Source organism: Oncorhynchus kisutch, linkage group LG24 (genome assembly GCF_002021735.2).
Source record: "Oncorhynchus kisutch isolate 150728-3 linkage group LG24, Okis_V2, whole genome shotgun sequence".
NCBI lineage: Eukaryota > Metazoa > Chordata > Actinopteri > Salmoniformes > Salmonidae > Oncorhynchus > Oncorhynchus kisutch.
In genome coordinates, this window is record NC_034197.2 from 23,288,293 (window position 1) to 23,432,471 (window position 144,179).

At 44.8% G+C, this 144,179-nt stretch overlaps 6 protein-coding genes across 10 annotated transcripts in view; all 6 read left to right on the plus strand.

Annotated features, from left to right (window-relative positions):
• The window catches only part of LOC109869337 (monoglyceride lipase-like), a 26,546-nt gene extending 26,350 nt beyond the window's left edge, over positions 1 to 196 (plus strand). For both annotated transcript variants that reach the window (XM_020459417.2, XM_020459416.2), the window contains one exon: positions 1 to 196. This exon is cut by the window's left edge and continues 4,486 nt beyond it. The gene's annotated coding sequence lies outside the window, so the exon portion shown is untranslated.
• A 12,630-nt stretch (positions 197 to 12,826) lies between these two features.
• Positions 12,827 to 31,764, plus strand: LOC109869223 (cAMP-dependent protein kinase type II-alpha regulatory subunit). Of its 2 annotated transcripts, XM_020459207.2 has the most exons (11): positions 12,847 to 14,210; positions 23,263 to 23,298; positions 25,700 to 25,836; positions 26,152 to 26,258; positions 27,096 to 27,249; positions 28,152 to 28,253; positions 28,378 to 28,452; positions 28,547 to 28,612; positions 28,760 to 28,762; positions 29,853 to 29,991; positions 30,665 to 31,764. In XM_020459207.2, the coding sequence occupies exons 1-11, from the start codon at positions 13,961 to 13,963 to the stop codon at positions 30,784 to 30,786; spliced, it is 1,191 nt and encodes a 396-aa protein (XP_020314796.1). In that variant the 5' UTR covers positions 12,847 to 13,960; the 3' UTR covers positions 30,787 to 31,764. The 2 variants fall into 2 exon arrangements, with proteins under 2 accessions (XP_020314797.1, XP_020314796.1); XM_020459208.2 differs by lacking the exon at positions 28,760 to 28,762 and having other exon boundaries at positions 12,827 to 14,210.
• An 875-nt stretch (positions 31,765 to 32,639) lies between these two features.
• hyal3 (hyaluronidase 3) lies at positions 32,640 to 44,010 on the plus strand. Of its 2 annotated transcripts, none has more exons than XM_031803875.1 (4): positions 32,640 to 32,756; positions 38,495 to 39,490; positions 41,358 to 41,447; positions 43,233 to 44,010. In XM_031803875.1, exons 2-4 carry the CDS (start codon positions 38,525 to 38,527, stop codon positions 43,524 to 43,526), a joined length of 1,350 nt encoding a protein of 449 aa, XP_031659735.1. In that variant the 5' UTR covers positions 32,640 to 32,756; positions 38,495 to 38,524; the 3' UTR covers positions 43,527 to 44,010. The 2 variants fall into 2 exon arrangements, with proteins under 2 accessions (XP_031659735.1, XP_020314795.1); XM_020459206.2 differs by lacking the exon at positions 32,640 to 32,756 and adding an exon at positions 34,393 to 34,519.
• Positions 36,029 to 37,699, plus strand: naa80 (N-alpha-acetyltransferase 80, NatH catalytic subunit). Its single transcript, XM_031804356.1, has 3 exons — positions 36,029 to 36,034; positions 36,899 to 37,375; positions 37,607 to 37,699. The coding sequence occupies exons 1-3, from the start codon at positions 36,029 to 36,031 to the stop codon at positions 37,697 to 37,699; spliced, it is 576 nt and encodes a 191-aa protein (XP_031660216.1).
• Positions 44,011 to 46,970: 2,960 nt separating the features above from the next.
• Positions 46,971 to 56,188, plus strand: amt (aminomethyltransferase). Its single transcript, XM_020459350.2, has 9 exons — positions 46,971 to 47,213; positions 51,091 to 51,258; positions 51,348 to 51,428; positions 51,516 to 51,647; positions 51,757 to 51,835; positions 53,896 to 54,041; positions 54,222 to 54,402; positions 54,496 to 54,651; positions 54,880 to 56,188. The coding sequence occupies exons 1-9, from the start codon at positions 47,046 to 47,048 to the stop codon at positions 55,056 to 55,058; spliced, it is 1,290 nt and encodes a 429-aa protein (XP_020314939.1). The 5' UTR covers positions 46,971 to 47,045; the 3' UTR covers positions 55,059 to 56,188.
• Positions 56,189 to 58,629: 2,441 nt separating this feature from the next.
• On the plus strand, positions 58,630 to 73,342 carry LOC109869343 (interferon-related developmental regulator 2-like). Of its 2 annotated transcripts, XM_020459424.2 has the most exons (12): positions 58,641 to 59,114; positions 69,188 to 69,304; positions 69,517 to 69,604; positions 69,832 to 69,956; positions 70,316 to 70,473; positions 70,578 to 70,631; positions 70,767 to 70,945; positions 71,173 to 71,281; positions 71,516 to 71,644; positions 71,802 to 71,930; positions 72,150 to 72,242; positions 72,547 to 73,342. In XM_020459424.2, the coding sequence occupies exons 1-12, from the start codon at positions 59,075 to 59,077 to the stop codon at positions 72,625 to 72,627; spliced, it is 1,302 nt and encodes a 433-aa protein (XP_020315013.1). In that variant the 5' UTR covers positions 58,641 to 59,074; the 3' UTR covers positions 72,628 to 73,342. The 2 variants fall into 2 exon arrangements, 1 of the variants encoding a protein (XP_020315013.1); XR_002252017.2 differs by having other exon boundaries at positions 58,630 to 59,114; positions 71,802 to 72,242.
• The last annotated feature ends 70,837 nt before the right edge of the window (positions 73,343 to 144,179 follow it).

Genomic DNA, 144,179 nt, shown 5'->3' on the forward strand with positions numbered 1-144,179 from the left:
AGCCTGATGGAAGATGTTGGAACAATGTTTAATGATCTGTCGTTTGTATTCCTCAAACGGAACATTTTTGTAACACAAACTGCTGTAACATATGATGTTTTGAAATGACTTGTGACCACTGAGAAACAAGAAACTTACTAAATAAGCTATAACGTATTCAAACAATGTTACCAATAAACCTTGACTGTTGAACTAATCTGACTTTAGCTATTTCCTTGCCTCGTTTCCTTTCCTAAACAATCTGTTGACTGTGATCAATATCAGGTCTGTCTGTCTGTCACTATATGGATGGTGGAAAGTCAGGAGATGCTTGTCTGTTTGATAGTTGGGGAAATGATTATGAGTTTGTCATCAATAATAATCCAGGCGTCATACTAGATTGACAAAGTTGTCTATTATTTATTACTAAATTGCTCAATTTAACATAAAGGTGCAGTGTGACATTACACATTGGCCCGTAGATGGCAATATAATGCAACATTTCTCCCAGCCATATAAAGGGCTCTGGCATTTAAAACATTGAGAAAATACTTCTCATACATAAAATCAATCATATTGTAACATGTCATATCAATGTACAGAATTGTAGTGTTCCATAAACCGATTTTGTGGATTGTCCAGTCATTTTGGGGCGGCAGGTAGCCTAGTGGTTAGAGCGTTGAGCCAGTAACCGAAAGGTTGCTAGATCGAATCCCTGAGCTGACAAGTTAAAAAATCTGTTGTTCTGCCCCTGAAAAAGGCAGTTTTGAAATGTTTTTATTTCACCTTGATTTAACCAGGTAGGCCAGTTGAGAACTGCGACCTAGCCAAGATAAAGCAAAGCAGTAGTTAACCCACTGTTTCCCAGTAGGCTGTCATTGTAAATAAGAATTTGTTCTTAACTGACTTGCCAAGTCAAATAAAAGGTTAAATAAAAATGATAATTGTATAATATGAGGTTGACGCCATATTGGGCACAATCAAATCAAATATACTTGTCACATGCGCCAAATACAACGGGTGAATTAAACCTTACCGTGAAATGCTTACAAGCCACTAACTGACAATGTAGTTCAAGAAAATGAGTTAAGAAAATATTTACAAAATAAAAAAATAAAACTTAGCACAATATAATTACAGTGGGGCAAAAAATTATTTAGTCAGCCACCAATTGTGCAAGTTCTCCCACTTAAAAAGATGAGAGAGGCCTGTAATTTTCATCATAGGTACACTTCAACTATGACATACAAAATGAGAAAAAATTATCCAGAAAATCACATTGTAGGATTTTTAATGAATTTATTTGCAAATTATGGTGGAAAATAAGTATTTAGTCACCTACAAACAAGCAAGATTTCTGGCTCTCACAGATCTGTAACTTCTTCTTTAAGAGGCTCCTCTGTCCTCCACTCATTACCTGTATATAGATCCGGGATGGCAGGAAGCTTGGCCCCAGTGATGTACTGGGTCGTACACACTCCCCTCTGTATCCCCTTTACGGTCGAATGCCGAGCAGTTGCCATACCAGGCGGTGATGCAGCTGTATAACTTTTTGAGGATCTGGGGACCCATGCCAAATCTTTTCAGTCTCCTGAGGTAAAAAAAGCTGTTGTCGTGCCCTCTTCATGACTGTCTTGGTGTGTTTGGACCATGATAGTTTGTTGGTGATAGGGACACCAAGGAACGATAAGCTCTCGACCTGCTCCACTACAGCCCGGTCAATGTTAATCGGGGCCTGTTCAGCCCTCCTTTTCCTATAGTCCACAATCATCTCCTTAGTCTTGATCACGTTGAGGGAGAGGTTGTTGTCCTGGCACCACACTGCCAGGTCTCTGACTTCCTCCCTGTAGGCTGTCTCATCGTTGTCGGTGATCAGGCCTACCACTGTTGTGTCGTCGGCAAACTTAATGATTGTGTTGGAGTCGTAGAATGGTAAATGCAGAATGGATGTCTGTGATGATGAACACAACGTGAAATTCTTATCCAAACCCATCAGCAAGTCTGGCTGTGTCCCCATTATTCCACTGTTTGTTTGATATATTCTGATTGAAAGAGAACCAAACACAGTTCTGTAAAAGGCATTGTGAATAGGCCATACAGTCACTAGAGATCACTGCCAAAATAAAGGAAAGACCAACATCTTAGTAGGGCGATGGGCCACCGCGTGCCAGAACAGCTTCAATGCACCTTGGCATAGATTCTATAAGTGTTTGGAACTCTATTGGAGGGATGATACACCATTCTTCCACATGGAATTCCACCAATTGTTGTTTTGTTGATGGAAAACGCTGTCTCAGGCACCGCTTTAGAATCTCCCATAACTTTTCAATTGGGTTGAGATCTGGTGACTGAGACGACCATGGCATATGGTTTACATACAGTGGTGCAAAAAAGTATTTAGCCACCAATTGTGCAAGTTCTCCCACTTAAAAAGATGAGAGAGGACTGTAATTTTCATCATAGGTACACTTCAACTATGACAGACAAAATGAGAAAAAAAATCCAGAAAATCACATTGTAGGATTTTTAATGAATTTATTTGCAAATAATGGTGGAAAGTAAGTATTTGGTCAATAACAAAAGTTTATCTCAATACTTTGTTATATACCCTTTGTTGGCAATGACAGAGGTCAAACGTTTTCTGTATGTCTTCACAAGGTTTTCACACACTGTTGCTGGTATTTTGGTCCATTCCTCCATGCAGATCTCCTCTAGAGCAGTGATGTTTTGGGGCTGTTGCTGGGAAACACAGACTTTCAACTCCCTCCAAAGATTTTCTATGGGGTTGAGATCTGGAGACTGGCTAGGCCACTCCAGGACCTTGAAATGCTTCTTACGAAGCTACTCCTCCATTGCCCGGTCGGTGTGTTTGGGATCATCGTCATGCTGAAAGACCCAGCCACGTTTCATCTTCAATGCCCTTGCTGATGGAAGGAGGTTTTCACTCAAAATCCCACGATACATGGCCCCATTCATTCTTTCCTTTACACGGATCAGTCGTCCTGGTCTCTTTGCAGAAAAACAGCCCCAAAGCATGATGTTTCCACCCGATGCTTCACAGTAGGTATGGTGTTCTTTGGATGCAACCCAGCATTCTTTGTCCTCCAAACACGACGAGTTGAGTTTTTACCAAAAAAGTTATATTTTGGTTTCCTCTGACCATATGACATTCTCCCAATCTTCTTCTGGATCATCCAAATGCTCTCTAGCAAACTTCAGACGGGCCTGGACATGTACTGGCTTAAGCAGGGGGACACGTCTGGCACTGCAGGATTTGAGTCCCTGGCGGCGTAGTGTGTTACTGATGGTAGGCTTTGTTACTTGGGACTCAGCTCTCTGCAGGTCATTCACTAGGTCCCCCCGTGTGGTTCTGGAATTTTTGCTCACCGTTCTTGTGATCATTTTGACCCCACGGGGTGAGATCTTGCGTGGAGCCCCAGATCGAGGGAGATTATCAGTGTTCTTGTATGTCTTCCATTTCCTAATAATTGTTCCACAGTTGATTTCTTCAAACCAAGCTGCTTACCTATTGCAGATTCAGTCTTCCCAGCCTGGTGCAGGTCTACAATTTTGTTTCTGGTGTCCTTTGACAGCTCTTTGGTCTTGGCCATAGTGGAGTTTGGAGTGTGACTGTTTGACGTTGTGGACAGGTGTCTTTTATACTGAGAACAACTTCAAACAGGTGCCATTAATACAGGTAACGAGTGGAGGACAGAGGAGCCTCTTAAAGAAGAAGTTACAGGTCTGTGAGAGCCAGAAATCTTGCTTGTTTGTAGGTGACCAAATACTTATTTTCCACCATAATTTGCAAATAAATTCATAAAAAATCCTACAATGTGATTTTCTGTCATTTCTTTTCTCATTTTGTCTGTCATAGTTGAAGTGTACCTATGTTGAAAATTACAGGCCTCTCTCATCTTTTTAAGTGGGGGAACTTGCACAATTGGCAGCTGACTAAATACTTTTTTGCCCCACTGTAATTGTCATGCTCATCAAACCATTGCAGCCAAAAGAAATAGCCTTCCCAGTGTCGTGTCTTTGGCTATGCCGGATTAAGTGATATGACATGCTATTCTATAAAATAATTTATCCGTAATTAATATCACCTGATTGAGCTAATCATGTAAATGTAATGTATGTAAATGTAACTAGAGAGTCGGGCACCACGAAATAATATTTATAGAGCTGTTGTCTCCCGAATAAACTCTTAAAGACCTAGTAATATTTTACATCGATAGCAGTCAATATCAATCGTCATCTTAATTCAGTCTCATCTGAAAGTTGTAAATTCTTGGTTATCTGCACGAACCCTGGCTAACAATTTGAATCAGCAATACAAAATTGGTTTAATTATTTATTTACTAAATACCTAACTAATCACACAGAATTACACATACACATAATTAAATCATAAATTACGTCATAAAGGAAAATGTCCCTAGCGGGCGGAACAGATATGACAGCTTGTTACACAAAGGAAAAGGGCTGGGTTTGAGTGAAAGAGCGGGAAGACTGAGGGACACAGGGAGAAGCTGTGCTATTGTAAATACAGTATCTGATGCATTCTAAATTACCACCCATTTGGAAAAGGAAAATGCAATAAATATTTACTCTGAGCTGCGCTTCGGTAGGTTGGTGGTAGATGGAAGGCCGTGTTGCCAAACCGAGTCCTTTGAAGAATGTCTCTGGTTGTCAATTGGATACGTTGTAGTAACGTCGTTGGGTGATAGACGGGATACTCTGTCTGTTCCTTCCTAACCCTAATTTGCATCTGCTGTTGCTAACTCAACGGCTAGGAGGTATCACTTCTGTCGTGAATAAGAGTTCAAAGTTCATACCATTCGCAACCAAAGCTCACGCTGATGTTGGCTTTGTTCTGTAGTTATTATCTGAACCATTCTGACATAGGACCGTTGTCCTCAAGTTCTCGGAACAGGAAGTTATATTGTCGTCAAGGGCTTATATAGGAAGGGAGAGGAGGGCATGTTTGAAACGTTTTATAGCCCATGTCCCTTCACAGGGGCGGAGCAATGATTGAGCAGAGCCCTACCTTATGAAAACCCAAATCTCACATTATAGAAGCTAAAATCACATTTCATCCCATCACGAATAATTTCATATTCAAACATTTAAATTGAACAACAATTCCATGTGAATCCGATAACTCTGTTGTGTAGACTTTCCACTGTAGAGTTTGTCATCTTATCATTGATGAGAATGTCTCAGACGACAACCGAACCGACATCATATTCATTAAGTACCACCGCATATGTTCAATTGGTCGGATTACCAGAATATAGTTAATTTCCCCCCACCTTCTGACGTTCCCAGAATCTCTATGTTAACCAAAGGTTTTTCAAATGTAACCTTAGTAGGGGGGAGAGAGGAAAAGGGGGGGAAGAGGTATTTATGACTGTCATAAACCTATCCCCCAGGCCAACGTCATGACACCAGCATTTTCATACATGACCCTAAGGATGATGGGATGTTAATTGTTTAATTAACTCAGGAATCACACCTGTGTGGAAGCACCTTTCAATATACTTTGTATTCTTAATTTACGCAAGTGTTTCCATTATTTTGTCAGTGACCCATATACACAGACTGATGGAAGGCCTTGTTAATTTATGGGAGGCAATGGGAGGGGTTCAAAACATCTCCCATCTGTCACTGTAAATCTTTCTCAGGCCTGCATCATTTACCCAGTGAAACAAACAGTGTCTACCAAGAGATTAACCTCCCCAAGGAGTCAATCATTGTTTTACCATAGAGATGAACCACTAGTATTATGTAGCTCGTTTTACAGGCCCTAGGGAATATAGTTCAGAACTGGCACTGTTGTAACATAATCGTATACTCCTTGCTGTGGGACTGTCCACCAGAGGGAGACCCAAGACAAGACTCTCTAGAGATGTTCTTAACACCGTTCTTGTGAGAATGGCCACAAATGGAGTCAGTTTGATTTGGCCCATATATATATGGTGTAAATACCTGTTGGAGCCTTATAAATCAGATAAAGGTAATACAAATATACTGCATTCTTATTGAAATGCATTGACCAAATGTATATTGATTATAATAAAAGTGTGATTCCAATCTGCAATTTGCTTGGTGCTCCACTCATTCAGACAGAGGTCACTGATTAAACTGAAACGATCAAATTTGCACACGACTTAAGGGGTAGGCCTGATCATCAACAACGATGAGACAGCCTACAGAAAATATGTTAGTGCCCTAGGAGCCTGAAGAAATTCATCAGGGCCCATAAGATCCTCACAAACATCTACAGATACACCATCGAGAGCATTCTGTCAGGCTGCATCACAGCCTGGTATGGCAACTGCACTGCCCGCAACCACATGGCTTTCCAGAGGGTGGTGCGGTCAGCCCAACGCATTACCAGGGGCACACTGCCTGCCCCCCAGGACATCTACAGTACCCGGTGTCATAGGAAGGCCAAGAAGATCACCAAGAACTTCATCCACCTGAGCCACAGCCTGTTCACCCTGCTACCAACTAGCAGACCAAGAGCCTGAAAAACAGCTTCTGGGACGTTCTGCGAAATGAGTTCCTTTTGCATGACATATATAGGGAAGGTAATCAGGGAGGTGATGGAGTCCAGGTGAGTCTGATGACGTGCAGGTGCGCATAACGATGGTGACAGGTGTGCGCCATAACAAGCAGCCTGGTGACCTAGAGGCCGGAGAGGGAGCACACGTGACAGTACCCCCTCACTGAAGCGAGTGGAAGACAGAGGAAAGAGCCTCTTAAAGAAGAAGTTACAGGTCTGTGAGAGCCAGAAATCTTGCTTGTTTGTAGGTGACCAAATACTTATTTTCCACCATAATTTGCTAATAAATTCATAAAAAATCCTACAATGTGATTTTTTTGATTTTCTTTTTCATTTTGTCTGGCATAGTTGAAGTGTACCTATGATGAAAATTACAGGCCTCTCTCATCTTTTTAAGTGGGAGAACTTGCACAATTGGTGGCTGACTAAATACTTTTTTGCCCCACTGTATATACAGTACCAGTCAAAAGTTTGGACACACCAACTCATTCAAGGGTTTTTCTTTATTTTTTACTGTTTTCAACATTATAGTATAATAGTGAAAACATCACAGATATGAAATAACACATAAGGAATCATGTACTAACCAAAAAAAGTGTTAAACAAATCAAAATATATTTTAGATTTTAGATTCTTCAAAGTAGCCACCCTTTACATTGATGACAGCTTTGCACACTCTTGGCATTCTCTCAACCAGCTTCGCCTGGAATGATTTTGCAACAGTCTTGAAGGAGTTTCCACATATGCTGAGCACTTGTTGGCTGCTTCTCCTTCACTCTGCGGTCCAACTCTTCCCAAACCATCTCAATTGGGTTGAGGTCGGTTGATTGTGGAGGCCATGTCATCTGATGCATCACTCTCCTTCTTGGTCAAATAGCCCCTACACAGCATTGTCCTGTTGTAAAACAGGAAGACCCAGATAGTCCCACGAAGCGCAAAGCAGGTGGGATGGCGTATCGCTGCAGAATACTGTGCTAGCCATTCTGGTTTTTGTGCATTGAATTCTAAATAAATCACCAACAGTGTCACCAGCAAAGCACCATTACACCCCCTCCTCCATACTTCACAGTGGGAACCACACATGCAGAGATCATCCGTTCACCTACTCTCAAGTTCAATGAATGATGATTTGATCTCAAATTTGGACTCATCAGACCAAAGGATAGATTTCCACCAGTCTAATGTCCATTGCATGTGTTTCATGGCACAAGCAAGTCTCTTATTCTTATTGGTGTCCTTTAGTAGTGGTTTCTTTGCAGCAAATTGACCATGAAGGCCTGATTCACGTCTCCTCTGAACAGTTGATATTGAGATGTGTCCGTTACTTGAACTCTGAAGTATTTATTTGGGCTGCAATTTCTGAGGCTGGTAACTCTAATGAACTCTGGGTCTTCCTTTCCTGTGGCGGTCCTCATGAGAGCACGTTTCATCGTAGTTGTCACGCCCTGACCTTAGAGAGCCTTTTTATGTCTCTATTTTGGTTTGGTCAGGGTGTGATTTGGGTGGGCATTCTATGTTCTGATTTCTATGTTTTGTGTTTCTATGTTTTGGCCGGGTATGGTTCTCAATCAGGGACAGCTGTCTATCGTTGTCTCTGATTGGGAATCATATTTAGGCAGCCTTTTCCCCTTTTGTTATTGTGGGAAGTTATCTTTGTTAGTGGCACTATAGCCCTCGTAAGCTTTGCGGTGGTTTCTTGTTTTTGTTGGCGACATTATAAATAAAGAATTGTACGCTCACCACGCAGAGCTTTGGTCCACTTCTTCAGACGATTGTGACAGTAGTGATGGTTTTTGCGACTGTGCTTGAAGAAACTTTGAAAGTTCTTCAAATTTTCCGGATTGACTGATCGTCATGTCTTAAAGTAATGATGGACTGTTGTTTCTCTTTGCTTATTTCAGCTGTTCTTGTCATAATATGGTATTTTACCAAATAGAGCTATCTTCTGTATATAATCCCTACCTTGTCACAACACAACTGATTGGCTAAAAGCATTAAGAAAGAAAGAAATTCCACAAATTAACAAGGCACACCTGTTAATTGAAATGTATTCCAGGTGACTACCTCATGAAACTGGTTGAGACAATGCAGAGTGTGCAAAGCTGTCATCAAGGCAAAGGATGACTACTTTGAAGAATCTTGTGAAGAACACTTTTTTTGGTTACTATATGATTCATATGTGTTATTTCATAATTTTGGTGTCTTCACTACTAGTACAATGTAGAAAATAGTACAAATAAAGAAAAATCCTTGAATGATTAGGTGTGTTAAAGCTTTTGACTGGTATATATTCCGGACTCTTGACATTGCTTAGATATTTCTGATATTTTTTTACTTTTTGGATTATGTGTGTAGTGATATTGTATTGCTAGGTCTTGCTGAACTGTTTGAGCAACAATGTGATTGAGGGGTTTCAATTAAGCAAATTATTGATTTTATTAACCTTGTTTCTTAAGCTACATATGTTAATTTGCTAGTAACAGATGACATTCATATTCTGACAATCTCTGAAAATCACTTAGATAATACTTTCGATGATACAGTGGTGGTAGCAATACATGGTTATAACATCTACAGAAAAGACAGAAATGCCAATGGTGGAGGTGTTGCTGTTTATTTTCAGAACCACATTCCTGTAAAGCTTAGAGACGATCTAATGTTAAATACTGTTGAAGTAATATGGCTAAAGGTTAATCTGCCTCACCTAAAGACCATTATTTTGATTGATTTGATTTGATTATTGTGAGAAGCTGCTATAGACCACCAAGTGCTAACTGCCAGTGTCTGGATAATATGTGTGAAATGCTTGATAATGTATGTGATATCATCAAGGAGCTATATTTTCTGGGTGATTTAAATATTGACTGGCTTTCATCAAGCTGCCTACTCAAGAAAAGGCTTAAAAATGTTACTAGTTAACAGTCAACCTACCAGGGTAGTTAAAAACAGCACAGGAATGAAATCATCAACATGTATTGATCACATCTTTACTAATGCTGCAAAAATTTGCTTTAAAGCAGTATCCAAATCCATCGGATGAAGAGGGCACGACAAAACATATTCCCCCTCAGGAGACTGAAAAGATTTGGCATGGATCCTCAGCTCCTCAATAGGTTCTACAGCTGCACCATCGAGAGCATTGGTTGCATCACTGCCTGGTATGGCAACTGCTCGGCCTCCGACCGCAAGGCACTACAGAGGCGAGTGCGTACGGCCCAGTACGTCCCCGAGTACCAAGCTTCCTGCCGTCCAGGACCTCTATACCAGGCGGTGTCAGAGGAAGGCCCTAAAAATTGTCAAAGACTCCAGCCACCCTACTCATAGACTCCAGCCACCCTAGTCATAGACTGTTCTCTCTGCTACCGCATGTCAAGCGGTACCAGAGCGCCAAGTCTTGGTCCAAGAGGCTACTAAACAGCTTCTACCCGCAAGCCATAAGACTCCTGAACATCAAATCAAATGGCCACCCAGACTATTTGCATTGTCCCCCCCCCTCCCATTTTACACTGCTGCTACTCTCTGTTATTATCTATGCATAGTCACTTTAATAACTTTACCTACATGTACATATTCCCTCAACTAACCGGTGCCCCCACACATTGACTCTGTACCGGTACCCCCTGTGAGTAGCCTTGCTATTGTTATTTTACTGCTGCTCTTTAATTATTTGTTACTTTTATTTTATATATATATTTTTGGGGGTATTTAAAAAAAACTGCATTGTTGGTTAGGGCTTATAAGTAAGCATTTCACTGTAAGGTCTACACCTGTTGTTTTCGGCGCATGTGACAAATAAGATTTGATTTGATCACAATTTAGTAGCCATATCTAGGAAAATCATAGTTCCAAAGGCTTGGCCTAATATAGTGTACATCCCTCCTCCCTACTTTACACTCCCTACTATATTGTGGATAAAGTTATCTGTCTAACAGAACACAAAGGGTGTTATTTAATGGAAGCCTCTCCAACATAATCCAGGTATAATCAGGAATTCCCCAGGGCAGCTGTCTAGGCCCCTTACTTTTTTCAATCTTAACTAATGACATGCCACTGGCCTTGAGTAAAGCCATTGTGTCTACGTATGCGGATGCCTCAATACCATACATGTCAGCTACTACAGCGAGTGAAATCACTGCAACACTTAATTAACAAAGACCTGCAGTTCATGTCAGAATGGGTGGCAAGGAATAATTTAGACCTAAATATTTCAAAAAACTAAAAGCATTGCATTTGGGACAAATCATTCACTAAACCCTAAATCGTGTAATAAACAATGTGGAAATTGAGCAAGTTGAGGTGACTAAAATGCTAGGGGTAACCCTGAATTGTAAACTGTCATGGTCAAAACATGCTGATAAAACAGTAGCTGAGATGGGGAGAAGTCTGTCCATAATAAAGAGCACTCTGCCTTTTTAACAACACTATGAACTAGGCAGGACCCACAGGCACTAGTTTTGTCGCACCTGGACTACTGTTCAGTCATGTGCCTCAAAGAGGGACCTCGGAAAATGACAATTGGCTCAAAACAGGGCAGCATGACTGGCCCTTAAATGTACACTGAGAGCTAACATTAATAATATGCAGGTAAATCTCTCACGGCTCAAAGTGGAGGAGAGATTGACTTCATCACAACTTGTTTTTGTAAGCAGTGTTGACATGCTGAAAGCACCAATGTGTCTGTTTAAACTACTAGCACACACCTCGGACACCCATGCAGACCCCACAAGACATGCCACCAGAGGTCTCTTCACAATCCCCAAGTCCAGAACAGACTATGGGAGGCACACAGTACTACATAGAGCCATGACTACATGGAACTCTATTCCACATCAGGTAACTGATGCAAGCAGTAGAATTAGATTTTTTTTTTATGGAACAGGGAGGACTGTGTAGAGACACACACACAGGCACAGACATATACACATGATAAGACACACACACATACACATGGATTTTCTATTGTAGATATGTGATAGTAGAGTAGTGGTCTGAGGGAACACACTTAATGTGTTGTGAAAAGTGCTATAAAATGTAATGTTCATGTAATATTTTAAATTGTATATCACTGCCTTAATGTTTCTGGACCCCAGGAAGAGTAGCTGCTGCTGTGGCGCCAATTAATGGGGATCCTTAATAAATACAAATAAAGCTGCAACAGTTTGAAGCTGCCACGGTTTGCTAAAAATGAACAGTAATCTGCAGCACTCGGTCATATTGTTATCCAGTGCCGGTGCTGGCCTTTTGGAGACCCTAAGCGAAAGAGAACATTTCCTGCAATTCTACCCATTTTGCAATGGGGTAGAGAGACATTATTTCAGTTTTAAACCTAATTTCTGGCAATTCTACACATTTTGCCTAGACGTATGTCATGTTAATGATATCTGAGTGAGCGTGACTAACAAAAAAATCAATGTGGGCCCCCTGGAGGCCAGGGCCCCTGGGCATGTGCCCTGCATGCCTATCTGGTATTCGGCCATGACTACTACAAGTTTAGATAGCTGGCTAGACTAATTTACCAATCAAAACATTGTTCCTGACATGGCTAATTGAGTGACTGTCAGTGACTGACATAACAAGAGAAAAAAATGCTGATGCACAACCATAAGCGACCACTTATGTCTGGAGCAGGCCCTGTTGTCAACAATATAGCATAGTGCATCGTTCAGAAACATACATCTATTTTCATTGGGAAGGCAGATAAAGATGTTTTATTTAAAGCAATCACTTTATCGAAATAATCAAACTCATTACTCCAAGTACTTAATGGTGCAATATGCAGAAATCGCTCAGCCATTTCCTGGTTGCAAAAATTTTAATATTTCGACTAATTTCATTTTGTGACAAAAAAAAATAAAAACTATGCATAATGTAGAGAATCATGGTACCATCTAAACCGCTGTGAAATATATTTTCAATACCCAACAATGCTGTCTTTTCAGCTAGTTGAAGATGGTGTGCAAATCCGAAAGTAAAAGATGCAAAAACTAAATTTAAGATCGGGAAATTGCGCACATAGAACAGATCTTCTTAGACTTGCTTTCAATGAGAACGACAGATCTATAACTCACATTTCTATGTAAATATTACATATTGCAGCTTTAACCTGTCACTTTTCTTTGGAGCCGACTTCCCCGTCTGCCAGAACGGGACACCCGGCTCACGCCCGGAGGAAGCCCGGTTCAAAATCGAATGTATTCCATGTTAACTCGGTTCACCCGGGGAATTCATCGAATCCCCTAATTGATCCTTGCGTGTCATGAGTCTTAGATTGGATTGGTACATTGGCATGTCAATCAACCCTGTCTACCACTCACCCCGAAGTAACGAAAAGAAGAGCCTCATCTGGAGGTAGAAACAGATTTACGGAAAATCACGAGGAACGTCGTTACCAATATTTATGCCACACATTTTCATTTTAACGTTGGAGAAACACTGGGTAATTCGGATTCAAGATAACGTTTGGGTTGTTCCTGCCGCTCCTTGTCTATAGGGGCTTGGAATTAAGCCGGGTTCGGATTGTCTGCTGCAACTGAACTGTCTGCCTGGACTCAGCAATAAGAAGTCAGCTGTTAGTTATAGCTACCGGCATTTAGCTTAAGGGACGTTATTGGTAGATTTTAGCCGCCATTACTTTATTCGTATAATACGAAGGCGAAATACTTCGGATATTTAATTAGATGTTTCTTCTTTCCTCGAAACCAACTGGCTAGTACTGTAGTTAGCTAATCTAGCTAGCTAACGTAACAAGTCCCAGTGCCCACCCATTAATTATATGCTAACGTTTGCTGGCTGGTGGTGTACTATACATCGCCTGTTCGCTGATCAGCTAAGTTTTTGATCGGGCATTGATTGGATATACCACTAGCTGGCGGGGTTTGGTCGCTACCCTGGCAAAGAAACGAGCGAAAAAGAGGAGGCGAAATAAAGAACAGTGAGGACAGCGAGGGAACAAACTATAGTAACCTTACTGTAGCTAACTAACAACGTTCGTTATCATTTGTGGCATCCATTTATTAGCCATCGAGCTCATTTGTCAGCTTGGTATAGCAGCAGCTAGCTATCTAGTTACCCAACTTGACAGCTCAGATATCATAAACTAACGTTAACGTCACTGGGGTTATATTGCTTTCTTTACACAACAAGACCGGCCTTCCATCGACAGTGTCACTACGTTACTTGCTTGGACATTTTTGTTAGCTAGCTAAGCAAATTTGCAACCGCTAACTGTTTATCAGTGTCAGCAAGCTAACCCAGTTTTGTGAAGCTGTTGTAAGTGTCAGCTATCTCCCCCCAGTAGGAGCTGTAGCGTGCAACACATGGACGGATATTGAATTCATTTTTTTTTTTTTGTACGAAAAACAGTATACCTGAACATCCTTTCTAGTTAGATAGCACCATCGAAAAACAGTCATGAGTATCGAGATACCGGTGGGATTGACGGAATTGCTGCAAGGCTACACTGTGGAGGTGCTTCGACAAAGGCCAACAGACCTGGTGGAATTCGCCGTGCAATATTTCACGCGCTTGCGGGACACCAGAAGCCAAGATGGGGGCGGTGCTGCTGTCAAGCTCGGGAAGGGAGTGGTGTTCGATGGGGAGCCGATGCAAACAGAGTCAAATGGCGACGATGAAGACGGGTCCGACGAGTCTGATTTCGAGCGTAAGTTGCAGCCTGATGATGTGGCCGATTCACTTAGTATTCAGTTTGGGGAATGATTATCTTGCTTAGTTGGTTATTTGAAACTGATTTGTTAGAGATGAGTACAGATGGATTGGACTAAGTCTGCACAACCAGTAGCACTCTGGGACTGGAGTTGGAGAACCCTAACTAAACTAGTAAGACTTATGGCTGCAATCCTGTTTGTGACCTTATATAGGTTAGACATGTTATATCAGATGTCTGCTGATCTTACTGTTTAATGTCCTCAATGATGACATAAGTGCATTTACCACACACCCAGGCCATGAAAACCCTATTTACAGAAATAAGATGTGGCCAGCATAACATCTGCCAGCCCAGGCTGTTCCCGGACATAAGATGCCAGGAAGTCCGCTGCTCTCTGCAGGCTGAGAGAGCAACGTGACCCAGATCGCATTGCTTTTCAGGGGCTGTTTTGCTGTGAATGGACGTTCTGTTTTTGTCAATGAGCTCAGGTCTGTGATCACAGCAATTCCAAAATGTGTTTTCATTGGCTGAGGAATGACTTGGACTTCAGTTTAATCTCTGGCTGTATTTGGCGGTTGTGAGATTGATTGCAATTACCTCATTGGTTGTATGTGTGGGGTGTGTGTAAACAGATCTGTGATGACAATCGCATCTATTTGAATTCCTCTCTTAGTGGGGAAACCATCTCATGCATAACTCAACTCTTCTCATACCCCCGAGAGGCAGACACTGACCCACTAGGACATTTCTTAATGTTTTTGGCGTATTATAGCAGACTTTTTGTCCTCATGATAGGGTTCCCATCGTCGAACTTGATGTACTGAGGATAATCAAGTTTTGTAGCATGTTTGTGTAAGTGACCGTAGCTGAAGTAATATTCAGCTCCATAGTTAAAAGGGTCTATTCTGCAATTTCTACATCAATTTTCTGACTTAAATTCATACATTCTTGAAGACTGAAACATATGTAACCCCATCAGAACCCAAAATATAAGCTTATTTTACTCCTTTGTTTGTAAACAAAGTAATTTGAATCAAACATTGTATACTGTAGCCTCAGCACATGGTTAAAACTGTCATTTTGATCTCATGGAGTCAGTCCTTGTGTTCATAGCTATGTCTGTGCTTACATTTCTCCAGCCCTGTCCCTTAGCTGTTTACCAAATCAGTGGAGGTGTGACCGCTTTGTTGTTCTTTGAACTGCAGATTTTCAATTAATTATGGTATAGTTTTGAAAACAAACTGTTGCATCAATCCTATTTTCCTTGAGGTAGAAGTGCCATTTGGGCTCATTTGAACCAATAGCCTATCTTTTGCACATTTAATTTTTTCCTCAGTGACCTTGGACTGGGAGATGAAGAGGAATAGATGAGCTCTAAAGAGGGAGAGAATAGAACTGGGGGGGTGTATTGAGAGTAGAGGCCGACTGATTATGATTTTTCAACGGCAATACCAATTATTGGCGGACCAAAAAAGCCCAAACTGCTGCATATAACCTGACTCTGCCTGCACGGAACACAAGAGAAGAGACACAATTTCCCTAGTTAAAAGAAATTAATGTTAGCAGGCAATATTAAGTAAATATGCAGGTTTAAAAATGCATACTTGTGTATTGATTTTAAGACCGGCATTGATGTTTATGGTTAGTTACACATTGGTGCAACGACATTGCTTTTTTTCGCGAATGCCCATGTTAAATCACCTGTTTGGCGAACTAGGCTGTGATTCAATGATAAATTAACAGGCACCGCATCGATTATATGCAACGCAGGACAAGCTAGATAAACTAGTAATATCATCAACCATGTGTAGTTAACTAGTGATTATGTTAAGATTGATTGTTTTTTATAAGATAAGTTTAATGCTAGCTAGCACCTTACCTTGGCTCCTTGCTGCACTCGCATAACAGGTAGTCAGCCTGCCACGCAGTCTCCTCGTGGAGTGAAATGTAATTGGCCATAATCGGTGTCCAAAAATGCCTATTAACGATTTTGTTATGAAAACTAGACGTCGGCCGATTTTCAAGTTAAGAGAGGGAGTTTGTATAAGCAGATGGTTTACACCGCCACTTCATAGCTTGTCTGATAGGGCATTATAAGGCCCTATGAATAGATGAGTCACCTGAACGAAGACATGACCGACAGCAGACCATTGTGAGGTCACTTTGCTTCAGGTTTGCTGTAACCAGATTCTGGATCCCATGAACTGGCCATACAACTCCCAGCTGTATGATTGCCAGGAACATGCCAAAACATTACATTTTCTGTCACAGCAGTTTGAAAATACACTCTTGGAAATATCCTAGTATTTCTGCATTACATACAAACTTTGAAAAACACATTTGGGTGCCATTAAGAAGAGAAATAACAAATGCCAGTTAGTCTTATGTGGCATGGACAGAGATTGGGCCCATATTGCGATACTCTACTATAGAAATCCTCCCGCCCATCACTAGGGAAAATGTGGTCCCTGTCAGTTGTGCAACAGGTGACCTAATTACCAGTCCAGACTGTGCATTTAGGTTAATCTAATGGATAGCATCCCTTGAGAGCCACACACCACACTGGCTTTAAAGTCTCTCCCTGTCTCTCCCTGTGAGCGTGAATGGGAACTAGGCATGCATGCAGTTTACTGCTTCATTTATTAGTCACGTTTTGAAAAGCATCTGAACTTTGGCACTTCCTCATTCCCTGCCCATTTCCTGTGGCAGAAAAATAAGGAAAATCGCATCCTCTCTTTTATATGCATTTCACACAGGCCGCTCTCCCATATGCCATTTTTACTGTATGAAGTCACCACACTGAAAGACGGGCTGTCACCGTGTTTAGTCACTTGGTCGTGGACCTTATGCGGCTTCCCTACACTGCAGGATGTGGACACCATCCGTTTGGATCATTCTAATAACATATTGTCATGCAATGCATAATAACCTCTGATAAATTCTGATATGGCTAACAGGAAGGCTGCAAACATGCTTTTATGAACTATCTCAGATAGTTAATCATCTGTCTTTGTGCATCAATTAGCCTTTCAGTTGATGATGCTACCGGTCCACTGTAATATCAACGTTGAAATTGAAATCAAGTTGAAAACAGACTGTCATGGCTGTCCTTCCCTGACTGATCCTGACTCTATTCCATTTTCTCTCCCTCTCGAACAGGATAGCTTCTCAATCTGATTAGACAAGGTGGTTTAGGGAGAAGATGTCATTTGTACGGTTTAACGGGACAAAGGGGCTTTTGAGGGTGGGAGCACCAGGCAGTCGCTCTAAAGATGCTGGGGGGGCCTTCATGGCCTGGCTTGCTAACAAATAGATTTGTTGGTATTTATTATAGCATTTTATATATGACATATTTAAAAACTATTACATTTTTTATATGACCTTTTACTAGCAGACACCTTTATCCCAAGCAACTACATTTTTGATGTATAGGCTGCAATACATGAAAATGGTAATGGAAGATGTCTGACACCCCCCACAGAACCAACATGGAACAAAAATTTGTGTTTGCTTGCGGTGACCTTGTCCTGTCAGTGCAGAGGGAATACAGACTGGGCCGGCAACCTTGGCGCTGTCCTCACAAACACATTGGAGTGGGAATAAAGTGGACAGGCAGCGACCTTGCCTAATCACACAGTAGATAAAGTGCAGGGGTTCAGTAATAGTTCAGTCCTCAGCCATCCACAAGTGGCTTTGATACAGGCATCTTTGCATAGCTTCAATAATTTATTATCTGAAAGGGCACCAGGGTGGGAAATTAACACACACCAAATGCTGGTATATTTTGGCATTGGCTGGTAGAATGTCTATCGCTACCAGCTACATTGGCAGGTGGTCACACAGAGCATTTGCAAGCATTTTTTTCTCTCAATGCAAAAATCAACATTTGTGTGTGTCAGCTCCGGAAGAGAGAATCTCAACAGTACAGTGGTGAAGCGGAGTGGCTGGTCAAATTAGGACATCCACCAGCCTGGCACCACACCACACTCTGATTTCCAGGAGCAAGTCTAGTCTACACAGCTCTGTAAAGGCCAATATGTTCATATTTGGTTGCTAGGCATTCTTCCCAATCCCATTACCCATCTAGTATTTCTTTGATAGTTTACACGCTTTCAATTGTTACATTTTAAACATCAGCCTGATAATGTGGGTTCAGGAAACCTTTGTTACTTTAAATGGGCCCAGATAGTGAGTCAGTGCTCTTTGTTACCATCACTACTGTCTCTCTGACCACACAACCTTCCACTGCTCTTCCTCCTAAAGTCTTTCTCTTGACTTAGGCTATAGCCTTCCAATGGGGGGGGGGAGTTACGTCTTTGGCCAAGGTCCTAGCTAGCGTGTCTGCCATTAAATTGGCACCCAGACCGCTCTGACATATAAGGGCTAACCCATCACTGACAGTCCAGAAGGGGTTAACAACACAAGCTCTAAACAGGACAAGGCCACTTCTCCTTTTAAGGACTAGCCTGGAGAATGAGGGGGGGGGGGGGGGGGGGGGGGTTGGGTGTAGTAAAGGAGGCAGATTGACAGGGGAGGGGGGGGTTGGGTGTAGTAAAGGAGGCAGATTGACAGGGGAGAGGGAAAGCTGGAACAGACATGGGGAGAAAATATACTGTAGTTAATTTCCATGAGTACGACAGTTGAAAGTCAAGCTGAAAATTCAGAGTAATCTCTTGTACCTCAGCTTGTAGTGGAAATCCTCTTGCAAAGAGCATAAACACAATGTGTGTGTAATGTTGATGTTCTCCATCACACAGTGGTAAACTTGTGGGTGTGGGAAAATTAGACCCGTAAGTACATGGTTTTCCCAGTGTTTGGCCTGCCCTAGCAATTTCACTGACATACCATACGATAAATAATTTTCAGCGGTCCTTGCTAAGCATGTCTTGTTGTAGTGTGTGGCTGGGGCCTCTACAATCTGCTACCAAAACATGACAACGTTATTAGGTCTCTAAAGCAGAACACTGCAGGAACACTTGTATATGCTACCTTGCCACACCATCATCCTCATGTTCAGGGAAAATGGTGGACTGTGTGTGTGGATTTACTCATTACACAAGCCTTGTGACTAGTCTATACAGTGCTGTCGAAGAGTGCTGAGCACTGCACTTTGGGATGTGCCTCATTGACTGGTGACGTCTAGGAATATAAATGCACATTGTTGGTTGCATGACGGACTATGGGTGAATGAAGACCATGGCAACGCTCCTTGACTCATCAGGGCTTTTTGGAACGTGTTTGCATTAACATACATGTGTGTGAGCAAGACCAGGTCTCCCTGGAAAACATTTTCAATTGTTAGACGATCCTGGCTAAATCATTTAAAAAATGAAAGGCCTAGCCTATAAACATACAGGGGAAAAACACACACACAGATGGGCCCTCTTGAGACGAGCAGTGAGTAGGCTACATCCATGTGTTGAAATAAAAATGTAAAAATGGAACCTAGACAAGATTAGCCTTAGTTCATACTTCATTGTCTGTGGTTTGGGCACAGTTACTTGAAAAAGGTAGTGTGTTACTGATGACAGTTGCTTGAAAAATAAAGTAATCAGTAACGTAATTGTTTTCAATTACTCAGAATGAGTCATGTAATCTTATTACTTTTGGAATACTTTTGAATTACTTTCACTTTTAAAACCCAGACATACTTAACACATGAATCTAACAGCATTTTTTTAAATTTAGGAACATGAGCATTTCCAAATGAGGACTAGCATGAGAGTATATCCTATAATTCAGACGTTCTATTCGATGTGTAAGAGCATAGTCACAGGGCTCCAAACTAACATTTTCAATTGGTGGCACCAGCTCATGACTTGGTTGCGCCACAATTGCAGTGGGGTCACGCAATTGAACACATTTGTAGCCTCAGTCTTATAAGGTCTTTCAAAGGGTTTCATTCAGATGTGTACTAGACTACAAATGGTATGATTCAAGAAATAAAGTTGACTCTAACAACATGTTCAGGCACGAATACATGACACCAGATATCTTGATGTGCAACCTGAACCAGCGTTTGTCATGAATTTGGTGTATGATAACTAGGCAATAAGGGTTCCAGAATTTTTTGATATATTTTTGGGTTCAATAGACATTCATTATTCTACATCTTTTTGGGCACTAATATCACGCAGGCTAATTCATTTGTGGCTAATTCACCAGATGAGGAAGTAGTTAGCTAGATCGCCAACTCGAAATATAGCCTATTACCATAAGAGGCCATCCACACTTGATGGACGATCAACCGAACAATAGAATCTTTGAGAGCATGTGATAAGTCTTGATGGTGTGCAAAATGACAGCAATGACAATTTCATAAAATTTCCTCTTGACATGAGATGAAGTAATCCCGAAAGTAATAAGCTGTTTTTAATAATGTAACTAATCCGATTTTAGATATAGTATATTTTTGTAATCTGATGACATAATCCCAGTTACATGTAATCCGTTACTACCCAACCCTGCTTGGGCCTCACTGATTATTGGTTAGGAGGCTGTGTCAAAACAATTAGATTAGCAGAAGAGATGTTCTGGATCAGCACAGAGGAGCATCAACAACAAGCTAGCAGACACTATGGCTGCGTCTGAGTTGGCACCCTGTCCACTATGGCTGCGTCAAGGAATTAGTAGCCAATGGCTCGCCAATAATTAAAATGAATAGAACAGGTGTCCCCATTCAAGTCAATGATGGCATAATGGGTGGACCTTGTTCTATTCATTCCATTTCTATGGGCTCGCCTTCCAGCTCATCTCTTGCCGCTGTGCTATCTCATATCTCAGACTATATATTTATTAATGTGCTTCCTGAGTTATGATGATCCACTTTTCCAGGCATTGTGAGATCTGATCATCTGAGCAGTGTGACAGCCTTGACTGCAATAAAGATTGTTTTCATGGTGAGTCAGGTGTATACAGCTGTGGCAGTATCTAAAAGGGAGAGCTCCCTGCCATGCTAGCCGCCTCTGTTGTCCTTGCTGCTTCCATGGCTGGCTCTGCCGCGGAGGCAAGGTCAGCCGTGTTGGTTTGGAGACACAGACGCCCCTGTCCTGTCCCTGCGGTGCTCTAACCATAACAGTATGCCAACACTGAGCATGTGCTGATTTAACCCCTAGTCCCCCACCCTCCAGCCACACAACTACACTTCCCTTCTCAATGTCCTTGTGTGTTCCTGCTCTGCCCAATAGGCCATTGACACTGGTTGCTGCTTCACAGCCTTGTCTTTATAAACAGTCACTCTGTCTGTGCATATGAGATGATGCTCTGTCATGTTCATGTGGGGCCAGGAGAAACACTTCTCCAGGCGTTGAGGTCTGATCATCTGCACGGGAGGGGCTGTCGAAGACTACAAGAACGTAACCAGCGAGCACAAACACTTCATTCCTTTTTCCTTTTCCACTTTATCATGGTTTATTTTTATTTTTTACAGGGGTGGGCATGAACAACGAGGGAAAGGGGGAGGACCTAAGAGATAGTGAGAGACTGACAGACAATGAGTGGGTGTGGGGATTGAGAGGAGAGAAAGCCGGAGAGAGCAACAGGCGGGAGGGTGAGGGATGTCTGTTCAACGAACAAGTACCACTTTGATTGTCTTTTGTTCTAGCTGCAATTAGTAAGGCCAGCAGACAGTGATAATGTCTCGTCCTTATGGGAGTTTGTGAGTGGGTGTTTGGGTAGAGGGGGGACCTTTTACTTAGGAAGAAGTGGTTTCAGGAGGGGGAGGTTGTTATGGCAATGAGGTCTTCCTTGTGTTTTGTTGTCATGGCAACTTCAGGCACTTGCTATCCCCCACACGTGATGACGGGCAAGAGCACTTCATACACTCTCCTTACACAGCACATGCAAACACGCATGTCCTTGCAATATGACACACTTAGTCTACACTCATCCTCTGCTTCCCACAAATGCACTTTAGTATAATGACACTGAAACAATCATTATGTTAATATAGTGTTTCCCCTAGGATCTGTTTGAGCAGCGGTGGCAAAGGTGGGGGGGTTCTCTTTGCTGCGGGGGTCTGTGCACATGCCCCCTGGGAAATGTTTATTTGTAGAACTGTGGTGACTTAAAAAAATATATATTCTACTCCAAAAATCCATAAAAATGTAATTATGTTAACACCATCTGAAACGTAACACATGCTTGCCACTGCACTGTAGGGAGATGAGGAGCAAGCGGTGGCTGTGTGCTCATGGCTCTCATTTGTACCAATGCTCGCTCTGTTGGCTACAAATATGTTGTAACTTGTCACTCTGATCTTAAAGCGATAGTGAAAGATTTTGACAATGATGCACTTTTTCTATACTGAACAAAAATATAAATGCAACATGCAACAATTTCAACGTTTTGACTGAGTTTCAATTCATATAAGGAAATCCGTCAATTAAAATAATTTTGTTAGGCCTTAATCTATGAATTTCACAACTGGGCAGGGGCGTAGCCACTTGGGAGCCAAGACCAGCCAATGGTAAGGAGTTTTTCCCCACAAAAGGGCTTTATTACAGACAGAAATACTCCAGTTTCATCAGCTGTCCATGTGGCTGGTCTCAGACGACCCTGTAGGTGATGACGCCTCATGTGGAGGTCCTAGGCTGGCGTGGTTACACGTGGTCTGCGGTTGTGAGGCCGGTTGGACGTACTGCCAAATTCTCTAAAACAATATTGGAGGTGGCTTATAGTAAATAAATTAACATTTCATTCTCTGGCAACAGCTCTGGTGGACATTCCTGCAGTCAGCATGCCAATTCTATTGTCCCCTGCACAAGGTGCACCTGTAATGATCATGTCATTTAATCAGCTTAAAAATCCATAAAAGAGCTGATAAATTCTACTTTTGTGTTATTTTGTCTGGCTTTATTGCAGTGTAGAAGATTGTTTGTGTGTCGGCACGGTCTCATTTCATGTGTTTGAGTTGTTTTTCTCTGCCGTTTCAAGAGTGCTAGCAATGTCAGAGGTCGTAACCACAGGCTCTACTGTTGCAGCAATCTGTGAACAGGAGAGAGTGTTCACCAACCCTCTCCCTCCCTTTCTCCCTCCCTCTCTCCAGCCCCTCCTCCCAGCAGATATAACCGGAGAGTGTCAGGTAAGTCCTGTTTGATGTCACTACTCACTAATGCAGTGTTATTCAAACTTTTTCAGCAGGGACCCAGTTTTTTTTTTTTTTTTTTTTCATCCAATTTTTTGGGGACCCCATTTTTCTCACCAATTCTAATGGCACAACCTTAGAATCTGTACATTGTTATTTTCACATCAACAAATAACTTTCAGTTCATTAGGCTACATTTTAATCTCTCTAGAACAAGAACATTTACTCAATATTTTTATTTTTCAAATTATCTTTCTCAGTAAAAATGTATTCACACCCCTTTACGTTTTCCACATTTTGTCACTGATCTACACGCAATACCCCATAATGTCAAAGTGGAATTTTGTTTGTAGAAATGTTTTTTTAAATGAATTTTTTTTAAAAACACATTTAAAAAAAAAATATGGCAACAACAAATCACAAGTCACATGGACTCATTCCGTGTTCAATAATAGTTAACATGATTCATCACTTCCCCATCTTTGTACCCCACACATACAATTATCTGTAAGGTCCCTCAATCTAGTAGTGAGTTTCAAGCACATTTTCAACCACAAAGAAAGGCATGTTTTTCCAATGCTACGCAAAGGCAGAAGCTGAATATCCCTTTGAGCATGGTGAAGTTATTGCAATTATAAATACACCCAGTCACTTCTCAGTTGCCAGAGAGGAAGGAAACTGCTCAGGAATTTCACCATGAGGCCAATGGTGACTTTTAAACAGTTCAAGTTTAATGGCTGTGATAGAACTGAGGATGGATCAACAACATTGTATTTACTCCACAATACTAACCTAAATGACTGAGTGAAAAGAAGTCTATACAGAAAAAAATAATCCAACATGCATCCTATTTGCAAAAAAAGTACTTAAGTAATAGAGCAAAACATATTTTCAAGCATGGTGATGGCTGCTTCATGTTATGGTATGTGCTTGTCATCGACAAGGACTAGGGAGGTTTTAACATAAAAATAAATGGAATACAGCTATAAGCACAGGCAAAATCCTAGAGGAAACCTGGTTGTCTGCTTCCTACCAAACACTGAGACTAATACACCTTTTCAGCAGGACAATACCCTAAAACACAAGAACAAATATACACTGGAGTTGCTTACTAAAACGACATTAATGTTCCTGATTGACCTAGTTAAAGTTTTGACTTAAATCGGTTTGAAAATCTATGGGAAGACTTAAAAATGGCTGATAAGCAACAATCAACCTGACAGTTTGAATTTTTTAAAATAATAATGGGCAAATATTGTACAATTCACGTGTGCAAAGCTCTTAGACTTACCCAAGAACACTCACAGCTCTAATCGCCGCCAAAGGTGGCTCTTCAAAGTATTGACTCGGGTGTGAATACTTATGTAAATGAGATGTTTCTGCATGTTCATGTTCAAGACATTTGACATTTCTACAAACGTGTTTTCACTTTGTCATTATAGGGTGTAGATGGGTCAGAACAAACATCTATTTAATCCATTTTGAATTCCGGCTGTAATAGTGGATTAAGTCAAGGGGTATGAATACTTTCTGAAGGCACTGTGTATATCTTTTTTTGCCTACCCCACTGCAATTCCGGGGGTCACCCACCTGACTTTGAATAGTACTGCCCTAATGTAATCTGCAGCAGCGACGTTTGTTTGCATGTTAAGTGTTTGTGCTTTGATCTGGTGTAATCTTACCTGGCCTCTTTATGCCTGCTTGGTGTTAACACTAAGTTACTGGTTGTCTTAATGTATCACTGAACACTGATAACTAGTAGGTGTGTGTCACACTGATATTAGTCCCCTGGAGCGTGGTTTTCAATGTTTTCCCTCGCTGTGTCCAGCACACAGAGTAATCCCTTACAATGAGTCTTTAGGTGTATTGATTGTGGTGCTAATATTGTGCCCCCAAGCCCGTATGTGTTACAGTATAAGTTGGAACTCTTTGCCCCACCATGTTACGGTAATATTGTTCCCTCAGTATGTGTTAAAGATGACCCCCCCCCCCCCCCCCCCCGCTCCCTCAGCCATGGCTCATTGGCTAAAGCCTATTGGGAAATGAATGGCGTTTTTATATAAACAGCGAAAATAAGGTCTGCTGTAACACAGGCTTAGGAGATCTTACTTTTTGTACAGTTTGACTCCTTTATGTAATCAAAACTTTAAGCACTAACAGCACAAAAAGGTCATGTTAACTGACTGATATTATCTCATAAAACAAAACATATAACATCTAAGCCTGTTAACCTCCGACTTTATTTTCAGCATTTATCCCAAAATCCCATTGTCACCATTCATTTCCACCATAGGACTGGCCGACCAAACCAGAGGGAACTCCGTTTTTTAGGACTACAGGTTGGCAATCTCTGTTTACCCCCCAAGTGTTTGTTACAATCTAAGTGTTCTCACGCCAGTGTGCGCGGAGGCCTTTAACCCAGACGACGATGACGAGGTGGAGGAGCCGAGGGTGGTGCATCCTAAAACAGACGAGCAGCGCTGTCGACTGCAGGACGCCTGCAAAGATATTCTACTGTTCAAGACCCTGGAACAGGTAGAAAAGATGAGACCGAGGTTTTAACCACACAGTGACAGGAAACCCCAACACTCTATTAGAGTATAACGGGCCACACCGTCATATGCACTTCTGTTCTAATAGGTTGTAGATCACATTGACTCATAAAAGGTTAAGGTTTCCTGGTCTTTACTTACTGGTACACTCAGTAACACACAGTAATACACAAGCTGCCAGACAGGCACAACTCACTCCGTCCATTTTTAAGTTGAGTCGTTTTTTCAGACAGTGATTGTGTGGTCTTTGTTCTCAATCATCCTCTTTCCCTCCTGCTGCGGCCCTCCTCCCTCACAGGAACAGTTCTCAGAGGTCCTGGACGCCATGTTTGAACTGCGCGTCCAGCCCCAGGAGCATGTCATCGACCAGGGAGACGATGGAGACAACTTCTATGTGATTGAGAGGTGTGTGTGTGTGTGTGTGTGCGTGCACGGTTTCTTCAGAATCGTTATAATCAAGGCATTCGCTAGAAAGCAGCGTTCATACCAAACACAATACAAAAGTCCCCCTTGAGCCTTATTTTACTAGTTGTTGTTTCCGCCATGTTTCCTGGGCCTAGGCTTCATGGGTGTTTCCCAAATGGCACCCTATTCCCTATATAGTGAACAACTTTTGAACAGAGCCCTTGTGGGCCCTGATCAAAAGAAGTGCACTACATTGGGAATAGGGTGCCATTTTAACGCAGCGTATGAGTGGGCTTATTCTCTGCACCTTAAGCTCCCTCAGTCATGCTAGTGCCTCACCCTGAGAGGCTTAGGGCTAGATGCACGTCATAAGCATGTTAAAACCTATTCCCTCCCTGTGTGTTGCCTTGCAAAGCCTCATGGGATACCCCCTGGTCACCTACATAGCCAAGTGATCATCATACTAATCCCCCCAAACAAAGTGAATGTTCACTGGCTACCACAGCACAATGCAACCCTGGCAGCCAATCAGGTGGTGTATCATCCAAATAAATTCCCAGAACTGAGCTCCTCGTGCTGTTAGTCCCCCTACCCCTGGTTGGTTAATCCCAAGAGTAGAGCCCAATACTCCAATTAATTTTTTTTACAAAAAAATCACTAACTGCAGCAGATTTAGATCAGTGATCAACTTTATTATAGATGAAGATTAGTCTGCAAATATCTCCTATGTTATTACTATACACAATGCATTTTGTAGAGAGCTCAAATATTATTAGAACATTCTTCATTTCTCTCCCTTCCCTTCCCCCTGTCTCCCTCCCCCTATTCTTCTTCCAGAGGAATCTATGACATAGTGGTACTGATTGATGGCGTAGGAAAGTGTGTGGGCCAGTATGACAACAAGGGCAGCTTCGGGGAGTTGGCACTGATGTACAACACCCCCCGTGCTGCCACCATCATTGCCACCCAGGAGGGGGCGCTCTGGGGCCTGGTGAGAATCATGCACACACACATTGGCCTAACCCTCTGACCTCTAGTTCACTGCTGTGCTCTGCCACAGCACCTCCCAGTGGACACTAGGGAGAATGGTAAACATAACGGCATTACAGATACAAGATTTACCACAGAGTTTCTAAACCCAGACGTCGCAAGATTTCTGGGAACGCTTGCCAAACAAACCGGGCCAGTGTTTGGGGTTTGAGAAGTCAATGAGAGAAGTGAAAAATAGTTCCTTATTTGTATATTTTCTCAATCTAAAGGCACAACTTATATTTGAGCCAATGTCTTAAGTAGCTGAACATGTTAGTACTCCAACCTCATGAGAGTGACAAACTGACACCTTTTCATTTTTGTCAAACTACTTCATATCGATATAAAAATAGTTTTACTACTTGCACATGCTCAGTTCGGCACGAGACGACCGTTAGACCCAACGTCGCCATGACATCACCGACAAGTCTGATTGCGATTTCTGTTGGAGAAGCAGAAGCCCGTCTTAATTCTTTTCAGTCTTTGGATTTCCTGTTTTGTTCAGTGTTTTTAAAGACCCGCTACAGCTATTTCTTTACTTTTCCCATTTGGGTGATAAATTGGGTGCCAGGGAGGCTGTTGTGGGTCTTTAATTTGTAGGAGATAGATCTTAGATGTGCTTTAAGATTCTTTGGTCTTTAATACTCTTTATGTAATGAAAAGTGCTATAAAAGTTTAATAAATTCTTTATGATTAATATTTTTAATCATGATAGTAAATATTATAGAAGATTAGTACATCTATCCATACCTTTTGTCTGTTAGATATGTAACCTATAGCAGGAGAATGAAACAGTTTGTGTCGGTGTGATTGTGTTATCCTGTCTGTGTGACCGTGACGGATGCTGTCTGTGTGCACTACCAGGACCGGGCCACGTTCCGTAGGCTCATTGTGAAGAACAACGCCAAAAAGAGGAGGCTGTATGAGCAATTTGTCGAGTCTGTGCCCCTACTGAAGTCTCTGGAGGTGAGGGGGGAGGGGAAAGGGAGTGGGATGGGAGGAATTTGAGGAAGCTCGACAGTGAAAAATGTAGCACGGATATTAATTTGTCTCCCTTTGCTTTTCCTTATCAAACTTATGTCTCTCTCAGTTATCTGAGAGGATGAAGATTGTGGATGTATTAGGAATGAAGACATTTTCTGATGAAGAACGCATCATCATGCAGGTAGGATGTTCTCCAAGATTCTCTTGGTATTACTGTAAAGCTTACTAGTAACAATGACCATGGGCAATTGTAAACGGTTTGTGTTGCTGTATAGGGGGACAGGGCAGATTGTTTCTACATTGTGGAGTCCGGAGACGTGAAGATAATGATGAAGAGCAAAGTAAGAGTACTTGTTTTCTCCTGTCATTTCTGCCTCATCACCAGAGAATGTGGAAAAAGTGGCTTTATTTTATGTTCATGTCACCCTGTGTTTTTCTCTCCTTTTTTTTCTCATATGTACTGCTTAACCCTGCACCCAAACACAAAGATGGTATGACTAATCATCTGAATTATAATCATTATTAATATGAATAGTAATAATTCAAAGTTGAGCATGGCGTACCTTAAAAGAAAATCAGCAACATTTTAGTGATTCGAATCAGAATATTTGTAAAATCTACAATCCACAAAATGTTGTGTCCCTCCCCAAAAAATAATTTAAGCTAGCTAACAAACTATGGTTCCTAATGTTGGCTAGCACTAGACGGCTGTACCTGCATCAGAACTCCTTCTCATCCTGATAGTTTCTCCATCTGATTTCTTCTTAGTAAATGGTGTGGCAGCACTTTGTTTATAAAACCAAACAGTGTAAGACAACGTTTTACACTGAGGCGTTTTCATTTTTATAATGCATTGATGTGCTGCTTAAAGTCTGTATTTCCATTCTTGTGCATCTGTTATTTTTTTGCTGTCTTTTGTATTAGCTGGTGCAATTAAATGGATTTTAAAAAGTACTGTGACAAAGCAAAACTCATTTTCACATGGCTCTTCCAGACCTGGGTTCAAATAATATTTAGGTTATTTCAATTACTTTTAAATATATTTTGAAGTAGTTTGGATAGTTTCTCAGAAAATACAAGTAGTTGAATATTGGAATGTATTTGAAAATACTCATACAAGTGTATTTTCAAATATTTAATACTCCATGTATTTGAACCCAGGTCTGTTTGTTCCTAGGGGTATTTGAAAAAATGTATTTGGAGAAACGTATTTGAATAGTTTTAGGATAGTTATTTGAAAATACTTCAAATAGAAGTAGCTGATCTGGCCACATTATTTGAAAATACACCAAGTATTTAAATAACATACTTAAATACGCATGTATTTGAACCCAGATCTGGCTTGTTCTTAGCTCTCTGCAACAGACATGGCCTATTGCTTAGTGAACAACATGTTTGGGCTTCCTTGGCACTGTGGCTCGTGTGCCATGATAAAACATTTTGTGAATTTTGAAATCGGCAACCAGTCATTTGAATCTGCAAAAAAATATTAAAATCATCGTAAACCAAATCAGCCCCAACCCATCCTGTCCTCTCTTTTTTTTTTCTGTACCCTGCTCTCACTCCCCCTCTCTCCCCCAGACGAAGGTGAACCAGGAGGATAATGCGGAGGTGGAGATCACCCGCTGTAGCAGGGGTCAGTACTTTGGGGAGCTGGCACTGGTCACCAACAAGCCCCGCGCTGCATCAGCGTATGCTGTGGGAGAGGTCAAGTGCTTGGGTAAGGCCACTTCATACATCTACACATATATGTGTGTGTGTCAGTTTATTTTAAAGGCCCTGGGCTCTGAGTGGGTGTCCATCAGTGTGACAGAGAGGTATTTTCTGCTTGTCTCCCTGAATCTCTTAACTGCAGATTACTGGCTTGTAAGTGTTCTAGATGAGTATCTCTCCTTCACGGTCTCTCGGTACCTAATGCAGAGATGTTTCTCTCAGACAAACAGGTGTTTGTGTGATGCTCTCTCTCTCTCTCATAGTGATAGTCATCTCTCTTATGACTTCAAAGTGTACACACATCTAACAATTCTACAGGTGTAGAGTGCAAAAATGTTAATTTGAAAGCAGTGTGCTCTACTGTAGTTTTATCTCAGTGTTTTGACAGGAAGGTCTATATCCGGCTCAGGAACTGTTGGAAATAAACTATACAGGAGCGTAGGCTACAACAGTGTATTTCTATTCCTTTACCAGGACACACTATTCATAAAGCATCTCAGAGTAGGAGTGTCGATCTAGGATCAGTGTTGCTCTTTACATCCTAATGAATAAGATGACATGGACAGGGGGCACCTGATCCTAGACCAGCGCTGTTTTTCCGTGGCACCTTATGAATACGGGCCCATGTCGCCATCTATCTGTTGTGCAGCTGTGTGAGTGATTCTATCTGTGTTTTTCAGTAATAGACATTCAGGCGTTTGAGCGTCTGCTGGGTTCCTGTAAGGAGATCATGAAGAGGAACATCACCCACTACGAGGAGCAGCTGGTTGCTCTGTTTGGCTCCAGCATGGACCTGAAATGACCACCCTTCTCCGTGCCTTACACACACGCGCACATTTACATTGATGAACAGATACATAGACATTGAGACACGAGCACTTACAGAAGTACACCCTGACACACATTTTCTAGCTTAACACACTCCTTTGTAAGCTCGCGCATAGGTACACACACTTTCTACTCACCCATAAATATCACACACGCAGACATTCTTAGTTGCTTGAACCTGCTCCAGCCAATTTAAAAAGCAACATCCCTGCTGTTACCACTCTAACGCCGCCACAGCTCAGCAAGGACACACACACAGGCTTGCCCTTCTCTCTCTCTCTCTCTCTCTCTCTCTCTCTCTCTCTCTCTCTCTCTCTCTCTCTCTCTCTCACACTCACACTCACACTCACACTCACACTCACACTCACACTCACACTCACACTCACACTCACACTCACACTCACACTCACACTCACACACACACACACACAGGCTTGCCCTTTTCTTTCTCTCACACATGCATACATACATACAGGCGTGCCCTTTTCTCTCTCTCTCACACACACACACAAAAACCTCAGCCAAGGACACATGCACACACAGACACCTGGTGAAAAAGAAGAAACAAATTAAAAAGTTTAAAATGCCCACAAAAAAATAAAGGTTTAAAGAGAAGTTTTAGAAACATTTTATGAAGATGAACAGAAGCTTTGATAAAATATTATTTCAATAAAAAGTGTTTCCTCTTTGGGGTTGAGTCCTTTCTGAAAGCTCTCCTACTGTTGTTGATTCAGTGCCGGTGATTACCACAGAATACCCTATGTTTCAGGGCTATTGTTGTTATCATTAACTCCACACATGTATTGTTATATATTCATTTTGTTTTACTTTGACCTATTCAGCTAAAGTACCATCTCTGACAATGTAAAACAAAAATATAGTGCTTATTTTTCCTTGGCCATTCTGAATGAGTTGTCCTGGATAAGAATAAAGCAAACATTTTGTTAAACTGCCCTGTCTTTATTATATTGCTGTTTATTGGTGTTTTTGAGGGATAGTTTGAGGCTGCGGGCAGTTTTCTCACTGGCTTTCCAGTTCTCATTCTCTATCCCTGACTCAAGATGGTGAAAATATACATTGAATTAATGTTATGGTTTCCTGATTATGGAAGAGCTATTGTTTAATGCAAGGCGGGGGGCATCAACCCCTATTTAACCCTGAATAAGTGAAAATCATATCCATGAAATACATCCTCCAATGATTTCTGAACGTTTCCTTTGAAAAAACGATATCCCAAGCGTGTGTACAGACTAAAGGGTAAAGAAACGAACAGATTTAGCAAAATAGTGGGGTGGGGGGGAGACACACCGGCAAACTTCAAGGAGTTGGTCTGATACAGTATGTCATCAGTCCCCCCCCCCCCCCTTAGAGAACAACCCGTCCCCACATAGTCGTGGGTGGTGCTGCGTTTTTAGCCCGCACTACAGAAGGCTTTATCGGACCGCTAATACAGGACTTTGTTGTTGTTGGTATGCTGATTTTTCAGGGTGCGCTGCAGCACCTCAGTATCCCTACTTTCTGCTGCTATGCCCCCCTCCCTCCCCCAATTTGGGACTCGTTACATACCTGGACCACCTATTGAGATGTGCCTTTTAAGTAAATCGTGTTAAATAAGGAGACACGAGTTGGTCTTCAATACCACTGACATATCCATTAAGTTAAACATTGATCTATCCCCATCGTTTTCTAAAAGATGCTATGATACCTCCCATACGCTGGGTGGACGCATTACGTTTCTTGTCCACGTGGATCCAGTGATCACAGCCAAAGATTAACCAAGTATATTTCCTGACCAAGTGCGGTAAATCCCGATCGCAGACCAGTGAAGGCTACTGAACCATTACCCTGATTAGTTTGGTTAAGGAAACCAAAACCGATCCAGGAACAGCGCGTGTCTCAGATTCGAGCCAACTTTCGGTGGAAGAAGCGTGAAACCGTGAACATGTACGTATTAGCTGTGGTTTAGGCTTTAACAGCATACATTTGTCACAATTGCTTTCCACTTTAACCAAATACAAATTTAGGCTATTAGGTCTTGGATATTTGGAATATGATATTTAAATAATGGTTTCTGGAAGTACTCGAAATCGAGGCGTCATTTGAATTACTAAATGCACTTCCCGAGCCAGCACGATTTATGTTGCCTATGATGTCGTTCACAGAGATTATTTGTTGCAATTCTGTACTGTGAACGCAATGCATTTACGACAAAATGGTTAGGGCGCATTCTGATGTGGTGTCACTTATTTTTTGGACCTGCCCTTATTTGGCAGTGGAAGTGAAAAGCGTATCCTGTCATTTTTCAGTAGCTGAGATGTTTGACAGTGTTTCTTATTATTTCACTCAGTATTATGTTGTATTTTTTATTTAAACAACACCTAGTTGTTTATAGACAATAATTCCATACCTGCAGTTTAAAGGGGAAATTTGCAGTTCAAACATTAACAAAGTCGTGACCCCGCCACTATTTTGGTAAAGGTATGGGGGGTGGAGCAATGTCAAGACATTCAAATGAATAGACAGAGCTATGGATGCAAGGACTGACCATCCATTTTATTAAAAGTGGTTTTAACCATGTTTTGAGGCTATACAGTGTTTGTTTACAAATACATTGTTTACAAACAATGGAGAAAAACAAGCTTATATTTGGGTTTGAAAGTTAAACTAAGCTCATGAAGCATTCATTAGTTATATTCTTCAGGAATCAATGGGTTTATATCATTAATTTAAAGTCCAAAAATGGATGTAGCAATTGCAGATTGCCCGTTTAAAAAACACAAAATATTTGAACCAATTGAGAAAGATGGGCTTTAAAATCACTTGACCTGGTGGTTATATAAAGAAATGTTTTTGAAATTATTATTATTTATTTTAACCTTTATTTTACTAGGCAAGTCAGTTAAGAACAAATTCTTGTTTACAATGTCGGCCTACCCTGGCCAAACCCAGGCGATGCTGGGCCAATTGTGCATCGCCCAATGGGACTCCAAATCACAGCCAGATGTGATACAGCCTGCATTTGAACCAGGGACTGTAGTGACGCCTCTTACACTGAGATGCAGTGCCTTAGACCGCTGTGCCACTCGGGAGCCTGAGTGGTGGTGAGATCCTTTACATAAGAGCAACCAGTGAGTGATATCTTGAGATAAGAACAGTGTTCCTAAGAAAATACAATTTTACAACTCATGTGTCATACATACGAAGATCAATGACAAGCTCCCCTTCATAATGCTGTTATTCAGTAATCTAGGGGCTCTGTACTTAATCAATTTGTATCCACATACTGTACGTTTTAGATAGCTGCAGCAGTGGCTGTATTGTAAAATACCATATAGTCTACAAATCATAATTACATCTCCCCACTAAATTCCACATGTTATTTGGAAAATGCTTTGCCTACGACCAATGCTTGCATATGCAGTACATCTAATTTGTAACTAAATTATGTATGTATCAGCTAACATTAACACACTTACAATTGAATTTACTGGAATAAACAGCCCTTGCCATGTTTGTCACATCGGAAGTGTGTTATTTAACACTAAATTAGATAATGAGTTTGTGGTTGAGCTGCTGTCACAACTGTCATGTAGGTTATTTCCTGGTTTTTGACGTCTATTAGCATGTCCAGTGTTATGTCATTAGACTATTGGCATTCTCTCTCCTCTCTGCCTGCCAGTCACTAGTCCACTCTGCAGTAGAACGAGGTAAGATGCCTGCAATTGCAAGGGCATTTTGTTTCTTTTGTATTTTGCTTGGTATAGGCCTAGTATTGTACTCTTATCATATGTGTTTCTCTACTGGTTTTAGGAGGCTTTTCTATGTGTAAGCAAATAGAACATTTTACAGTGCAGCAGCATGACTTTTCTCTTTGCCTGTGTTGTCTTTATTATACAAAATAATGATCAGCAAATATTTTCTGCATTTAAGGAATGGTGGCTCTTGTTCACTGCTACCCAGTGTTGTGCGAGGAGACCCAGATTTTGATAACACACCAGGTCATAGATTTAGATAAATTCATGAGTTTGTCTGAGAGTCATTTGCAAAGTTGGAAAATTCTGACAATGATATTAAGATGTAGATCGGGGATTCTTGAAAGTCGGGACAAACCTTGTCCAGCAGGGAAACTTAATTTTATAGTAAAAAACCCCAGCTTGTTGCATTATTTGAGCTTAAATAATGCAACACACCATGTCGGCTCTATGCTCGGAAATGCCACCAAAAAAGGTTGAAAATTTTACAAAAACAGGCAATGATTAATATCAACTGAAAAATGTTATTATGCAGTGTCTTGCAAAAGCCCTCTTTGAATGTTTCTCTCAAAACTGTAGTTGCTAAAAAAATGTGTCCAGAGATTTGGTCAACTCCGTCAAATGTGTGTGAAATCCTAAATGAATGAGGAATGAGCAGGGATAACTACTCCATAGGGATCCCTTCTTCTTGTCTTCATTACATCTAGTGCAACAAGACTGCTCATGTTCTGGGAAGTTCTCTACTTTTCATAGATTTAAACAAACAATATTGAAATAACCATGTTCTCAACCATAAACTGTCAACTCCATCTCCCTGATAGATTAAGATAGGATATACATTTTGGTGCAAATATGTTTATTTTAAGGTGTCTGACATACATCCAGTTAGTTGCATTTGATGAAGAAATTGAAGAATTAGGAGGTTGTTCCTTTACATGGTGTGATGAGGTTGTTCCTTTACATGGTGTGATGAGGTTGTTCCTTTACATGGTGTGATGAGGTTGTTCCTTTACATGGTGTGATGATAGCTGATACTTTGGTCTGTGAAAATATACATTTCAAATGTTGTTAATATTAAGACAAATATTTGTGGGGAAATAATAAATACATCGGCTCATAAGTAGGCTTTCTATAATGACAATTATTGTATCTATTTAAGTTGATGTATTGTTCCAAAATAAGTATTACAAACTGACTGAATATATAACAATGAAACCTTTTGAAACTTTTATTTGTGTATCTGCATTGGTTTTGGCCAAACAACACGACACACGTTTTTTGTCAGAAGTTGACAAGCTGGCAACCTCAGGTCTTGTTGTGTCAGATATTCTCAACTAGTCCAGTCAGCTTATTTCTTCCAATCACCAGGGGGAGAAGAAACATGTTTTCCTCAGTGGTAAATAAGAATACCGTGGTAATGGTGCACAACCTTGTTTTTTAAACTGTACATTTTCTGTGGAGAACATGGATGTACATTACATGTATCGCAAGAATGAGTGGGTTCAGTGTGTCTCTTCCTTGAAACTGATATTATCAAGAAACACTGTGGAGTAATAACTTCCCCATTTATGCCTGAGAGAGATAGTGTGGAAACTGGTGTTATAGACACTCAGCACATCTCTTGATCATCTTAAGCCTGTCAGCTCTGGCCACACTCTGTGACACAGAGTGTGGCCAGGCCTATCTGGAACACTGTACTAAACTGGAGGCCTGCTTTGTATAGCATCTGAGAAATGGAAATGATGATGCTTGATGTACTGTAGTACCTTTTGAAAAATGTACTGCTGAAATGTTAACAGCTTCTCTCCTCTCCAGGGGCTGCATGTTAACTGAGTCTCATAAATACATCCTAATTTAGCTGTACAGTAGGTGCAGTGAAACAAGGTATCATTTCACCCTCGGTGTCCCGGACAAGGGGCCAGCAGAGAAGGTCACAGGGGAGGGAGGGGAGGAAGAGAGCGAGATTGAAAGTCTCTACTGTTATCCTGGCTGGTGTGGGTCTTATTTCAACCACCGATGAGCCCATGGATTGTCAGTAAAAACCAATATCATTGCAAGACTGCCTGAATTACACTGAGGTTGCTTCTATAATCTTTGTCTATGATGCCAATCTACTGTTTGTTGTCAAATTTGGTGCCTATCTAATAACTGCTGTGTCATAACTATACTTTGTGACACACTGGGGAATTTAGTAGTTCTGATGATGTGACCAGGGGCATGTGCATGAAGATGGAATCCCCCTCCCTCTGTGTGTTCTGACCCTGGCTGTCCCGTGTTGTCTGGGGGGGTCACAGGTATGACAGTGGGGGGGTGTGGGTAATCCCCCTCCATCAGCGTCCGGACCTGCTGGAGCCTTGCGCTGACTTGGTGAACAGCGAGTGGCAGCGGAGCCATGGTGCCCGGGTCCACGCCCTCCAGAAATCCTGCCAGGAGTTCCCCGTAGCCCTGGTGCTGCTGCAGGGCTCTGGGAACAGGGACGGTGGGGATGGGGAGACCCTCCTGGGGCATGTCCGGCTGTCCCGCGTGGTGTCCCGCCCTGGGAGCCTCTTTGTGGAGTCGGTGGTGGTGTCCAAGGCCCAGAGGGGGAAGGGCTACGGTCGTACACTGATGCAGGAGACGGAGTGCTACGCTAAGGCCCGAGGGTTCCGGAGGCTGTGTCTGACCACCCACGACAAGCAGCACTTCTATGCCCACCTGGGCTATGTTCTGTCCATGCCGGTACAGAATGCGGGTGTCATGGCCTCCTTCATGCCCATGGAGGTGCTGGAGAGGTTCTCCAAGCTCCCAGGGACAGACGACACCCAGGGTGAGGTACAGGGAGGCCCACCACCACCATCACCACCCCAGATCCCTCCTTCCTTTATAGGGCCTGCTCCATCACCTCTGCCTCCTCCTCCACCACCCACTCATCCTTCTAGTCTTCCTACTCCTCCACCTCTTCTCCTCCCTCCCTCTGCTCTATCTTGTCATTCATCTCCCTCTCCTCCCTCTGGTCTTCCACCTCCTCCCTCTATTCCTCCTCCTCCTCCTCCTCCTCCTCAGTGTCCGGCCCGACTGGTGTTTCAGACTCTTGAGGAGACGCCCTACAGAGATGCTAAAGGAGTTCCTATCTTCTGGATGCACAAGGACATCTGAGTCTGAGGGCCTGGCTGACCACAGACCATGTCACCCATGTCACTCAGCCTCACACACACACACACATGCTCAGGACATTGAGGAAAAGGACGCTGCCTTTGGCCTATTTAGTACCACAGCCTGTAGGGTTTTGACAAGAGGTTGACAGACTGAGAATGAAGGATATTTTTGGGGTCTGGCTGGCTGTCCTTGAGTTCTTGACAGAGATACTTAGTACTGTCGACTGAGATAACACTTGAACAAAGAATACCAAATGTTTTTTCTCATGTGCCTTAAGTAAGTTGTTTTTTCTTGTCCTAAAATAAAACATTTATTTAATGAATGGTTAACTCTACCTGATCAAACAAAATATTTATCACTGGGTCTATATTTTGGACCTAATGTTTCAATCATTTCGATGTTGAAATAAAAGACAGCGTACTAAAGTGTGTTGTTATGTGTTTTCTATGGGTCACCGTTTAAGATTGCACATGTTTAAATACCTTTTCATCCAAGCATCTGTGCAGACAATCTCCAATCGTCTTGTCTTGGAAGGGATGCAACCCGAGGTTGTGTATAATTTCAGCCAGTAGTTTGGAAAGTAGTGCTCGCGAGCTAAAAGGGTTCCCTGAAAATTGTGCACAGTTGAGTACATGTCATCCATTTCCTGTGATATGCTACATCCTGCAGAAAAATATTCCAATTTGTACAATATGTTAAGAATTTGTAAGTCCTTAAGATCCTCTTGAAATATTAACATCAGCCAAAATGAATTTAGTTTGAACAGATATGTGTCTGTCTGTGTGTTCTCTTTAGGCACGACAACACATTAACCAGTGAACAGCCATGCTGCTACATAGCTTGCCTCTCACCATCCTCCTCCTCTCCACCATCCTCCTCCTCTCCACCATCCCTGTCACTCCCCAGTGGGGTGCAGTGGGTGATGAGTCTGGAAGGTCTGTGGCTGCTGCAGGGCCAGTGGTCCAGGGCAGGCCCTTCACCATGGTCTGGAACATGCCCACAGCGAGCTGCCAGGCACACTATGGCATCCACCTGGACCTGGGGGCCTTCGACATCGTGGAGAACCACCACCAGCACTTCCAGGGCCAGAACATGAGCATCTTCTACCACAATCAGCTAGGGCTCTACCCTTACATCACCCAGGAGGGTCTGCAGGTTAATGGAGGGGTTCCCCAGAGGGGAGACCTGGAGGCCCACCTGGCCCTGGCCCAGACCCAGATCTCAGCCCTGCTCAGGACAGGGTTCAGCGGCCTGGCCGTCATCGACTGGGAGGAGTGGCGCCCCTTGTGGGTGAGAGACTTCGGCATTAAGCTGGAGTACCGCCGGCTGTCTAAAAAACTAGTGAGAGGGGAGCATCCAGAGCTAACCAAACAGGAAGTGAACTCCCTGGCCCGTAAGGAGTTTGAGAGGGGTGCCAGGGACTTCATGTCTGAGACGCTGCAGTTAGGAGTGTGTCTGCGACCGAGGGGTCTCTGGGGCTTCTACAGCTTCCCTGAATGCTTCAACTACCACAGGGAGCAGAAAGGCCACAGCTACACGGGTCAATGCCACTCCAAGACCAGGCAGAAGAATGACCAGCTAGCCTGGCTGTGGCGCCAGTCCACTGCCCTCTACCCTAGTATCTACCTACCCAAACGTCTGGCAGGGTCCTCTGATGCCACCCTCCTGGTCAGACATAGGCTTCTGGAGGCCCTGAGGGTGGCGAATCAGTACCCCACTAGCACCCATGCAACTCCTGTACTGCCGTATGCCAGAGTGGCATTCGCCCACACCCTCCACTTCCTCAACAAGGTAAAGTATAACAGTAAAGTTGGAAAATGTTTCCTATCCCATGACTGTGTTATTACAGAGTTAGTATCAGTCCTTCGAAACATACACTAACAGTGATACACTTATGTTATGAATATTATAAACTCTTTGATATGATATTTGGCAGAATTGACTATTATTATGGCTGATATCACTTTGTGGCATACAAGTAATCAAACTAGTCTCCCATTGACCTTGCCATGCAGACAGTGACATATGAGCACACCTGGCAGGAGATGCTAGCAAGCAATGGAAAGATATTCTATTCCTGCATTATTTATATTACCTTTAATTAACTGGACAAGTCAGTTAAGAACAAATTCTTATTTACAATGACGGCCTACCAGAAGGCAAAAGACCTGCGGGGACGGGGTCTGAAAATATATATATAAAAATATAGGACAAAACACACATCACGACAAGAGAGACACCACAACACCACATAAAGAGAGACACCACAACACTACATAAAGAGAGACACCACAACACTACATAAAGAGAGACAACACAACACCACATAAAGAGACCTAAGACAACAACATAGCATGGAAACAACACATGAAAACACAACATGTAGCAACACAACATGACAACAACATGGTAGCAACACAACATGGTAGCAGCACAACATGGTAGCAGCACAAAACATGGTACTAACATTACTGGGCACAGACAACAGCACAAAACAGCACCAAGGGCAAGGAGGTAGAGACAACAATACATAACGTTAAGCAGCCACAACTGTCAGTAAGAGTGTCCATGATTGAGTCTTTGAATGAAGAGATTGAGATTAAACTGTCCAGTTTCAGTGTTTGTTGCAGCTTGTTCCAGTCCAGGTTAAGGGCAGAGAAAGCTTGTTGGACACTAAGAAAGCTTTGTTGTAGAGCATTTAACACAAAGTCCGGTTAGGGACCAGCTGAATATAAGACTGTATCATCTGCATATAAATGGGTGAGAGATCTTCCATTTTCTGACTTTATACACTGCACTCTTTGAGAGAGGTAGTTAGCAAACCAGGCCAAAGACCCCTCAGAGACACCAATACTCCTTACCCGGTCCACAAGAATGGAATGGTCTACTGTATCAAAAGCTTTGGCCAAGTCAATAAAAATAGCAGCACAATATTGCTTAGAATCAAGGGCAATGGTGACATCATTTAGGACCTTTAAGGTTGCAGAGACACATCCATAACCTGAGTGGAAACCAGATTGCATACAGAGAGAATACTATAGACTTCAAGGAAGTCAGTCAGTTGATTATTGACAAGATTTTCCAACACTTTAGATAAACAGGGCAAAATAGAAATTGGTCTATAACAGTTAGGATCAGCTTGATCTCCCCTTTAAATTAAGGACGCACCATGGCTGCCTTCTAAGCCATGGGAACCTCCCCAGAGAGGAGAGTTGAAAAAGGTCAGAGAGAAGACTTGGCGATGAAAGGATCACCAACCTTAAAGAAGAAAGGGTCTAAACCATCTGAACCAGATGTATTTGTTGGGGTCAAGTTTAAGGAGCTCCTTCAGCAGCTCAGACTCAGTGACCGCCTGCAGGGAGAAACTTTGTAGCGGGGCAGGGGAAAAAGAGGGAGGAGCATCGGGGATAGTCACATTAGAAGGGGTGGGAGAGCAGGAATTGGATGGGCAAGGCGGCATGGCTGAGTCAAATAGGAATCCTGACTTAATGAAGAGGTGATTAAAGAGCTCAGCCATGTGCTCCTTGTCAGTAACAACCACATCATCAACATTAATGGACATGGGCAGCTGTGAGGAGCAGGGTTTATTCTCCAGGTCTTTAACCATTAGACTCAATCATCTCACCTCAAGTGTATGTATTTTTGTGTGTGTTTTCAGACGGATCTGGAGCACACACTGGGAGAGAGTGCAGCGCTGGGGATGGCAGGAGTGGTGCTGTGGGGGGAGCAGGCGTTCGCTAAGTCAAAGGTCAGATCCTGGAGACCTCACAGTTTGTGCATATACATCCACTATAATATACATACAGTGCCTTCGGGAATTATTCAAACCACTTGACTTTCTCCACATTTTGTTATGTTAAAGCCTTATTCTAAAATTTATTAAAGTGTTTCCCCCCCCCTCATCAATCTACACAAAATACCCCATAATGACAAAGCAAAAATAGGTTTTTAGACATTTTTGCTAATTATTAAAAAAACATGACTGAAAAAGCACATTTACATAAGTATTCAGACCCTTGCTCAGTACTTTGTTGAAGCACCTCCGGCAGCAATTACAGCATTGAGTCTTCTTGGGTATGAAGCTACTAGCTTGGTACACCTGTATTTGGGGAGTTTCTGACATTCTTCTCTGCAGATCCTCTAAAGCTCTGTCAGGTTGGATGGGGAGCGTTGCTGCACAGCTATTTTCAAGTCTCTCCAGAGATGTTCGATCGGGTACAAGTCCGGGCTCTGGCTGGGCCACTCAAGGACATTTAGAGACTTGTCCCGAAGCCACTCGAGACTTGTCCCGAAGCCACTCCTGCGTTGTCTTGTCTGTGGGCATAGGGGTCGTTGTCCTGTTGGAAGAGGAACCTTCTCCACAGTCTGAGGTCCTGAGTGCTCTGGAGCAGGTTTTCATCAAGGATCTGTCTGTACTTTGCTCCATTTAACTTTGCCTAGATCCTGACTAGTCTCCCAGACCCTGCCGCTGAAAAACATCCCCACGGCATGATGCTGCCATCACCATGCTTCACTGTAGGGATAGTGCCAGGTTTACTCCAGACGTGACGCTTGGCATTCAGGCCAGAGAGTTCAGTCTTGATTTCATCAGTCCAGACAATCTTGTTTCTCATGGTCTAAGAGTCCTTAAGGTGCCTTTTGTCAAAGGCACCTTTTGTCATGTGCCTTTTACTGAGGAGTGGCTTCCGTCTGGCCACTCTACCACAAAGGCCTGATTGGTGGAGTGCTGCAGTGATGGTTGTCCTTCTGGAAGGTTCTCCCATCTCCACAGAGGAACTATAGAGCTCTGTCAGATTGACCATCAGGTTCTTGGTCACTTCCCTGACCAAGCCCTTCTCCCCTGGTTGCTCAGTTTGGCCGGGTGGCCAGCTCTAGGAAGAGTCTTGGTGGTTCCAAACTTCTTCCATTTAAGAATGATGAAGGCCTTGTGATGATGTGTTCTTGAGGACCTTCAATGTTGCAGACATTTTTTGGCACCCTTCCTCAGATCTGTGCCTCGACACGATCCTGTCTCAGGGCTCTACGGACAATTCCTTCGACCTCATGGCTTATAAGGTTGAAATGCACTGTCAACTGTGGGACCTTATATAGACAGGTGTGTGCCTTTCCAAATCATGTTCAATCAATTGAATTTACCACAGGTGGACTCCATTCAAATTGTAGAAACATCTCAAGGATGATCAATGGAAACAGGATGCACCTGAGCTAAATTTCGAGTCTCATTGCAAAGGGTCTGAATACTTATGTGAAGAAGGTATTTCTGTTTTTCAGTTTTTATACATTTTCAAACATGTCTAAAACCTGTTTTCATTTGTCATTATGGGGTAAGGTGTGTAGATTGCTGAGGATATTTATTTAATTACATTTTAGAATAAGGCTGTAATGTAACAAAAGGTGGAAAAAGTCCTGAATACTTTCCAAATGCACTGTACCTCTTCTACCTTGAGTGTGTATGCAGTTCAGTTTCTGTTAGATTGTTTGTTTTTGTTCTGTATTTGTATATGAATATCTCTTTCCCTTCCTCTCTCGGCAGCATCAGTGTGAGATACTGAGGGACTACATTCATTCTGAACTGGGAGTGTACATCAGCACCCTGAAGAGAGGGGTGCAGCGTTGCAGCGAGGAGCGATGCCATGGCAACGGTCGCTGTGCCAGGAGGGACCCCTACTCTGACCACATGATCCCACTCTCTGACTCCTTCTCCAACTTCCTCCCTGACCCCTCTCATGACCTCAGCCACCTCCGCACTAACTTCCTGTGCCAGTGCTATCAGGGCTGGGCGGGTGAGAAGTGTCAGGAAAGGATAGCTTCAATCACTAACACTTAGTGTCAGGAAAATAAATAGTCTCTATCACCAATATATAATATCACCTCTTTTGTTTATTTGGTTGATGCGCAGCATACAGTAGCATCATTGCAATTCCACCAAGTGTATCAAAGTGAGAACTGTGGCAGTTGCTAAGGCACTTTCTCAGCGTATTCATTCTATACAATTCAGTTCCACTTGTGACATGTTTAAGTTGTGATAGTCAGAACATATTTGCACTGTGTTTTGTCAGTAACAAAATGGGTGTGACATTTCATCACACATCGCCTGTCTCATGCATACATGTAAAAGAGGACCGCTTCTAAAGGTTACAGCGTAGCTTGTATGTACAGTATGTTTAAGTCACAGATCACATGGACGTCTCGAACCTGAATCATTTCTGTCCTCATGCAGTTGTTCAAATACATGAATTGTCAGTTGAAGAGTGTGGTCCTTTAAGCTGTGATGTCACTAAAGATGCTATAAAGAGTTCAGTACCCTGCAATCTTACTGAATGAGTGTCTTTCTTTCCCCTATTTGTCTTGCAAATCAAACAACTCATAAATATAGAGTACAGTATATGGAAACATTGTCTGTGGGTTCCAACTCCCGGGCTCTGTTGTGCATATGGCAGTAGGGGTTGTTTCTGGATGGGTCCAAGTTCCAATACCATGTGCAGGGCAGGGATTTGAATTGAGTGGAGATGTTGGGGCAGGTAGGTAACAGTTGGTGTTACATTAGTGTTCAGGGGCCACTAGGACGGGGCTTTCAGGGTCCAGGGGTGAAGGGTGTTCCTCTCCGTGACCTCTGCTCCTCAGGATCCTCCCGTGATGGCTGTGAGGTTGTGGCGCAGCGCCTGCAGCTCCTGGATGAGCTGGGAGACCTCTAGGGCCACAGCCTGTCTCTCCCTCACTGCTTCCGTTAGGGACCGGAGAGTGCTGCCCTGCTGCACTGGAGGGGGAACGCAGAAACACAGTCACAGAAAGGGATGGGAAAAATGTTGAGGCCTGGTTGGATTTCAGATCAAGATTGAGAAAGAGTAAGTGAATAACGTTACCTAAGAGATAGAAGATAAGAAATAGCGTCAACAGCGTCAGTGATGTCACTACACACCCCATGGTGTATCGAAACGAGGTGGGCATCAACAGGTCTCGGAGCATTCTCTGCCATCGGCTTCTCATTGGATGCCCTGTCTGATAGACAACTGGTCTGTCCCGGAGATGGAGGTTCCCATTGGTGGAGGGAGCAGGAGGAAGGGGAGGTCGTCTGCTGCCTATAGAGACCATAGAGACAGTGGAGATTCTAGTGACTGGAGAGTAATGAGAGTCACATTTCAATGGTGGTTTTGGATGCAATCACTATACACAATACAGCCTGGAAACATCTGGTACCTTTGTGGTTGTGCTCTGGATGGGTGCGGTGCAGGTCGTTGATGGACTCCACGGAATGTAGCTCGATCTCAGTCAGGTCCCGATCACTGATCCGGGTAAAAAATACTGGAGTGGTAGGGGATGGAGGTTGTTTCGCCATAATCCCTGGAGGGAAGGAGGGAGAGAGAAGAGGACACCAGGTTTCTAAATATTATTACTGATAATCAAAATAAAACTGTTATCAGGAAGTTGGAATTTGGACTCAGGGCCAGGGCCAGGGGAGAGGTGATTGAGAACAGGCCCTTTGTCTCACTGGGAATGTTTCCACAAGTCTAGCCAAAATGAGAAGCCGTTTCAGTCATGCAGCCTAGTTGATATAATGTACAAGAATGCTTTAAGCACACTAAGTTGTATATTGGCATATTGGCATGGTGGCATTGACAGGCAAGCACTATTATTTCAATGAGAGAAGGGAGACATGATCTCTAACACACAAAAACACATGCATGATTCATCAAACCAGACACTCCCACCCCATTTTCTATTCAGGTATCCGGGCTTCACCCAAAAACTTTAGGGACACAATACCCATGAATTTTCTCCTCACAATCAATCAAGTGTCCAGATAGTGCCATTCCACCAAATCAGCCACCTTGAATTCTCCCCTCTCTCTGCTCTTACCTTCTGTTAACATAAATAGGGGAGAAAGATACACGTATAGTATGTGTATCTGAGGAGAATTCACGTACAGTACATCTCCGTGTGCGTCTCCTCAAGAAAGGAAAGCTGCTGTCAATACGTTCCCAAGACGTGTCAACAACAAATGATGGAAAAGGTTATCCAGTGTCATAGGATCAAACAAAATATACATCCAAAACTGTATTAATTAACCTTCTGAATATAGTCCAGGTTGAATAATTGCCTTATCACACGGAAGTGAGTCCAGACCCAGTGTTCTGTGTCTGTGTCTCTGTGCCCCCAATCCCTGCCTTGCTCCCTGCTGCTTGCCCCTACCCCAACAGCCCCTACCCTAAAATAGAAGCTGGGACGAGGGTGGTATTAATAGCTGCTACTGGGCCACAGGATCATTCAATTATCCAACAGAGGAAGAGGAGGTATAGTAAGCAACAAGACCCAGAGCAATGTGAAACGTCCCCGAATATAAAAAAGACTGCTTTTTAGTGTTCATATTTTATTAATTTACAACAAGTGATCTAATGACAGTGTAAAGATAACAGTTACTGGTTAACTGTTAGTGTAACACATTGTTATTGGTTTTCTGAGATGTAGCCACTGTCATCCCAGATCCAGAAATTCCTTGGATTTTCTGGGTCAGTGGTAATGACATTTCTTCTTGAGTATAGGATACGTTATGTTATGGTGTTGAGTGTTGTGAATTTCCCCTCAGTCAGACTGTCACATAGCGAGACGTCAGTGTACTATCTGTGCCATGACAGAGATTGTTGTGTTTTGAAAGTGTACTCTGACAGTAGGCCTATGGACATTTTCAAATATAGGTAATGACAATAAGACATGTTACAGAGCATTGGTGTGAACATTTTGCTTGTGTTATTACATCATAAACACTTGCAATAGGCTATGCATAATATACTTGCAATAGGCTATGCATAATATACTTGCAATAGGCTATGCATAATATACTTGCAATAGGCTATGCATAATATACTTGCAATAGGCTATGCATAATATACTTGCAATAGGCTATGCATAATATACTTGCAATAGGCTATGCATAATATACTTGCAATAGGCTATGCATAATATATTTGCAATAGGCTATGCATAATATACTTGCAATAGGCTATGCATAATATACTTGTAATAGGCTATGCATAATATGTATGTATAGAAAGAAAGAAAAAAGAAAGAATTAAAGAAAGACCGAAATAAAAAAAATAAGAAAAGTGTAGAAACAAATAGTTGAGAATATATTTATTTGTTCATATGACAGCAACATTTAGTATTGACACAGAACATGTGCAACAAACAGGCCTGCCTGTGTTGTGAGTTTTCCTCCAAATCTTTGAAGAATGTGTAATTTCATCAACTACATTTCCCAAAATACATTGCTCTGGCTAGGGTCGCTGTTTTGCCGAGAAAGCACAATTCTGAGTGCGGAGTCCAAACTGTTGACGACAGCGAGGTGTTTATGTTACGTGAACTTTTGGATCTCGTCTGCAAGGAAAATACGATGTGGGCTCGGATTCTATCTGGCGGTCGCGGGTTCGGATTCGGTTTCCGAGTTCCGAGGGAGTGTCTACGTGGCGTTGGACTCGGAATAGCGAGGAGGCAGAAGAGGCATGCTTCAAGTTCAGAGGTACTGTTCCATCAACCTCGAGGACAAATTTCTGCTGCTCACTAAAACCGACCCATGCAGTTGGCCTAGTGCTGGGAAATTTTGAATATTAATTGTTTCAGATCCTTCAGAACGTAATTTGTTTATCTTTTCATATGTTTTACATGTATTTAGTCGTCAAACCTTGATTGCAATATGACAGAACGGCGATCATATTGCGCTTGCCCATTTGCTCCATGTTTTTTCCCCCACTTATTTGTGGCACGCTTGGTCATGCAAATCAAATTTACATCTGTCCCCGCAGAATGCCCCCGAGCCCGCACAGATCACTTCGCTTGACTGGCTGCTGCTGATTATGGTTTTATTTAAAGTATAATAGTGGCTTGTCAGGGTATAGATAGGTCTGCCTCAGATCCCCCATCTCTAGAACTAGTCTATTGAATGAACACTATCTTCCATTCATACACTAATCATTTCTAGTGAGATTTCATTGAATAGTTTAGGCTGCTGAAGACTTCCTGATTTACTGTCAAATGATGAATGTAGTGTAGTGTAATGTCTTGGCCCACTGCAGGTCAGGATTCTTTACAGGAATGGACCTTGGATTGTTACTATCCAGTTGAAAGAGGTCGGGGTTGATGCTAATCAGTTCTGAGTGGGATAAAGTATTTTATTAAGATCTTGTTTACGCCTCGCGCTGCCATTTACCGTAGGAAAGAATGTACAGTGCCTTCAGGAAGTATTCATATCCCTTGACCTTTTCTACATTTTGGTAGGTTACAGCCTTGTTCTAAAATTGATTAAATCATTGTCGTACAGGTGTGCCAATACAGGTTGACACACCTGTATTTGGGGAGTTTCTCCCATTCTTCTCTGCAGATCCACCCAAGCTCTGTCAGGTTGGATGGGGGAGTGTTGCTGCACAGTTATTTTCAAGTCTCTCCAGAGATATTAGATCGGTTTTAAGTCTGGGCTCTGGTTGGCCAACTCAAGGACATTCAGAGACTTGTCCCGCAGCCATTCCTGCGCTGTCTTGTCTGTGTGCTTAGGGTTGTTGTCCTTCACCCTAGTCTGAGGTCCTGAGCGCTCTGGAGCAGGTTTTCATCAAGGATCTCTCTGTACTTTGCACTGTTCACTGCCTACAGCAAAGTGTGTTTAAATCATTTCTAACTTAACCATTTCTGCTGGTTAGGTTTTGCTACCATGTGGGTTTTTAGCTTGCTTGAGCCTGCTAACTGAGGAGTGTTAATTCACCTGTTGCCATACATGTTTCATTTAAAAATATATATCTTACAAAGGAGTTGTTTAATCTAACTGCTTAACTATTTATCTGTACATGGAATTGTATTTTTTTGTATTTTTTTTCTAATCTTTACAGGAAAATGCCCCGGGTACTATCTGTGTGGAGAAATTTCACTGCAGCTAATGTAGAAGGAAAAGCTGTGTACATTTGTGAATACTGTGCCAACTCATATGTGAGTAATGCAACAAAGATGCAGAATCATCTGGCCAAATGCATAATGTTCCCTCAGCACTCACAACAAGCAACCTCTGACAAAAGTCCCTCTACATCTATTCGAGGTGAAAATTATGAATCAGACACCTTATTGACAGCAACAGCTCATGGTCCTCCTGGAATCAGAAGTCTTTTTGACTCAGTAGAGGAACGTAGTCGGTGAAATGCTGATGAATTTCTTGCACAAGCTGTGTATGCAACTGGTTCACCTCATACTCACAGGCAATGTGTATTGGAAGAGATTTCTGAATGTTCTTCGCCCAGCATACACCGCTCCAACCAGACATGCTTTATCTACTCATTTGCCAGATGTAGAGTTCAAGTGAAGGTCAAGCAAATCATAGAGAAAGTAGACTGTATTGCAATCATCTCTGATATGTGGTCGAATGTTTGTGGGCAAGGAATAATTAACTACATCATCTCCACCCCTCAACCAGTATTCTACAAGAGCACAGACACAAGGGACAACAGACACACCGGTCTCTACATTGCACATGAGCTGAAGGCAGTCATCAATGACCTTGGACCACAGAAGGTATTTGCACCGGTGACAGACAACGCTGCGAACATGAAGGCTGCTTGGTCTAAAGTGGAGGAGTCCTACCCTCACATCACACCCATTGTCTGTGCTGCTCATGTATTGAATCTGTTCCTCAAGGACATCATGGCACTGAAAACAATGGATACACTCTACAAGAGAGCCAAGAAAATGGTTAGTTATGTGAAGGGTCATCAAGTTATAGCAGAAATCTACCTCACCATGCAAAGTGAGAAGAATTAGAGCACCACATTGAAGCTGCCCAGCAACACCCGTTGGGGTGGTATTGTCATGTTTGACAATCTCCTGGAGGGGAAGGAGTCTCTCCAAGAAATGACTATATCACAGTCTGCCGATATGGACAGCCCCATCAAGAGGATCCTCCTGGATGATGTATATTGGGAGAGAGTGGTAAGCAGCCTGAAACTGATAGCAGTAGCCATTGCACAGATTGAGGGAGACAATGCAATCCTGTCTGATGTTCAGTCACCTGGTGGAAGGGACTGTGGATCTGAGGCTCTTTCCCCTGTTGCCTCCATCATCCACCAAATCCCACCAGCATCAGCCATCTCAGAGCGCAATTGGTCCTTGTTTGGGAACAGACACACCAAAGCACGCAACAGGCTGACCAATACAAGGGTTGAAAAATTGGGGGCCATCTGGGCAAATGTGAGGCTTTTTGAGCCTGACAACGAGCCATCCTCAACAAGGTTGGAAAGTGACAGTGAAGATGAGGCCTCAGAGTCTGATGTTCAAGAGGTGGACATTGAGGAGGTCCAGGGAGAAGACATGGAAGCCCGAGAGGAAGACAGTCTAGAAACTAGAGCGTTGATTAGCATTTTACAGATGTATGTTGAAAACGTTTTTGGGAGATGCGATGGATCATCGGGGATCATTCAATATTCCCTTTCTTTTGTTGTTCAGTGAAATCATCCCATGTGAAGAGTCAACTCATTTAATTAAAGTTCAATTCGTAACTAAATAGTTTACAAAAAAATTATATTGGAAGGATTTTATCATTTGCAATTATGTCTACTTATGATAAGGTAAAAGGTTTGTTTCTGTCTCCATATGATATGGTAAATATATCCAATGCAAAAACATCTACATTTAAATGGTATTAATATTAATTTGCATATATTTACCTTAATTCCCACAGAAAATTTCCACCTCTGAATATTCCCCAAAATGTGCAACCCTTAGCTGTAACATAACAAAATGTGGAATAAGTCAAGGGGTCTGAATACTTTCCGAAGGCACTGTATGTGTGCCTATTGTTCACTCTTACAGTAGATGAATAAGAACAGGGAGGCACCCTGAACACTTAGCACATCGTACCCATCAAGCAGTAGAGATTAGTTAGCAGTGTTCGTTTAGACTACACAGAGAGAGATAGATGACTTTGGACTTGTTTCACAAAATACTGGACCCGTAAGCAGGCCAACATCGGCCCCCAAAGTGCATGGCTGACTGATAAGAGCAAGCAGTGGCTGGGTTAACGGTTAAAAGTGACAATGGTTGTAGTAGAAGAAGTCTGCATAATAACTTGGGTGAATTTGATTAATATTGCGCACCAGACTTATACTGTACACTGCGGCTGTTGTATGAATCACTTACATGAATTACATGAACTTCCATGACTTTATTAGCCTGGTCCCAGGTCTGTTTGTGCTTTTGTCTACTCCATTGTCATTGGTACGACAATACCATAAGAAGTTGGCAGGAGGGCAGAAACAGACTGGTGACCAGGCTATGACTTTTACATTACTGATACCATTACAGTAATGGCGGTACAGCAGCATATGTTACAACAATAATGACCGAGTGTTTTCCTCCTGAGCCAGGCCTGTATGAGGAAGACCGCTCTGTTTGACTTCCATCGGGACCAGGGGGGTAAGATGGTAGAGTTTGCTGGCTGGAGCATGCCTGTCCAGTACAGAGACAGCCATATCCACTCCCACATGCACACCCGCCAGCACTGCTCCATCTTCGACGTCAGCCACATGCTACAGGTGAGAGGCATTTCATTTAGCAAATTTGCATGGGTCGATATTGTGTGCTCATTCTATGGGCTATACCATCCATTGTGTGTCTCAAACAGAGCAAAGTCCACGGAAGAGACAGAGTCAAGTTTATAGAGTCTATGATCGTTGGAGACATAGCAGAGCTGAAGGACAACCAGGTGAGACAAATGCCTGCAAGCAAAAAGACACGCACCTACACTTATTTCTCCCACACACCGACACACTCTTCTCACACTTATCTCCAGGGCACGCTCACCCTCTTCACCAATGACAAGGGAGGAATAAATGATGATCTTATCGTCACCAAGACAGACCAAGGCTACCTCTACGTGGTGTCCAATGCTGGCTGTGCAGACAAGGACTCTGCCAACATGAAGGTCAGTAGTCCACAGACCTCATGTGTTTGACGACCATCACTCAAACGCTTTGATGAAGTGTCATGTCTGTTTGTGTTTCATATATCGGATCCTTTCTGTGTTCATGTAGGCTAGACTAGCCAAGTTCAAAGCAGAAGGTCACGATGTGGAGCTGGAGTTTCTGGAGGAATGTTTGATTGCCGTTCAAGGTAAGTTCTCTTATGGCAACGTCAGTTCTACTCGACCTACAGTACCAGTCAAAAGCTTGGACACACCTACTCAGTCAAGGGTTTATTTATTGTTACTATTTCCTACATTGTAGAATAATAGTGAAGACATCAAAACTATGAAATAACTCATGGAATCATGTAGTAACCAAAAAAACGAATGAAAATATATTTTCTATTTGAGATCCTTCAAAGTAGCCACCCTTTGCCTTGATGAAAGTACCCCGCCTTTTTGTTTTTAGACTGCTGCAACTCGCTGTTTATTATCTATGCGTGGTCACTTTTAGAGGTCGACCGATTATGATTTTTCAACGCCGACACCGATTATTGGAGATTTGTAATGACTATTACAACAATACTGAATGAACAATGAACACTTTTATTTTAACCTAATATAATACATAAATAAAATCTATTTAGTCTCAAATAAATAATGAAACATGCTCAATTTGGTTTAAATAATGCAAGAACACAGTATTGGAGAAGAAAGTAAAAGTGCAATATGTGCCATGTAAAAAAGCTAACATTTAAGTTCCTTGCTCAGAACATATGAAAGCTGGTGGTTCAATATTCCCAGTTAAGAAGTTTTAGGATGTAGTTATTATAGGAATTATGACGTGTCGACTATTTCTCTCTACCATTTGTATTTCATATACCTTTGACTATTGGATGTTCTAATAGGCACTTTAGTATTGTCAGCCTAATCTCAGGAGTTGATAGGCTTGAAGTCATAAACAGCGCTGTGCTTCAAGCATTGCTAAGAGCTGCTGGCAAACGCAGTAACGTTTGAATGAATGCTTACGAGCCTGCTGCTGCCTACCACCGCTCAGTCAGACTGCTCTATCAAATATCAAATCAGAGACTTAATTATAATATAACACACAGAAATACGAGCCTCGGGTCATTAATATGGTCAAGTTTGTAAACTATCATTTTGAAAACAAATCGTTTATCCTTTCAATGAAATATGGAACCGTTCTGTATTTTATTCAACGGGCGGCAACCCTAAGTCTAAATATTGCTGTTACATTGCACAACCTTCAATGTTATGTCATAATTATGTAAAATTCTGGGAAATTAGTTCGCAACGAGCCAGGTGGCCCAAACTGTTGCCTATACCCTTACTCTGCATGCAATGAATGCAAGACAAGTGACACAATTTCCCTAGTTAGTATTGCCTGCTAACATGAATTTCTTTTAACGAAATATGCAGGTTTAAAAAATATATACTTCTGTGTATTGATTTTAAGAAAGGCATTGAGGTTTATGGTTAGGTACATTCGTGCAACGATGTGCTTTTTTGGCAAAATGCGCTTTTGTTAAATCATCCCCCATTTGGCGAAGTAGGCTGTGATTCGATGGTAAATTAACAGGCACCGCATTGATTATATGCAACGCGGGACAAGCGATATAACCTAGTAATATCATCAACTATGTGTAGTTGACTAGTGATTATGTGAAGATTGAATGTTTTTTATAAGATAAGTTTAATGCTAGCTAGCACCTTACCTTGGCTCCTTGCTGCACTCGTGTAACAGGTGGTCAGCCTGCCACGCAGTTTCCTTGTGGAATGCAATGTAATCGGCCACATTCGGGCGTCCAAAAATACCGATTACCGAATGTTATTAAAACTTGAAATTGGCCCTAATTAATTGGCCATGCCGATTCATCTGTCGACCTCTAGTCACTTTACAAATGACCTTGACTAAACTGTACCTCCGCACATTGACTCGGTACCGGTAACCCCTGTATAAAGCCTTGTTATTGTTATGTAATTTTCGTGTTACTATTTGATTCTTTTATTTGAGTCTTTTTCCCCTTTAGTTTATTTAATAAATATTTTCTTTACTCTATTTCTTCAACAGCATTGTTGGTTAAGGGCTTGTAAGTATTCAGCGCATGTGACAAATAAATGTTGATTTGGCCAACTGAAACAGAGAGGAACTACCTGAACTTGTCCCATAAGATAGTTTTGTTTTCCGTTGCAAATCATTTTGCTACTATGTGTACTAAAGAATATGACCCTGTAATGTCCTCCTCAGGTCCCTCCATGGCCAAGGTGCTCCAGCCGGGATTGACAGATGACCTCAGCAAGTTGACCTTCATGACCAGCACTCTGGCCACTGTGTTTGGGATCCAGGGCTGCAGGGTGACCCGCTGTGGCTACACTGGAGAAGACGGAGTGGAGGTGGGCCTCTCACTCTCTTTTTCTTTGTACTTCAGTAGAGATGGATATTTTTCTGTGCTGTGTGCATTTCTTTCAAGAATCCTTTTGTCTGAAAGCAATTGGCATTTGTAAAAAAGAATGTGTTTTTTTCGTTGTGTTGCAAAATTGTGTTCATAATTTCCTATTCATCCTCCTGTTCAGATCTCAGTGCCTAAATCTGGTGTGGTGGCCCTGACGGAGCGCCTGTTGGCCAACAGTGAGGTCAAGCTGGCCGGACTGGGGGCGCGAGACAGTCTGAGACTGGAGGCAGGCCTCTGTCTCTATGGTAACGACATCGATGAGACCACCACCCCTGTGGAGGCAACACTGGTGTGGACCATAGGTGACTCCTCATTATTATACACTCCCTTATAGTGTCCTGTCCGTCCGTCCGTCCGTGTGTGTGTGTTAATTGGGTTGTTTGATGGACTTTTAGGAAAGCGGCGGCGTCAGGCGAAGGATTTCCCCGGTGCTGAGATAATTGTCCCCCAGATAAAGGCAAAGACGACGAGGAAGCGTGTGGGCTTGGTGTCCACGGGACCCCCTGTCAGACAGCACACCCCCATTCTCAGCCCAGAGGGAAAGGTCATAGGTCAGTTAGAGGATCTCTACTAGCTATTACAAGATATAATATCTGAATAATCATACGTAAGAGTTTGATTATGCCTACTTAGGATCAGGATACCAGGCCTGATGATTTTCTGTTATTGTTTGTCATTGTTATTAGGCCTACAAATTTAGGCCTGAAATGTAGCTGTGTGTGGATTGCTGTTGAGATTAGATGCAGCTTTCTTTTTATCAGTTATTATTATTTTTTCAGGTGAGGTCTCCAGTGGTTGCCCCTCCCCCTGCCTGAAGCAGAACATTGCCATGGGTTACGTGGATGTGGCGTACGCCAAGAATGGAACTCCCATTCAGGTGGAAGTGAGGAAGAAGGCAGTGAAGGCAGTGGTCACCAAGATGCCCTTCGTGCCTACAAACTACTACTCTGGCCATTAGATCTGTCCCTCAATGGACACCTGGCTTATGAGATCAGCCTGCGAACAATACCCTGATCAGACAGACTGCCTCCTAACGACAACAAGAGATCAGTCTATCAGAACAAATGCTGCCCCCTTGTGTTTACCTTGAGCAGTGACACTCAAACCTGAAGGACTGTAAGGCTTTCTTTAGCGATAGAGAATGGGTTATGAGAGTGTGTGGCCTTGCCTACACCCAAATCTCCACTCAACTACACAAATACAGCTACACTCTTGAGGATGAGGCTTTTCACTCCTGTTATCTGAAGCTTGTTGATGGTCTTTAGACCACAGTGAGTTGTGTGAATGAGCCATATGGTTTGAAGGACAGGGATCTCACTGACCAGTCAGCAAAAGTAGCAACACGTGCTATGTAAACCAAGAGACACAGGAGAAAGTCACGTTTTCAGGACTGCTGAGCAAAGGACTGCTGTCTAATAGTATGAATCTAATCTAGCAAGTGGCACAATGACGTGTTAATGTTTACTAATTGCTAACTTAATACTAAATGTCAGCATGAACAAACAACTCTTCATATGATTCCAAATTGCTTTTGTGATACTTTGTCTTCAGGCCTGTACCACAATCCTAGTTGTCACATTCCCAACAAACTAAAACTAAACAATATATGCAGTAATGTGTGGCAAAACTCCAATACCTTGCTTGTAACTACTGTGAAGTATCTTATAGAGGTGTTCATGGTCTTGCATCTCCCCTCTACTATTGAAATATTGTCTCAATGTTTTTGATATTCACTTTTGTTCATGTGAATGCCTTAATTTGTATAGCAAGGTAATGATGTAGTTTGAATCTGAAACCCTCATTTTCCTTGTAATATAGGTTATAATTCACATAGAATTAAATATTAGAATTCAGGGTAATTCATAATATATTATACCTTTCTCTTTGTTGGGGAAAGCCATAACTTTGGAGAATTGTCATTGCACATGACTCCACTAGATGTAAGTTAAACATCTGTCACTAATGTTGTTTGACAATTGCCAAAATGCATAGACTACTGTATTTACTGCTGATTAATGCCCTGTAAATGGTATTTCTAACATTCAAGATTTTGTTGTTTGCAAATTATTAAACACGATTTTCCCATTATTTGGCTATTTTATCATGTATCTTATTTGTGTACTGTGTGGATAATTAAGCTTGAAGTTCCTTGGCTTACACATCACTGGCATCTGAAATGTTCCACCTACACAGACAGTGAGGTGAAGAAGGCACAACAACACCTCTTCAACCCCAGGAGGCTGAAAAAATGTGGCTTGGCACCTAAAAACCCTCACAAACTTTTACAGATGCACAATTGAGAGCATCCTTTCAGGCTGTATCATCGTTTGGTATGGCAACTGCACCACCTGCAACCGCAGGGCTTGAAATCACTGGCCACTTTTATAATGGAACACTAGTCACTTTAATAATGTTGACATATTTTTGCTTTATTCATCTCATATGTATATACTGTATTCTATTCTACTGTATTTAGTCTATGCCTCTTCGACATTGCTCATCATAATATTTATATATTCCTTAATTAAATTATTTTACTTTTAGGTTGTGTGTATTGTTGTGAATTGTTAGATATTACTGCACTGTCGGAGCTAGAAACACAAGCATTTCGCTACACCTGCAATAACATCTGCTAAACATGTGTATGTGACAAATAACATTTGATGTGATTGATTTGAGATAGAATCCTACCACACTGGCTCAGACTCTTGTCGGATGTGGCAGCATTTGCAGGCTATTACAGATTACAAAGGGAAACCCAGCTGTGAGTTGTCCAGTGACGCAAACCTCCCAGATGAGCTGATTGCCTTCTATTCTCGCTTTGAGGCAAACAACACTGAACCAGGCATGAGAGCCCCTGCTGTCCCGTATGACTGTGATCTCGCTCTCCGTGTCCAACGTGAGTAACAGGTTAACGCTTGCATACTAGAGTGTGTTCTCAGAGCATGCGTAGACCAGCTGGCAAGCGTCTTCATTTTCAACATCTCCTTGTCCCAGTCTGTAATCCCAACATGTTTCAAACAGACCACCTGTTTCTAAGAACCCAAAGGTAACCTGCCTAAATGACCATCGCCCTGTAGCACTCACATCTGTAACCATGAAATTCTTTGAAAGCCTGGTCACGGCACATATCAACACCATCATCCCAGACACCTTGGACCCACTCCAATTCCCATGCCGCCCCAACAGATCCATAGATGACACAATCTCTATTGCACTCCACACTGCTCTCTCCCACCTGGACAAGAGGAATACCTATGTGAGAATGCTGTTCATTGACTGCAGGTCAGCGTTCAATGCCATAGTCCCTCCAAGCTAATCACCCAGCTCTGGACCCTGGGACTGAACACCTCCCTCTGCAACTGGATCCTGGACTTTCTGATGGGCCAGCCCTCAGGTGGTGAGGGTAGGTAACAACACATCTGCCACACTGACCCTCAACATAGTGTCCCTTCAGGCATTTAGCATGGGCCCACCACATGCGCTGCTGCGACAGCTCAGTCTATTATCTATCTTATTGCCAAGTCACTTTACCCCTAGCTATATGTACATAGCTACATCAATTACCCCAGCAAGTCGACTTGGTATGGTACTCCCTATATTTAGCCATGTTATTTTTTACTTGTTATTGTTATTCACTGTGTATTTATTCCTCATGTCACTATTTTTATTTTTATTTTATCTTTGTATCTTTATCTTGAACTCTGCATTGTTGGAAAAGGATCCGTAAGTAAGCATTTCACTGTTAGATTACACCTACTGTTTACAAAGCGTGTGAAAAATACAATTTGATTTGACAATTTTTCTTAATTTTTTACTCTGCATCGTTGCAAAAGGGCTCATAAGTAAGCGTTTCACAGTAAAATTCACACCGGTTGCATTTGGCTCGTTTGACAAAATTGTTTTTTGTCGGACGACCCCAACAGCTGATTTGTTTTGGGGTATTATGGATACTGTAGTTTAGTCGAAGACGAATTCATGCTTTGGGCACTTAAATGAGAATAATCATATGACTACAAAACCCAGCTTTGCCTAATATATCTAATAAGAGGTGGGTCTGAAAGCAGTTACCAATTACCCAGGAGAAGATGGTGGATTTGTTAGAACTGGTGCTTTTACTGGTCAACCTTCTTATTATAGCCCAGTGTTCCTGACATGGTTTCGAGGCCTTTTCAGAATTCTTGCTCCCCTAAATGTGCTGTGTCAAAGGACACTTTGTTGGTAAATAAAATTGATTTGGGAAGGTTATCAACACGACTCGGATTGTGAAAAGCAGAAATGTCAGGTTGAAAATGATTGTGGATACAGCAACAGTTATTAGGGATAACAGTAGATGTTTCTGTTGACATGATTTTTAAATGCTGCTTAATCCTATAGTTAGATTGTCTGAGCATGATAGAGAAAGTTTGAAGAGGGATGGAGTTTTTGGGGAGGGTTTGATAGAAGTTAATGGGATTTGTTTTTTCTTAGTACAGAATTAGGCAAACCATGATTGATCGCACACTCCAGCGCAATAGGTGGCGGCATACACCTTAAACGTTTGTTTGTGGAACGCCATTATACCAAAGAAGAAGATGTGTGAATTTGGAACAGCAACGTGCTCGATACTCCATTCCAAACACTTTAAAAAACATGTTGTACCTCAATCTGGCATTGGATATCGGTTACCCGGGGACAGTCACAGGTAATGAAGAAAAACAAATTCCTCGACTTGTAAAGACAATTCCACATCATCTGCGGTGGTGAAACGTGGTACCACTAAAAACAAGTGGGGGATCGAGTCTAGCTAACGTTAATTATTTTTGTTTTTGATATATGGTGTCATCACACTAATTAAGATCTTGAATACATCGTGACCTCCGAGGTTGTTTTCAAAAGACTGTCAAGGCCTTGAATATTCATTGTTCAGTTTCGGCTCCGGGGGTGCCCTGTTGAGACTTGGAAGTGAATTTGTGAAGAAACCTGATTGGCGACATGCCAAGAAGTAAAAAAGGGAAACGTAGTTCAAACAAGGGTAAGTTGGCTAACTGCTGTCTTATTTGTTAACATATGTGTAGCAAAGGGCTAATATATATTATTTGCATCACAATCTAAGCTGGCATAAATGCTGTGCAACTGCCTGAATTGATCGGTTCCATATGGAACAAAGTTGCTACACTATAGTAGTTAGCTACTTTCTCATAGAATGACCATTATTTGTAGCAATGCATTGACAAACTGGTGTTTGATAATAGCTAGCTATCTAACACCTTATATAACTGCTATAACACACTATATATCTGTATAGTATGCAGTGTTTTGTTTGCATTCTGAGCTAGACAATTTGTTTATCTTGCTCAGTACGTTAGCTAGCTAGCTAGATTTATTTGCAAGCAATTTTGCCTTCGCTAGCTAACTTTGCTTGTTATAATTGACCACTTGATCATTTTATTTCATCATTATTTATGCAGTTAAGTCGATTGAGGACACATTCTTATTTACAGTGACCTGTCAAACATCAATAAACAACAATTGCAGTATACATAACTATCTAAATACACATCAATTACACAATACATGAAAAGTTAACACATTCAAAGTGACATTGCCACATATCTCTAACATAGTAGCTTGTGCACTGGGAGTATTCCTAGCAAGGCTGGTGTTAGTCTGAAAAAGAGACCTAATGGCATGTGCCTGTGATTTGTGGTGTGGAGTTGATTTCTTTGCCCTTCGACCCGAGATTCGATTCCTACTACCACTAAGATTCAGTATTTTGCAATGGAGGAGATGAGTAGTTGAAAGAGCAAGAAAAGGCAGGGTCACTGGTAGGCAGGTGGGCCACCAGGCAGTACAGTCAGAACCATGTATTGGTAAACAAAAGATGTAGGCCTATATCACAATACTGTATCTCTGTTTCTTGGCTTGCAATGGCTCGTAAATTCACTAAATTAGAGGCTATCAATGAGTAGGCTGACATCAATGTGCTGGAGCTCAGGGTGGTTCGCCTGGCTCTTCAACAGTTCCAGCCCTATCTGGTAGGACAACATTTCCTGATCCAATGGCTTGGGAGCTCTTGCCGTGGGCCCAGTCCCGCCGAATAGAGGCCTGGAGTCTACACCACGGGTTGGCAACCTTTTTTCTGTTGAGTGGCAATTTACAATTTATCCTACCATTTCTAACGATCTGCGTGCCTGTTATGATGTTCATATGTGCATTACAGCTAATTGTGTATTGAATGTTTAATTGCCCACAAACAGAAGAATTCCATAACTGAACGAAACATATCAAGCACTCGTAAGTAGACTCACCTCTTTATTTAAAAATAACTTAATTCTCTCGTAGCCTATAGCTGTCTTTGTTAGTCAAGTTGCAGCACTCCTGGGCTACAGCACACCAAGATGGTAAAACACAGTACCACAGGCGAAGTGTTGCCAACATCTGTTAACTTAGAGGCGCTGTCCATTAGCACCACGGAGCTCAACTATAGGCCTAGCTACATCAGATGAGCGATGCCACACCAAGGCGCTGTCCATTAGCACCACTATAGGCCGAGCTACATCAGATGAGCGATGCCACACCAAGGCGCTGTCCATTAGCACCACGGAGCTCCCCTATAGGCCGAGCTACATCAGATGAGCGATGCCACACAAAGGCGCTGTCCATTAGCACCACGGAGCTCCCCTATAGGCCGAGCTACATCAGATGAGCGATGCCACACCAAGGCGCTGTCCATTAGCACCACGGAGCTCCCCTATAGGCCGAGCTACATCAGATGAGCGATGCCACACCAAGGCGCTGTCCATTAGCACCACGGAGCTCCACTATAGGCCGAGCTACATCAGATGAGCGATGCCACACCAAGGCGCTGTCCATTAGCACCACGGAGCTCCACTATAGGCCGAGCTACATCAGATGAGCGATGCCACACCAAGGCGCTGTCCATTAGCACCACGGAGCTCCACTATAGGCCGAGCTACATCAGATGAGCGATGCCACACCAAGGCGCTGTCCATTAGCACCACGGAGCTCCACTATAGGCCGAGCTACATCAGATGAGCGATGCCACACCAAGGCGCTGTCCATTAGCACCACGGAGCTCCACTATAGGCCGAGCTACATCAGATGAGCGATGCCACACCAAGGCGCTGTCCATTAGCACCACGGAGCTCCACTATAGGCCGAGCTACATCAGATGAGCGATGCCACACCAAGGCGCTGTCCATTAGCACCACTATAGGCCGAGCTACATCAGATGAGCGATGCCACACCAAGGCGCTGTCCATTAGCACCACGGAGCTCCCCTATAGGCCGAGCTACATCAGATGAGCGATGCCACACAAAGGCGCTGTCCATTAGCACCACGGAGCTCCCCTATAGGCCGAGCTACATCAGATGAGCGATGCCACACCAAGGCGCTGTCCATTAGCACCACGGAGCTCCCCTATAGGCCGAGCTACATCAGATGAGCGATGCCACACCAAGGCGCTGTCCATTAGCACCACGGAGCTCCACTATAGGCCGAGCTACATCAGATGAGCGATGCCACACCAAGGCGCTGTCCATTAGCACCACGGAGCTCCACTATAGGCCGAGCTACATCAGATGAGCGATGCCACACCAAGGCGCTGTCCATTAGCACCACGGAGCTCCACTATAGGCCGAGCTACATCAGATGAGCGATGCCACACCAAGGCGCTGTCCATTAGCACCACGGAGCTCCACTATAGGCCGAGCTACATCAGATGAGCGATGCCACACCAAGGCGCTGTCCATTAGCACCACGGAGCTCCACTATAGGCCGAGCTACATCAGATGAGCGATGCCACACCAAGGCGCTGTCCATTAGCACCACGGAGCTCCACTATAGGCCGAGCTACATCAGATGAGCGATGCCACACCAAGGCGCTGTCCATTAGCACCACGGAGCTCCACTATAGGCCGAGCTACATCAGATGAGCGATGCCACACCAAGGCGCTGTCCATTAGCACCACGGAGCTCCACTATAGGCCGAGCTACATCAGATGAGCGATGCCACACCAAGGCCCCTGTCTTCGCTCCTTTTTAAAACGCATCTAGAGATCTTTGTATTCTACTTCCTGATTTTTCCATTGTTTTGTCGGGTTTGTAAGCTTTTCCTTTTAAGCTTCTTATTCCATTGCGTTGTGTATTTGTCTGACATGCAGTTGTGGTTAGCAGATTTAAAGCGATGGTCATTTTAATTTTGAAGTGTGCTTTTGAAGTGTGCTTTATTGTGACTTGATGGCCTGTGTTAGTGGTTTTATGTATATTTTGTAAAGCTGTCTAAATGTTGGTTTTATTTATGTTTTTGAATGATGGACAATATTCGTTTGAGTTTTACCAAGATAGAATCCAGATTTCATTGTGATGAGACACTTCACTGTTTTCAATTGCATTTATCAGACATTTTGATTGTTTATATGGAAATGTTGTTAGAACACTTGGAAATATGATTTATACATCTTTGTTAATAATAAATCATGTGTTTTAAATTGCTCCTCCATTCATTTTTGTGTAAGTCACATTTCAATATAGGCTACAGAACTACAAAGGCCAAATAATGTGATTAAAAAACTAACATTTATTTAAAAATACAAGGTTCAATTAAAAAGACAGACGACTGTTAGGCCTAACAACAACCCTAAACATAACAATGTGTTATCATGTCCATAACTACTGCTGAGAATCGTAGCCTACTCAGTCTCTTGTCTCACCCGTCTTATTCCCAATCCCCTGCAACACACACTCACACATGACTAATTGCTGAAATTTACTGGCATGAACATTACAAGGTTATATAATTTTGTATTGAAAATCACATTTTACCGATCACATCTTACCGATTTTTAAAGCGATCCTTGTCCCTGCTTTGCATTGCTGAGCCATGTAATATCTGGGCTATATTTGGAGACTGAGCTGCACACAGGCCTCTGAGTGGTCAGCCGGCAGCGTGAGGGGCTCAGTATTGACTTAATGTGTGAAAAGTTTGCATAGATACGTGGATTCGAATGCTGAAAGCATTGCACATATGCAACCTTCTTCAGACTGTCATTTCAATGGCAGGCTCTCCCAACATTGGATAATGGAGGCCCCTTGATTGCTCTGTCCCTTCCGGTTCTTTGCGCAGCTCCATGAATTTTGATGACCAAAGGGAGGATGCCTTGAGCTCGATCAGCTGCATTTCAACGTCCTCGGTTCCCATCCAATGAAACACAGACCGATCCAAGTCTGTCTGGCTTGATCAAAAAATAAAACATTGGGCCATGTTGCTTGAAGTCTTTTAAGTCTGACAGAGAACTCCGACTTTAGCTCCCCCATGTACACTCCGATGGCGTCAGTACTGACTATTGCGTTGACAGCCCTTTGAGTTGCTTGAAGTAGCGGAACGTTCCACTTTGAATATCCCGCTAGTAAACTTCTTCTAGCTTGGCAACGAATGCCTTCCATGCATGGAACACATCCAGCACTGTTTGGCCTGAATCCTGCAGGCGCAGGTTGAGCTCATTGAGGTAACCTGTTACGTCAGTGTGACACATCAGTTTTACAAGCCAATCCTCAAGCTCTGGGTAGTTTTGGCCCTTTTCAGCCAGAACGACTTTAACCTTATCCAAACACTCCACAAACTGTTCCAGAAACTTCCCCGCAGTGACACTGCAGTGAAGAGGCAAGTCTTGGTGGATTTGTTCAATCTCTTGCAACAGTGACCAAAACTGGCTGTGTCAGAGACAAGTGAGCAACAAGGAAATTCACAATTTGAACTACAGAAGCTATCACAGTACCTAAAATCGGAATTTGAAATCTTGGAACAGATTCTCTTGGTGAATGACAGTGTAATTTAACCACAGGGTGGCCAATCTAATCTTCAATCAGCTTTGCGAATAGTTTGTTTCCCTACCATTAGTGGGGGCACCGTCAGTTGTAATAGCGAATGTTTTTAATATCGACACCACTCTCCTCAAAATGATCTGTGAAGGCTTTTGCTACATCTTCCCCTTTAGTGTTACTATGCATGGGTTTTGGACAAAGCATCTCCTCACCTACCTGCTCTGAGTCACAGTATCTGACAACTGCTATACGTGGAATGTCATTCACTGGTGCGCAATGTCTAATATTAAAGAAGTCTCTGGGTATTGCTCAGAGACTTATGATAAGCTGGAGACCACACTGTCTACCAAGAGTTCTCATCTATATTATTTGTAGCTGTCTATTTACCACCACAAACCGATGCTGGCACTAAGGCCTCACTCAACCAGCTGCATAAGGCCAAAAGCAAACAAGAAAATGCTCATCCAGAAGCAGCGCTCCTAGTGGCCGGGGACTTTAATGCAGGCAAACTTAAATCCGTTTTACCTCATTTCTACCAGCATGTCACATGTGAAACCAGAGGGGGGAAAAAAACTCTAGACCACCTTTACTCCACACACAGAGACGCATACAGAGCTCTCCCTCGCCCTCCATTTGGCAAATCTGACCATAATTATATCCTCCTGATTCCTGCTTACAAGCAAAAACTAAAGCAGGAAGTACCAGTGACTCGCTCAATACGGAAGTGGTCAGATCGTCAAAGACTCCAGTCACCCAAGTCATAGACTGTTCTCTCTGCTACCACACGGCAAGCTGTACCGGAACGCCAAGTCTAGGACCAATAGGCTCCTTAACAGCTTCTACCCCCATTTCGTGGGGCTCCCGAGCGGTCTAAGGCACTGCATCTCCGTGCCAGAGGCGTCACTACAGACCTTGGGCCGAATCCAGGCTGTATCACATCCGGCCGTGATTGGGAGTCCCATAGGGCGGCGCACAATTGGCCCAGCGCCGTCTGGGGTAGGCCGTCATTGTAAATAAGAATTTATTCTTAACTGACTTGCCAAGTTAAATAAAGGTTACACAGACACCAAACCCAACTGACCAAAAAGTTATTTTGTTGGCATTTACATATGTTCCCATTACCTGTAAAACATAATCAAAACATTTCTTTCACTTACTTGCTGTGCTGTTTCATTGTTCATTTGTTCAGTCTTTTCATTCTCAACCAAGATTACATCATACATGTCAAGCAGTGAAGTTTCAGCTGTCTGTCCGTGGCGCCTGTTCCTCGGTGCGTACCGTCTCTACGTCCGTTTCCATCTTGTCTCTACGTCCGTTTCCATCACGTTTGTCCGCATATGCTCCTCCTTCGGATGAGCTGGGTGTTATTCCCCCCCCCCCCCCCCCCCCCCCCCAAGTATGCTGTGCCCTTAGACACTTACATTACACAGTGGCTGGCAATACGACAGTCTGATCGGCTATTCGTTTGCTATGGTGAGAGTTCTTGGCCAGAACCTATCGATACAAAGACTCACATTGGATTGTGGACACTTACACTTACTACAGCATATCGGCTGTAGGTATATACTTATACCTACTAGAGGAGTAGGTATATCGTGGTCACTGCTTTGAGGAGTTCCTTTCAATGACATTTGTGCCTCGGCCAGTTGCCGAGGCGCATCGTCTAGCACCTGTTTCTAGGTATATTGAGTCATTGTTGCCCCCACCAATGAGGTCGGAACTGCTGTGGTGGGTTTTGCCCAAACCCTGAGTGGGAACGGAGGGACATAGCCCTGAGCTCAGTCCTACGGGACTTTGCTCTCTTTCTGGCCCTTCCCTAGTTCACCGATTTTGAATCTGGTATTGTGATACCATATTGGCGTGATCCAATATAGTGCTAAATATCAAAGGTTACTTATGTAACCACGGTTATGTGAGCTATTGGATCTCTCCAATCCTCTCTGATCTACGGCTCCTCAAAGGACACGAGGTGGAAGTAGTGTGGCGGCAGCTATTTAAGGTGGTCAGTCGCAGAACTACCCAGTACACGGGACTAATCTCATATTCTTTCTTGGCACCTCGGAAGGCTACCATATTGGAGTGATCCAATGGCTCCCATAACCGTGGTTACATGTGTAAACTTAGTTGTCTGCCTTTGTTTAATGTTGAAATCAAGTGTCCTTCCTGGATAAGATGCTTTTCTTTCTCAGAATCAGACTGTCATTGCTGAATGCTGAGACTTTTTTCCACGTGTACAGGTGGCCAAATGTCAGAAACATTCAAATTACGGATCCTAAGGATCTTCTGCCTATGTATAAAGGAATGTTTTTATGCTCATTGCACATTCATAAACTAGACAACTAGCCCGTAGGCCTGGCTAAAATGCAGCTGGCGGTGAAACTCCAAGGCACAACTGAAACTGATTATTCATTTTCCACCATGTTCATTGATATTCCATATTTTAGTAGGGTCAGTTGGTACAAATGGTATGGATAGGAAGGTTAAGGCCTTTAGGACAATGTCTCAATGTGTTTCTGCGTCCATATGACCGATTCTGTTGGACCAAACCTCAAATGCAAATAGCGAGTTGGAACTGCTTTCTGTCAGTGAGGAAGAAGTGATCTTCCGTCTTTGTTGTGAGTGGCAGGGCGAGGGCCTTGGTGTGTGCGACTGGGAAGTTGCACAGAAGGACCGAAAGAGACGAGACCAAAAAGACAAATGCTCATATAAACAAACAAATTAAACCTTGATTCTTGCAGGACTGGCATTTGGAACATTGCGTTCAAACATAAAGTAGAATTGATTTGATCTATCGCCCAGCCCCAGTCCCTAGGCTGGCAGGGAGCTCCGCCCCCAGTCCCTAGGCTGGCAGGGAGCTCCGCCCCCAGTCCCTAGGCTGGCAGGGAGCTCCGCCCCCGGTCAATTGTGGTCTGATGTGGGAAGTGCACATAACGTGAGGACTCAACACGTCTCCCGACGATAATGGACTCAGACTAGGGGTCAGATTACTGAATGCTCAAACTCCTTTTTGTCACATGTACAGGTGGCCAAATGTCAGCATAGTGGTAGAAACGGTAAAATGACATATTCTAATGAATGTTTGCTCAACTGGAATACTTTAGCTAGCTATCTCCAAGTAAAATCCATGTTTATAACAACCACCGAGTAATCTATTTTAGATATCTCCATGTGACCAGTAGTAAATATGGTAGAATTAATCTTATTGCTGTTCAATTGATGAGAATGATCAAACAGGACAGGTTGCATAGAGAAGGTCTGAACAGGCTTCCAGAGAAGTGTCTGGGGAAAGCAAGAGCTGCACTGCTGAGAGCAACATGAAGAAGGAGAGGAGGTTTACTGTCTTAAGTCTCTTCCTCCATCCATGGCCAACCTTTCATCCCTTCTCCCTGCACCTGAACCCCTTAACAGGCTGTCACAGACAGGGGGTTATACAGTTGTATCTGTTGGCAAGGGCCCCGTCTCTCAAAGGTAACACAGCAGGACTCCAACCCCTGGCCTGCTTCAAATCTTATTCACCGTTCATGTAACCTGGACCCACGTACTGGACCTGGACCCACGTGTCCCTACATCACCTGGACTAATTGGACGCCCATGGCCATCTGTCAACTATTCCCACTTGACCATCACATCCCAGTACTTCTCCACCCGCTTGTCTAACTCATCTTTACCGTTCGTCATTGTTACAGTTCATATGATATTGCATGGCTCATGACTTTACAGGTTTAGTAGCTAGGTTTGAATATTCCAAACGATGTCCTCGGGAGTTCATTGCCATATGTTTTACCCTGCCTCATGTCACTCCGGCTGGTCCCAGGACTCCCAGCCTTCTCTCTCCCTCTCTGTCCTACTAACACTGTATCCACATCTTGGATACCCCCAGCTCCACCGTCCCCTCTGCACATGTTGGCCAACTCACTGACCTAACTCCTCTCATAGAGGCTTCATTCAGAATGCTGCATAAACCATGGCATTACCATTCTTCAGCTTTCCCATATCTTACACCCTGTGTTTGTTTTTTCTTATCTGTGGTTTCGAGCTTAGGCAGCAGAGAAGTTGCTTATGTTTTGAAAAGCTCAGTTAAAGACCCAATTGGCCAAGACTAAGTTTTGAGACTTGTGGGGACAGGAAGCCCCTTCATCTCACTGGCTGTGTCTGGAAAAGAAAAGCCCTGTCACACTCTCAAGCGCCTCCCCTTGGCATGACTGAGGTGCAGATACTTGTGGAAAGCTTGAGTGATTGCCATAGGCTGACACGTGCGTAGTGTTGGCTGTGAACACTCTGCCTGGGGTTCAAGGTTGAGTACCAGTAAGTCACGTGACTGATAAGGGTCCACTCGGTACAGTATGATCCACCTACTCATTAAAGGGCTTTTCTTTATTTGTACTATTTTCTACATTGTAGAATAATAGCGGAGACATCAAAACTATAAAATAACACACGTGGAATCATGTAGTAACCAAAAAAGTTAAACCAATCAAAATATATTTTATATTTGAGGTTCTTCAAAGTAGCCACCCTTTGCCTTGATGACACTAAATGAATGGACATGCTTCCTGGAGGCCATTGTTGATACAGTACTTTTGGTCATGCAGTGTATTCTAGTAAATAGTAAATGACAATGTGGAGCCTGGTCAGGCTTCCCCCAGCCCTAGAGCCATTCAACAAGGAGGTGATTTTACAGCTTGATACCCTGCATCAGGTCTGTCATCCCGGTGAACTTTCCCCCAGTAAAACTCTCTGCTGGGGCTGTGCTGGCTGATTTTTGGGGTTCAACCTGGGGATCCAACTTCACTGATAAACTAAGAAAGGTCTGTCTTGAAGGATGAATTCCTTTGAGCCTAGGTATACTAGGTCTTGATCACTGGAGTAAGGCAGTGTGGCCATGTGTGACTATATCCTCACTGTCTCCGCCATCTGTCAGGATAGGGCCACAGTCTGGTAGCTGTACTAGGGGCAGTGCCAGTCAGTTGGCTCGGCTGTGTCTGAGGGATTAACACTTCAGGCAGCGGCCGCCCGCAACCAGCCTTCCCAGTTTAGCTGCATGTGACGTGCCTGTGTGTGTCAGCACTGGGGAGAGAATAGACTTTGGTCTCTACAAGGGTCCTCAGATGTCATTACCGACAGCTGAGTGAGCCACTGACAGAGACAACGTTCACCTCAAACTCACACTCCTATCTCTCTGCATCTCTTTCCCTTTCTCTTGCTCTCACCTACTATCCTCCACTCTCCTTGTTCTTTCTATCCTCCGTTCTCTCTCATAGGGGGGAGGAATGGGGTGAAGGGTGGGTCTGGTGCCAGTGATGATGACCTGGCGTCTGATGTGCTCAGTCACTACAGCAGTGCCAGCGAGAACGCCTCGGTGCTGGACGACAGCCCAGGTGGGTACACACACACACACACACACACACACACACACACACACACACACACACACACACACACACACACACACACACACACACAAGCTAAGTCAACATTCATGTGCTCTCACACACCTAAACACAGGTGCATCATCCAAAGAAGTGTCATGCAGTTGAGATCAGCTCTTTGTTTTGGTGCTTACCTGTCGTTTCCTCTGTGTCCACCACAGGAGCAGGTGAGCCACTAGATGAACAGACTGCCCAGGAGGAGACCGAGGACAAGCTGAAACAATGCATAGACAACCTGATGGACAAGAGGTGGGTCTCGCAGGATTTAAAATGTTTTTACAGGGGGACTTACTGTACACCTAACTTCCCAGAAAACTAAAGCCACCAACGTTGCTAGTACTTGGGTAAATGGACATGAGGAACATAAGATCAGCTTCAACATAATGGTGTAGTGTAAGAGGTGTCCTCTCATAACTACAGCGTTAGGCAGCTGTGTGGAGACATACTGACGTGCCCCTTCCTCCTGTCCCTCGCAGTGCAAAGACACGCCTGGCAGCCCTGGAGTCTCTGAGAGGGGCCTTCTCATCCAGGCTGCTCTGTGACTTCCTGACAGAGAGACGCCTCACCATCAGCGACTGCCTGGAGAGGAGCCTGCGCAAGGGTGAGACTGACACCGTGCGACTGTCTTTGATGATGGTGGAGGGAGGAAGCTAGAGGCTGAATTTACCTACTCAAACGCAGGTTACTTTAGGTGGTGCTAGGCCAAGGAGATGAATTCGACCCGCACACACTTTTTGGTCTACCATGCCTTTATTTGGCTGGAAAATGAACATTGCTGATCCAGTGGATCATCTTCAAGGATACCTGAATTTAGTCTCTATGAATTCAGAGTTTTTCTTGACAAAGTCCTGCAATAGCCTGACTTCTCTTGTTGACCTTAAGGATTGTAAAAGGTTTCTTACCCTCCACCCCTTTTTCTCCCTCTGTTTCTGTCCATCATTCTCTCCATTCTCCTCTCAGGTGGTGGAGAGGAGCAGGCTGCAGCAGCCACAGTGTGTGCCCAGCTGTGTGTGCAGCTGGGCGGGGGGGACGAGAGCGAGGAGGGCTTCAAGATCCTTCGACCCGTACTCAGCGCCATCGTGATTGACGGCTGTGCCAGTGTGGCCGCCCGCCAGAGTGTGAGTGTCACCATTGGCCTTCACCACAGTTTTCCACTGAAAGTGCATGTATTCTTATAAGCCCACTCAGAGTTGAAGAGTTCCATCTTTGTTTTCCCTGTCAGTGTGCCAGTGCTCTGGGTATGTGCTGCTATGTTTCTGCTGCGGAAGATGGAGAGGTGAGAATCTCTAGAAATCCTTTTCATTCTATTTCTCTGTAGCTGGAATAGAAACGTAATATGGCAAATCACGTACTTAATTTAATGTTTCTCCTTCACTGTCTGTCTTAATCGCTCTCTCTCTCGCTCTGGCAGGACTTGGTCAAATCCATGAGTCACCTGGAAAGTGTGTTCACCACGTCGTACCCCAACTTTGAGGGCACCCTGCCCACCCCCAAGGCCGGTACCCCTGGGCTCCACAGCGCCGCCCTGCACGCTTGGGCTCTACTCGTCACCCTCTGCCCCGCCTCCCGCCTCACTGTGCTGCTAGACATGTGAGGGAAACACACAGAACAGGGCAGCGTCTTAAACGACACCAATCCCCATGTACTAAAGTGGTGCAGTACAAATTAGTGGAATAAATGGGGAATAGGCTGCTATTTCACATACAGACAGGATCTTGCCAATGAGGGGAAAAACAGCAAGATGGCACCTTCAATAAAAAGTTCATTTAACCTGTCGGTTTGCTCATCTCACTTCCTCTGTCTCCTATTGTGCTCAGACATCTACTCAAGTTACAGGCCTGCCTGGAGAGCAGCGATGTTAACTACAGGATTGCTGTCGGGGAAACCATCGCCCTGCTGGTTGAACTGGGAAGAGATATAGACAGGGTATGTTCTGCCTCGTGACCAACCAGGGGCTGTAGGTTTAGCCTTTTAGATCACAATGAATAAGATTAGACATTGAGGACCTGATCCTAGATCAGCAGTCTTATTCTGAGACACTTTGTGAATACAGTCCCTGGTCTTATTCACACAGGCTCAAACACAATATGGAGCCAATGTAGATCCCATGGAGAGGAAGTGAGGAAATATCCCTCCTTATCCTTGTGTTTTTCTCTGTAGGAATTTGAAGACAGCGACATGCTGTGTGAGTGCCTGAAAGGTCTGGCCACTGACGGGAACAAACACCGTGCCAAGAACGACAGGAGGAAACAGCGCTCCATATTCAGAGAGGTGCTGCACTACATAGAGGTGAGGAACCACCCGTCCCTCCACATACACTTCTAACGTTGCTTAATGGGTTTAAAATTCACCCCAGACCAGTCTCTCTAACTGGAGACCATAGGTCAGTGTGAGAAATAAATACATATATATATATATAGTTATATTCTCTCCCCCTCCTGTGCAGAATGAGGACTTCACAGAAGAGAAGATCCGCTTTGGTGTGGAGGGCATCTACATTGACAGCTGGATGCGCAGGAGGGTCTACGATGCCTTCAAAGAGGTGCTGGAGTCTGGAGTGAGACACCACCTTCAGGTTAGGACAAATTCTAGGTCTAGAAGTGTTTGTGAGGTAAGTATACTTTTTTACAGCAGAGATATCTGGTATCTCTGCAACCAACAATGTTCTAATCAAATGTCTGAAAGGGTTTTGATGCTTGTTTGCCTATGCTTTCTCATGTATCATTTAGCAATTGCTAATAGTCAGCTTGTCATTCTATGATATTTAAGGGTGTGCCTGGTCTTGTCTATGTAGTTTAATCCGTTGCTGAGGGATATCTTTGGCCTGGGACCCCCTCTGATTCTGGACTCCTCCGTCAAAGCCAGCAAGATCTCCCGTTTCGAGAAGGTGACCCCACATCCTATGAACTTTAAAATCTCTGTAAACCCACCAACAGATTACCACTGCCCTGAAACCATAACCACTGCCCTAACACCAGAAAATACTGTTCAACAACCACACACATATCATGTGAGATCTCCACTGTCTAATGAAATATATGTTGGTTAAACAAAATGGAGCTGCCCATTAGCTTCTTTAGCAGGTACTATGACATGTTATGGGTTTGCCTAGTCTTCACAGGACCCAATAGAAACCTGCCCTCCATATTGGTATTCTTCATTTTGAACCAGTTGATTTATTTCCCTCACAGCATCTGTTCAACTCAGCGGCCTTCAAAGCCAGGACTAAACTAAGGAACAAAGTGAGGGACAAGAGAGCAGATGTGATGTGAGGAATGAAAGAGCGGATTGGAGGAGAGGAATTGATGGAACGTGCCTTGGCCCCATAGGATGGAGACCCTGAGGAGAAGAATACTGGGGTATATTTATTGAAGTGAAATGTTTGTAACGTTGCAGATAGAAATATAGTGAATAGAGCTGACATGATTTCCTTTTCCAAATGACAAACAATCCTATCTGTTCTTCACAGTACATTTCTATAGGAATGTTCTGTAACGTTACACCCTCTTGAATAGGCCCCTTGCCCAAACTCATCTCACAGGACACAATGGCTGCTGCCAAACCAGGGACTTTGCAGACAATGCAAACGCGTGTGCGCGCATGTTTTTTTATTTGTAATTTAACACTACATAATAAAATCATGACACCTACGGGACGCCTGAAAATCAAACAGAAAGGTGGTTTATTGTATCTTTTTATTAATATTTTCGGAAGAATATCTTAACCATTTCTTGTCATGTACAGTATTTGATTTTCTCATTTATTGAAAGTGGGAGAACAGTACATAGATTTTTAAAAGAAGTTCTGTTTACAGACTTCAGATATGGGAAGAGGACAAGGAATGTAAGTTTGGGTGTTTTCATGTATATTTTTATGCTGGTTGGTTGTGCATATAATCTATACATGTAAACTGAACAACAATATAAAAGCAACATGTCGTGTTGGTCCTGTGTTTCATGAGCTGAAATAAAAGATCCTAGAAAGGGCTTATTTCTCTCATTTTGTGCACAATTTTTTGTACATCTCTGTTAGTGAGCATTTCTCCTTTGCCAAGATAAGGTGGATGGATTATCCAAAAACTGATTACGGCATAATCATTAAACAGGTGCACCTTGTGCTGGGGACAATAAAAGGCCACTCTAAAATGCGCAGGTTTGTCACAAAACAGTGTCACAGATGTCAAGTTTTGAGGGAGCGTGCAATATCCACCAGAGCTGTTGCCAGAAAATGTTCATTTCTCTACCATAAACTACCTCCAATGTCGATTTGGAGGATTTGGCAGTACGTCCAACCGCAGACCATGTGTAACCATGCCAGCCCAGGACCTCCACATCCGGCTTCACCTGCGGGATCGTCTGAGACCAGCCACCTGGACAGGTGATGAAACTGCGGGTTTGCAAAACCGAAGAATTTCTGCTCAAACTTTCAGGAACTGTCTTGGAATCTCATCTGCATGCTTGTTGTCCTCACCAGGGTCTTGACCTGACTGCATTTCAGCATTGTAACCAACTTCAGTAGGCAAATGCTCACCTTTGATAGCCACTGGCACGCTGGAGAAGTTTGCTCTTCACGGGTCAATCCTGGTTTCAACTGTACTGGGCAGATGGCAGACGGCGTGTATGGCCTTGTGTGGGCGAGTGGTTTGCTCATGTCAATGTTGTGAACAGAGTACCCTATGGTGGCGTTGGGGTTATGGTATGGGCAGGCATAAGCTATGGACAATGAACACAATTTGCATTTTATTGATGGCAATTTGAATGCACATAGATACCGTGACGAGATCCTGAGGCCCGTTGTCACACCATTCATCCGCCTCCATCACCTCATGTTTCAGCATGATAATGCACAGCCCCATGTTGCATGGATCTGTTCACAATTTATGGAAGATGAAAATGTCCCAGTTCTTCCACAGCCTGCATACTCACCAGACACGTCACCCATTGAGCATGTTTGGGATGCTCTGGCCCGACATGTACAACAGCGTGTTCCAGTTCCCTCCAATATCCAGCAACTTCACACAGCCATTGAAGAGGAGTGGGACAACATTCCACAGGCCACAATCAATAGCCTGATCAACTCTGTGAAGGAGACGTCGTGCTGGATGAGGCAAATGGGGGTCACATCAGATACTTTTATTTCTTATTTTCTGATCCAAGCCCGTACTTTAAAAAAAGAAAGGTATTTGTGACAAACAGATGCTTTTCTGTATTACCAGTCATGCGAAATCCATAGATCAGGGCCTAATGAATTTATTTAAATTGACTGGTTTCCTTAAATGAACTGATACTCGGTAAAATCTTTGAAATTGTTCTATGTTGGGTTTATATTTTTGTTCATTGTCTATACAAATACATATGTACTCTAGGAGTGGACTCCAACAACAAAGTGCCATATAACTGATCATGTTGTTTTCCAAGATAGCATTGTATTTTGATGAACAATGCTATGTGACCCAAAGGATGAGGCAAATAAATAGATTATGGATAAATGTAATAACACAGTAAGGCTGTTGTATCTATGTAATCATTCATTATTTTCTCTGTGTTTATGTTAAATGTCTTAATGTTTGCATTGTAATGCACAGATCATAGGCAAGGGATGAAAAGTCACCATTTATGGATCGCTGCAGCACACGGTATTAATATATCTAGTTGGATTTGATAGGGAAGGATAGCGTTTTCATTTTGTGAATCCACACTGGACAACAAATCAGTGACTGCAAGGTCATGTGTTGCTGCTGCCCCCTTGCGTTTGGTCTCCATCACCCCTGTTCTGCTAAATCTCATTCTCCACAAAATGGTATCATCTGCCGTGTCAACATGGAGCCCCTGGTAAAAGATGAGAAATTATTATTGCATTTTTTTGCAGATTTAGAAGTAATAATTTCAAACAAAATGTGACGATTTTGTTCCATATTTATTAATATTAAAGTCAGCTCTAAACGTTCTACATTTAAGCAGATAATTCATGTTCGTTGCATGAACGAGTTGCTTCATATCACCTGTGCTCAAACGAATCGATAAATGTGGTTAGTGCATGCAGTGTAAAGTGTTTCCAAATACAGTCGACAGCCGCAGGTCTCTGTTAACTAACTCTACTGCACCTCCCACCTAGGCACGAATGGAACCCGATGCTGTCATTACTTTGTACAAGGAATATAGTGGGTATCCCATTCCTATTATGCCTTCGTGATTGCGACTGAACCAGAAGGATGCTGCATTACTAGTTTTTAATTTGTCGACAGGTGAGCTCACACACACACTGATTTAAACCATACAAAAGCCATATGCGCACAAGCTGGTGCGTAAAAAGCTTTTTTTTGTGCATGCTCTTTGCTTTAAAATGTACCTTTAAAAAATATATATATTTACATCTTTCAAACTTCTCCACAAACTGCACTCAGAGTGGAGCCAAAGTGAGACAGTCAGTGGAAACGGACTGCACAATACCCAGCAGTGGACACTGATTCAAGAAGAGGAGACTAAAGATCTTACCAACCCCTGCAGTCTCTTACACCATGAGTAAGTAGCAGACAGACGGACAGACAAGCCCCCACCTCACACTTACCTGGTGCTGCAATGCCTTTGGATGATGTTACATAGTATGTGTGTAAAAATCCTTTAAAGTACTACTTAAGTAGTTTTTTGGGGTATACGTACTTTAGTTTACTATTGATATTTTTGACAACTTTTACTTCCCTACATTCCTAAAGAAAATAATATACTTTTTACTCCATACATTTTCCCTGACACCCAAAAGTACTTGTTACATCTTGACAGGAAAATGGTGAATTTCACGCAGTTATCAAGAGAACATCCATGTTCATCCCTACTGCATCTGATCTGGCGGACTCACTAAACAGAGAACATCCATGTTCATCCCTACTGCATCTGATCTGGCGGACTCACTAAACAGAGAACATCCATGTTCATCCCTACTGCATCTGATCTGGCGGACTCACTAAACAGAGAACATCCATGTTCATCCCTACTGCATCTGATCTGGCGGACTCACTAAACAGAGAACATCCATGTTCATCCCTACTGCATCTGATCTGGCGGACTCACTAAACAGAGAACATCCATGTTCATCCCTACTGCATCTGATCTGGCGGACTCACTAAACAGAGAACATCCATGTTCATCCCTACTGCATCTGATCTGGCGGACTCACTAAACAGAGAACATCCATGTTCATCCCTACTGCATCTGATCTGGCGGACTCACTAAACAGAGAACATCCATGTTCATCCCTACTGCATCTGATCTGGCGGACTCACTAAACAGAGAACATCCATGTTCATCCCTACTGCATCTGATCTGGCGGACTCACTAAACAGAACATCCATGTTCATCCCTACTGCATCTGATCTGGCGGACTCACTAAACAGAGAACATCCATGTTCATCCCTACTGCATCTGATCTGGAGGACTCACTAAACAGAGAACATCCATGTTCATCCCTACTGCATCTGATCTGGCGGACTCACTAAACAGAGAACATCCATGTTCATCCCTACTGCATCTGATCTGGCGGACTCACTAAACAGAGAACATCCATGTTCATCCCTACTGCATCTGATCTGGCGGACTCACTAAACAGAGAACATCCATGTTCATCCCTACTGCATCTGATCTGGCGGACTCACTAAACAGAGAACATCCATGTTCATCCCTACTGCATCTGATCTGGCGGACTCACTAAACAGAGAACATCCATGTTCATCCCTACTGCATCTGATCTGGCGGACTCACTAAACAGAGAACATCCATGTTCATCCCTACTGCATCTGATCTGGTGCTCACTAAACAGAGAACATCCATGTTCATCCCTACTGCATCTGATCTGGCGGACTCACTAAACAGAGAACATCCATGTTCATCCCTACTGCATCTGATCTGGTGCTCACTAAACAGAGAACATCCATGTTCATCCCTACTGCATCTGATCTGGCGGACTCACTAAACAGAGAACATCCATGTTCATCCCTACTGCATCTGATCTGGCGGACTCACTAAACAGAGAACATCCATGTTCATCCCTACTGCATCTGATCTGGCGGACTCACTAAACAGAGAACATCCATGTTCATCCCTACTGCATCTGATCTGGCGGACTCACTAAACAGAGAACATCCATGTTCATCCCTACTGCATCTCTGATCTGGCGGACTCACTAAACAGAGAACATCCATGTTCATCCCTACTGCATCTGATCTGGCGGACTCACTAAACAGAGAACATCCATGTTCATCCCTACTGCATCTGATCTGGCGGACTCACTAAACAGAGAACATCCATGTTCATCCCTACTGCATCTGATCTGGCGGACTCACTAAACAGAGAACATCCATGTTCATCCCTACTGCATCTGATCTGGCGGACTCACTAAACAGAGAACATCCATGTTCATCCCTACTGCATCTGATCTGGAGGACTCACTAAACAGAGAACATCCATGTTCATCCCTACTGCATCTGATCTGGCGGACTCACTAAACAGAGAACATCCATGTTCATCCCTACTGCATCTGATCTGGCGGACTCACTAAACAGAGAACATCCATGTTCATCCCTACTGCATCTGATCTGGCGGACTCACTAAACAGAGAACATCCATGTTCATCCCTACTGCATCTGATCTGGCGGACTCACTAAACAGAGAACACCCATGTTCATCCCTACTGCATCTGATCTGGCGGACTCACTAAACAGAGAACATCCATGTTCATCCCTACTGCATCTGATCTGGCGGACTCACTAAACAGAGAACATCCATGTTCATCCCTACTGCATCTGATCTGGCGGACTCACTAAACAGAGAACATCCATGTTCATCCCTACTGCATCTGATCTGGAGGACTCACTAAACAGAGAACATCCATGTTCATCCCTACTGCATCTGATCTGGCGGACTCACTAAACAGAGAACATCCATGTTCATCCCTACTGCATCTGATCTGGCGGACTCACTAAACAGAGAACATCCATGTTCATCCCTACTGCATCTGATCTGGCGGACTCACTAAACAGAGAACATCCATGTTCATCCCTACTGCATCTGATCTGGCGGACTCACTAAACAGAGAACATCCATGTTCATCCCTACTGCATCTGATCTGGCGGACTCACTAAACAGAGAACATCCATGTTCATCCCTACTGCATCTGATCTGGCGGACTCACTAAACAGAGAACATCCATGTTCATCCCTACTGCATCTGATCTGGCGGACTCACTAAACAGAGAACATCCATGTTCATCCCTACTGCATCTGATCTGGCGGACTCACTAAACAGAGAACATCCATGTTCATCCCTACTGCATCTGATCTGGCGGACTCACTAAACACATTTTGTTTGTAAATGAATGTCAGTGTTGTAGTGTGCCTGGCCCTTGCTATCTGTCAATCAAATAACAAATCAATTGTGCTATCTGGTTTGCATAATGTAAGGCATTTAATACTTAAGTACATTTTAGCAATTCCAGCAATCGGGGTGGGACAATAATTTCTAGAGGTAAGGAAGGAGTGGTCTAGCCTCGTACGAACCATCCTGATAGCCGTGTAGCGAAACAGAATGTAAGCTCGTGAGATCAGGATGGTTCGTACGCGGCTTGGAGTGTCCTGGGTGCGTCAGTCACATTTTTGTCTCAATTCATTCACCCACCCTGATACAATACGTAAAGGTTTGCTTCTGCTTTTATATTGTCTGTTCGTTTTCAGATATGGAGCAGCTATGGCATGAGAAAAATGATCAATCTCACTGATCTCAACAAACATGGGAGAGCGTATGAGGATGGTAAAGGCCTTGAGTGATTTGAATGACTACCCCACAGAGTGCAAAGAACCTTGGGGTGATCCTGGACAACACCCTGTTGTTCTCTGCAAACATCAAAGCAGTGACTCGATCCTGCAGGTTTGTGCTCTGCAACATCCGTAGAGTACGACCCTTCCTCACACAGGAAGCGGTGCAGGTCCTAATCCAGGAACATGTCATCTCCTGTCTGGACTTCTGCAACTCGCTGTTGGCTGGGCTCCCTTCTTGAGCCATCAAACCCCTTCCACTTATCTAGAATGCTGCAGCCTGCCTGGTCGAAGCTTGCATCCACTCCAAGACCATGGTGCTTACCTACGGAGCAGCAAGAGGAACTACCCCTCCCTACCTTCAGGCTATGCTCAAACCCTACACCACAAACCAAGCTCTGTTCTGCCACCTCAAATCAAAATCATATCAAATTGTATTGGTCATACATATGGTTAGCAGATGTTATTGCGAGTGTAGGGAAATGCTTATGCTTCTAGATCCGACAGTTCAGCAGTATCTAATGCAGTGGAAGTCGGAAGTTTACATACACTTAGGTTGGAGTCATTAAAACTCATTTTTCAACCACTCCACAAATTTCTTGTTAACAAACTATAGTTTTGGCAAGTCGGTTAGGACATCTACTTTGTTCATGACACAAGTCATTTTTCCAACAATTGCTTACAGACAGTGAATTAATCTATCACAATTCCAGTGGGTCGGAAGTTTACATAAACTAAGTTGACTGTGCCTTTAAACAGCTTGGAAAATTCCAGAAAATTATGTCATGGCTTTATAAGCTCGGATAGGGTAATTGACATAATTTGAGTCAATTGGAGGTGTACCTGTGGATGTATTTCAAGGCCTACCTTCAAACTCAGTGCCTCTTTGCTTGACATCATGGGAATATCAAACGATATCAGCCAAGACCTCAGAAAAAAAGTCTGGTTCATCCTTGGGAGCAATTTTCAAATGCCTGAAGGTACCACGTTCATCTATACAAACAATAGTACGCAAATATAAACACCATGGGACCATGCAGCCGTCATACCGCTCAGGAAGGAGACGCGTTACGTCACCTAGAGATTAACGTACTTTGGTGCGAAAAGTGCAAATCCTTCCCAGAACAACAGCAAAGGACCTTGTGAAGATGCTGGAGGAAACGGGTACAAAAGGATCTATATCCACAGTAAAACTAATCCTATATCGACATTACCTGAAAGGCCGCTCAGCAAGGAAGAAGCCACTGTTCCAAAACCACCATAAAAATCCCAGACTACGGTTTGCAACTGCACATGGGGACAAAGATCATACTTTTTGGAGAAATGTCCTATGGTCTGATGAAACAAAAATAGAACTGTGTGTCCATAATGACCATCATTATGTTTGGAGGTAAAAGGGGGAGGCTTGCAAGCCGTAGAACATTATCCTAATCGTGAAGCTCGGGGGTGGCAGCATCATGTTGTGGGGATGCTTTACTGCAGGAGGGACTGGTGCACTTCACAAAATAGATGGCATCATGAGGAAGGGAAATTATGTGGATATATTGAAGCAACATCTTAAGACATCAGTCAGGAAGTTAAAGCTTGGTTGCAAATGGGGCTTCCAAATGGACAATGACCCAAAGCATACTTCCAAAGTTGTGGCAAAATGGCTTAAGGACAAAAAAGTCAAGGTATTGGAGTGGCCATCACAAAGCCCTGACTTCAATCCTATTGTGGGCAGAACTGAAAAGGCGTGTGTGAGCAAGGAGGCCTACAAACCTGACTCAGTTACACCAGCTCTGTCAGGAGGAATGGGACAAAATTCACCCAAGTTATTGTGGGAAGCTTGTGGAATGCTACCTGAAATGTTTGACCCAATTTAAAGGCAATGCTACCAAATACTAATTGAGTGTATGCAAACTTCTGACCCACTGGGAATGTGATGAAAGAAATAAAAGCTAAAATACAGTGCCTTGCGAAAGTATTCGGCCCCCTTGAACTTTGCAACCTTTTGCCACATTTCAGGCTTCAAACATAAAGATATAAAACTGGATTTTTTTGTGAAGAATCAAAAACAAGTGGGACACAATCATGAAGTGGAACGACATTTATTGGATATTTCAAACCTTTTTAACAAATCAAAAACTGAAAAATTGGGCGTGCAAAATTATTCAGCAAACTCTCTCCAGAAGTTCAGTGAGGATCTCTGAATGATCCAATGTTGACCTAAATGACTAATGATGATAAATACAATCCACCTGTGTGTAATCAAGTCTCCGTATAAATGCACCTGCACTGTGATAGTCTCAGAGGTCCGTTAAAAGCGCAGAGAGCATCATGAAGAACAAGGAACACACCAGGCAGGTCCGAGATACTGTTGTGAAGAAGTTTGAAGCCGGATTTGGATACAAAAAGATTTCCCAAGCTTTAAACATCCCAAGGAGCACTGTGCAAGCGATAATATTGAAATGGAAGGAGTATCAGACCACTGCAAATCTACCAAGACCTGGCCGTCCCTCTACATTTTCAGCTCATACAAGGAGAAGACTGATCAGAGATGCAGCCAAGAGGCCCATGATCACTCTGGATGAAATGCAGAGATCTACAGCTGAGGTGGGAGACTCTGTCCATAGGACAACAATCAGTCGTATATTGCACAAATCTGGCCTTTATGGAAGAGTGGCAAGAAGAAAGCCATTTCTTAAAGATATCCATAAAAAGTGTAGTTTAAAGTTTGCCACAAGCCACCTGGGAGACACACCAAACATGTGGAAGAAGGTGCTCTGGTCAGATGAAACCAAAATTGAACTTTTTGGCAACAATGCAAAACGTTATGTTTGGCGTAAAAGCAACACAGCTCATCACCCTGAACACCCATCCCCACTGTCAAACATGGTGGTGGCAGCATCATGGTTTGGGCCTGCTTTTCTTCAGCAGGGAAAGGGTAGATGGTTAAAATTGATGGGAAGATGGATGGAGCCAAATACAGGACCATTCTGGAAGAAAACCTGATGGAGTCTGCAAAAGACCTGAGACTGGGATGGAGATTTGTCTTCCAACAAGACAATGATCCAAAACATAAAGCAAAATCTACAATGGAATGGTTCAAAAATAAACATATCCAGGTGTTAGAATGGCCAAGTCAAAGTCCAGACCTGAATCCAATCGAGAATCTGTGGAAAGAACTGAAAATTGCTGTTCACAAATGCTCTCCATCCAACCTCACTGAGCTCGAGCTGTTTTGCAAGGAGGAATGGGATTTGCAAAACTGATAGAGACATACCCCAAGCGACTTACAGCTGTAATCGCAGCAAAAGGTGGCGCTACAAAGTATTAACTTAAGGGGGCTGAATAATTTTGCACGCCCAATTTTTCCGTTTTTGATTTGTTAAAAAGGTTTGAAATATCCAATAAATGTCGTTCCACTTCATGATTGTGTTCCACTTGTTGTTGATTCTTCACAAAAAATACAGTTTTATATCTTCATGTTTGAAGCCTGAAATGTGGCAAAAGGTCGCAAAGTTCAAGGGGGCCGAATACTTTCGCAAGGCACTGTAAATCATTCTCTCTACTATTATCCTGATATTGCATTTAAAATAAAGTGGTGATCCTAACTAACCTAAGACAGTACATTTTTATTAAATGTCAGGAATTGTGAAACAGTTTAAATTTAAATTATTTGGCTAACGTGTATGTAAACTTTCAACTTCAACTGAAGGTAATATCTAACAATTCCATAGCAAAACCTAATACACACAATCTAGTAAAGGAATGGTATAAGAATATATCAAATATATGGATGGGCAGTGACAGAGCGGATAAGATGCAGTAGATACTATAGAATAGATAGTGTAGGATACATTTATTAAAGTGACGAGTGTTCCATTTATTAAAGTGACTAGTGTTCCATTTATTAAAGTGACTAGTGTTCCATTTATTAAAGTGGCGAGTGTTCCATTTATTAAAGTGACGAGTGTTCCATTTATTAAAGTGACTAGTGTTCCATTTATTAAAGTGACTAGTGTTCCATTTATTAAAGTGACTAGTGTTCCATTTATTAAAGTGACGAGTGTTCCATTTATTAAAGTGACGAGTGTTCCATTTATTAAAGTGACGAGTGTTCCATTTATTAAAGTGACTAGTGTTCCATTTATTAAAGTGACTAGTGTTCCATTTATTAAAGTGACGAGTGTTCCATTTATTAAAGTGACTAGTGTTCCATTTATTAAAGTGACTAGTGTTCCATTTATTAAAGTGACGAGTGTTCCATTTATTAAAGTGACTAGTGTTCCATTTATTAAAGTGACGAGTGTTCCATTTATTAAAGTGACTAGTGTTCCATTTATTAAAGTGACTAGTGTTCCATTTATTAAAGTGACGAGTGTTCCATTTATTAAAGTGGCCAATGATATCAAGTCTGTAGGTAGGCAGCTGTCTCGCTGTGCTAGTGATGGCTGATTAACAATCTGATGGCTAGGTCAGCAGAGTCTCTTATCTTCTGAAGCACCTGAAACCCTACGTCTTAAAGTATCTTAAATAATACACCTCCTCACCTTGACCCTCCAGACCCCTGTCAAGCCCCCAGTCCTTAGCATGACCTCCAAACCCCTGTCCAGCCCCTATCCCAGCCCCTCAATTAAGGAGAAGTAGCCGGGATGGTCTGGACTACAGTGGGGAGTGCTGGTCTTCAGTAGCGCCCGGAGGAACTGGAGGGTAAATGCACAGACACACGAACACTCACACATTTGGAAAGACTGGCCCATTCCCTCTTTGTTCTCTCTGTGCTCCATTGTTGTAATTCTCTCTCTTTGCAGCAATTTGACCATAAAGGCTTAATTCACACTGTCTCCTCTGAACAGGTGATGTTGAGATGTGTCTGTTACTTGAACTCTGAAGCATTTATTTGGGCTGCAATCTGAGTTGCAGTTAAATCTAATGAACTAGGGGCCTCCCGGGTGGCGCAGTGGTTAAGGGCGTGCAACCAGAGACCCTGGGTTCGCGCCCAGGCTCTGTCGTAACCGGCCACGACCGGGAGGTCCGTGGGGCGACGCACAATTGGCCTAGCGTCGTCCGGGTTAGGGAGGGTTTGGCCGGTAGGGATATCCTTGTCTCATCGCGCACCAGCGACTCCTGTGGCGGGCCGGGCGCAGTGCACGCTAACCAAGGTTGCCAGGTGAACAGTGTTTCCTCCGACACATTGGTGCGGCTGGCTTCCGGGTTGGATGCGCGCTGTGTTAAGAAGCAGTGCGGCCTGGTTGGGTTGTGTATCGGAGGACGCATAACTTTCAACCTTCGTCTCTTCCGAGCCCGTACGGGAGTTGTAGTGATGAGACAAGATAGTAACTTATTAAAATCAATTGGATACCACGAAATTGTGCAAAAAAAGGGGTAAAAAAATAAATACATCTAATCTAATGAACTTATCCTCTGCAGCAGAGGGTCTTCCTTTCCTGTGGCTGTCCTCATTAGAGCATGTTTCATCATAGCGCTTGATGGTTTTTGTGGCAAAATGTCTTAAAGTAATGATGGACTGTCATTTCTCTTTGCTTATTTGAGCTGTTCTTGACATAATATAGACTTGGTCTCTTACCAAATAGGGCTGTCTTCTGTGTACCACCACTACCTTGTCACAACACAACTAATTGGCTCAAACGCATTAAAAAGGAAAGAAATTCCACAACATTTTTAACAAGGCACACCTGTTAATTGAAATGCATTCCAGGTTACTACCTCATGAAGCTGGTTGAGAGTGCCAAGAGAGTGCAAAGCTGTCAGTCAAGGCAAATGGTGGCTACTTTGAAGAATCTCAACTATAAAATATATTTTGATTTGTTTAACACTTTTTTGGTTACTACATGATTCCATATGTTATTTCATAGTTTTGATGTCTTCACTAATTTACCACTATAGGAAAAATAAAGAAACTCTTGAATGAGTTGGTGTCTCCAAACTTTTTACTAGTACTTGCCTTCGGAAAGTATGTTTCTGTATTTTGTTACGTTACAGCCGTATTCTAAAATTGATTACATATTTTTTTAAATTCTCATCAATTTACACACAATTCCCCATAATGACAAAGCGAAAACAGGTTTTTTGAATTTTTTGCAAATGTATTCAAATTTAAATCCTTGTCCAATCAATTGAATTTACCACAGGGGGACTCCAAGTTTTAATCCATGAGGATTTATTTATTTTTAATCCATTTTAGAATAAGGCTGTAACATAACAAAATGTGGAAAAAGTCATGGGACCTGAAAACTTATTCCTAACACACACAGAGACAGACAGACGGCATATGTTTTACTATCCTGAAATTGACTTCTATTCAAAAGCCATGTTCTTAGATGGTTTGTGGACTTGTGTTAACTCTGGACCGTATTCATTTGGCACTAAATGGAAGCAAAACTAACAAACAGGGAGGAGGGACTACCTCATTTTTGCTTCCGATGCAAACGTTACGGTGTGCACTAATGAATACAACTGTGCTGCCCCCTTTGCGTGTGTGGTTTGCCGAGGACGGTAACTCTCTGGCCCGTGTTGACACTCAATGTGGTGCTGTGGTTCCAACAGCACCTGCACTGAGCCTCTACTGGTATGACTAGACACGCACACAAAGAAGTGAACTGTGGAATTAAGACATGCACACTTGTGTACTGTACTCACGTTGTGCATTTCAGTTGTTCGTAGACTATTGTTTTCTACAAATGTATTACTTATCATTATTACCAGGTGTTCTTCTGGCGTGTCATTTTTCTGCGATTGCATCGTGTTATGTTAGCAATAAATGTTTTGCTGAATATACGACGACCTCTTGTGTTGATTATAAATCGTAAGCACTAGGAGCCTTTGTGAGCTCTAGGAGAGAGTGAGTGGATGATTTACTTACTGCAGATATTAAGTCCTATTCTGGAAAGCATTCAAGAAACTTGAGGTAATATTATTGATACAGTCGATCCACAACTGCAGGGAGAATATACCCGCTGTTGTTCAGACAACACTCACTCCCACAAGGGAACACGGGCACCTCTACATACACAGGTGACACAGCCAGTACACCTTCATCGATGCCATTCACACCCAGTACGAAGGTAGAGATGACACTCACTCTGCTTCAGGCAGCTACAGATGGTGTAGAATCCAATACTTCAGCCCTCCTATTGGGACATTGAAAGACCCCAAAGCAATGTATGATAGAATCTGAGGGGAAAATTCAGTTTAAAAAATGTGCTCCTGGTTAGAATTTTCTCATGACAATTGTATTTCAATATGACTGTTACTGTAGCTCTAAAACAGCAATACTTACAGATGATTATAATTTATGATGGGTTGAACCCGAGCCACCATCGCTTAACCATTTTTCATGGTTGTCTGTAAATGTGGTTTTGGTTAATCATCTGAGCTAGGCGACCTGAGTTCAATTTACCATCCTGTGGTACAGTTCTGGTATCCACCACCAGAGACCACTAGTGAGTGGTGGTGCTGTTGCCCGATGCTGTCTTTGACCATGGAAGCAGCATGGCTAAGTCATCATCATGTCTGAACCTCTGCTGTTGACGTTGTGCCAATGCTGAGAGAGGGGAGGCAGAAGTAGTACTCTGATGGCTGAAACATAAGATCAGAACCCAGTAGAGAGGAGGCAGACGGAAGGAAACTCGAGCACTGCAGGGGGACAGGAGTGGACCAAGTGTCGCAGATCAAGAGAGGTGGGCTGATCTGGAAAAATATGGCCCTGTGTTTTTGTTATGTGATGTGTACTGTGGGTGTTTGAGGGTTGTGTATTCTTTGTGGTGGGTATTGTGAGGGTCGTATCTGCTGTTGGTATTGTCTGCTGAATGTTATGCACTTCGTTCTGTGTGTGTCCCTGTCTGTGGAGTGTGTCTGGGAGAGTGGGCTACTCCAAAGGGCCTTCTCACCATGAAGACCAGTGTGGTGGGAACTGGGCAGCAGCTACCTCCTCTGATTCAGGTTTACTGCTCTGTGAAGACTGGACCTTTGACCAGCTCCCTGTAGCTCGTCCACACATCTGAGGCCCAACCCACTGTGAGGTCAGAGGTCATGCATAATAGGATGCCTGTGAACCCACACAGCCTTTGGACCAGGAGAAAAAGAGAAATTCACAGCTTTGTGTTCAATGGGTAAGTAATGGGCCACAGACTCCTGTCTATCTCTGTCTCTGTCAATCTCTGTCTCACTCACTGGGGCCATTTAGAGTGGGTGCTAGCTGGGGTCAAGCAGCTAGGTCACTTCAGTCCTCTGTGTTGGGTTGTATGGCTGGGAGGGATGGCTCATGGAGGGAGTCAACCAAGGCTCTACTAGTAGCCAAGGGGAATGGATACATACAAGATGGATGGGGTTTTAAGAATGTGTGGGAGAGCTGCTTGCAGCTGTAGTTTGAGAGCAGTCCCTCTCCTCCTCTCCAGCTGTATTCTTCAGTCTTACCCTCTCCAGGTCCACAGTCTTACCCTCTCCAGGTCCACAGTCTTACCCTCTCCAGGTCCACATCCAGGTCCACAGTCTTACCCTCTCCAGGTCCACATCCAGGTCCACAGTCTTACCCTCTCCAGGTCCACAGTCTTACCCTCTCCAGGTCCACATCTCCAGGTACACAGTCTTACCGTCTCCAGGTCCACAATCTTACCCTCTCCAGGTCCACAGTCTTACCCTCTCCAGGTCCACATCCAGGTCCACAGTCTTACCCTCTCCAGGTCCACAGTCTTACCGTCTCCAGGTCCACAATCTTACGCTCTCCAGGTCCACATCTCCAGGTCCACAGTCTTACCCTCTCCAGGTCCACATCTCCAGGTCCACAGTCTTACCCTCTCCAGGTCCACAGCCTTACCCTCTCCAGGTCCACAGTCTTACCCTCTCCAGGTCCACAGTCTTACCCTCTCCAGGTCCACATCTCCAGGTCCACAGTCTTACCCTCTCTAGGTCCAGTCTTATCCTCTCCGGGTCCACATCTCCAGGTCCACAGTCTTACCCTCTCCAGGTCCACAGTCTTACCCTCTCCAGGTCCACATCTCCAGGTCCACAGTCTTACCCTCTCCAGGCCCACAGTCTTACCCTCTCCAGGTCCACAGTCTTACCCTCCCCAGGTCCACATCTCCAGGTCCACAGTCTTACCCTCTCCAGGTCCACAGTCTTACCCTCTCCAGGTCCACAGTCTTACCCTCTCCAGGTCCACAGTCTTACCCTCTCCAGGTCCACATCTCCAGGTCCACAGTCTTACCCTCTCCAGGCCCACAGTCTTACCCTCTCCAGGCCCACAGTCTTACCCTCTCCAGGTCCACAGTCTTACCCTCTCCAGGTCCACATCTCCAGGCCCACAGTCTTACCCTCTCCAGGTCCACATCTCCAGGTCCACAGTCTTACCCTCTCCAGGTCCACATCTCCAGGCCCACAGTCTTACCCTCTCCAGGTCCACATCTCCAGGTCCACAGTCTTACCCCCCAGGTCTACATCAACAAGACTGAGACGTAAAGATTTTAAAGGACTCCTGAGGAGGTGAACTTACAGAGATGAACACACACACACACACGCTAACACTCATACCACACATATGTATGCTCAATACATTAACTTCATTGGTTCTCCGCCAACCTACGATTGTCAGATTAATGTCAGTAACGTCAGTAGTTTTCTGTAAGGAACTGTTCAACACTTTGACCTGGAATGCACATATTGCCTGACTCTCTCTTCCTGTCGAATTATATGTACATTAAACTTGTCCCACCAGTACAGCAGTAGGGCTGAGTACTACATGAGCAGCAACATGTTTGGAAGTAGAAAAATAGGGGAAATAAGAACAGAGGTTCAACCTTGACCTGTCAAATTTGTTTATGTGGATGTGCTTATTAGTTTGAAATGCTGTGGCGGACATTTGCATTACTTACACATGGAACGTTTACGTGTCTGTCGGTCACCAGACACACATGCAAAAACACGCACACAAGAAAACTCACACGCACTTGACTAGGCTCTTTGATTGGTAATGTGTCGCCACTTGAGAAGTGTTTTCACTGGACCATAATGGATGAGTCAATTAGCAGTACGAGGTGGGGGAGGCCATCGCTCACACCCACTCCAAGGTAAGGAGGGTTCCCCTCCCTCCCCCCCCTCCCCTCCCTCCCCCCCTCCCCCCCACAGCTCTAAGAGCATCATCACTCCACGTGATGAATGTGCCGAGGCGACCCACTACCCCCCAACCCATCTCTCTCTCTCTGTCTGTCTTTTCAAGGAAGTACTTACCAGAGAAATAAAGAAAATAAGCTGACATATTTTGTCAACACACATTTCCTTTCAGCAGTGGGGTGTTTGTAAAAGTAGTGCTGAGAGCGAGCCAGGTCTTGGGCATGTGGTGCCGTCTGGGAAGCTGAAAGGAAACCACAATAACAAACCTGGGTAATGCGATCACCCATCCGTACAGAGCCAGAACCTTAAATAGAACCCTGGGTGAAGCAGGTCTGGTTGGTTGTGTGTGTTCTCTCTCACCACCGCCAGTTCTCCAGGTTAGGGAATCAGGTTTGAAAAATTGACAGGTCCCTAGGTATCCCTGACAAGTTTAGACTCGGAGCTGCTCTTTGTGTGTGTGTGTGAGAGAGAAAATATAACGTGACGGAGAAGGGTGAAATCTTACGAGTTCCAACCCAACTTAGCTATGTAATTACTTTTTTCGTGTGTGTCTTTTGTACAGAACATTCATATTATTATCACATTTGACCGCCAAGCACTCCTGGACATCAGATAGACAGCTACCAACCTCCATTTTGACTTCAAACTCCAATTCCGCTGTTCCACTGTTCATACCCGACCCTATTCCTTTGTTCCATGTGCTACCAAAACGCAGAGGTGTAGACGCTGAAGACGAGGTGGAGTCCTGGTGAAATTGAGGCGAAGAGAAAACTGAACATTGCTCCCCTCCGTTCTATTGGCAAATGTCTGGTCACTCGAAAATAAGATGGATGAGCTTCGTTCGAGAATCTCCTATCAGAGAGACTTGAAAAACTGCAATATTATGTCTTACTAAAACGTGGCTGGGTGATGAAACTATGTATGTAGTACCACGTGGATTTTCCATCTAACGGCAGGATCGTACAGCGGCTTCGGAGAAGTCGGTGCAGTGTGTTTTCTCTTAAATAACAACTGGGGTGGTGCTTGAAGTGTGAAGGAAATCTCGAGCTTTGTTCGCCTGATATAGAATACCTCATGGTAATCTAGAGACCCTTTTATCTACCAAGAGAGTTCTCAACTGTAAGTATCACAGCTGTCTACGTCCCGCCCCAAGCCAACACCACTTTGGCACTCGATGAACTGTATGCGGCCATAAACAAACAAGAAACCACTCACCCAGAGGTAGCATTTCTGGGGGGTGGAGACTTAAAACACTCTTACCTCACTTCTATCAACCAGTCCCACGCGCCCCTAGACCACTTTTATTACACCCACAGAAATGCATACAAGGCCCTCTCTCATCCTCCCTTCGGCAAATATGACCATGACTCCATTCTCCTGCTTCCTGTTTACAAACAAAAGCTCAAACGGGAAGTACCAGTACGGAAGTGGTCGGATGAAGCTGACACGAGGCTACAAGACTGTTTTGCTAGTACAGATTGGGATATGTTGTTTATCACAACAGTCACAGGCTTAATCAATAAGTGCATAGACAATATCAACTCCACAGTGACTATAAGTGACTATAAGAACTTATCCAAACCAAAAACCATGGATTACAGGCAATATCGGCGCTGGCTAGTGCTACTGCTTACAAGGGGCAGGACATGGACTCATACAAGAAAGCCCACTACGACCTCCGGCGAGACGTCAAACATGCAAAAGGACAACATAGGAGGAAGGTGAAATCCTGTTATACCGGCGCCAACACTCGGTATTTGTGACACGGCTTACTGACATTAAGGGATTACAAAGGGAAACTCAGCTACAAGTTGCCCAGTGGTGCAGAACACCCAAACGAGCTAAATGCCTTTCACTGTTTTTCCGATTGACTGTGTGATCTCGCTCTCTGTGGCCAATGTGAGCAAAACATTTAAACAGGTTACCAATCAAACAGACAGAATATCAGGGCGCGTTCTCAATGACACATATCAACACCATCATCCCATGCCCCCTAGGCCCACTCCAATTCACATACCACCCCAACAGATCCACAGATGATGCAATCTCAATTGCATTTCAGACTGCCCTTTCCCACCTGGACAAAAGGGGAAATAACTATGTGATGCTGAGCATTTAACACAATAGTCCCCACCATGCTTATCACCAAGCAAGGTGCCCCTTGGACTAAACCCCTACGTCTGCAACTGGATCCTGGACTTCTTAACGGCCCTAGGTGGCGAGGGTAGACAACAACAACTCTGCCACGCCGACCCTCAACATGGGTGCCCTTCAAGGCTGTGTACTTAGGCCACTCCTGTACTCCCTGTTCACCACATCTGCGTGGTCACGCACTACTCAAATCAAATCAAATCAAATTTATTTATATAGCCCTTCGTACATCAGCTGATATCTCAAAGTGCTGTACAGAAACCCAGCCTAAAACCCCATACAGCAAGCAATGCAGGTGTAGAAGCACGGTGGCTAGGAAAAACTCCCTAGAAAGGCCAAAACCTAGGAAGAAACCTATTGCACTCCAACACCATCATCAAGTTTGCTGATGATACGACGGTGTTAGGCCTGATCACTGACGGCGATGAGTCAGCTTAAAAGGGAGGTCAGAGACGTTGCAGTGTGGTGCCAGGACAAAAACCTCTCCCTTAACGTCAGTAAGACCAAGGAGCTGATCGTGGACTATAGGAGAAAGAGGGGAGAGCACGCCACTATCCACATTGACGGGGTGCTTGTAGAGAGGGTCTAGAGCTTCAAGTTCCTTGGCGTCCACATCACTAAGGACCTAACATGGTCCACGAACACCCGCACAGTCGTAAAGAGTGCACGGCAGCACCTCTTCCCCTCGGATCCTCAAAGTTAGGTGTATGATCAAACCTGCACCATCCAAAGTATCTTGACTAGCTGCATCACCACTTGGCATGGCAAATGCACTGGACCGCAAAGTGCTACAGAGGGCGTTACGGATAGCCCAATACATCACTGTGGCTGAGCTCCCTGCCATCCAGGATTTTTATTTTTTAACTCTGCATTGTTGGGAAGGGCTCGTAAGCAAGTTTTTCATGGTAAAGTCTACACTAGTTGTATTCAGCGCATGTGACAAGTAAAATATTTTTTTGAAACGCATACACACACACACACACTGTACATCATCTCTCACTTGAGGATGGTCCCTCACCACATCCATCACTCTGTCTGTCATGCCTGTGCTGCTTATCAGATTTCCGTCAGTAGATCTGAGGAGCAGCCTTGTGATCCTGGGTCTGACCGACACAGCTAACTCTTAGCCATCACTCAGCATCAGGCCTTAATGAGCCAACCCACGCAGGGTTAAAACAAACAGAGGATGTTTAATTAGATCACTGATCCACTGTTCTTTATGTTGGAGGCCAGTTCAGCACTATAAAATAAAGGACTCTGTTTAATTATATGCAGTAGTTGATTATTTGTCTTGATGTCATTAATGGACCTTAATTCAGGCTGGCTGCAGGGCTCAGCTTGATTGGATGTGAGATATGCTGTGTTTTTACTCTGGCTCCTTAACCATGGCCTGGTGCCCAGAATGATCTCTTTCCTTCTTTCTCACTCGTCTTACTCGCCCTCCACTTTTTCATCTGTCTTATTTACTTTCTCTCTTTCCATAATTACTGTACTTAACCATTTTTTATTTGGGATTAGATGTGTTTGGCTTGCGATGAGAGGATTTTCCTGTGCACGTATATTGCCAGGAGGAATTGGGTCTGTACAGAAGGTAGGGTTGTTACTGTACCATCACCGTACAAATTAGGGAAATATTAGGAAGAAGAGTGAGAGAGTGAAGGGTTTAAAGATGACAAGGGTGAGAGTGAGGTAAGAGATGAAGGAGAAAAATCAAAAGAAACAGAACCAAGAAGAAGGAAGAGGATAGAGGAGTTTATATGGGACCATGCCTCAGAGGTGTGACTCTGCTTGGGGAAGACTGAAACACTGCCTGCCACTGTAGCGGTCAGGGGTTCATTTTGGGAAATTATTGCGTCATCATCAGCAGAATCTCCTCGTGAATCATGGGGAACGTTTATGGGTCTAAGAACGCCTTCGGTCCCAATATGATAAATAAATGAAAGCCCCCCCCCAGTAACATTGCAGCATCCATCCTGTGATTGGTAGTTTATACCTCAGTGGTTACACATCCATTCAGCCACACCGCATCAGAAAAACCTGGATCGATGAGTAACCACACTCTGAGTCATACTCACTGAGTCAATGGAAACACGCAGCTGAGTTCTGTCTTGAGCTGGCTCATAGAAGTTAATGTGTTGTTTTGGTTGGAGAGAGGAGGATGGCAGTCAGGCTTGAGACGATTAGGAGCTGAGATGGATTGGATTCACCCGTTTAAACTGTTTCATTTTGTGCATATACACTGAGTGTACAAAACATGACATAAACAACAAGGTGAATCCAATGATCCCTTATTGATGTCACTTTGTAAATCCACTTCAATCAGTGTAGATGAAGGGGAGGAGACCGATTTAAAGAAGGATTTTTAAGCCTTGACAATTGAGACATTGATTGTGTATGTGTGCTATTCAGAGGGTGAATGGGCAAGACAAAGGATTTAAGTGCCCTTTGAATGGGGTATGGTAGTAGGTGCCAGGTGCACCGGTTTGTGTCAAGAACTGCAACGCTGCTAAACAGTTTCCAATGTGTATCAAGAATGGTCCACCACTCAAAGGACATCCAGCCAACTTGACACAACTTCGGGAAGCATTGTAGTCAATATGGTCCAGCGTCCCTTTGGGACTCTTTCAACAACCTGTAGAGTCCATGCCCCTACGAATTGAGGCTGTTCTGAGGGCAACTACATTTTAGAAAGGAGCACACTCAAAGGGTGACATACCTGACGAGGCATTGAGGAGGGTGTTGTGGGCATATTCCACCCAGGGTAGCTGAGCACTCGAGGAGGAAGGGTTAGCCGAACGCACAAAGCGTAGGGCAGTCTCCAGCTCCTGGTTGGCCCGGTCGGTCTGGGGGTGATATCCAGATGAAAGACTAACATTAATGGCAAGTGCTGAACAGAAGAAAGGATCTCCATTCATGGGATGTAAACGGGGGTCCCCTGCCGGAAACAATGTCAGTGGGAATGCCATGCAGCCGAAACACGTGGGATACCAGCAGGTCCGCAGTCTCCCTGGAGGATGGAAGCTTGGAGGGGAATGAAGTGAGCCGCTTTGGAAGCTTGGAGAGGGGAATGAAGTGAGCCGCTTTGGAAGCTTGGAGAGGGGAATGAAGTGAGCCGCTTTGGAAGCTTGGAGAGGGGAATGAAGTGAGCCGCTTTGGAAGCTTGGAGAGGGGAATGACTGTGAGCCGCTTTGGAAGCTTGGAGAGGGGAATGACTGTGAGCCGCTTTGGAAGCTTGGAGAGGGGAATGACTGTGAGCCGCTTTGGAAGCTTGGAGAGGGGAATGACTGTGAGCCGCTTTGGAAGCTTGGAGAGGGGAATGACTGTGAGCCGCTTTGGAAGCTTGGAGAGGGGAATGACTGTGAGCCGCTTTGGAAGCTTGGAGAGGGGAATGACTGTGAGCCGCTTTGGAAGCTTGGAGAGGGGAATGACTGTGAGCCGCTTTGGAAGCTTGGAGAGGGGAATGACTGTGAGCCGCTTTGGAAGCTTGGAGAGGGGAATGATTGTGAGCCGCTTTGGAAGCTTGGAGATGGGAATGACTGTGAGCCGCTTTGGAAAATCTGTCTAATGATGAGGATGACTGAGTCACCGTTAGAAGAACAGTGACGAAGTCCAGAGCTATGTGTGACCAGGGGCGACTGGGTATGGGAAGAGGGCAAAGCAGACCGGAAGTGGGTTTAGTGATGTTTTGTTCCGGGCACAGACCGAGCAGGCTGAGATGAACTCCCGGATGTCTCTCTCCATGGTGGGCCACCAAAAGCGCTGATGCAGGAAGGCAACAGTCCGGTTCATGCCAGAGTGACAGGTGAGAAGAATGGGCCCACTGAAGAATTTCAGAGTGAAATGAATCTGGAACAAACAGGCTTTCTAGGACCGTTACCTGGGTCAGGCTGGTTCTGCTGAGCCTGGCTAATACGGGACCGGATCTCCCAGGAGACAGCGGTGGATGCAGGTGGATGGCATAATGGGAGTTCAGACGCTTGGCGGTCTGGATGTAGGACAGATTTTTGTGGTCTGTCCACACAATGAAGGGGAAAACCGAGCCCTCCAACCAGTGATGCCACTCCTCAAGTGCTAGCTTCACAGCCAGAAGTTCCCGGTTACCTAAAATTTTTTCTGCAGGTTAGAGCTTGCGGGACAAGAAAACACATGGGTGAAGCTTCTGATCAGAGGGGGAACGTTGAGACCGAACAGCATTTACCCCGGTATCGGAGGCGTCAAGCTCAAATACGAACTGGAGTTCTGGGTCTGGCTGGGTGAGGATTGGAGAGTGAAGTGAAGTGGCGCTAGAGTTCCTGGAATTCTGCCTCTGCCCCAGGGGACCAGTGGAATGGAGTGGAGGTAGAGATAAGAGGGGCTGCCAAACGGCTGTAGTCACGGATGAAACGTTTGTAAAAATTGGCAAACCCCAGGAAACGCTGTAGCTGCTTTTTGATTCGAGGGCACAGGCCCCTCTGTGTTAGATTAACTGTCTTCAAAGTAATGACTCGGGACGTCGGGTTTGATATGAAAGCTTCTTTTAGTAATAATACTTGTTCACGTTACAATTAACAACTTTAGATTCTACAGAGCAATGTAAACAAGATGTTAGCGGAAAATCAGCTTAATCACTTTGCACCTGCACATAACTGGCGCGTTCTCTCATTCCTGTCACAAGGCCTTCTGGAACTTGCAGTCAAAAGCGTAATTCAATACTAACCAATACACTTACATACGTAAATAACTGTAAATAAATATCTTTAGATACCTCTCAATGAATTAACTTAAACATTAACTCTGTAACACATTAAAGTTACAACACCCCCCCCCCCGATGAACAACTGTGTTCATCTAGATCTCTAGGCAGTATATCAACTGAATAGGTCTCCTCAACAAAGTCCCTGAAGCAGTACGAACTGAACATGATCTAACTAGGCCATCTCGGCCTGGAAACAGTTCCTCAATCTTTCCTAGTTTCCAGGTTTGTCTGGGTGTGTTATCTTCTCCAATGAGTACAACGTCACCTGCTTTCAGTGGGGTGGGCTGTCGTGTGTCACAGCGGTGTGCTGACTTTAGATCCAGCAAGTAGTCTCTTCGCCAACTGTTCCAGAAACTGGTCACAAGTCTCTGCCTGTAGTTCCTCTGCGTGTCATTTCCTCCTTGTTTAACGTTGGGTGCTGAGTGTCACTTGCTCCAGAATGCATCACCTTCTCGTGGTGATACTGTACCAGCATTTCTGAGTATCTGTACTTATTGGGCAGAACACATGGGTGCTGCTCTCTGAATGTGAAGTTGGACTGTTGCAGTCTTCCTCCTACACGGAGTAGTTCGTGTTCGTCCAGGAAAGGTTTCAGTTCTCTGATTTTACAGTCATTGTTTAGGCTTTTTCCTTTCGGTGTCAGCTGGATTCAGTAGTTTGATCTCCTGTCCAAAACTCTGTGGTTGTGTTACCTTAATCCAGTACTTTTCTGCATTGAACAGTTCGTCAGCAGTCAGTTCACCTTGCATCTTTATGGTTGTACGAGCATTGGCTATGAATCTCTTTATCCAGGCGGTGACTCTGAACACTCTTTTCAGTTTACTGTACCTTTCAAGCTCCAACACAGGTTCAGTAATGTCTGTGCTGTTTGCTGCGAGTTATACAGTAACCTGGCAACTGGACTTAAGTTCTGTATTCACCTCTTCCGGAACCTTGTTATCATCAGTCTCTTTGGACTCATTGGGTGATGTCAGAATTCTGGGTCCATTCCACCATAGCTCGCTCTGTGTCAAATTTCGAACAGTTTGTCCTCTTGTAGGGGTGTCAGCTGGATTAGTTTTCCCTTCAATATGTGACCATGACTCTGGATTGGTCAGGGACTGGATCTCCATCACTCTGTTTGCAACAAACTGTTTCCATTTCTGAGCTGAGCTGCAAATCCAATGCAGCACGATCATCGAGTCTGTCCACATTTTGATCTGTTTTTCTTCCATTTTCAGTCTGGTCATCAAGTTGTTTGCTAGTCTCGCTCCAATCACAGCTCCCATGAGCTCCAGGCGTGGCAGCGTCATTTTCTTAAGTGGGGCTACCCTGGACTTGGATGCGACTAGATTGTTGTTTCCCTGTCTTGTGACTCACCTTGCAAGTAAGCTACTGCACTGTAAGCCCTTTCACTTGCATCACAGAACACGTGTAGTTTCAGGGTGTGGTTATTCTGTGGCCGCATGTCTGTTCTGTACCACCTTGGTATGGTGAGCTGGTGTAACTGGGGTAGTTCTGAACACCACTGTTGCCATTCTCGTGTCAGATCAGGTGGTAATTCTTCGTCCCAGCTGAGTCCCCTCTCCCACATTTCCTGGAACATGCACTTGATCCTGATGGTGAAGGGAGTTAAGAAACCAAGAGGGTCGAAGATACGTGCAGACGACTGCAGAACACTTCTCTTTGTGTTTTCCTTTTGCTTTAGAATGCTCAGTAGCGGCCTGAGGTCAAACACAAAGTCATTGGTTTCCGGTCTCCATACTAAACCTAAAACCTTCAGCACTAATCCTTGTGTTTCTAGCGTCAACGGGTGGTCAGTTGTCGTACTCTCCTCCCACAGAATTGGTCATCCATTTGCAGAGGTCCATGCCTGCAATCGACAGCATTCGCTTTGCAGTTGTTGTCACAAGGTAAGCCTCTTCAACATTGCGTGAACTTGCAATGAAGTCATCTACATAGAGTGACTCTCTCAGTATCTCTACAACTTCTGGTTGTTCTGTTTCATCTTGTTTCAGGTGCTTCCTGATTGTAGCTGCCAGCAAAAATGGACTTGGGGAAGCTCCAAATACCACTCTTTTCATCCTCAGCACATGCAGCTCCTCTTCATTTTCTCCCCTTGGTGGGCCTGTGAGCCATAGAAATCTCACGGCGTCTCTGTCTCTCTCTGCTAGGGATATCTGCAGGAAAGCTTTCTTGATGTCTGCCATGAATGCGATCTCATGTAGTCTGAACTTTATCAGAACGCTGAGCAGATCCGGATTCAGGTTCGGTCCTGTGAGTAGACAGTCATTGAGGGATGGACAGCCATCTTCATGGGACGAGGCATCAATCACCACTCTCAGTTTTGTTGTCACCTTATCTTCTCGGAGTACTGCATGGTGAGATAAGTAGTATTTTACGTTGTCTGCGCTTGATGCGTTGTCCTTGGGCACGTCCTCTGCCATGTCTTGTTGTAAGTAGTCCTCTACTACTTCATTGTATCTGCTGTACAACGTCACATCCTTCTTCAGTCTTTTCTTTAGACCTTCAAACCGTTTCTTGGCGATTCTATAGTTGTCTTGGAGTTCTGGCATTTCTCGTTTCCATGGCAACTCCACATGGTATCGCCCATCTTTGAAGGTGGTTGTTTCCTCGAACCTTTGTAGAGCCTCGTTTTCCTCTGGGTTCTGTGTTTTCTCTCTTAGAATACCCAGAGACTCAAGCTCCCAGAATGCCAGAATGCATGCAGTTTCTTGGAGACTAGTGTGTCTTCATCAAGTGTGATGAACATGCAGGTTGCCTCGGCAACACTTGACATGGACACGGGTCCCTGCACCGACCATCCAAAGGTGCTCTCTAAAGGTGCTCTCTAGCGTCACCGTCAGTCGCTCCACTCTGCTTGATACTATCTGCCAGTAGTAGTCTGCTCCTATCAGGACAGAGGTGCTCTCTAGCGTCACCGTCAGTCGCTCCACTCTGCCTGATACTATCTGCCAGTAGTAGTCTGCTCCTATCAGGACAGAGAGTTCCGGATCATTGTCATCTCCTGGAAAGTCTGCGAGCTGCAGTCCCCTTTTACTGAGCTCATGCTGAATCCGTTCACCAGGAATCTTCATCACAGCCGTGCACACTTGTGTAGTTTCAATTGCCTCTCTCTCTATTCTCTGCTGTTTGTCCCAGACATTCTCCAAGATGACTTTCACTGTGTTGCGTTGGGACGTTGCTGGGGCAGAGGAGCCAAACGTGTGAAAAGTGAGTGCCTCTTGTCTGATTACTGGTAGCTTCAAGCCCTTCACAAGGTTTTCATGTATGAAGCTTCTCTGACTGCCTCCATCTAGTAAGCAACGAGCTATCTTCCTGCCCGATGGGCCTTCTAGCCATGCCTTTGCTGTTTGTAGCAACACAGTGTTCTGTCCATCTGGTTTAATCTTCACTGAATGTGGAATAACTGAGGAAACAACAGCATCTACAGAAACAGTAGGGGTTTGCACCTCACTCCTCTTACTGGCACACACAGCAATGTGATGTCTGCTTCCACATGTTGCACATGACACATCTTTGACCTTACAGAATTTTACTATGTGTCTCTGTCCTAAACATACAAAGCATCTTCGCATTTTCTTTAGTTTCTCTTTGCGTGTAGCAATATTGTGGTCAGGGCAGTTTTCTGATTTGTGGTCTGCACTGTCACAGAATAGACAGTTTTGTTCCTTCTAGCTGGCTGTATGCAGTGCTGCAGCAGAGGCCATGTTGGGTCTTTTTGTTTTCATTTCATTGGAGAAGAATGACTTGTTCAATGGTGTGCTCTCTTTCTGTTGGTTGCATGATCTTGTCATTTGTAGCGCTCTCTCCCTGCTCTGAACCTCTTTCTGTAGGAAACTGATAATCTCAGACACTTTCCATTCATCATCTACTCCCCTCTGACGACTATAGTCAAGAGCTATGTCCTCTGGAATCATCTGTAGTAAGATTGGGCATAGTAGGCTTCCATAGGTTTCTGACACTACACCCAGTGATTCCAAGCTCATAATCTGAATTTCACATTCATCATATAGCTGCCTCAATTAATTTAGATCAGAGGATTTCTTCACAGGTGTGAGATTCAACAGCTTTGACATATGAGCACTAATCACAAGATCTTTCCTTCCAAATCTGCTCTTGAGTAGAGCGATTGCATCATCATAGTTACTGTCTGTTAACATCAGTCCTGCTACTGCCTTTGCAGCTGGTCCAGTGAGATATGTTTTCAGATAGGTAAACTTCTCTTTATTACACAGTGAATCATTGTTGTGAATAGCAGTCTCATACTGGCTCCAAAACTCCTGCCACATACTGACATCTCCATAGAATTTCTCAATAATCAACTTTGGTAGCCTTACTGATTGTCTCTGTGATATGTTTGAGTTAGCTTCACTCAACCGGGCTGGTAGTGGATTGACGTCCTGTTTCTTCGTTATCACTCTTTGTGCACGGCTCTTCAGCATGATAATGCGCTCTTTGTAATCCTCCGTGCATGCAATCTCTGCATCCAATCTGTCCAATGACGTTAACTTTTCAATTCCACGATCGAGTTCAAACAAACTGTCCTCCTTAGCTGATAGCAATTCCAACAATGTACTCAAGTGATCGGTATCCGGATTTGACTGGGCTATTTCCACGTCAATCTGATTCAAAATCCGCGTTGTGGCGCCTCGAATGGTACCCCGCTTTCGTCTCATTCTTTCTGCTTCATGCCGACGTTCCTCTTCAGCCATTTCAGCCACTTCTTCGTCGCAGCTCATATCCCGGGTTTCGGCACCAAATGTTAGATTAACTGTCTTCAAAGTAATGACTCGGGACATCGGGTTTGATATGAAAGCTTCTTTTAGTAATAATACTTGTTCACGTTACAATTAACAACTTTAGATTCTACAGAGCAATGCAAACAAGATGTTAGCGGAAAATCAGCTTAATCACTTTGCACCTGCACATAACTGCCGCGTTATCTCTCTCATTCCTGTCGCAAGGCATTCTGGAACTTGCAGTCAAAAGCATAATTCAATACTAACCAATACAATTACATACGTAAATAACTGTAAAGAAATATCTTTAGATACCTCTCAATGAATTAACTTAAACATTAACTCTGTAACACATTAAAGTTGTTACAACACTCTGTGACTGCCCTGACTTTGGCAGGATCCATCCGTAACTGTCCTTGTGCAATTATGTAAAACAGGAAGGACACAGGAAGCATAAAACTCACATCTCTCAGCCTTAATGCAACCGCTCTGTCAGATTTTTTAAAAACTTTATGGAAAAAGCATACCATACAATAATCTGAGTATGGAGCCCAAACCAGCCAAAAAGAAATATCCGCCATGTTGCGCAGTCAACATTAGTCAGAAATACTATTATAAATATTCACTTACCTTATGATCTTCATCAGAATGCACTCCCAGGAATCCCAGTTCCACAATAAATGTTTGTTTTGTTCGATAAAGTTCATCATTTATGTCCATATACCTCCTTTTGTTATGGCGTTTGGTAAACAAATCGAAACGCGGTGCAACGTCCAGCTGAAAGTTCGGACGAAAATTACAAAAAGTTATATTACAGTTCGTAGAAACGTGTCAAACTAAGTATAGAATCAATCTTTAGGATGTTTTTGTAATAAATGTTCAATAATTTTCCAACCGGAGAATTCCATTGTCTGTAGAAAAGCAATGGAACGAGAGCTACCTCTCATGTGAATGCTCGTGACTGCTGGCAGACCTCTGACTCATTCCCCTCACATTCAGCCCCCCTTCATAGTAGAAGCATCAAACAACGTTCTAAAGATGGTTGACATCTAGTGGAAGTCTTAGGAAGTGCAACGTAACCAATATCCCACTGCATCTTCAACAGGGGCTGAGTTGAAAAACTACTAACCTCAGATTTCCCACTTCCTGTTTGAATTTTTCTCAGGTTTTTGCCTGCCATATGAGTTCTGTTATACTCACAGACATCATTCAAACTGTTTTAGAAACTTCAGAGTGTTTTCTATCCAATAATACTAATACTTTGCATATATTAGCATCTGGGACTGAGTATGAGGCAGTTTACTCTGGGCACGCTTTTCATCCAAAAGTGAAAATGCTGCCCCCTATCCCAAACAAAAAGATTATTCTCCAGCAGCCGTTGGAGAACATGTTGCTGGTGAGCCTCAGGGTCCTTGAAAAAATGAAAATGTTCACATAGTCAAAAACGAAGCGTCAAATCACGCTTCACCCCTCAGAACATCATTAACCAGGCTCTGGAAAACAGCAGGAGCGTTAGAGAGACCAAACAGCATAACCAAATAATGTCCAAGTGGTGTATTGAATGCCGTTTTCCACTCGTCCCCCTCTGATGTAGACAAGGTGGTAGGCATTCCGGAGGTCGAGTTTAGTGAACACCGTGGCACCATGGAGGGAGGCAAAAGCAGAACTGATGAGTGGCAAGGAATACTTGTTCCTAACAGTGACACTATTCCTTCCCATGGCAGTCTATGCACAGCCTTAGTGACTGTTTTTCTTGACAAAGACAAAAACAGCCCCTACCAGAGAGGAAGAAGGCCTGACATGTTCTGCAGCTAGGGAATCCTGGATATACCCCTCCATAGCCTCTTGCTCGGGGAGAGAGGTTATACAACCGGCTACAGGGGAGAGGAGCTCCAGGCTGGAGGTCAATGGCGCAGTCGTACGGCCGGTGAGGCGGCAGAGACAGGGTGTGGTGCTTGCTGAACACAGGAGCTAGGTCGACCTGATGACAGGTCCGGGGGTTCTGGAATGGACTGGGGCACAGAAAAGGGAGGGGGAAAGGCAGAATGTAGACAATTAGAGTGACAAAATGTACTCCAAATGGTGACCCTTCCAGGGTCCAGTCGATCTGTAGGTTGTGCAGCTTTAACCGAGGAACCAGGGGAGAGCGAGGGCAGTCGATTATGTGGAGACTGATCCTTTCCTGCTGATTCCCAGAGAGACGCAGGATGACCGGCACCATTCTCTCACTGACACGGGCAAGGAGCTGTCCATTGAGAGTGTTGGCATCGAGGGGTGAATCGAGTGGAACAGTGTCCAGACCCAACTGAGTAACAACACTTCGGTCCAGGAAACTCTCGTCGGCACTCGTCTACCCGCAGGTAGAGAAAAAGCCTGGCTTTGCCATACAAGAGTGCCATCTAGCAAGGGTTTGGGGAAAGATGGACCGGTGCTTTGACTCAACAGTATATCCCCCACTACAGCCGAGCCACCCCCTTAGCTGGCCGCAGTGAACAAGTGGAGACAAAGTGACCAACCTGGCCACAGTACAGGCAGCTCCTAGTGCAGACTCGCCGCTGCCTCTCCCCAGGAGAGAGATGGGCCCAGTCGAGCCGTGTGGGTTCGGGTTCTGCCCTCTCTGATGGTTCTCGATGCGTATGGAGAAAGAGATGAGCTCCATGTCCATCAGGCTCATCCCTGGACACCAACTCATCCTTGATGGTTTCGGTGAGAGCATTCTGGAATGCTCCCTGAAGGGCCTCATTTCAGCCGCTCTCAGCATTGAGGGTGCAAAACTTGATCGCCATCTCAATGACACGATGGGAGCCTTGAAAGAGGGACAGGAGTCGTTGGCAGCATCCTTACCGCAGACAGGGTGGTCAAAGACTCTCCTCATCTTCTCCGTGAAGCTGGAGTAGGAGGAGCAGACAGGGGACTGTTTCTCCCACACAGCCGTGGCCCGAGAAAGCGCTGCTCCACAGAGGCTGCCAATCAGGAAGGATATCTTGGCCCGTTTGCTAGAATAAGAGTGGGGCTGTTGCTTGTATACCAGCAAATATTGTAACAAAAAGGCTCTGCAAGCTCCGAGGTTGCCGTCATACCGCTCAGGTGCCAGAACGAACGGCTCACAGAGCAGAGGAGGCGAACTAGGGGCTGGTTGCAAGCTCCGGCGAAGGTTCGGCCCTGCAGGTCAGACAGGCTCCGTGAAAACTCCTTGATGTGCTCCAGAAGGGTTTTCAGGGCTTGGTCATGTTGCTCACAGCGCCTTGGCCAGTGAGGGTTTGGTGGAGAGGATCTGAGTCTGCTGGGTTCATGTCTTTGGCCAGATCATACTGTCACGCAGTGCAGAACAGGGAAACCCAAGAGCAGACTCAGATGAGGAGACTAGGATGAGGTAACCAATGTATTTATTGAAACACGGGGGGGGAAGATTGACTGCAGGCCCGGGGAAGCTCGGGCGGATTGCTGGAAGCCAGGTGGGGAGGCTGAGGCTGGAGCGGGAGGTGTGGGGACAGGGTAAGCAGGTCCAGAGGGGAATCTAAGGGAGCGTAGCGTGGGGAATCCAGGACAGAGTAGCAGGACTGACAAGAAATCGGACTGGAGACAGGGACCAGAGTCAGAGTGGGCAGAACTGTAGTGGAGAGGAAAACAGCGTCAGGCAAGAGAAAACGGGCACAGCAGGAACAAACGGCTAGAAACATGGACTGACTGGGCAGAGATTACGTTCTGGCAGTGTGGAAGTGGCAGGACTGAGTATTTGTAGAGGTCTTGATTATGGAACAGGTTGCAGCTGGTGGGAATCTGCTCTGACTCCAGCACACATGTCTCCGCCCACACAATCACACACACAGAGGGAGAGAGCACTGGGGGAGTGGTGGCAGGTCAAGGAGACACCGGATGAGCATTAGAGGGCGTGGAAGGAGCAGATGTGACATGTTCCTCTGTTGCTCTGTGCTCAGGGTAAAAATAAATATTTTGAGCAAAATAGTTTTTTTTTATGACACAACTTCAAACAGTATGGCAGTCAAGTAGTTGGTCTGGTGGGAATTTGTGATGTCATCGGCCTCCCCCTTGCTTGAGGAACATACCTGGATCACCTATTGAGATGTAACTTTTCTTTAGTAAACCATATCAAATATTATTTGTCACATGCGCTGAATACAACAAGAGTAGCCCTTACCTTGAAATGCTTACTTACAAGCCCTTAATAACCAACAATGCAGTTCAAGAAATAGTTAAGAAAATATGTGCAAGATAAACTAGTGTTTTAATTTTTTTATAAAAAAGTAACAAGAAAATTACATAACAACAATGAGGCTATATACAGGGGGTACCGGTACCAAGTCAATATGCGGGACTACAGGTTAGTTGAGGTAATTTGTAAAGTGACTAAGCATAGATAATAAACAGCGAGTAGCAGCAGTGTAAAAACAAAGGGGGGTTCAATGTAAATAGTCCGGTTGGCCATTTGATTAATTGTTCAGCAGTCTTATGGCTTGGGCGTAGAAGCTGTTAAGGAGCCTTTTGGTCCTAGACTTGGCGCTCCGGTACTGCTTGCCGTGCGTTAGAAGTGAGAACAGTGTATGACTTGGGTGACCGGGATATTTGACAATTTTTTAGGCCTTCCTCTGACACTGCCTAGTATATAGGTTCTGGATGTCAGGAAGCTTGGCCCCAGTGATGTACTTGGCCGTATGCACTACCTGCCTGTAGTGCCTTAACGTCAGATGCTGAGCAGTTGCCATACCAGGCAGTGATGCAACGGGTCAGGATGCTTTCGATGGTGCAGCTGTATAACTTTTTGAGGATCTGGGGACCCATGCCAAATCTTTTCAGTGTCTTGAGGGGTAAAAGGTGTTGTCATGCCCTCTTCAACTGTCTTGGTGTGTTTGGACTGTCGCGATACGAAACCTTCAGCCCCGCCCCTTGGCCGGCAGCGGGGTGCTAGAGGTGGTTAGCGTTCCGTTCCCTGGATTGGACAGGGCACTATAGATACTTCAGGTTATCTCGGTATAACCAGGACCGCTCGCGTAGCCCTGCCTCTCTTTCTTTATCGATACGTTGTCTGCGTAGAGAGGTCTTTTGCCTTGTCACTCTCAACGGTCTAGCTCTAGCTGGGATGTGTGAACCCCACGTTTATCCTCTAGACTCCTTATACACCACTAATGGATCCTTGAGTTGTTATTAAGCCTTCTTCCTACCAGTCTCTACAGTGCCTTGCGAAAGTATTCGGCCCCCTTGAACTTTGCGACCTTTTGCCACATTTCAGGCTTCAAACATAAAGATATAAAACTGTATTTTTTGTGAAGAATCAACAACAAGTGGGACACAATCATGAAGTGGAATGACATTTATTGGATATTTCAAACTTTTTTAACAAATCCAAAACTGAAAAATTGGGCGTGCAAAATTATTCAGCCCCTTTACTTTCAGTGCAGCAAACTCTCTCCAGAAGTTCAGTGAGGATCTCTGAATGATCCAATGTTGACCTAAATGACTAATGATGATAAATACAATCCACCTGTGTGTAATCAAGTCTCCGTATAAATGCACCTGCACTGTGATAGTCTCAGAGGTCCGTTAAAAGCGCAGAGAGCATCATGAAGAACAAGGACCACACCAGGCAGGTCCGAGATACTGTTGTGAAGAAGTTTAAAGCCGGATTTGGATACAAAAAGATTTCCCAAGCTTTAAACATCCCAAGGAGCACTGTGCAAGCGATAATATTGAAATGGAAGGAGTATCAGACCACTGCAAATCTACCAAGACCTGGCCGTCCCTCTAGACTTTCAGCTCATACAAGGAGAAGACTGATCAGAGATGCAGCCAAGAGGCCCATGATCACTCTGGATGAACTGCAGAGATCTACAGCTGAGGTGGGAGACTCTGTCCATAGGACAACAATCAGTCGTATATTGCACAAATCTGGCCTTTATGGAAGAGTGGCAAGAAGAAAGCCATTTCTTAAAGATATCCATAAAAAGTGTCATTTAAAGTTTGCCACAAGCCACCTGGGAGACACACCAAACATGTGGAAGAAGGTGCTCTGGTCAGATGAAACCAAAATTGAACTTTTTGGCAACAATGCAAAACGTTATGTTTGGCGTAAAAGCAACACAGCTCATCACCCTGAACACACCATCCCCACTGTCAAACACGGTGCTGGCAGCATCATGGTTTGGGCCTGCTTTTCTTCAGCAGGGACAGGGAAGATGGTTACAATTGATGGGAAGATGGATGGAGCCAAATACAGGACCATTCTGGAAGAAAACCTGATGGAATCTGCAAAAGACCTGAGACTGGGACGGAGATTTGTCTTCCAACAAGACAATGATCCAAAACATAAAGCAAAATCTACAATGGAATGGTTCAAAAATAAACATATCCAGGTGTTAGAATGGCCAAGTCAAAGTCCAGACCTGAATCCAATCGAGAATCTGTGGAAAGAACTGAAAACTGCTGTTCACAAATGCTCTCCATCCAACCTCACTGAGCTCGAGCTGTTTTGCAAGGAGGAATGGGAAAAAATGTCAGTCTCTCGATGTGCAAAACTGATAGAGACATACCCCAAGCGACTTACAGCTGTAATCGCAGCAAAAGGTGGCGCTACAAAGTATTAACTTAAGGGGGCTGAATAATTTTGCACGCCCAATTTTTCAGTTTTTGATTTGTTAAAAACGTTTGAAATATCCAATAAATGTTGTTCCAGTTCATGATTGTGTCCCACTTGTTGTTGATTCTTCACAAAAAAATACAGTTTTATATCTTTATGTTTGAAGCCTGAAATGTGGCAAAAGGTCGCAAAGTTCAAGGGGGCCGAATACTTTCGCAAGGCACTGTATATGATTTCCCTCAGGTTGAGTATTTATCTTCTGTGATGTATCTAGTTTAAAGTGTGAAGACCTTTATTCAACTTAGTCTCACTACTCTGCCCGTCAGCTATGTATCGCTTGGATAATAAAACTTAGATAGATCGATAAGACAATTAATGAATCACTACTGGACACACCTTCCTCTTTGTCTTTTAATGGTAACTCAATTTGTCATGGAGTATTAGTCTCCATTTCCAGTGTCCCGGTAGAAGGGAGTGTCAGAGTTGTTATCTCCCGTGCCGTTAACTGTCTTGGGAGGGCGTTTTACTCGAGACAAAATAAGACTACCGTTTATTTTTGGAAACACTCTGTTTTTTGTCTTTTACAATCAAACACACTTCAAAATACACAATTTGTTACTCGGTTACACACAGTGTTAATCAAAAACACACAAATGCCTTAATGCTCTACAATGCCTGGTACAATGGCAACACTTATCTCTAATAAAATATAATACTTCAACTTAATTACCTTTAAAAGATGACAGGGAGACCCACGAGCTCAGGAGCGGTGTTTCAGTCGGTCAGAGTTCTTTTAAGAAATTAGGTAGGTAGCGACTCCCCTCTACTGGCTGAGAGGTTGAATTGGAGTCGGTGCTTTACTAAATTTAGAGATTCAAGTTTGGACTGGATGAGAGAACCCGCTGGTGATTCCCTGCCCCACTGGAATATCGAAGAGTCTGTGCCATGCAACGAGGGCGAGGTACTGAGCTCAATCGAGAGGTTAAGTTTCTGAGACTTTCTCTGGATGTAATTTGCATCAGTATACATGCACCAAGGCCGCAGGCGACAGAACAGCTGTTCAATAGTTAAACGGTATATCGGAGAGACACTTCTCAGATCCAACAAGTTTTATCCCTCACTCGAGGTCACGTGAGTGTCCTCCCCTCTACAAACTTGGAGGACACACAGCTGCTTTACCACACATTAACAACAGTTCATATATGGGCATCCGTTTATGACAGTGCCCTTACTCTATCAGCAATGAGTCTAACAGCTGTTCCCATTCAGAGGTGTCACTTGAGGCAGAGGGTGGTTCTTCCTGACACCAGTCTTGTTCAGTAGTTGGTTGGCTTGAGTCATCTTCTGGTGACGTTGCCCAATCCGGTATTTCAGTAGGCGTGGTCATCTCTGTCTCTACCATTGGTGGGTAAGGCAGGGGAAGAGGACCAGGAGGTAGATCCATTTGGCGTTTCACTACAGGACCATGAAAGTTCGTTGGTGATGTGGACACCAAAGAACTTGAAGCTCTCAATCCGCTCCACATCAGCCCCGTCGATGTTAATGGCGGCCTCTTCGGACCTCCTTTTCCTGTAGTCCATGATCAACTCCTTTGTCTTGCTCACGCTAAGGTAGAGTTTGTTGCCCTGGCACCACACTGCCAGGTCTCTGACCACCTCCCTATAGTCTCATCGTTGTCGGTGATCAGGCCTACCACTGTTGTGTCATCAGAAAACTTAATGGTGATGTTGGAGTCGTGCTTGGCCACACAGCCGTGGGTGAACAGCGAGCACAGGAAGGGACTAAGCACGCACCCCTGAGGAGCCTCAGTGTTGAGGATCAGCGTGGCAGATGTGTTGTTGCCTACCCTTACCATCTGGGGGCGGCCCGTCAGGAAGTCCAGATTCCAGCTGCAGAGGGAGGTGTTTCGTCCCAGGGTCCTTAGCTTAGTGATGAGCTTTGTGGGTACTATGGTGTTGAACGCTGAGCTGTAGTCAATGAACAGCATTGTCACATAGGTGTTCCTTTTGTCCAGGTGGGAAAGGGCAGTGTGTGTGTCTCTGGGGTGTTCTGGATAAGGCCTGAGGGGCCTGTAACTCCTGTCTATGTCAGACGAGGTATTAAGCATGATTAAACGCTCAATTAGCCCGCAGAGCGCTACACTTTTAGCTCGGGGTGTGCCACTCTCCTCCTCGGCACTCACCCACCCGCGGGACTTGACCAGAAAGGCCAGGGTGTTTGTTGGAGTGTGTGTGATTGTGGTGTGTGTGTATTTATGTGAGGCTTGACCCTCTCCTTTACATCCCAGACTCTGTCCCCTCTGGGCACACACATTCCAGCCTCTCTGTGGTGCTGGGACACGTTCTGGTTCAGGTCATCTGGTTAAACCAGAACCACACAGGATGGCTGGGCCCCACCAGGGGGAGAGTTGAGGACTGCTACCCAGGGGAGAGTGCTGTATTGGTGGGGTGGGATGGAGCGGCAACAGGAGGGTTCAGTGGAGGAATGATTCAGAGGCCTCTATTACAAATCAGCCATCATCACCCCACTGTTCCCTCCATTCAGAAAACTCTCACAAACACCCGGCAATACACTTAATGCCCCGACAAGAAACTCCTAATGAAAATACATCTGTGGAGAGTAGAAAATAGGACAGCAAGAAGCTCTGAATGTGTTCTCATTTAGCAAGCGCCACCAGAAACAGAGGACAGAAAGGAGAAAAGAAGGGAGGAAAGGAAGAAGAAAGAGCTCATTTGTGTATAGCAGCTCTCCAGGGTTGTGATAAGCTTGGTCCTCAGGCCTGCATTTTCAAGCTGCTAATTGTTAAATTGACAGTTTTTTTCTTTCTAAAACATCTTCATTCTAAAGAGACCTGCCATGCTTTCTCTTGAATACTCAAACAGCAGCAGTCCTCACAAGTGTGTGTGTGTGTTGACACACTGAGCAATCAGTTCAACATCTGTTACTCTGCTGGTTGCTACTTTGTCCTCATCAACTCCTTTCAATACCATGTCTGTTTCCCTCCACCCTTCCCTCCATCTTTCATTCACTGTTGTTTTCATCATTGCCCACCCAGCCCCATGCACAGACACTTGCATGCGTCTCCTAGTCCTAGGCCTTTGACCACGGAAGAGAACTGGGAGGGTTGAGAGTCAGTGGTGGTGTTCAAACGCAACGTGTGAAATTCCGTTCTGCGTGTTGTCAGACTGCCAGACCTTCACAGCCAAGACGAGAGCAGCTCAAGAGAAAGGCCTCTTGCTCTTGTTTATCCCTGTAATTTATCTGTCTGAGAGCCTTACTTCCACAGAAACTCCTTCCCAGGTGAGCAGGGGGGGAGACACAACAATAGATTGAGCTTATAATGCTGCTGTACAAAAGGAAAATGTAAATGTAATCTGTGTTCTTTTAACTTTCATGGAAGTCATTTTGCATATAGTGTGCATGGAACTTCCGGCGCCGACAGAGATGGCCGCCTCGCTTCGCGTTCCTAGGAAACTATGCAGTTTTTTGTTTTTTTACGTGTTATTTCTTACACTAGTACCCCAGGTCATCTTAGGTTTCATTACATACAGTCGAGAAGAACTACTGAATATACGATCAGCGTCAACTCACCATCAGTACGACCAAGAATATGTTTTTCGCGACGCGGATCCTGTGTTCTGCCTTACAAACAGGACTACGGAGTGGATCCTATGCAGCGACCCAAAAAAACGACTCCGAAAGAGAGGGAAACGAGGCGGTCTTCTGGTCAGACTCCGGAGACGGGCACACCGTGCACCACTCCCTAGCATTCTTCTTGCCAATGTCCAGTCTCTTGACAACAAGGTTGATGAAATCCGAGCAAGGGTAGCATTCCAGAGGGACATCAGAGACTGTAACGTTCTCTGCTTCACGGAAACATGGCTCACTGGAGAGACGCTATCCGAAGCGGTGCAGCCAACGGGTTTCTCCACGCATCGCGCCGACAGAAACAAACATCTTTCTGGTAAGAAGAGGGGCGGGGGCGTATGCCTTATGGCCAACGTGACATGGTGTGATGAAAGAAAAATACAGGAACTCAAATCCTTCTGTTCACCTGATTTAGAATTCCTCACAATCAAATGTAGACCGCATTATCTACCAAGAGAATTCTCTTCGATTATAATCACAGCCGTATATATCCCCCCCCAAGCAGACACATCGATGGCTCTGAACGAACTTTATTTAACTCTCTGCAAACTGGAAACGATTTATCCGGAGGCTGCATTCATTGTAGCTGGGGATTTTAACAAGGCTAATCTGAAAACAAGACTCCCTAAATTTGATCAGCATATCGATTGCGCAACCAGGGGTGGAAAGACCTTGGATCATTGTTACTCTAACTTCCGCGACGCATATAAGGCCCTGCCCCGCCCCCCTTTCGGAAAAGCTGACCACGACTCCATTTTGTTGATCCCTGCCTACAGACAGAAACTAAAACAAGAGGCTCCCACGCTGAGGTCTGTCCAACGCTGGTCCGACCAAGCTGACTCCACACTCCAAGACTGCTTCCATCACGTGGACTGGGAGATGTTTCGTATTGCGTCAGATAACAATATTGACGAATACGCTGATTCGGTGTGCGAGTTCATTAGAACGTGCTTTGAAGATGTCGTTCCCATAGCAACGATTAAAACATTCCCTAACCAGAAACCGTGGATTGATGGCAGCATTCGTGTGAAACTGAAAGCGCGAACCACTGCTTTTAATCAGGGCAAGGTGTCTGGTAACATGACCGAATACAAACAGTGCAGCTATTCCCTCCGCAAGGCTATCAAACAAGCTAAGCGCCAGTACAGAGACAAAGTAGAATCTCAATTCAACGGCTCAGACACAAGAGGCATGTGGCAGGGTCTACAGTCAATCACGGACTACAGGAAGAAAACCAGCCCCGTCACGGACCAGGATGTCTTGCTCCCAGGCAGACTAAATAACCTTTTTGCCCGCTTTGAGGACAATACAGTGCCACTGACACGGCCTGCAACGAAAACATGCAGTCTCTCCTTCACAGACATTTAAACGTGTTAACCCTCGCAAGGCTGCAGGCCCAGACGGCATCCCCAGCCGCGCCCTCAGAGCATGCGCAGACCAGCTGGCCGGTGTGTTTACGGACATATTCAATCAATCCCTATACCAGTCTGCTGTTCCCACATGCTTCAAGAGGGCCACCATTGTTCCTGTTCCCAAGAAAGCTAAGGTAACTGAGCTAAACGACTGGTAGCACTCACATCCGTCATCATGAAGTGCTTTGAGAGACTAGTCAAGGACCATATCACCTCCACCCTACCTGACACCCTAGACCCACTCCAATTTGCTTACCGCCCAAATAGGTCCACAGACGATGCAATCTCAACCACACTGCACACTGCCCTAACCCATCTGGACAAGAGGAATACCTATGTGAGAATGCTGTTCATCGACTACAGCTCGGCATTCAACACCATAGTACCCTCCAAGCTCGTCATCAAGCTCGAAACCCTGGGTCTCGACCCCGCCCTGTGCAACTGGGTACTGGACTTCCTGACAGGCCGCCCCCAGGTGGTGAGGGTAGGCAACAACATCTCCTCCCCGCTGATCCTCAACACTGGGGCCCCACAAGGGTGCGTTCTGAGCCCTCTCCTGTACTCCCTGTTCACCCACGACTGCGTGGCCACGCACGCCTCCAACTCAATCATCAAGTTTGCGGACGACACAACAGTGGTAGGCTTGATTACCAACAATGACGAGACGGCCTACAGGGAGGAGGTGAGGGCCCTCGGAGTGTGGTGTCAGGAAAATAACCTCACACTCAACGTCAACAAAACTAAGGAGATGATTGTGGACTTCAGGAAACAGCAGAGGGAACACCCCCCCATCCACATCGATGGAACAGTAGTGGAGAGGGTAGCAAGTTTTAAGTTCCTCGGCATACACATCACAGACAAACTGAATTGGTCCACTCACACAGACAGCATCGTGAAGAAGGCGCAGCAGCGCCTCTTCAACCTCAGGAGGCTGAAGAAATTCGGCTTGTCACCAAAAGCACTCACAAACTTCTACAGATGCACAATCGAGAGCATCCTGGCGGGCTGTATCACCGCCTGGTACGGCAACTGCACCGCCCTCAACCGTAAGGCTCTCCAGAGGGTAGTGAGGTCTGCACAACGCATCACCGGGGGCAAACTACCTGCCCTCCAGGACACCTACACCACCCGATGCTACAGGAAGGCCATAAAGATCATCAAGGACATCAACCACCCGAGCCACTGCCTGTTCACCCCGCTGTCATCCAGAAGGCGAGGTCAGTACAGGTGCATCAAAGCTGGGACCGAGAGACTGAAAAACAGCTTCTATCTCAAGGCCATCAGACTGTTAAACAGCCACCACTAACATTGAGTGGCTGCTGCCAACACACTGTCAATGACACTGACTCAACTCCAGCCACTTTAATAATGGGAATTGATGGGAAATTATGTAAATATATCACTAGCCACTTTAAACAATGCTACCTTATATAATGTTACTTACCCTACATTATTCATCTCATATGCATACGTATATACTGTACTCTATATCATCGACTGCATCCTTATGTAATACATGTATCACTAGCCACTTTAACTATGCCACTTTGTTTACATACTCATCTCATATGTATATACTGTACTCGATATCATCTACTGTATCTTGCCTATGCTGCTCTGTACCATCACTCATTCATATATCCTTATGTACATATTCTTTATCCCCTTACACTGTGTATAAGACAGTAGTTTTTTGGAATTGTTAGTTAGATTACTTGTTCGTTATTACTGCATTGTCGGAACTAGAAGCACAAGCATTTCGCTACACTCGCATTAACATCTGCTAACCATGTGTATGTGACAAATAAAATTTGATTTGATTTGATTACACATTTCTTGCTTTCTCCCTCTTTCCTTCTTTCCCTCCTGTCTATCTCATGCTGACATGTTGCTAATTGAGCTTGTCCCTGGTTTGTCTGTCAGTAGAGGTGAGCGCTGTGTTTTAGAGAGAGCTGCCTGAGAGTTAAGTCTCCTCTATGCCCCGACATCTGTGATGAGTGTCTTGTCCTGGCAGTAACACGTGTGTGTGTGTGCGCATGTTCCTGAACAGCTACTGAGGAAGGACAAACTGTCTCACCAAGTCACCAACACACCTCACCAACCCACCTCACCAACACACCTCACCAACACACCTGACCAACACACCTCACCAACCCACCTCACCAACACACCTGACCAACACACCTCACCAACACACCTCACCAACCCACCTCACCAACACACCTGACCAACTCACCTCACCTCACCTCACCTCACCAACTCACCTCACCAACCCACCTCACCAACCCACCTCACCAACCCACCTCTGCTGAACAGCAGTACTGACCTGAAGCTTTTAGTCAGGTACATTTGGAGTGCTTAAACGTCCTAGATTTTTACATGCATCATCTTTTTCTTGGTCTATAAGCAAAGACTTAATTATCTTAGATCGATATTCACAACCGAAGTGGTCTTCAAAGTCCCTTACAGTGCATTAAACATGACCTGCCACAAGCTGTCCTGTGGTTCTCAGGGATAACATGTCTTACTCAGTGAAGACAATATTGATTGAAGAGCTCTCAGAATAACAAGATCCTTTGCTTCATTCAGTAAACTTGCCTCTTCAGACTCCTTAAACAACAGATTTTCTAGGCTCTTTGTAACTTCCTAACTTCACACTTAGACACATGGCTTGTGTGTGTGCAGCTTTTAAAATTAAGCAATGCAGCTGCATTCACTCACTCACTACTATTCTCTGATGGCCAAGTTTTCCCTGTACCTTACTGTATGTAGAGTAGCATGGCCAACGTGTGTGTGTGGGGCGGGGGGGTTGACTCCCAGAAGCAGCCTCTTCCACTGCAGTCCAGATGGAGGAAGAGAAACATACATCAGGCTTGACAGCTGCTAAATTGTAATTACGTGGTTCCGTAATCCTCCATACTGTATTGGGAACAGAAGGTAATTGGCCCGTGTGCTTCAGAGCTGCTATAGTGGACAGACTGATGAAGGACCTGTATGAATGTGATCCTCTGTCACAGAGCCAAGCAGAGAGGCAGGATACTGCTGTGATGACCCAGGGTTTACTGACCCAGGGTTTACTGTGGATTTCACTTGGTTTACAGTGATGAGTAAAGAGGCTCAGATGTGCAAACATTGGAATGAGAATACATCATATTACTCTGCATGGGTCAGATGGGGGGTCTCTATTGGTGTTTTGTGTAGTTGCGTGTGTCTATGCATATCATTGTGTACATGGGGCTCTATGGTGAAGACAGGTGGGCTTACCCATGATGAGGGGTTATTCCCCACCTGAAGATGTGTGTTTGGATGGGAGCTCTGTCGCTGATCTGCCAGCTGTGTGTTTAGATGGGAGCTCTGTCTCTGATCTGCCAGCTGTGTGTTTGGATTGGAGCTCTGTCTCTGATCTGCCAGCCGTGTGTTTGGATGGGAGCTCTGTCTCTGATCTGCCAGCTGTGTGTTTGGATGGGAGCTCTGTCTCTGATCTGCCAGCCGTGTGTTTGGATGGGAGCTCTGTCGCTGATCTGCCAGCTGTGTGTTTGGATGGGAGCTCTGTCTCTGATCTGCCAGCTGTGTGTTTGGATGGGAGCTCTGTCTCTGATCTGCCAGCCGTGTGTTTGGATGGGAGCTCTGTCTCTGATCTGCCAGCCGTGTGTTTGGATGGGAGCTCTGTCGCTGATCTGCCAGCTGTGTGTTTGGATGGGAGCTCTGTCTCTGATCTGCCAGCTGTGTGTTTGGATGGGAGCTCTGTCGCTGATCTGCCAGCTGTGTGTTTGGATGGGAGCTCTGTCTCTGATCTGCCAGCTGTGTGTTTGGATGGGAGCTCTGTCTCTGATCTGCCAGCCGTGTGTGAGGGGCGACAGGCCCGAGGACCAAGCTTAATGTATTGTAGGGGAGTCGTAACCTTTGACTCCACTGCTATACAAGTTGTCTGCTCCTTGTTATCCTGGAGAGCTTAACATTAACCAGTATTACACACACACACATTTTTATGTGACCATATGTTACGCTTATGTAAAATGTATGATAAAAGCATCTGCTAAATGGCATATATTATTATATAAAATGATTATCAAACCTGTGTAACATCCAGAAATGTTGTGATAGTGTGTAGGTTTAGACAAAGCTGTTCTCCATCTGTATTTCTAAATATCCCATGACTGTGTGTACTGTAGCTGTAATCAGAGAACACGGTAAGATAAATGATTAATGTTGTCATCATCACCATAGAGTTGACATCCAGTGTGTAGGCCAAAACAAGCTTAGTAGTGTCACCATTACAAAAAGGACTTGAATGGAAAAGCCATTTGTCCCATGATGTTGATGTGTTCATTGATGAATGACCCTGTGAATGAAACAGAAGCCAGAAGGGAGGTTTCCTTAATGATTTTACACACGTACCAATATTAGACCATGTGAAACCTGCATAGAAGAAACCTCTTCTATATAGACGAGCTTCATTAGATGTTGAATCAAGCCTCCAGTCATTCAGTTGTGTGCTCTGGCTGAATCAGATCGTGCAATAGGGAATAGCTGCTTCCTATCACACTCATTCACAGACACACAGTTTCCCCTCTTTCAGAGGTGTGAGTGAGAGGTACGTGCGCTTTGGTACATATGCGTGTATGTGTGAGAGAGAGATACGCACGTTGTGTGTGTTTGATTTCCCCTCTGCACTGATTTTAAAGAGGCACTGACCACATCACAGGCCTCGTTTGAAGAGCCCGGTGGGGGAAACCCCCCGGAGACTGTTGCTCGGTAACCAGTCTGTGCACATTGAACCTAATGCCAAATTCCATCTTTAGCCCGAGTCACTGACAGTCAAAATGTACTTTCCCTGTTATTAAATGTGCTTCCTGCTTAGGTTGAACCGTTACAATAAAAACAATTAAAGGGACAGAAGCGTGGCTGCAGGAGGATGGAGAGAGGGAGGGGGCTTTAGGGGAAACAGGGGAATAAGAAGGAAACAAGGGACAGAAGCGTGGCTGCAGGAGGATGGAGAGAGGGAGGGGGCTTTAGGGGAAACAGGGGAATAAGAAGGAAACAAGGGACAGAAGCGTGGCTGCAGGAGGATGGAGAGAGGGAGGGGGCTTTAGGGGAATCAGGGGAATAAGAAGGAAACAAGGGACAGAAGCGTGGCTGCAGGAGGATGGAGAGAGGGAGGGGGCTTTAGGGGAAACAGGGGAATAAGAAGGAAACAAGGGACAGAAGTGTGGCTGCAGGAGGATGGAGAGAGGGAGGGGGCTTTAGGGGAAACAGGGGAATAAGAAGGAAACAAGGGACAGAAGTGTGGCTGCAGGAGGATGGAGAGAGGGAGGGGGCTTTAGGGGAAACAGGGGAATAAGAAGGAAACAAGGGACAGAAGTGTGGCTGCAGGAGGATGGAGAGAGGGAGGGGGCTTTAGGGGAAACAGGGGAATAAGAAGGAAACAAGGGACAGAAGTGTGGCTGCAGGAGGATGGAGAGAGGGAGGGGGCTTTAGGGGAAACAGGGGAATAAGAAGGAAACAAGGGACAGAAGCGTGGCTGCAGGAGGATGGAGAGAGGGAGGGGGCTTTAGGGGAAACAGGGGAATAAGAAGGAAACAAGGGACAGAAGTGTGGCTGCAGGAGGATGGAGAGAGGGAGGGGGCTTTAGGGGAAACAGGGGAATAAGAAGGAAACAAGGGACAGAAGCGTGGCTGCAGGAGGATGGAGAGAGGGAGGGGGCTTTAGGGGAAACAGGGGAATAAGAAGGAAACAAGGGACAGAAGTGTGGCTGCAGGAGGATGGAGAGAGGGAGGGGGCTTTAGGGGAAACAGGGGAATAAGAAGGAAACCAGGGACAGAAGTGTGGCTGCAGGAGGATGGAGAGAGGGAGGGGGCTTTAGGGGAAACAGGGGAATAAGAAGGAAACAAGGGACAGAAGCGTGGCTGCAGGAGGATGGAGAGAGGGAGGGGGCTTTAGGGGAAACAGGGGAATAAGAAGGAAACAAGGGACAGAAGTGTGGCTGCAGGAGGATGGAGAGAGGGAGGGGGCTTTAGGGGAAACAGGGGAATAAGAAGGAAACAAGGGACAGAAGCGTGGCTGCAGGAGGATGGAGAGAGGGAGGGGGCTTTAGGGGAAACAGGGGAATAAGAAGGAAACAAGGGACAGAAGTGTGGCTGCAGGAGGATGGAGAGAGGGAGGGGGCTTTAGGGGAAACAGGGGAATAAGAAGGAAACCAGGGACAGAAGTGTGGCTGCAGGAGGATGGAGAGAGGGAGGGGGCTTTAGGGGAAACAGGGGAATAAGAAGGAAGGGACAGGTGAGGAGGGGTGTTAGAGAGATGAAATCTCTATTTGGTGTCCCTCTAACACACAAGAGGCTCTCCTCACAGGAATAACAGACCATCACACAGGTCCCCGCACAGGAAGAACAGACCATTACACAGGTCCCCTCACAGGAAGAACAGACCATCACACAGGTCCCCTCACAGGAAGAACAGACCATCACACAGGTCCCCTCACAGGAAGAACAGACCATCACTCAGGCCCCCTCACAGGAATACCAGACCATAGCTCAGGCCCCTCACAGGAATACCAGACCATCACTCAGGCCCCCTCACAGGAATACCAGACCACCACACAGGTCCCCTCACAGGAATAACAGACCATCACACAGGCCCCCCTCACAGGAATAACAGACCATCACACAGGCCCCCTCACAGGAATAACAGACCATCTCTCAGGCCCCCTCACAGGAATACCAGACCATCACACAGGCCCCCTCACAGGAACACAGTCCATCACACAGGCCCCCTCACAGGAATAACAGACCATCACTCAGGCCCCCTCACAGGAATACCAGACCATCACTCAGGCCCCCTCACAGGAATACCAGACCATCACTCAGGCCCCCTCACAGGAATACCAGACCATAGCTCAGGTCCCCTCACAGGAATACTAGACCATCACTCAAGCCCCCTCACAGGAATACCAGACCATAGCTCAGGCCCCCTCACAGGAATACCAGACCATCACTCAGGCCCCCTCACAGGAATACCAGACCATCACTCAGGCCCCCTCACAGGAATACCAGACCATCACTCAGGCCCCCTCACAGGAATACTAGACCATAGCTCAGGTCCCCTCACAGGAATACCAGACCATCACTCAGGCCCCCTCACAGGAATACCAGACCATAGCTCAGGCCCCCTCACAGGAATACCAGACCATCACTCAGGCCCCCTCACAGGAATACCAGACCATCACTCAGGCCCCCTCACAGGAATACCAGACCATCACTCAGGCCCCCTCACAGGAATACCAGACCATAGCTCAGGCCCCCTCACAGGAATACCAGACCATCACTCAGGCCCCCTCACAGGAATACCAGACCATCACTCAGGCCCCCTCACAGGAATACCAGACCATAGCTCAGGCCCCCTCACAGGAATACCAGACCATCACTCAGGCCCCCTCACAGGAATACCAGACCATAGCTCAGGCCCCCTCACAGGAATACCAGACCATAGCTCAGGCCCCCTCACAGGAATACCAGACCATCACTCAGGCCCCCTCACAGGAATACCAGACCATAGCTCAGGCCCCCTCACAGGAATACCAGACCATCACACAGGCCCCCTCACAGGAATACCAGACCATCACACAGGCCCCCTCACAGGAATACCAGACCATAGCTCAGCACCCGACTCACAACACACTCTCTTTCCTCTCATCACTCTCACTCATCCCCTTATCCACTTTCTTCCTTTTCCTCTTTGTTGTCTTCGTCTCTCTCTATCCCTCTCCTCGGGTGTGTTGTCGTCTGGACTGTCCTGTTGGGATAGGTTCTGGACTGTCCTGTTGGGATAGGTTCTGGACTGTCCTGTTGGGATAGGTTCTGGACTGTCCTGTTGGGATAGGTTCTGGACTGTTCTGTTGGGATAGGTTCTGGACTGTCCTGTTGGGATAGGTTCTGGACTGTTCTGTTGGGATAGGTTCTGGACTGTCCTGTTGGTATAGGTTCTGGACTGTTCTGTTGGGATAGGTTCTGGACTGTTCTGTTGGGATAGGTTCTGGCCTAGCTTGTTGGGATAGGGGGTTCTGGACTGTTCTGTTGGGATAGGTTCTGGCCTAGCTTGTTGGGATAGGGGGTTCTGGACTGTTCTGTTGGGATAGGTTCTGGCCTAGCTTGTTGGGATAGGGGGTTCTGGACTGTCCTGTTGGGATAGGGGGTTCTGGACTGTCCTGTTGGGATGGGGTCGGGACTGTCCTGTTGGGATAGGAGGTTCTGGACTAGACTGTTGGGATAGGGGATCCTGGACTAGCCTGTTGGGATAGGGGGTTCTGGACTGTCCTGTTGGGATAGGGGGTTCTGGACTGGCCTGTCGGGATAGGGGGTTCTGGACTGTCCTGTCGGGATAGGGGGTTCTGGACTGTCCTGTCGGGATAGGGGGTTATGGACTGGCCTGTCAGGATAGGAGGGTTCTGGACTGGCCTGTGAGGATAGGAGGGTTCTGGACTGGCCTGTCGGGATAGGAGGGTTCTGGACTGTCCTGTCTGGATGAGGGCTTCTTGACTGTCCTGGGGGTTGCCGTTTGGAACCATGATTTGGCTTCACACTCACACACTCACACAAACACTCAAGAAAGTTGTGTGCACTTGAGAGATTGAGTGAAGTCAATATCCGTTGATAGAATTGTCTAGGAGAGAGAGGCGGGAGAGAAGGTGTTGGCTCTGGCTCCTAAACAATATCACAACCGTAGAATAGAATAGTGTGATTCAGCACTGAAACCTAATCCTCCTGATTAAGACTTTACACTCACAATGACTCATAAATTCTGGGTGCTTTTTCATTTTTCTCCTGGACTATTAGGAGTTGCACGCTAGGAACTAGCAACAGAGCACACAAACAAGACAAAGAACAGCACAGACACACTACACAGCCATAAGTCATGTTCCTCAACTTCTTCAAGATATTTTTTATGTTTCGTATAGTGTTTTTCATAGTTGTTTCCCCTCCCTTGTAAATGATTGTATTCTACAAAGCATCTGTTGTGAGTGTGTTCCCACGCCATGTCTCCTTCCAGCCCATATATGAGGAGAGCTCCGTATAGAGGAGAGGCTGGCTAGGTGGAAATTAACCCCAGTAAAGGGAGGTCTCTGCAGGGTTCAACTCTCAGTACATGATGCAATTTAGGAGTAATCACTGAGGTAATGGAGATAATGGGGAAAGCACAACCCAATAAAGAAATGAGAAGAGGAGGATGAAGTGGGGCAGAATGCTGAATTGTGATTGGCTGGGGGAGCAGTTAAAGGGTGAGGGGTGGGGTCCTAGGGGTCAGAAGGAAGGGTGGGGGGGGGTTGACAGAGAGCAGCGGCCCAGTGGAAATGGGGAGGTTGATGGTAATGAGGGTTCAATGGGCTAGGCAGTAAAGAGGGAAGACCAGGGGGAGGAGAGGGTCAAACAGGTGCTGGCCATGTGTACACTGCAGAGAGGTACGGAAGTCACCAACAGAAACTGACAGACAGGGTGTAGGGTCCTTTGGTTGAGGCTGTGTATGGTGTGTGTGTTTCTGCAGCAGACTTGTGGAGGAGTGTCTGCGTGACAGAGAGTGAGATCTACAGGGGTCTCTAAATTCCAGTGTTTCTGTTGGGAGCTATCTCAATTATTTACCCTGGTTGCTCATGTATTCACTAGCAAACGCACACACATGCTCTCACAACGCTATGACACCTCAGACCGAGTTTTCCTCCCTCCAAGAGGACTTAGGAATGTGTGTGTGTTTGTGCCCTCTATTCCTCCCGCCAAGAGGACTTAGGAATGTGTGTGTGTTTGTGCCCTCTATTCCTCCCTCCGAGAGGATTTAGGAATGTGTGTGAGTTGGTGCCCTCTATTCCTCCCTTTCTAAATGTACCCTAGAGAAGGCCATGGCACAGGACTCAAAATAATGGAAGAAATCATGGAATAGTGATGCATTGTGACGGCAGCAAAGCTTTTGTCTCAAATAGTGCTCTGTGCTCATGTGATAGTTTGGAGTTTAGGTAGGCAGTGAGTCAAGAGCCAGATCATGTTGTCCTGTTTTCACTTTCTGAGGACATAGATTTCCCCCCTCCACTGCAGAGTGGACCATAGAGGGTTTGGTGGACCATAGAGGTTTTGGTGGACCATAGAGGTTTTGGTGGACCATAGAGGTTTTGGTGGACCATAGAGGTTTTGGTGGACCATAGAGGTTTTGGTGGACCATAGAGGGTTTCGTGGACCATAGAGGTTTTGGTGGACCATAGAGGTTTTGGTGGACCATAGAGGTTTTGGTGGACCATAGAGGGTTTGGTGGACCATAGAGGTTTTGGTGGACCATAGAGATTTTGGTGCACCCCAGTTGACTTATTGACTATGTTAGTAGGCAATGTAGAGGAATAGAGTTTGCGTGAATTTTTTGTTGTTGTTGCCTATTTGATCAGTATGAGCACTTGTGTGTGACGATCATGTAATGTAGGTGCTGTCTGTGTGACGATCATGTAATGTAGGTGCTGTCTGTGTGATGATCATGTAATGTAGGTGCTGTCTGTGTGACGATCATGTCATGTAGGTGCTGTCTGTGTGATGATCATGTAATGTAGGTACTGTCTGTGTGACGATCATGTAATGTAGGTGCTGTCTGTGTGACGATCATGTAATGTAGGTACTGTCTGTGTGACGATCATGTAATGTAGGTGCTGTCTGTGTGACGATCATGTAATGTAGGTACTGTCTGTGTGACGATCATGTAATTTAGGTGCTGTCTGTGTGACGATCATGTAATGTAGGTGCTGTCTGTGTGAGGATCATGTAATGTAGGTGCTGTCTGTGTGACGATCATGTAATGTAGGTACTGTCTGTGTGACGATCATGTAATGTAGGTGCTGTCTGTGTGACGATCATGTAATGTAGGTACTGTCTGTGTGACGATCATGTAATTTAGGTGCTGTCTGTGTGACGATCATGTAATGTAGGTGCTGTCTGTGTGAGGATCATGTAATGTAGGTGCTGTCTGTGTGAGGATCGTGTAATGTAGGTGCTGTCTGTGTGACGATCATGTAATGTAATGAGCCTGTAATCCTTGATGTATGCATACATGGTATGTGTGTGCAGAGTGCATGCGCTGATGGACATATGGGTGGGCAGGTAGGGCAATGATCGGGTTGAATAGCATGCATTTAGTTTTATTTGCGTTTAAGAGCAGTTGGAGGCCACAGAAGGAGTGTTATATGGCATTGAAGCTCGTCTGGAGATTAGTTAACACAGTGTCCAAAGAAGGGCCAGAAGTATACAGAATGGTGTCGTCTACGTAGAGGTGGATCAGAGAATCACCCGCAGCAAGAGCGACATCATTGATGTATACAGAGAAGAGAGTCTGCCCGAGAATTGAACCCTGTGGCACCCCCATAGAGACTGCCAGAGGCCCGGACAACAGGCCCTCCGATTTGACACACTGAACTCTATCTGAGAAGTAGTTGGTGAACCAGGCGAGGCAATAATTTGAGAAACCAAGGATGTTGAGTCTGCCGATAAGAATGTGGTGATTGACAGAGTCGAAAGCCTTGGCCAGGTTGATGAATACAGCTGCACAGTAATGTCTCTTATCGATGGTGGTTATGATGTCGTACACACATTTACACTGCAACGGTTTAAACAAGTAATGGTGTTAAGGGTGTGTGTGTGCATGCTGCTCCACCTAAGGAGGGTGTGTGTGTGCAAGCTGCTCCACCTAAGGAGGGTGTGTGTGTGCATGCTGCTCCACCTAAGGAGGGTGTGAAAAGCATTTGGGCCTGTCTGGTAGCTGTGGGTGGGGGGTGAAAAGCATTGGGCCTCTCTGGCAGCCGTGGGTGGAGGGGGTGAAAAGCATTGGGCCTCTCTGGCAGCCGTGGGTGGAGGGGGTGAAAAGCACTGGGCCTCTCTGGCAGCTGTGGGTGGAGGGGGTGAAAAGCATTGGGCCTCTCTGGCAACCGTGGGTGGAGGGGGTGAAAAGCATTGGGCCTCTCTGGCAACCGTGGGTGGAGGGGGTGAAAAGCATTGGGCCTCTCTGGCAGCCGTGGGTGGAAGGGGTGAAAAGCATTGGGCCTCTCTGGCAGCTGTGGGTGGAGGGGGTGAAAAGCATTGGGCCTCTCTGGCAGCCGTGGGTGAAAAGCATTGGGCCTCTCTGGCAGCTGTGGGTGGAGGGGGTGAAAAGCATTGGGCCTCTCTGGCAGCCGTGGGTGAAAAGCATTGGGCCTCTCTGGCAGCTGTGGGTGGAGGAGGTGAAAAGCATTGGGCCTCTCTGGCAGCCGTGGGTGAAAAGCATTGGGCCTCTCTGGCAGCCGTGGGTGGAGGGGGTGAAAAGCATTGGGCCTCTCTGGCAGCTGTGGGTGGACGGGGTGAAAAGCATTGGGCCTGTCTGGCAGCCGTGGGTGGAGGGGGTGAAAAGCATTGGGCCTCTCTGGCAGCCGTGGGTGGAGGGGGTGAAAAGCATTGGGCCTCTCTGGCAGCCGTGGGTGGAGGGGGTGAAAAGCACTGTGCCTCTCTGGCAGCTGTGGGTGGAGGGGGTGAAAAGCATTGGGCCTCTCTGGCAACCGTGGGTGGAGAGGGTGAAAAGCATTGGGCCTCTCTGGCAGCCGTGGGTGAAAAGCATTGGGCCTCTCTGGCAGCTGTGGGTGGAGGGGGTGAAAAGCATTGGGCCTCTGGCAGCCGTGGGTGAAAAGCATTGGGCCTCTCTGGCAGCCGTGGGTGGAGGGGGTGAAAAGCATTGGGCCTCTCTGGCAGCTGTGGGTGGAGGGGGTGAAAAGCATTGGGCCTCTCTGGCAGCCGTGGGTGAAAAGCATTGGGCCTCTCTGGCAGCTGTGGGTGGAGGGGGTGAAAAGCATTGGGCCTCTCTGGCAGCCGTGGGTGAAAAGCATTGGGCCTCTCTGGCAGCCGTGGGTGGAGGGGTTGAAAAGCATTGGGCCTCTCTGGCAGCTGTGGGTGGAGGGAGTGAAAAGCATTGGGCCTGTCTGGCAGCCGTGGGTGGAGGGGGTGAAAAGCATTGGGCCTCTCTGGCAGCCGTGGGTGGAGGGGGTGAAAAGCATTGGGCCTGTCTGGCAGCCGTGGGTGGAGGGGGTGAAAAGCATTGGGCCTCTCTGGCAGCCGTGGGTGGAGGGGGGTGAAAAGCATTGGGCCTCTCTGGCAGCCGTGGGTGGAGGGGGTGAAAAGCATTGGGCCTCTCTGGTAGCTGTGGGTGGAGGGGGTGAAAAGTTTTGGGCCTGTCTGGCAGCCGTGGGTGGAGGGGGTGAAAAGCATTGGGCCTGTCTGGCAGCAGTGGGTGGAGGGGGTGAAAAGCATTGGGCCTCTCTGGCAGCCGTGGGTGGAGGGGGTGAAAAGCATTGGGCCTCTCTGGCAGCCGTGGGTGGAGGGGGTGAAAAGCATTGGGCCTGTCTGGCAGCTGTGGGTGGAGGGTGAGGGTTGACCATAGACGCTAGACACTGCACGCTCTAACTCGACATGGAGAAGCGAGGTGGGAGCTAAGTCAGCCCACACATTCCTCTCTGAGCTGCTAAGGGAATTAGAGAAGATGTGGTCAGGCATGGTTAGACATAGTCATTATGCAGAGTGACTGATCACTATAGAAATACACACAGGGGTTTCACATGCAAGCGCGTAAATGTGCACACACATACGCATGTATGCAAGCAAGCACAGACACACAAACAACACACACACACCTACCCTCTCTGACTGACGGGGTGTCAGGTTGTGGTTTGCGGAACAGCAGCTGTGAAGGGGAAGCGGCTGGAGAGACTGAGGAAAGTAGACTGGAGAAGTATGTGCTGTGGTGCCAGTCAAGTAGAGGTGTGTGGTCTCCCCAGCTCTTACTCTGAGGTATCTAGTCCTCAAAGGGAGTAGTTTGACTGTTTTTCTTTTCTTCTACAGTTTATATCAGAGACAGAGAGACAGACAGACAGAGAGAGAGACGAAGGAGATTGCTAACATAAAATAATAGAGAGCTCAGCTGTGTTCCCTCTGGTTGTGCCCTGAGTAACTCAACCTCTCACACAGAGGTAATCTGGGATTGGGAACAGCGTATGTAATTGGATATATTTCTGAATTTATGTTTATCTCAAATCAGCTCATTACTGCGTTATACATTTTTTCAGTTAGTCTGCCACTTTCCTCTCGTTCCCTCTTTCTCTCTCCTTATCCAGTCTTTGCAAGCTATTTAAATGAAATGGAGAAAGGCTTTGCTCTCTTAATATGCAGAAAACATGCATGACTGTGTGATGGCTGAGCACAATGACGATATGTGTTTTTATGTAATGAATGGAGGATGGATGCCAGGGAGGATGGAAGGAAGGAAGGATGCCAGGGAGGGAGGAAAGAAGGAAGGAAGGAGAGGCAGAATAAAGGGATGCCTCTCCTCTGGTGAGGCTGATTCCCCAGGATTAAGATGGAACAAGAGGGGTCTCTGAGGCGAGGCCTGCACCCCACATTGGGGCACTGTGCTGGGGAGGTGGAGGAGACCTGATCTCCAGGACAGAGAATAGGACAAAGTGCTCCAGCAGAGCGCTACGAAAGGCAACCAGACGTGGCACCTGAAGTACTGCAAACCTCACCAAACAATGCCAGGGTCAGGGCCCTTTCTCTTCAGGGCAGGTGGAACTCAAGCCCCTTGCTGTGACCAGGCCTGTGGTGTCTCTGACCCTCTTCTCTGGGTCTGGGAAGGTCCTGGGAGTGGACAGGCTGTCCCTCTCAGTAGACCCCCCTTTCTCTCTTTCTCTACTTCAATCTTCGTCTCTCCATTGGGATTCAATCAGTGGTCTGCTATTGGATGGAATTCTCAGGACATCTGAAAGAGGGGCATTACCAGAATGAACAGATTTTCACATATGGGTGCTCTATATTGAGTCATGATGATCCATGAGTGCAAGTCATATGACAAGTCATGCTGAGATATCCACGTCATCATGCAATATTGCTCTCTACAGCACTTCATTACTCCTACCTATACTGAGAGTTCAGCTATTGCCACTGGATGTTTGCCTGTGATCGTAAAACAGTTATTAAGTAGGGAGTAGGGAACCAATGGAATTAAGAAAAGGGACCGTACTGTATCCATGTTTTCGTTCCATCCGTGAGATCTCTGAGCAAGTGTTGAGTGGCATGTGAGTGCCAGGTACAGGGGACGGATATGAGAAAGGGTGTTTTGGGGGTTGTTTCATTCTTAGATGACAATAGCCCCTTTGTAGTACTTCAGGGCAGTGTGTGTGTATTTCATTGTTTGCATGTGTGCGTGCAGAGAGGTGACCAGTGGACCCTGATGACAAACAGATCTATATGAGAGAAGTTGGTTGGATCTGACCAATGACCAGCCAGAAGTTGACTCCTCAGGGCTCTCATCTCATAAACCTGTGTGTCCCCTCCAACCCCAACTCCAAAATTACAGCCTCGAGCCAAGTGAGCCAGAAATGGACCAATAGCAAGGCCAGGAAAAGGAAACAATCTCTACACACATTCATTCTCTCCAGACAGAACAAACTCTAACTTCTGTCTCCAGACCAACCTCTAACTTCTGTCTCCATACCAACCTCTAACTTCTGTCTCCAGAACAACCTCTAACTTCTGTCTCCATACAACCTCTAACTTCTGTCTCCAGAACAACCTCTAACTTCTGTCTCCAGACCAACCTCTAACTTCTGTCTCCATACAACCTCTAACTTCTGTCTCCAGAACAACCTCTAACTTCTGTCTCCAGAACAACCTCTAACTTCTGTCTCCATACAACCTCTAACTTCTGTCTCCATACAACCTCTAACTTCTGTCTCCATACAACCTCTAACTTCTGTCTCCATACAACCTCTAACTTCTGTCTCCATACAACCTCTAACTTCTGTCTCCATACAACCTCTAACTTCTGTCTCCATACAACCTCTAACTTCTGTCTCCAGAACAACCTCTAACTTCTGTCTCCATACAACCTCTAACTTCTGTCTCCAGACCAACCTCTAACTTCTGTCTCCAGACCAACCTCTAACTTCTGTCTCCAGAACAACCTCTAACTTCTGTCTCCATACAACCTCTAACTTCTGTCTCCAGACCAACCTCTAACTTCTGGCTCCAGACCAACCTCTAACTTCTGTCTCCAGACCAACCTCTAACTTCTGGCTCCAGACCAACCTCTAACTTCTGTCTCCATTCAACCTCTAACTTCTGTCTCCATACAACCTCTAACTTCTGTCTCCATACAACCTCTAACTTCTGTCTCCATACAACCTCTAACTTCTGTCTCCAGACAACCTCTAACTTCTGTCTCCATACAACCTCTAAGTTCTGCCTCCATACATCCTCTAAGTTCTGCCTCCACCGGTCTCTAAGTTCTGCCTAAACCGGTCTCTAAGTTCTGGCTCCACCGGTCTCTATGGAGAAACTGGAAGGTAGTGTGAGCCTGGGTCATAATAATAATGATCATATACAGTCCTTTGTGAAAGTATTCACCCCCTTTGTATTTCTTCACATTTTATTGTGTTATAAAGTGGGATTCAAATGTATTGAATTGCCTTTTTTTCAACAATCTACTCAAAATATTCTGTCAAATTGGACATTTCTGTCACAACTTCCACCGAAGTCGGCTCCTCTCCTTGTTCGATGAGCGTTGGGCGATCGACGTCACCGGCTTTTTTTGCTTTTTTTCCCGGCTTTATTTCACCTCTCCATTTTTTCATATGTCCATTTATCTAGTCTTGTTTTCATACACACCTGGTTTTCCCCAATCAATCTACTTAACCCTCTGTTTCCCATCCTGTTTTGTGTGTAATTGTTTTCATGTCAAGCGATGTTCTTTAGCGCTTTACTTTATTGTTCAGTTTTTTATTAAATCTGCTTGAAAATCTATGGCAAGACTTGAAAATCTATGGCAAGACTTGAAAATCTATGGCAAGACTTGAAAATCTATGGCAAGACTTGAAAATCTATGGCAAGACTTGAAAATCTATGGCAAGACTTGAAAATCTATGGCAAGACTTGAAAATCTATGGCAAGACAGGCAAGACTTGAAAATCTATGGCAAGACTTGAAAATCTATGGCAAGACTTGAAAATCTATGGCAAGACTTGAAAATCTATGGCAAGACTTGAAAATCTATGGCAAGATTTGAAAATCTATGGCAAGATTTGAAAATCTATGGCAAGATTTGAAAATCTATGGCAAGACTTGAAAATCTATGGCAAGATTTGAAAATCTATGGCAAGACTTGAAAATCTATGGCAAGATTTGAAAATCTATGGCAAGATTTGAAAATCTATGGCAAGACTTGAAAATCTATGGCAAGATTTGAAAATCTATGGCAAGACTTGAAAATCTATGGCAAGATTTGAAAATCTATGGCAAGACTTGAAAATCTATGGCAAGATTTGAAAATCTATGGCAAGATTTGAAAATCTATGGCAAGACTTGAAAATCTATGGCAAGATTGAAAATCTATGGCAAGACTTGAAAATCTATGGCAAGACTTGAAAATCTATGGCAAGACTTGAAAATCTATGGCAAGACTTGAAAATCTATGGCAAGACTTGAAAATCTATGGCAAGACTTGAAAATCTATGGCAAGACTTGAAAATCTATGGCAAGACTTGAAAATTGCTTTCTCCCCAACATCTTGACAGAGTTGAAATAATGATGAAAAGAATAATGGGATAATATTTCACAATCCAGCTGTGTACCCAAGAAGACGGCTGTAATCGCTGCAAAAGGCGGTACTAACATGTATTGACTCAGGGAACTGAATACTAACGCAACAACTTTATTTTCATTCTATAATTGTTATCAATCTTTAAAAATATAACACAATAAAATGTGAAGAAATCCAAGGAGTATGAATACTTTTGCAAGGCACTGTAAATACTAGCTCTGAGCCATGTGGTTTTGTGGTGAACATTCATTCAGAGGGAGCTGGATACTGTTTTTAGTAGGACCCTGTCTGAACACTGGACAGCTTTTCAGTCAATAAGGCAGGCTAAAGTTAAAAAGATTGAACGGGATTAAGCATTTACAAATTCGTAACACATACAAATTGCAGAACGTAACATGACATACAAAATGGATGACGTTGTGCACAATTGTGCAAAACTACTGGCTGAAATAATACAAACCTTTATACACTAAACTCAGAATTAGCTTTTGAATGAAGGGCTGGCTGGGAGAGGAGGGGGAGGTGTAAAACCTATTAAACACTAAAGCATGAGAGATGTTGGGATTTCATTTGGAGGGAAGTCACGGTGGCTTGTGTTTACTGTGGGGTTTGGTGTCAGGGAGAAAGTGGGGGAGAGAGAAAGATATGTGTTTGATGGAGGGCAAGATGGGGCGAGATGGGGGGGAAGCAGAGCGAGATGGGGGGGGGACAGGGCGAGATGGGGGGGACAGGGCGAGATGGGGGGAACCAGGGTGAGATGGGGGGGGGGGGGACAGGGCGAGATGGGGGGGGGGGGGGGGGGCGAGATGGGGGGAGACAGGGCGAGATGGGGGTGGGGAAACAGGGCGAGATGGGGGGGGGAAGGGCGAGATGGGGGGGGACGGGGCGAGATGGTTGGGGGGCAGGGCGAGATGGGGAGGGGACAGGGCGAGATGGGGGGGACAGGGCGAGATGGGGGGGAGACAGGGCGAGATGGTTGGGGGGCAGGGCGAGATGGGGAGGGGACAGGGCGAGATTGGGGGGACAGGGAAAGATGGGGGGGAGACAGGGCGAGATGGTTGGGGGGGCAGGGCGAGATGGGGGGGACAGGGCGAGATGGGGGGAGACAGGGCGAGATGGTTGGGGGGGCAGGGCGAGATGGTTGGGGGGGCAGGGCGAGATGGGGAGGGGACAGGGAAAGATGGGGGCAGAGCGAGATGGGGGGGGCAGGGCGAGGGGGGGGGCAGGGCAAGATGGGGAGGGAGACAGGGCGAGATGGGGGGGGCAGGGCGAGATGGGGAGGGAGACAGGGCGAGATGGGGGGGCAGGGACGGTGTGGAGATGTGAGTGACTGACACGACTACTTTATCATCGTCAGCATTGTAATTACACCCTGTCTCTCTCCATCATGCCTCTCTCTTTCTCTCTCTGATATTCCCTCTGTCTCATCCCTCTCTCCCCTGAAGAGGAGGAGAGGCATGACAGGCAGACTGACACACCCGCTATGTCCTCACAGACAACTGCTGGAATGAAGGGAGGAGGGGAGGGTGGGTGGGGTCGGCAGCTGGGGGGTGAGGTGGATTTGAAGGGATGGAGAGATAGAAACAAAGGAAGACTTCTCCTTGGAATCAGACAACATGGGATAGGCTGGGCTCTCGTTAAGATGAACAATACACAGATTGGGGTTGGGGGGTTGTGTATGTGTGTGTAATTCAAATCAAAGTTTATTTGTCACGTGTGCGGAATACAACAGACCTTACAGTGAAATGTTTACTTACAGGCTCTAACCAACAGTGCAATTTCAAAAAAAAGGTATTAGGTGAACAATAGATAAGTAAGGAAATAAAAACAACATTAAAAAGACAGTGAAAAATAACAGTAGTGAGGCTATATACAGGCACTGGTTGGTCGGGCTAATTGAGGTAGTGTGTACATGAATGTATAGTTAAAGTGACTATGCATATATGATGAACAGAGAGTAGCAGCAGTGTAAAAGAGGGGTTGGGGGGGTGGCACACAATGCAAATAGTCTGGGTATCCATTTGATTACCTGTTCAGGAGTCTTGTGTGTGTGCACATGCGGATGTGTGCACATTGTGTTATGCATGTCTGTATGCATGGGGAATTGTTGGCCAAGCCCCAATATTGTTATAGTGTTCATAACTTGGATGGTAAACCATTACCTAAGACGCAGAGTGTGGAAGTCCTCCTCTCTGAATCTGTGACAGGCAGACAGGCTGTTTTTCCATTACCTAGCTGATAAGGATTTATAGACCCACTTCTGATCTGTCTCTTAGAACCCATCCTCCTCCTCCTCCCTAGCATCCAGCAGCCAAAATAGGCACTTCACATATTTAATACCACAGTCAACTGGCATGGGACATCCATAGGCCATCTGTTGGATAAGTTTCCCATACACTGGGACCATAAGCAGAATGTGTTTGCTTTATGGCACATCTACAGAATCTGTGTAAACACTCAAGCGAAGATTCCGTTTCCATTAGATCCTGTAAATTGATATGACACGGACATCTGTGCTTTCAATGTTTTTGTTCCCTCCAGCAGCTTGACATATAGGAATGCCAGTGTGAAGATGAACCCTATACATTATAGATCTTGACTCGGTTCTCTAAGGATTTCTCTCAGCTTAGACATTCTCTCAGTTTGTGTTGCTGTCAGGTAAGGTGAATGCCCGATTAGTCCTGGGGTTGACGCTGGGACAGCTGAAGGTCCCATGGGGACTGGAGCTGGGGGGCTGGCCCAGTGGCCTGTCACAATGAGAGGGAAGAGAAGACCGCTCTCAGCTCCAACCTGATAGACGGCACACTGACAAGGTCATCCTTTATGCACAGGTCAATATCTATTGCAGATGCTCCGCCTCTCTTTATTCCTTACCTGTCTTGTGCAGTTCTGTGTGCTGGGTCCCTTGCGTGTTGTAACCTGGATTTGTGTGTTGGTACTGCCTAGATATCCCTTATAGCTGCAAAGAACTGAGTATTGTTGGTCAAATCCATGTCACACCATGCATGGTCTGTGGAGAATTACACCTAATACACAACATGTCAGATTTTAGTATACATTTCAAACAAAACAGTGTATTACAGACTATTCAAAGGGTTGAATGCTTTATCACTAGAGGAAGGTTAGTGGTCTCTTGTGAAGGCACCCCTCTCTCCTTAGTGGTAGTTGGAATGACAGCTATGCCACTGGCCACTTTTGAAACTGAGTTCAAAAGGCTCATGAAAAGCCAACATGCTTTCGGAGGTGTTTTTTAAAACTTACTTCTCTGTACAGTGTTCAGCTCAAACATGACCCTGTGGGACTATTGCATGGCACCTCAACCTTCACAGCCCTATCCCTAAATTGTGTCCGTGGGATGACAGGGTGTGTATCAGATGGATGGTTCTGGGGTTTAGAGTGGAGTTGGGTTTGCTTAGTGGACATGTGGTACGGGATGCAATGTCCAGCCTGCAGCTACCTCTCCGTGAGGCAGATAATCAGACACCGCATTCCTCCAGCTCCCTTCCCAGGATTCCCGGGACCCAGGGAGCATGGCCGCAGGCGTTGCTATGGCGCGGAGGTGACCCCTCTCTTTGATTTAAGGAGAGGACAGAGAGAGGCAGAGGTCAGGCTTTATTACAACTCTCCTGGACCAGACAGACTTAGGGGGAGAGAAAGATAATCCCTTTATAGTGTGTGTGGGCATGTGTGTTTCAGTGCATGTGTACAACCTGTGTCTATATGTGTGTAATAAAAGTGTTTTGTTTTCTCTGTGTGTGTGAGTTTAACCGTTGTGTGTCATTCAACAGGCTGTGTGTCTGCCCTTAAGGCTCCACTAACTCACAGGCTGCCAATCACAGCTGTCAATCATCTCTGAGAAGGAGGGAGAACAATAGTGATGGTGTGATGCTATCAATTACCTCCATATCACTTACAGTGCCTTGCGAAAGTATTCGGCCCCCTTGAACTTTGCGACCTTTTGCCACATTTTAGGCTTCAAACATAAAGATATAAAACTGTATTTTTTTGTGAAGAATCAACAACAAGTGGGACACAATCATGAAGTGGAATGGCATTTATTGGATATTTCAAACTTTTTTAACAAATCAAAAACTGAAAAATTGGGCGTGCAAAATTATTCAGCCCCCTTTACTTTCAGTGCAGCAAACTCTCTCCAGAAGTTCAGTGAGGATCTCTGAATGATCCAATGTTGACCTAAATGACTAATGATGATAAATACAATCCACCTGTGTGTAATCAAGTCTCCGTATAAATGCACCTGCACTGTGATAGTCTCAGAGGTCCGTTAAAAGCGCAGAGAGCATCATGAAGAACAAGGAACACACCAGGCAGGTCTGAGATACTGTTGTGAAGAAGTTTAAAGCCGGATTTGGATAAAAAAAGATTTCCCAAGCTTTAAACATCCCAAGGAGCACTGTGCAAGCGATAATATTGAAATGGAAGGAGTATCAGACCACTGCAAATCTACCAAGACCTGGCCGTCCCTCTAAACTTTCAGCTCATACAAGGAGAAGACTGATCAGAGATGCAGCCAAGAGGCCCATGATCACTCTGGATGAACTGCAGAGATCTATAGCTGAGGTGGGAGACTCTGTCCATAGGACAACAATCAGTCGTATATTGCACAAATCTGGCCTTTATGGAAGAGTGGCAAGAAGAAAGCCATTTCTTAAAGATATCCAAAAAAGTGTCGTTTAAAGTTTGCCACAAGCCACCTGGGAGACACACCAAACATGTGGAAGGTGCAATGCAAAACGTTATGTTTGGCGTAAAAGCAACACAGCTCATCACCCTGAACACACCATCCCCACTGTCAAACATGGTGGTGGCAGCATCATGGTTTGGGCCTGCTTTTCTTCAGCAGGGACAGGGAAGATGGTTAAAATTGATGGGAAGATGGATGGAGCCAAATACAGGACCATTCTGGAAGAAAACCTGATGGAGTCTGCAAAAGACCTGAGACTGGGACGGAGATTTGTCTTCCAACAAGACAATGATCCAAAACATAAAGCAAAATCTACAATGGAATGGTTCAAAAATAAACATATCCAGGTGTTAGAATGGCCAAGTCAAAGTCCAGACCTGAATCCAATCGAGAATCTGTGGAAAGAACTGAAAACTGCTGTTCACAAATGCTCTCCATCCAACCTCACTGAGCTCGAGCTGTTTTGCAAGGAGGAATGGGAAGAAATTTCAGTCTCTCGATGTGCAAAACTGATAGAGACATACCCCAAGCTACTTACAGCTGTAATCGCAGCAAAAGGTTGCGCTACAAAGTATTAACTTAAGGGGGCTGAATAATGTTGCACGCCCAATTTTCCAGTTTTTGATTTGTAAAAAAAGTTTGAAATATCCAATAAATGTCGTTCCACTTCATGATTGTGTCCCACATGTTGTTGATTCTTCACAAAAAATACAGTTTTATATCTTTATGTTTGAAGCCTGAAATGTGGCAAAAGGTCGCAAAGTTCAAAGGGGCCGAATACTTTCGCAAGGCACTGTAAATCTCTCTCTCTCTCACTCACACTCACACTCACACACACCCCATAACCGACCATATAGTATCCACTCACAAGTTTTTGTGGGGAGGTCCTTGTTGAATGGAGAGATCTACTAGATATCCCCAGGAGCAGTCTTCTGAGTTACAGTACGTGCTTGACAGATTTCGGTAGTAGCTCCGTTCTAGATGTTTTTATCTTGTTAATGATTCTCAGGCCAGGATGACTATTATTAGCCAGTGAAGTTAGAACACCCACTATGAATTCCTCCCAGGCAGATAGATAGTACAGCACATCCCAGCTCAGACCAGCAGGCAGATTAAGACCAGCCACTGATCCAGTGCAGACAGACAGGATTTAGCTGTGTTTAGTCCAGGGAAGATTTTAAAGGGTCAGAGCAGCTGTAACAGCACTAATAAAGGTGTACTGTAGCATCATAAAGTGCTTTTATGGAGATAATCTGAAAGTGGATGGCTCTCCTTTGACTCTCTCCCTCCTTTTTGTGCTTTTCATGATGAGAGAGATTTTTGTATAAGTTATCAGTTGTTTTGTGAGCTTTGATGTCTCTTCTGGCCTCTGGCCCAGAAAATAGTTTTTCGCTCACGGTTGACCCCTCGCCACTGACCTACTATATGAGACAGAATATCCCTGACAGTACTGGGTCCCACTTGGCCCAGTTGGATGAGTTTGCTTTCTGGTCAGAGGTGCATCCTATACTCCCCCTGTAGAACAATAAGAGAAGAGGTTTTTCAGGAAGTAAGACAAAACACAAAACGTGACATTTAACCTGAGGGCAATCCACTGGCCCAGAGAAAGAGCTTCACACTGCAGAGTGCACGGTGGATGTACTGAGCACGAGCAGTTAGACCTGTCCATAGTTTCAGTATTTGTTTCACGTTTCCTGTTTGTTTTACTCTAGAGACCAGCTTATTTATCTGTGGACAGACATGAGAAAATGATCTTTGTACTCTGTTGGGTAGTTTTATGATCCCTCCAAGCCCAGATTCACATCTTTTCCAAGATGTTTCAACTTGAAACATTCAAGTTTAGTTTTTCACAAGGCACCATGTGTTTCATGGTTGTTCTCCTTTTATGTGAAACAAAATCCAAACTTAAATGAGCTTTCATCTACAACAAATGACGACTTCACACAGCGGGCAGGTTGAGGGGGGGTGCTGACATATATACAGTGTGAAGTGTCAAAGCCAATGCACAGACAACACAGCCAGTGGAGAGGTGTTGAAGGATACATAGTTGATTTTGTCATAAGGATTGCTCCACACTCGAACCCTTTCCACAGAATCTATACCATCTAATATAATGTCTCATTTATACTGAAAAAAACAACGAAGTGAGTTGAAATGAATGGTCGTGTGGGATGTTTTAGTATATTGATAGACTAAACTCACTGGAACCTTTAAGAGTAACTTTACTCCATCCCCTATCCTAGTGTTTCCCAACTCTGGACCTCGGGTACCCCCAACAGTACATATTTTTGTTGTGGCTCCGGACTAGCACACCTGACTGGAATGTTTTGCATACCCGGAGAGCTATAACCATGTGCATGCTGATTCTCAGGTTTACAGAGAAACAGAGGTTCTACTGTCCTACACCCTCATATACAAACCAACACACAGGGAACAGTCTGAAAGGTCTGCACTTATGGATTAACATGCAGTGGAAAAACAGCTGTACTGTTCTCCTGCAACGTAAAGTACAAATAAACCTAGAAACCTAGAAACATTGTTGCCCAGGCGCACACTAATGCTCACAGCACCCCCAGGTAAGGCGTATTGCTGTCCTGCAGTCGTGTAAAAACACACGCTCTGTTTGGAACACTAGAGCTCCTCTGCAGCGATGGGAAACCTGTGATAACATGTGCCCCGCTGAGCAGGCCTAATCGGATTGTGAATCTTGCCTGTTTCATTTTAGCATGCATTCCTATGGAGGGATTATGTATTTGCTGTAAGAATGTATGATGTAAATGCATTTGGATCTCTGTTATTGGGTCCGTTTGGGGAAAAAAGGAGTCCAAAGCAAATGTTGTCCTGATCGTGGCTTTGGACAGAGGAATGAGAAACGACTCTTCACTGAGGAGTTTGATGTGTGTATATGTGGTAAAGAGGGTTTTGGGGAGTTTGATGTGTGTATATGTGGTAAAGAGGGTTTTGGGGAGTTTGATGTGTGTATATGTGGTAAAGGGGGTTTTGGGGAGTTTGATGTGTGTATATGTGGTAAAGAGGGTTTTGGGGAGTTTGATGTGTGTATATGTGGTAAAGAGGGTTTTGGGGAGTTTGATGTGTGTATATGTGGTAAAGAGGGTTTTGGGGAGTTTGATGTGTGTATATGTGGTAAAGAGGGTTTGGGGGAGTTTGATGTGTGTATATGTGGTAAAGAGGGTTTGGGGGAGTTTGATGTGTGTATATGTGGTAAAGAGGGTTTTGGGGAGTTTGATGTGTGTATATGTGGTAAAGGGGGTTTGGGGGAGTTTGATGTGTGTATATGTGGTAAAGAGGGTTTTGGGGAGTTTGATGTGTGTATATGTGGTAAAGAGGGTTTTGGGGGAGTTTGATGTGTGTATATGTGGTAAAGGGGGTTTGGGGGAGTTTGATGTGTGTATATGTGGTAAAGAGGGTTTTGGGGAGTTTGATGTGTGTATATGTGGTAAAGAGGGTTTTGGGGGAGTTTGATGTGTGTATATGTGGTAAAGAGGGTTTGGGGGAGTTTGATGTGTGTATATGTATTAATAGGGGTTTTGGGGAGTGTGTCAGGGGGAATTGAGACCACAGCGGAGGCTTAGCAATTAAGACCTCATGAAAGATTGTGGCTGGCCTCAACGATGGATGGTAGGCTCTGATGCTGAGGAGGAGGCTGCTGAGGTGAGAGAAGGCCGACCCCGGGTGTTACTATGGCGAGGATTACCCCCTGACCCCTTGGTGAAGACACATCCATTATGAACCCCAACCCCCATCCCAGATCACACACCCCCGGGGTCGCTGAGCTCTGGAAAGTTTACTCTGGGATTACTGGTGGTCCGACTCTGAGGCTCTGAAGTCAGCCTGATGGTATAAACACTCTTAAATCATCACATGATCTCACCACCAGCCCACATCTCCAACTCCTCGATGAGAGAGTGCTTATGTTCAAATCAAATCAAATTGTATTGGTCACATACACATGGTTAGCAGATGTTATTGCGAGTGTAGCGAAATACTTGTGCTTCTAGTTCTGACAGTGCAGCAATATCTAACATGTAATCTAACAATTCCACAACAACTACCTAATACACACAAATCTAAGTAAAGGAATAATAATATATACATATAAATATATGGATGAGCAATGACAGAGTGGCATAGGCAAGATGCAATAGATGGTATAAAATACAGTTTATACATATGAGATGAGTAATGCAAGACATTCAAAACATTATTAAAGTGACATTTTTAAAGTGACTTGTGATCCATTTATTAAAGTGGACAATTATTTCAAGTCTGTATGTAGGCAGCAGCTTCTCTGTGTTAGTGATGGCTAACAGTCTGATGGCCTTGAGATAGAAGCTCTCAAGCTCTCAAGTCTCGCGGTCCCAGCTTAGATGCCCCCGTACTGACCTCACCTTTTGGATTTTAGCAGGCAGTTCAGGCAATGGCTTGGGTGGTTGTTGTCCTTGATTATCTTTTTGGCTTTCCTGTGACATTGGGTGTTGTAGGTGTCCTGGAGGGCAGGCAGTTTGCCCCCGTGATGTGTTGTATAGACCGCACCACCCTCTGTAGAGCCTTGTGGTTGTGGGCGGTGCAGTTGCCGTACCAGGTGGTGATACAGCCCGACAGGTTGCTCTCAATTGTGCATCTGTAAAAGTGTGTGAGGGTTTTAGGTGAAAAGCCACATTTCTTCAACCTCCTGAGCACACACCCTTGTGGGGCCCCAGTGTTGAGGATCAGCGAAGTGGAGGTTTCCTACCTTCACCACTTGGGGGTGGCCTGTCAGGAAGTCCAGGACCCAATTGCACAGGGCAGGGTTGAGACCCAGGGCCCCAAGCTTAATGATGATCTTGGAGGGTACTATGGTGTTGAATGCTGAGCTATAGTCAATGAACAGCATTCTTACATAGGTATTCCTCTTGTCCAGATGGGATAGGGCAGTGTGTAGTGTGATGGCGATTGCATCATCTGTGGACCTATTGGGGCAGTAAGAAAATGAAATTGGGTCTAGGGTTACAGGTAAGGTGGAGGTGATATGATCCTTGACTAGTCTCTCAAAGCTACGGGGTGATAGTCATTTAGTTCAGTTACCTTTGCCTTCTTGGGTACATGAACAATGGTGGCCATCTTGAAGCATTTGGGGACAGCAGACTGGGATAGGGAGAGATTGAATATGTCCATAAACACACCAGCCAGCTGGTCTGCACATGCCATGAGGACGAGACTAGGTATGCCATCTGGGCCGACAGCCTTGCGAGGATTAACATTTTTAAATGTCTTACTCACGTCAGCCATGGAGAAGGAGAGCCCACAGTCTTTGGTAGTGGGCCACGTCGGTGGCACTGTATTATCCTCAAAGCATGCAAAGAAGGTGTTTAGTTTGTCTGGAAGCAAGACGTCGTTGTCCGCAACGTGGCTGGTTTTCCTTTTGTAGTCCGTGATTGTCTGACGACCGTGCCAAGTACGTCTCGTGTCTGAGATGTTGAATTGCGACTCCACTTTGTCTCTATACTGACATTTCGCTTGTTTGATTGCCTAGCGGATGGAATGACTACACTGTTTGTATTCGGCCATATTCCCAGTCACCTTTCCATGGTTAAATGCGGTGGTGAATGCCGCCATCCATCCACTGCTTCTGGTTAGGGTAGGTTTTAATAGTCACAGTAGGTACAACATCTCCTATACACTTCCTTATAAACTCACTCACCGAATCAGTGCATACGGCAATATTATTCTCTGAGGCTACCCGGAACATGTCCCAGTATGCGTGATCAAAACAATCTTGAAGCCTGGATTCTGATTGGTTAGACCAGCATTGAATAGTCCTTAGCACGGGTACATCCTGTTTGAGTTTCTTCCTACAGGAAGGGAGGAAGAAAATGGAGTCGTGGTCAGATTTTCCGAAAGGAGGGCAAGGGAGGGCCTTGTATGCGTTGCTGAAGTTAGAGTAGCAGTGATCCCGTGTATTTCCAGCCCTAGTACAGTCAATATCCTGGTAGAATTTAGGTAGCCTTGGTCTCAAATTTGACTTGTTATAATCCCCAGCTACAATAAATGCAGCCTCAGGATACATGGTTTCCAGTTTGTATAAAGTCCAGTGAAGTTCCTTGAGGGCCGTTGTGTTATCGGCTTGAGGGGGGATATACATGGCTATGACAATAACCGGTACCGACTGACAGCATATCCCGAGAGAGCCATGTTTCCGTGAAACAGAGTATGTTACAATCCCCAATGTCTCTCTGGAAAGCAACCCTTGCCATAATTTCATCTACCTTCTTATCTATGGGTGGTGTGCGCGCCTTCGAAGTCTGACCAGAGGACTGCTCCGTCTACCTCTTCCCTGGCAGCGTTTTTTGGGTCAGCCTCAGGAATCAGTTCAAATGCCCTGGGTGTATCAGACAAAGGATCCGCTTCGGGAAAGTCATATTCCTGGTCGTAGAGCTGGTAAGTTGACGTTGCTCTGATATCCAATTGTTTTCCCCAGATGTATGTAATAATACTTAAGATTTTCTGGGCTAATAATGTAAGAACTAATACATTAAAAAACAATACTGCAAAGGACTAGAATCGAGGCAGCCCTCTCTGTCAGCGCCATCTTCACTAAGAGAGAGAGAGAGAGAATACCGTTTCAAAGCCTTAGCATCTCCTAAGCAGCCCAGAGGAATGGAGGATAAGAGAGCGATAGAGGGGGATTCTGCATGGGTGTAGGTGGTGAATTTGGGTAGAGGGGTTGGTGAGTTTGGGCATTGCAGACAGATGTGTTCAGTAGCCATGGTGCTAGACATGAGTGACAGAGTTGTGAGGTTGTCTGGCTTGGCAGATGCTGGATCAAAAGCTGTCCATGTGAAGGTATGCTACTACTGATGGGACTAGGGCCAAATATTACTGATTGGACCTAGGGCATACTATACTACTGCCTTCCGGGCAACGAGAGGTGGGAGTTTTGGGATGTGAAGGGCAGAGGTGGGAGAGTGAATGGGGGGAAGACAGAGTTGGGATTCTTTTCTCATCATTGGGTTTTAATGATTCCCTCCGCTGCTCCCTCCATCTCTCCCTCCGTCCCTCCCTCCATCTCTCCCTCCGTCCCTCCCTCCATTTCTCCCTCCATCTCTCCCTCCGTCTCTCCCTCCGTCTCTCCCTCCGTCCCTCCATCTCTCCCTCCATCTCTCTCTCCGTCCCTCCCTCCATCTCTCCCTCCGTCCCTCCCTCCATCTCTCCCTCCGTCTCTCCCTCCGTCCCTCCCTCCATCTCTCCCTCCGTCCCTCCCTCCATCTCTCCCTCCGTCCCTCCCTCCATCTCTCCCTCCGTCCCTCCCTCCATCTCTCCCTCCCTCCATCTCTCCCTCCCTCCATCTCTCCCTCCCTCCATCTCTCCCTCCGTCCCTCCATTCAGAAAACTAAATGAACTCTTCACTCTGCTTGAGGATGAGGTAGTCCAAATGAAGGAGGACTCCCCAGAATTGTCACATAGTGCGGAATTGAAATCACTTAGAGCAGAATAGTCCCTCTACATAGTCTATTTTAAGGTGGTATTATAATCCTGAAGCAAGATGGTAAACCCTGAGGGTGAAATGTTTCTGTCCTGGTTTTAAAGGGATACTTCGGATTTTGGCAATGAAGCCCTTTATCTACCTCCCCAGAGTCAGATGAACTAGTGGATACCGTTGTTATGTCTCTGCGTGCATTGGTTGAAGCTCAATGTTAAATTCAAATCTCCTTACCATCATATCTAAGCCAATATGACACCAATGTCGATGAAAATTTGCAAACTCCCCGCCGAGTCTGTAGCATTATGATCCTATCTTTCCACACCTATTTCAGACCTGCTCTCTTATTTGTACATAGAGGTTACGTGGCGGGCCGGGGATGTAAGTTACTGATCTTGAAACAGGTCTTGCAGTGATGTTGAGCTATAATCGCAACAAGTAGCCTAGGCTAGTCATCAGGGGCAGTCCACAAAGTACCCAGAGCAGGTGCAGTTTGGATGGAGGCTCAGTTCAAGAACAATCAAACATATAACTCCTGGCTTGTCATGCAAAATCCAAAGCTGGGCCGTACAACATGCAAAAAGGTAGGGAGCTTTGGTCCGGAAAACACTGGAGGGATGAAACTAACAAAAGAGTGGGTGGAATGTACAGTATCATCCTCTGCCTCCAACATTTAAAAAAACAAAGAGCCCTCAGCAAAAAGGTTTTTGAACATGCCCAAACCAAGCCCCATTTAGCAGCAGCAAGCACTGTAGAAAAGAAGACACCTTAACACAGGTTAAAGTCAAAATAAAAACTACAGCGAGTCTTCCGAACAGCTTACAATGAGACTAAACGTCACAGGCCCGCTCATGGTTTTGACCAAGAATTTGACATGGGGAGAATGCTCCATTCCAATATTGCTTTCTCCAACATACAGCAACATATTTCATATACGAAATTGAAGTGAAAACTACTTGAAAGAATAGTTCAGTGCTCTCCCAAAATGAACCCAATGCTCGATGAGGCTTCAAGTTTGATTAAAAAGAGTGCCTTGATTATATACATCAGACTTCAGCTGGCAGATATGGGCGTAACTGCAAAATGTTTTGCTGATCTTGTGGAACTGGATGATTTCCTGGGGGAATTGTCCGTAATCTGTTATCTTCATTAGAGGGTGTGAAGTTTACTGAGATCTTTCTCTCCAAAACCCTTACGTATGATGGTGCGTCTTATGGTGGGACGCAAGAGCGGAGAAGCAACAAGGCTCCAGGCCCTCTTCCCTAATGTAACTGTTTGGCACTGCTCGGCACACAGGCTTGGGCTTGCAGTAGGCCATGTGTTAAATGAAATGGGAGCTAAAAATCATTTACTTATGGACAAACGCAATGAGCTTTATATCCAACAAAAATCGAATGGTGCTGAAAGAGTGATTATAGAGTTTAGACATTCAGCTGTGCAAAATCGTCAGGATCTTGGACACTAGATGGGTGGCATCCAGTTTTAGAACTGTAGAGTCTGTGTGGAAGAATTTCCCAGCTCTTCACAAGTATTTCACCTCAGCAGCTGAAGATGCCTTCTGCGACGGTGTGACCCGTCAGAGCTATGGTGGCCTTGCCATGTGCATGTCCTCGCATGCGTTTGTTAACAATCTTGGTGTGATGCACTTCAAGAACTATCTGAATTGTCACTCGAGCACACAGGCAAGTCTTCAGGGAAGCGAGGGAGTTCAGTGCAATGACAGAGCAGCCAGGCCGACACACTACTCAGCCAGAGATTCAGGAGAACTCTTTCCAAGGTGTCAAACTGAATGGTGGAAGACCCAGCGAGTCCT

Coding starts and splice junctions, on each gene's coding strand:
- naa80 (XM_031804356.1), top strand. Junction 37,376..37,606: donor CAGACGACACCCAGGGTGAG/GTACAGGGAGGC, acceptor CCTCCTCCTCAG/TGTCCGGCCCGACTGGTGTT.
- LOC109869223 (XM_020459207.2), top strand. CDS start 13,961: ATGAGTATCGAGATACCGGTGGGATTGACGGAATTGCTGCAAGGCTAC. Junction 14,211..23,262: donor CGACGAGTCTGATTTCGAGC/GTAAGTTGCAGC, acceptor CCCTCTCTCCAG/CCCCTCCTCCCAGCAGATAT. Junction 28,453..28,546: donor AAGAACGCATCATCATGCAG/GTAGGATGTTCT, acceptor GTTGCTGTATAG/GGGGACAGGGCAGATTGTTT.
- hyal3 (XM_031803875.1), top strand. CDS start 38,525: ATGCTGCTACATAGCTTGCCTCTCACCATCCTCCTCCTCTCCACCATC. Junction 39,491..41,357: donor CCCTCCACTTCCTCAACAAG/GTAAAGTATAAC, acceptor GTGTGTTTTCAG/ACGGATCTGGAGCACACACT. Junction 41,448..43,232: donor AGGCGTTCGCTAAGTCAAAG/GTCAGATCCTGG, acceptor CTCTCTCGGCAG/CATCAGTGTGAGATACTGAG.
- LOC109869343 (XM_020459424.2), top strand. CDS start 59,075: ATGCCAAGAAGTAAAAAAGGGAAACGTAGTTCAAACAAGG. Junction 70,632..70,766: donor CTGCTGCGGAAGATGGAGAG/GTGAGAATCTCT, acceptor TCGCTCTGGCAG/GACTTGGTCAAATCCATGAG. Junction 70,946..71,172: donor CTCACTGTGCTGCTAGACAT/GTGAGGGAAACA, acceptor TATTGTGCTCAG/ACATCTACTCAAGTTACAGG.
- amt (XM_020459350.2), top strand. CDS start 47,046: ATGTTACGTGAACTTTTGGATCTCGTCTGCAAGGAAAATACGATGTGG. Junction 51,648..51,756: donor AGGACTCTGCCAACATGAAG/GTCAGTAGTCCA, acceptor GTGTTCATGTAG/GCTAGACTAGCCAAGTTCAA. Junction 51,836..53,895: donor ATGTTTGATTGCCGTTCAAG/GTAAGTTCTCTT, acceptor TGTCCTCCTCAG/GTCCCTCCATGGCCAAGGTG.